Source organism: Cucumis sativus, chromosome 6, assembly GCF_000004075.3.
Source record: "Cucumis sativus cultivar 9930 chromosome 6, Cucumber_9930_V3, whole genome shotgun sequence".
Classification (NCBI taxonomy): domain Eukaryota; kingdom Viridiplantae; phylum Streptophyta; class Magnoliopsida; order Cucurbitales; family Cucurbitaceae; genus Cucumis; species Cucumis sativus.
The window spans coordinates 17850099-17953502 of NC_026660.2; the positions used below are offsets into that span (position 1 = coordinate 17850099).

Here is a 103404-nt window from a genome sequence, read left to right on the forward strand (position 1 = left end):
AAAAGTTATGTTCACAGTAGAGCTCGACCGGAAGGATGCATTGCAGAAGCAAGCATATGCGAGGAGGCAGTTGAATTCTGTTCAGATTTTTTTTTTTTTCTGGATTAGATCCTATTGGACTTGGGTCACTCAATTCAAGGACAGAAATACAAAGCGATCGACCGCTATCAGCAGGAACATACGTTCGACCCGATGTCCAACAACTCAAGCAAGCACATCTTCATGTCTTACAGAACATTGCAGAAGTTCACCCATACGTTGAGTAAGCATTCGTATGTGTATATACTGCCATTAATTTACCCTCAAGCCACCAATTTAATGTATGAAACATTTCGTAGGCAACATTTCAATCAATTAAAGATGGAAAATCGCAGAAGAGCAAAAAATGAACAGTGCCTACAAGTTGAACATAATCGATCCTTCAGTGCATAGTTTAGGGATCGGGTACGTACACAATCAAAAATTTATTTTCGTTTAATCTAATTGTTCAATATTTAGAACGACTAATTGTTCTATTCAATAGGTGATGAGTGAACTACAGGAAAGGAAGGTTCTCTCGAACACCATACGTTGGCTTGCACATGGACCCCACCCTGCTTTAATGATGTACGACGGATACATAATTAATGGAACGCCTTACCACACAAAATCTCGCGATGACTACCGAACGGTGCAAAACAGTGGGATTATGTTAGTCGCAACAACAATGCAAGTGTCAAGTGCGAAGGACAAAAACCCGGTCGTCTGTGACATGTCTTTCTATGGCACAATTCAAGAGATTTGGGAAGTCAACTACAATATGTTTAAGGTTGTTCTTTTCAAATGCAATTGGGTTGAAAATAATGATGGTGTTCGGAAGGACGATCTGAACTACACACTAGTGGACCTTAGTCGAATTGGCCACTCTTCAGATTCGTTCATTATTGCCACACACGGAAGGCAAGTATTCTATGTCACAGATCCTGTTGATGCAAGATGGTCCGTTGTTGTGATGCCACCCGAGAATGACTTTCCCCACAAATTTGTTGATGATGACATAAGTGACATCTTACCTTACTATCCCCCACTCTCTTCTTACCACACAACTTTTGATTTTGACGAAGGTGGTGAAACATATGCTAGACCTGACTGTGAAGGCACATGGGTTACCAATTGACTATCCTCACAAATGAGTTAATCATTGTTATTTTTTTCTTCATTGTAGGACTATTCCATTTTCAGAGATGACTACTTCAGAATGTACCGTTATCAAGTTTTCTTTTTATGTTCAATACTTTCTTTGTTTTCAAATTTCGGAGAATTTTATGTAGTAGATGTTCTAATTTGAAAGTGTTATGTGCGTTACCATATTTAGTGTGAATTTTCCCTAATTAAGTTTGTATGAATCGTTTCCTACTTTCTTTGAGAACCAAGGGTTTATTAATGTTTAGTTATGTTAACACTTTTTTTGTTATTTCATATTTCACATTTACAATTAATTGTTATGTAAGTGTTATGAAATATTAAATGAGTATTGTTACTAACAGTGTGTTGGGTTATGTTTTAAATCACATGTATGTTTGCAGTAATGGTTCATTCAGATGATGATGAGGTTGCTACACCCATTCAAAGAGGGGAAACTAGTAGCCAGAAAAAGAAACGTGGTCCTACGGGAATGAAAGATATAACACGTTTTAGTAGTGAGGGACGAAGAATGGTTATTCAGTACAATGAACTAGGTCAACCGATTGGACCGAATGCAACAAAGTTGAAGAGTTTTATTGGAACGACCGTAAGGTTTCACGTTCCTATCACGTACTCTACTTGGCATGCTGTTCCAATAGAGATGAAGGAGAAAATTTATGAATTGATTGAGGTAAAATTGCTTCTTATTGATTAAACTACCAACTTCAACAGATTTAATACATTTGATTTTTTTTTTGTAGGCCGGCTTCATTCTTGACCCCAAGTCGAAGAAAAGCATACTTCAAAATGCGGGAGTATGCCATCGTGGGTTCAAGTCGAGATTAACAACTACGTACGTACTTACATTTAAGGACGATGTGGAGAAATTAAAACACCCACCAGCGGAATACTCATTCATCGATCAAGACCATTGGGATGAATTTGTGGCTTCACGGTTGAAGGAAGATTTTGAAGTACGTATGGATATCCAAACATTTTCTTATACTTTATGTACAATTTGTTACACAAATATGTTAATTTAATAGAGGTTATACAACTTTTTCTACAGAAAAAAAGTGAAGATGGTAAACTGAAAAGGAAGCTATACAAATACAACCAGAGAACATCTCGCAAGGGGTATGCAAATCTGGTTGAGGAGTTGGTAAGTAACTGCCCTTAAAGATGTTCTTTGTTTTCATGATGTTAGATTCCAAATATAACATATACTGTTTATGTAGCGTGCATCTTCTTCGTCAGATCAAATAGATCGATCGATAGTATGGAAACATGCACGGTTGGATCGTAAGGGAGAGTTCCCAGATAAAGAGACGATGGACGTTGCCAATCTCATTGTAAGTTAACAAGTTGAGAAAATTTGGCAACTTATAATTTCCATGTTTTTTTTGTTACTATGATTTCACATCTTTTAATTTCCATTTCGTGCACTATTTTAGGACGATTTAATGGGCAACCAGAAGGGACGTAGTTTATCTGGTGGTGACGATGTTCTCACCCAGGCATTGGGAGGGAAAGATCGTCTGGGCATACTTCGAGGCGTGGGGAAGTACGTGACTAAGAAAAAATATTTCCATACCCCAATGGAATCTAAAGAAGGTAATGAGGAGATGACAGTGTATGAGGAACATGATCAAATGGCCAAACGAATTATCGAGCTAGAAGCGGAGTTGCATAGAATGAAAAAAGATGAGTGTGCGAAAGGAGATGAAGAAGAACAAGACCCTAGTATGTGTTCGAAAGGAACACCATCAGTTGAAGGGGTTTCAGATGATGAGACTGAAGACGTAGCCTCTGATTCAGTACCAGATAAAGCGGCTGACGTTGTGACAGAAGTGAACAAAGAAGAAAATGTGGGGGACACAAGATCAAGTGACTTGAAGGTTAGTTTAAAGTATACTTTACTAATTAAGGCACACTGCTCCACAACAATTCTATATACGTGTTTAATCTTGTAAGAAGTTAGACATAACCCTGAAAACGTATTGACTAACTTTACGTGCACATATTTAACATATAATTCTACGTAGGTTGGAACTCCGTGTATGCTTGCGTTTGAAACTGAAGATACTATCATTGCACATGGGACAATATTTGATGCTGAAGGTGACGGTGAGAACATCAAGGTATCAGTGGATGTTGTCCTCGATGGCCAATGTGTGATTCCGAAACCGACAAAGGAAGGAGTCACCAAACTGACGCATGAAGTCGGATCACATTTAATGTGGCCACGACATCTTGTTCTTACTAGGAATGATAAGGTAATTGTCTATTTTATTGTGTTGGAGTTTTTATGCATCAAATTATACTAACAGTAGTTGAACTTTTTGTGATAGAAGGAAATTGTGGGCTTCAATACGGATCCGTCCACATTCTCTAGTGCAGCATATCTACGTGCTCCAGTGGCACTCCGGTGTTTGTAGACTCGTTGAACATATGGGGTCATCGATTCAACTAAACACTCCTTCAGAGGTATTCGGTGTGAAGAGAAAATGTTGCATTATGGTTGAGTCACTGAGGGATTTCTCGTCAATGCAGCCAATATGCACATCATGCCTAGATGCTTACATGATGTAAGATTTCCTTTTAATATATATACGTCATTGATGGTTGCGGTCTCCTTTTAATTGTAATGTCATTTCATTGTGTAGGTACCTTCACACAATTATGGTACAAGGACGAAGTTCAAGCTTGTTCAAGTTCATGGATGCCGGATCTGTAAGTTACTCGAGTTACAAACAATCGCATGCGCAGTTGTTGAATGCTCGACTTCTCGGAGCCGAGTATGACCAAGTAGTATTGTTCCCATACAACTCTGGGTAAGCGCATGATAATGACATTTTCATTAACATTCACGATTTGAATTCACTATTAAAATATTAATTTATAATGGTGGAAATGTGTGTTCTTAGCAATCACTGGACATTGGTCGTTGTTAATCCTACAAAGGGTGCTGCATATTGGATTGACCCGTTGAAGAATCGGATTGACGGAGACATGAGTGAAGTGCTTCAAATGTAGGTCATATTATTGTCGTTAATGTCTTTATTATGTGTGCAACTATTTTATTTATGTACACAATCTTATATTATGTGGTAGGTCATTCAATATATCAAAGAAGAAAAAACCAAATTGGAAGGTTGTTAAGGTATGTGGCATTGACCAGTAGGGTAGTCGTAAATAAGTTATTAATTTAAACGTTTCACACGTATTTTTTATATTCTACATCCAGTGTCCCAAACAAAATAGGGTGGTAGAATGCGGGTACTATGTTATGCGATTCATGCGGGACATAATTTCTGCGAGGAGTACTTCAATTGTAGATGTCGTAAGTATTAGAGTTTTAAAACCACTTTATGTCATTGTTTGGAATGAAAATAATTCTTAACCACTTTATTATTTACAGATGAAAAGTTTACCTCCTACGTACTCTCAAGATGAAATCGATGAAGTTAGATCGGAATTGGCGGAGTTCCTTTCTAAGCACGTACATCGTGCTTAGCACCAGATTAGGAAACAACATTTTTTGAAGTATTTTGTGGGGATTTTTTGTTAATATAATTTTGTTAAACCCGAACGACACACAAGAAAATGTTAAGCACATTGTTTTGAACATGTATGTAGCATGAAAGGGGTAAGTGAATGGTTATTTTATCACATCTAAGTATATGTGACTTGCTTTTAAGTAAGTGGATATGAATGTGTGTTTGCTTATTTGTTTCTTAGGAAGAGTTCGATATATATGTGACTGGCTCATGGAATTTTGTTATTTGGTGCCATACTGCATTGGGATATGAATCTTCTTGCAATCAAATAACTGCCGAAGGTGATTATTTGCTTGTGTCCTGGGTTCACTAGCTTTGGATGTTTAGTATATGGATTGGGGATTAGAGATGTATGTTTTTGCATTGTGCTGTCTAATTGGTTTTTGTAATTCAGCATTGCGGTCTTCCAAAATATGGACAGCTTTGTCATACACATGGGATAATGTTGGGCACTTCATTCAAGTAAGACGCTATAAACCTACATTGCCGCCAACCAACAATGAATGGTATGTCGATACATGTATGTTTTCACATGAACCCTTCATTCCCTGTAGCACTTTTTTTGTTCGTGAACCTGAGTAGTTGCTGTAATCTTCCTATTCGTTTTAATAATTTGAGAGAACTTGTACATGATTATTCATAGTTCATCTTTATTTGCGATGATTGCCTAATACAAACTGTTCAACTCTAAGGATTACAAATTGTCGTACATGTATTGTCGTAGGTTTTTTCTTCTAAGGACTAGGAACAACCCAAGAAGTTGTTCAATTTACAGTGGCTATTTGGTTGGACGTTCTTCTTCTCCTTCTCTTTCTCTTCTTCTTAGGAACTTCATTTTCATTATCAGATTTGATATCCATTACCATATTATGTTCGGCATCTGTAATATGATAATCTGGTTCTTCCACTCCTTCTTGCAGTGACCATTTGTTTCTTATCATTATGAGCTATATTATTGGTCAAGTGAGAACTCATATTCCCAAGGGAAAGATCTCCCACAAGCAAAACTCTTATTACAGAGCTTGCAAACATGTCTTGACCCTAAATTAGCTTCCATTCACGAAAGCCTATTATTTCCCAACACACCCGAAATGAAAACTAAATACAAGACCCAATACACAATGAAAACAGAAAAACATGTTTGCAGAATATGAAGAGGGACCACCATGAGTGTGGTAGTAAAATGAATAGAGAAGGGGAGAGTGAGAGGGGGTATGTTTTTGGTATGTGTATTCTGGAGAGAAAGAGTAGCAGATAGACCCTTCAAAGGCATTCCATCACTTGCCTGGTCTTCCAAAATCTAGTATTCCATCATCTATGAATTGCTAAAAAAGTTCACAACACAACACAACAAAATCTGGTATTCCATCACAACACACTTCACAACACACCCAAAATTGTTGATCCTACTACTTGCGTAACACACTAGAACTATGCATCACTTCACTATACATGATTTGCTCAAATACTATTATTTCCACTTCAACCGACTATCTTTGATAAGCTAATTCTAAAACAAAACTAAGCATATCATCTCTTGAATATACCCTTATAAAGAAATTTAGAAAATATACCAACAAAAGATCAAGACCAAGCAGAGAAGTCCATTTATCTTCATGCAACGCAAAGGAATCACCCAAAACTACCCATCTTTCTAAGGCAACTTTAAATCCACAGGTTTTTTCTTCCATTTTTCAACTTGCTGTTTGCTGTGTTTGCCTAATGTAGTCCTCACGTGCTTCTTTTCATTTCATGGAATCAAGTGTTGAAGTTCTTGTTTGTGTTCTGTATTTTGTTGAGACATTGATTTAGTTATTCATTGGCTGTACGTATGTGTTATGGATACTTATATTCATGTTGTCTTTGTAGGTTCAACTGGAGTCGACAACTTCATGAGTTTTCTTTCAAAGAACATTTCCAGAGACGAACATTCTCGGTTGGTCGTTTATGCTTCTGCAGAAAATCTTGTTAGATGTATTCTAATGCTATTTAAAATATTTTGTGATTAAGGACTAGGATTCCGTACATGTGGATTATTGAAAATTCAATTAAGATGTATAAATATTATAAATCGTATTATAGTGTATATATATTAAAGTGTTGGCTATTTTTTTGTACATTGGTGTGAAACTTGTATAAATTCAAATTTGTCATTCTCAGCTACATTATTGTCATTCAAATGGTTCGTGTAATGGTGGAGCTGCATGGAAAACAGGAAAAAACTATAGTAAATTGAGAAATGTGCAACAGGAAATAAATGACGTAATAAACGAATTTGTGACAGTTATTACTTGTTGTAAATTGGAGAACAATGACAGTTATTTAACAAAATAAATTGTCACGATTGCTCTATATGTGACAGGAATAACATGTCGTCAATAGATAAACAATGACAATTTTTTTTTTCAAAAACAACTGTCACAATTGCAATATATTTGACTGCAAAAAAATGTCGTCAATAGCAAAACAATGACATTTAATGTTATCGAAAAACTGTCACGATTGCACAATCGTTGACTGAAAAAATGTTGTCAATAACTAAACAATGACATTTTAAAAAAAAAAACTGCCGCGAATAACATATTCATGACAATTAATAAATGTCACAATAAATGAATTCGTGACATTTATTTAACTATCGTTAATAAAGAAATGATGATAGTTATTAACTGTCATAAAATAGAATATGATAGTTATTTGAAGTCGTTGAATGTTGATTAACGACATTTATTTCATGTCGTAAAATAACCTATTGCGACAATTTTGGAACACTGTCGTCGAAGGACTTTCCATTACTCCCGCTTCTATGACTGAAAATAACTGTCGTGAAATTCGTTTACGATAGTAAATAACTGTCGTCGTAGACCACTTTTGTACTAGTGACTATTATCTAATTTCAATTCAAATTTGTGATAAAACACACCTTTTTAGTTCTCATTAATGTTTCAAATTAAACTACCCTCAAAATATTTTTTAAAATATCAAATAAATTTCACATAAAAAATCAAGGTTCGAATTTGTGTGACAACAACCGATAAAAATGTGATGATTTAAATTTTTGTTCCATGCCAATCTGGTAGCTACACAATTGTTATGTATGTATGTTTTGTAGAAGAATGTATTAAACAAATGACTTTAATAGAATCAATTAAATAATAATCCTAAGGTAATTATTTTAAATGATAAAATAACTAAAAATATTTTTAAATAGCAAAATGTTAGTATGATAATAGTAGTCTTAATTGGTCGATGTCTATAGTTGTTTATCTTGTAAATAAGTTTGTTTGATTTATTAGCAAAATGTTGAAACTATATATATATATATACATGAACAATCCTGGCTAAAAAAGAAGAATATATTAAGTTAAATTTACAACAATAAACTACATCATATAATAATGCTGTAAACTTGGAAAGAACTAAGGAAAGAAGGGGAGAAAATGTCATTTAAGAACAAATATTAAAAAGGAAACGACACAGTTTTGCCCGAGTGCTTCTGATTTTCTTGACAATAAAGCTGTTGTCCGATTTATGTTTCCTTTTAGGGCGCTCGGGAAGTGCACGGCCGGCTGGAGAATAGTTCTTTCTGCTATTGTATGTTTTAAATCCCTTTATGCTCATGCATCTTTTAAATCCAAACTCTACGAAGTCATGACTACAATTTTGTCTTTTTCTTGGGTAAACCTATATGAAAACAAATACAATAGAAAATTGTAAACATAAATTTGGTAAACCTATTTGAAAGTATCAAGAAAAATAATTTGGTGTTGAGAGAAATTTAATGGATGAAAAGAGGTAGGAAGAGAGAAATTAAATTGTAAAGAGGATATAGTGGAAGACTAATTTGAAGATAGCACCTCTTTTTAAACTATTTTTTATGCACAAAAGATGGTTAAGTTAAAAGATTTTACTTTAATCAATATAATATCAACCCTATTTTAAAAATCTCATTTGCTTTAAATTTTATTATATTCATTTTTTTTTTTATTCTTTCTTAGGATGTTTATTATTTTTCTTCTTAGATGAGAATAGTAAATTTACGTCTCAAACACATAAAGGATCGAAAATCTTTCTATCATATATAAAAGAAGTATATATCTTTCTACTTTTGTCTCAAATATTTATCTCACTTACGTATAAGCCTTTTTAAGTTCAGGTGTACCGAATTTAGCTAAATTCCTCACTACCCATTATATTATCTAGTTTAGAGAATGAAAAAAAAAGGTGCAGTAGTGGTACAAAAGTTTTCAAAGAAAGTTCTTGTATATGAGATCGAACAGAAAAATTAGAGGAAAGAAAATAATAAAACCTCATCATTTGAAGTATGAGAATTGTTGGAATCATCGGACTCCAATTCATGAACTTCTTCATTGATGATATTTTCCTTCGCCATTACTACTTTGCTACAGATTGAAAAGCTGATTCACAGTTTCAAAAAATGTATTAGAAAAAATAAGAAGTTAATTTGGTACTTATAATTAAACGTAGGGGATGAGGATGAAATGTCTTCGTTGACTATATAAAATATAAAGGCGTGATAAGCATTCAATGGGACCAACACTATTATAATTATTATATTAACATAGGAATTCAATATAATTGAGTATTGACTCTCTCATTTTATTATTAGTGAACCCAATAATGTATAGATATATTTATACAAAGTTGAGACAGGAGATCAGTGGTTGCTTAACTGAACTAACAAAATCTTATTATCAACCAATCAAAAAAATTAACCGACTTTGACAAAATAACTAAAACCAACTTTAATACTTCTAATATGATAGTAGATAGATTTGTTGAAGAAAGTGGAAGATGGGTTGGTGCTATATTTAGTATATTAGGAGTGAAGAATAAAGAACTTGTGGAAATATTTTCTGTATATATTCACTCCTACTTTTAGAGACCTTTTGGTCTATATTTATATAATAGATACCCTATGTAATTAGAATGAGAAGAAGACGTAAAACAGAAAGACACATGTCACAGGTACATAATCTGTCACAAATAACAGAAATATAACTAATAGAGGAATCAAAATAATTTCCAGAGTGGTGGTCGTCTTGCTAGCATACCAAATTACTTATACACACTGCACTATTATTTTCACTACTAACTTGGATGTTGCTTTCTTCCTTGACATTAGGGGCCACATTCCTACTTGTGGCTTAAAATCAACATATTCAAAAAGGAAATGTTGAATTATAATCTCTCTTTCGTCTATAGTCTAATACAAAAAGTATAACAATATCATTTTTTTCCCAGTGTTCCATTTCTTTGTAAACCATGCATATATATATATTCATTTATTATCTTTGAGCATAACTATTACCTCTGCTCATATGACATACAGTTAGACTGTAATGTTGCGTATTTTTATTTCTTATAGGCCTTACATAAAGTTCACAAATGCTAGAATCTGGAATAGTAGAGTATAAAAATGGAGTTAGGAAGATGAAATAAGTTGTGGATGTGTGGATGTGGAGAGGGGGAGTTTTAATTTTCCCAAGAAATCATTTATGGCGATCCTAAATATCAAAGAGGAAAAGTTAGATTTTATTTTATCGATATATACATACATCCTTGCTTCTATTTCTAGAGGTCTCTTGATAAAAAGAGGTCAGCATGCACGATCGTTTTAAGCACGATCGTTTTAAGCCAAGCAAATAGAGTACTATCTTTCTTTAGCTTGTGGATAGTAGAAAATTGTCGACCATTATTTTGTTTTAGATGACAAAATGAACTAAACTAATAGCAAAGTTTAAAACTAATTGCAACTATAATAAAATCTACGTCAAAATTAAAGTCTAGATCAGAAACTCCTCAACATATATATCACTATTATGTAATTTCAATTCATATAATCTGTGGTGAAGAAGGTGAAAAAATGTCATTTAATTAGAACAAAGAAAAACAAAAACAACACAGTTTTGCCCGAATGCTTTTAAACTTCTTGACAATAAAGTTGTCGGATCGAGGTTTTCTTTCAGGGCATTGGGCAAATGCACGGCCAGCTGATGAAGGGTCCTTTCTGCTATCGTATGTTTGAAGTCCCAAAAGCTGAGTAAAAATAATTGTCTTTATCGTTGTTTGAGATTAAATTATAAGAGCTATGTAAGACGATTGTAATAGCTACATCTTTGTTACAGTAAGAATAATTAACTACCGTCTTAACACTATTCCAAAAATCCCCTTTGCTTTGTTTCTTACTATTTTATATTCTATATTTTTTTTTAATCTTCACTACAATATCTACTGTTTTTTTTCAAACTAAAATTCTAATTTGCATCTCAAACACATACTATTATTATAACTTAAACTAGAATAATTTACACTCTAAACATAAACTATTATAATTCAATCCAACAATAATATAAATTATAACGACCAACTTCTAGCTCCAAACCTAAAAGTTAAATTTAAATATACGAATTAACGATGCTATCACATAACAAAAGAAAATAAAACGACCACTTTAATTTTTTTGGTTTGAAAGTCTTTCATCATATTCGAATAAACTAGACCTTTCGTTTCAAATTATCCCTCTTAATCTAAACTCTCTCAAGCTTAGATGTACCAACTTTAGCTAAATTCCCATTATTCCATTATCTAGTTTTTAGAGAGTGAAAAAAAAGAAGATGCAGTGGTACGTACAAAAGTTTTCAAAGAATGTTTTTGTATTTGAGATCGAAGAGAAAGAGAACTATTCTACCCACGCATTCAGACATACAAAAGATGAATAGCAACAAAATTATATGTAGATATCCCAAATAATGAGTAGAAGAAATATTAGAGGAAAGAAAATAATAAAACCTCATCAGGAACAACTGAGATGACATGTGAAGTATGAGAATTGTTGGTATATAGATCAGTGGTTGCTATCTTACTGACTAACAAAAACTTATTAACAACCAATCCAAAAAAATTAACAGACGTTAATACTTCTATTACACGATAGTGAATGGATGTGTTGAAGAAAGTGGAAGATGGTTTGGTGCTATATTCAGTATATTAGGGGCCACATTCCTACTTGTGGCTTAAAATCAACATGTTCAAAAACGAAAATGTTGAATTATAATCTCTCTTTCGTCTATAGTCTAATGCAAAAAGTATAACAATATCACTTTTCCCCGTGTTCCAATTTCTTTATATAAACCATGCATTGTCAAGGTAACCTTGTGCATCTCATGTTTTGATAGACACAGAGTTATTATCTTTGTGCATAACTATTACCTCTACTCATATGACATATACAGGTGGACTGAAATGTTGCGTATAATATATCATTCTTAATTATAGGTCCTACATAAAGTTCACCTTTGCTAGAAGGCGGAAAAGCAGGGTATAAATATGGAGTTAGGAAGGTGTGAAATAAGGTGTAGATGTGGATGTGTTGAGGGAGAGTTTGTGTGGAGAAATCATTTATAGCAATCCTTAATATATCAAAGAATGAAAGTTTAGATTTTCTTTTAGAGCAATGTCCATTAATTACGATATCAATATTTTATCAAACTCATCCATGCATCCTTGCTTCTATTTAACAACTCTCTTCTCACTTCTCAATCTTTCTGCTCGCTTCTTTCTCTCGGTTTTTATTAGACAATTAGATTTTTTTTCTTTGATTTTTCTTATAAATACTACACTTTATATCTTTAAATAAACTATAAACTTTTCTTTGTTATCTACTTTTCACTTATACTTTTTAAAACAAGTAAGCTTCATTTTGAGAATTAAAGATGCTTTAATTTTAGAAGAATTTGATTTTAAAGAATGCAAGGATGTGGTTCACAGAAAAATTAGAAGAAACCAAGAATCAATTTCAAAAATAGAATAATTTTTATATTTAACCAATAAATATTTAGTTCAAGAATGTTAATATATAAGAACTTAGTCCTTCTAATTAAAAATTTTGTAACATTTTTTTTAATTCTATGTCCTTAAAAGTTATTAATATTATAAAAATGGACCCTAATTTTAATTAAATAAAAATATTTATAATAAGAACTAAAATGATCACAAATTAAAATTAAAAGACTAAATTATAAGTTGGAATTATTTGTTAAGAAAATTGTGTAGAGGGTATATGAACATTTTCAATAAAGGTAGGCAATGACCTCAAGTGTCTATTTTGACTGTATAGGTTAGAAAAAAAGGAAAAAAAAAAAGAAAAGAAAAAGGTCACCAATTTTTTAAATCTTCATAAAATATAAACTAAAAACGTGATTTTATATTTATATATAAAAAAATATATTTTCAAATATAAAAATACAAAAAAGACGGTTATAAAAGATATTAAGAAAAAGTAATTTGAGTAAGTAAAAATAAAAGTTAATAAAGTTTATGTATGAAGGGATTGAAATGAAAGGTGACAAAGTCATATTTTTACAAGTACTAAGTTTAAAAGTATCATATTTAAAGTGTTTATATGATCAACTTCATATTTATGGGTACTTATAACATATGAATAATAAACACATAAATATTTATAAGAACATGAAAACGACACAATTTTACTCAAATGCTTCTGATTTTTTAGATAATGAAGTTTTTGTCTCATTTACATGTCCTTTCAGAGTGCTGGGAAAATGCATGGCCGGCTGCAGAACGATCCTTTGTGCTATTGTATATTTCGAATGCGTTGCTGCAACTGTATGATATAGATCCAATCTGTATGAAGTCATGATTACAATTTTTGGACTTTTTGTTGGGTAAACATTAATTTGGTAAACCTACGTGAAAGTATCAAAGAGCGTGTAGTTGAAAATAATTTTGGTGTTGAGAGAAATCAAATGGATGAAAAGAGGTAGGAAGAGAGAAAAGACCCAAGAGAATAGTGGAAGACAAAATGCTAGCTAAGTAAGGAATTGTAGTAAAATATAGGTCTAAAAATAAGGACTAAAGGGAGGCAATATTTACCATTCACCTATTTTGTTAATATATATATATATACACACACAAATTCATCACATATTTTTGTTAAAATATATATGAAAAATTCAAAACTTTTTACTAGAAAAATAAAGTTACAAAGTATACCAACTAAGTGGTATATATGATATAATATTTTTTTAAACATTATATCATTGAATTGAGGGTATAAGTAATTGTTGCAGTCAATTTTATTGCAATCATTGTTAAAATTGTTACAATTTATGTGTTGCTATAGATATATTTTTAAAAAAATTTAATTGTAACTATCGTTAGTTAATTGCTACAATTGAATATATGTCACGACAATTTAAGAAACATTGTGACAAAAAAAAATGTCTTCAATATGTACAAATACCAATATATTGATTTTTTGTTGTCAAAGATTGTTGCAATTCCATGAGTTTCGTAAAGATTCTTCCATGTGTACATATAGTAGCATATTTTTCTTGATGACCTAATCAATCAAGAAAGGCTCAATAGGAATTGCTCATCAAGAAATCAAAAAACAAATCAACAAAGTTTGACGGTCCTTTTTAGATCCACGAACTAACTTAATTAATGTAATAAAAAAAGCTTTGAAGCATTTTCCTGGAAAGTTTGACGGAATTTTTAATCCTCTCTTGACGAGCCTTACAAATTAACAAAATTATTTTCTTGACAAGCAAAAATACATTCACTGCTCATTAAGAAAAAAAAATACATTCAGTCTCTCTTGGACCTTTGCTTGATGACTATAAATTGTCCAACTTAAATATATTTATTGATGAGCTATACCCATCAACAAAACTAATGCAAATATTTAAATTTGACTATTACTTGTTGGACAAGGCCTATAAAGTAATATGATATTCTTGAGAAAGGGTTTTCTGGACAGTTTTGAACTGTAAAAAAATATGGTATCTTGATGCCTATTATCATCGAGAAATGTTTAATTTCTTGATGATTTTTGCCTGTCAACAAAACCACAACTCGATTTTTTTTTGTTGACATTTTTGTTTATTTGTTCAATAAAACAAGGGACCTTTTCTTGACACATAAACGTCAAGATGAATATTGCATAAAAAAATTTTTTTTGTCATGATCATCAAAAAATCAAATTTTGTGTCCGTCAAGAAAAAGCAAATTTATTTCAAAAGCAGTGTTAGTTGGGTAAAATTGGTTGTGTGTTTATCGTTGGTTATCTGAATAGCTACATCTTTGTAACTATAAATATAATTAACTATCGTCAACACTATTTCAAAAGTATCATTTGCTTTTAATTTTACTATTTTATGTTCAACTTTTTTTATTCTTTGCTATCCACGTCTATTATTTTCTTCTCAAACTAAAATAATAAATTTACATCTCGAACCCATAAAAGAAGTCTTATTCAACGTACATCACATAACAAAAAAGAAAAAAGATCACTTTTTAATTTGTTCGAAAATCTTTCCATCATATATAGAAGTATATACCTTTAAAGCAAACAGAGTACAAACTTTCTTTAAGCTCGTGGATGGTGGATAAAATTGTCAACAATTTTTCTTTTAGACGACAAAATGAACTAAACGAATAGCAAAGCTTAAAACTATTTGCAACTATAATAAAATCTAAGAAAGTCTAGAAACTCCTCGACATATATATCACTATTATTTAATTTCAATTCAGATGGATGATACGGAAGGGAAAAATGTCATTTAGAACAAAGAAAAACAAAAACGACATAGTTTAGCTCGAATGCTTTTGATCCTCTTGACAATAAAATTGTTGTCGGATTTAGGTTTCCTTTCAAGACGTTGTGCAAATGCATGGCCAGCTGATGAAGGGTCCTTTCTGCTATTGTATGCTCGATGTCCCAATAGCTGAGTAAAAATAATTGCGTTTACCGTTGTTTGGAACAAGAGCTATCTAAGACCACAATAGCTACATCTTTGTTACTATAAATATAATTAATTATGGTTAACACTATTTCAAAAATCTCGTCTGTTTTGGTTTTTACTATTTTATATTCAATTTTTTTTTATTCTTTATTGCAATGTTTACTATTTTCTTCACAAACTAAAAATGTTATGCACCTCAAACACATACTATTAATTATAACATAAACTAAAATAATTTACAATTTAAATATAAACTATTATAATTCAACCCTATTAAGGATTATAATAACCAACTTCTTATCTCAAATATCTCAAATGTTAAAGTTAAAAGTTGAATTTAATTGTACTAGTTAACAGAAAAGAAAAAGAAAAAGCCACTTTGTTGATTTGAAAATCTTTCATCATACAAGAGAAGTAGTCTACACTTTTTGTTTCAAACTATCCCCAACTTATATATAAACTGTTTTAAGCTTAAGTGTATGATTATCTAAATTCCCATTATCCATTATCTAGTTTAGAGGGTGAAAAGAAGATGCAGTTAGTACAAAAGTTTTCGTATCTGAGATCGAAGAGAAAGAGAATTATTAATTCTACCCACCCATGCAGACACAAAAAATGAGTACTAACAAATATTATTATATGGAGGACATACTCCAAATAATGAGTAGCAGAAAAATCAGAGGAAAGAAAATGATAAAATTAAACCTCATCAGGTAGAATTGAGATGATATGTGAAGTATATGAGAATTATTGGATGGGATCGGCCTCCAATTCATGAACTTCTTCATTAATAATATTTTCCTTCGCCATTACTACTTTGCTACAGATTGAAAAGCTGATTCACAGTTTCAAAGAATGTATTAGCATATGAAGTTTGGTACTTAATATTTAAAAGTAGGGGATGGTGTGTTTAAATGACTACTGTTGACTATCCATACATCCTTGCGTCTATTTAAAGAAGTCTCTTCTTGCTAATTCAATTTTTCTTCTCACTTCTTTCTCTCGTTCTTTATCAGGCAACTAGAATTTTTTTACTTTGATTTTTTTAAATTGAGCTTATAAATACTTGCACACTTTATTTCTTTAAACAAATTATAAACTTATCCGTTTGTGTTATCTACTTTTCACTAATATTTTTTAAAACATGCCAGCTTCATTTCATTTTAAGAATTAAAGATGTATTTATAAAAATATGTTTTATTTTTATATTAGAAGAAGAAATATGTGAAAACCATTGTATGAAAAATTCGAACAAACCCAGAATTAATTTAAAAAATAGAAAAATATTAAAACTCAGTCCATGTCATTTAAAGTTTGTAACATTTTTTTCAATTCTATGTCCTTAAAAGTTATTAATATTATAAAAATTGACCCTTAATTTAATTAAATAAGAATACTTATAATAAGGATTAAAATTGATCACGATTTAAAATTAAATGATTAAATTATATAAATTGAATTATTTGTTAAAAAAATTGTGTTACATGGTATATGAACATCAAAATAAACTACAATATTCACAAAATATATAAACACTTATTAAATTCTATAACAATCCCGAAAGTCAGTTGTAAAAGATATATATAAAGAAAAGTAATTTGAGTAAGTAAAAATAAAAGTTAATATTAAGTTTACGTAAGTTAATGATGCACTCTAATTTGAAGTAATTGAAATAAATGGTGATAAAGTCATACTTTTACAAAGTAATAGGTTTAAAAATATCATATTTAAAGTGTTTATGTAATTTTCAAATAATAATAAAAAGATAGATATCACACGATTTCATATTGACGGTACTTGTAACATATGAATAATAAACACATAAAAATATTCCTAAGAACATCAAAGTAGCATCGGATCATAATCATAACACCAAGATCTAAAGACAATAATTAGACAAATAAAATAACAAAATTACAATAGGGAAAAGGAAATGTTAAATGCATACAAGAAACACACCTAGTGGGATGCTCAATCTTGGACAAACCTAACACAAAACCCCTTGTTTTTAACCAAAAACCAATCACCACATCCTAAGCAAAAAAAAGAAAAAAACCTCACAAAATACACATATGTATATAAAGCTATCTATCAAGACCACACTTTGGCCATTGTTTCATGATCATCAAATTGAGTTATTAATTTTTCAAAGTTCTAACTGATCGAGCCAAATGCGACGACATTCATCAACGTGGTTGAAGCTTATGGCTATGGCCACTGTAGTTGTAGCTGTGAGTTGGTGTGTCAATGGAGATTGGTTGGTCGGCGTCGGGAGCTTCGACATGACTGGCCCGGCAGCCGAAGTGAACATGATGGGGTATGCGAACATGGATCAGAACACGGCAGGGATTCATTTTAGGCTGAGAGCCAGGACGTTTGTTGTTGCTAGCAGTGTTGATGGACCCAGAATTGCGTTTGTTAATTTGGATGCTGGAATGGCTTCCCAATTGGTCACCATTAAAGTGCTTGAAAGGCTCAAATCTAGGTATAAATATATATATATATATGCTTATGTTAACATTGGTTCTTGGGTGAAATATTTATATCTAATGAACTAACAAAAAGAAAATACCTCATCGTGAGTAAGAGATAGATTAGTGACATGATGATGTATATAGCTCATCTACTGACATGAATTTGTATATTATTAACCTTAGAAGTTAGGTTTGATCTCTCCCTCGTATTATTGTATTTAAAAATATATACTATACTACTATTAAGTTTTTTAAGGTTATCGAAACAGAATAATGTAAAGGAAAAAAAAAAATCCAATTCTAACCTTTTTTTTCTAGTATAGTTATAGACGTAATTACAATAATATTTGAAAGACGCTAGTTTCAACTTTAACAACTAGAACATAGAAATATGAACTAAAATATAGATTACAATCTATTTACCGTAAAACATGATGAATCAAAATAGAGTACTATTTTTGTCTATCTTTATTATGATAATTTATCACATAAAATTTGTGATATTTTGCTATATTTGTAGATATTTTAGGAAGTTTTGTCGTTTAAAACAATTACCCTTAAAAAATAAAACATAAAATATGTAATACAATTTATTTTTAAAATTAAAATATAAGAAATGTCTTACTAAAAAAAATAGTGTAGAGAAGACCTAGACACTCGATTTGCACCCAAACACAAACTATTTCACTATACTATTATAACATCTTTTGGGTGAAGAAAAAAAATGCAAAAAACAAAATTAAAATCATGAGTATTTATACTTAAAATGAACAACATCATACTATTTATAGAAACTTTGAAGAGTTGATATCTTAACAAATAAACTAAATTAAAACAAAATACAAATAAATATGAAGACGTTTATATATAATTAGTGATAAAAATAAATGTTAGATACAATTTTAAGATTATCAATTTTAGTGCATGTTTGAAAGTGACTTTGAAATTATTAAAATCACCTTTCTAAGAAAGATAGTGTTGATATCAGTGCACGTTTGGAAGTGATTTTGAAATTGTTAAAATCATTTTTGTGAAAGAGAAAGTGTTGGTGCATATATATATATATATATGGTTTGGGTTTGGCATTGATATTGAATATCATTTGATATCTCTTCGATATCAAATTAGTTTTGAGCAATTAAATGCTTGTTTAAGGAGATGTTTTAGCGTGAAAAAGGTGAATTTAACCATTCAAATAAAATATTTTGGTGCAAAGGTTTGGAGATGTATACACAGAAGAGAACGTAGCAATAAGTGGAATCCATACACATGCCGGCCCAGGCGGCTACTTACAGTACTTAGTTTACTCAATAACATCCCTCGGCTTCGTTCAACAATCCTTCGACGCCATCGTCAACGCCATTGAACAGAGCATCATTCAAGCTCACGAAAGCCTCAAGCCAGGGTTCATCTTATTCAACAAAGGCAAGCAAATCAGGCAACTCTTTCACTTTTGTAGATACATCTTGGTTTGTTGATTTGATCTTTCGATGACTGACAGGGGAAGTTGAAAATGCGGGGATTAACAGAAGCCCAAGTGCTTACCTTATGAACCCGGAAGAAGAACGAGCTAAATATGCAAACAATGTGGATAAAGAAATGAGTATTCTGAAGTTTGTTGATGGAGAAAATGGGAATAGCATTGGGGCATTTAGTTGGTTCCCAACGCATGGGACTTCCATGAGTAGAGATAATAAGTTGATTAGTGGTGATAATAAAGGTGCTGCTGCTAGGTTTTTCGAAGATTGGGCCGCCTCTAATCGTCGAACCACCACAACCCCCTCAAATAATACTTCGGGTAAAGTTCTGACTTCTTTTCAAATATAGTAAAAGTTAAACCAAAAGATTCATAAATATTACAGCATAGAGAATGTTTACAATTTCTTCTTCCTTCACATTTTAATATATATATTGAAAACAGGAATTGAAGATTTAATGAAGAAAGCAGGGAAGATAAAGGCCACAGGTGGAAAACGATGCAGCAAAACAAGTAGCAAATCATCAAAAGTGAGGAAGAACGACGGATCTCTCTTCGTAGGAGCATTTTGCCAATCCAACGTCGGCGACGTAACACCGAACGTACTTGGCGCATTTTGCACTGATTCAGGAAACCCCTGCGACTTCAATCACTCATCTTGCCACGGCAGTGACCTTCTGTGCGTAGGCCGCGGCCCTGGGTAACGTTACATACAACAAAAGTTCTTTTTTTCTTTAACCAACAAACTTTTTGCGCATCACCCGTTTGTTAAACTACCACATAGGTTCCCAGATGAAATTCTTAGCACAAAGATCATTGGGGAGAGACAGTTCTTGAAAGCAGCTGATTTGTTCACAACAGCTACAGAGAAACTAACAGGGGAGATTGATTTTCGGCATGTGTATTTGAATTTCACAGACATTGAAGTTGCAATTGATGGGAATAATGTTGTCAGGACATGTCCAGCTGCTCTTGGCCCGGGTTTTGCCGCTGGAACTACGGATGGTCCTGGTGCGTTTGGCTTTCAACAGGGTGATACTGAGGTCAGTACAATGGAAAGTGAGATGAATCCTTGCCTTTCTTTTTTCGATTTGTCTTTAAATTTTGTTTTGGAAATTTTGTTGCAGATCAATAAGTTGTGGAAGCAGTTGAGAGATTCATTGAAGAAACCCAGTGAGTTTCAGGTTGGCTGTCAGAAGCCGAAGACGGTTTTGTTGGACACCGGCGAGATGTTTGAACCTTATGCTTGGGCGGTACGAAAGAAATAGTTTACCTTAAATCAATTACAAATTTGGAACAAATTGATTGAACGAAAGAAGCTCAAAATGAATTTGATTCTTGACATGTTGGACTCAAAGGGATGGTTTGACATGACAACATCACACAAAACAGTTTTCAGTTTAATCAAATAAAGTTAAATAGAAATTTTGGTTAGAGAAAATCAGAATTTTAAAATAATTTAGAATTTAATCTTTATAGTTTCGTAAAACTTTATAAATAGTTCTTCTCATTTGATAAAATCCTCATAAATAGTCCACTTCATAAGACCGCTGTTAAAAAAGTTTATCAAACCATTATCATTTTGCCAGTCTATTCATGACAGTGTTTTGATAGAATCAAAGTTATGAAAGTTTCTAAACTTCAAGAATTGAGTGGACGTAAAACATACTTTATCAAATAAATAAAGCCAAGATGAATGTACTGTACAAAAATGCTTATTGTAAATGCTAACTTTGATGGGTGAATATACAGCCAGCAATTCTTCCAATTCAAATTCTCAGGCTAGGAAACTTGATCATACTCTCAGTGCCAGGAGGTATAAACAGAAAACGAGTCCGAGTTTTTTCACGCAAAGACAGAGTAGCCTTACCCCTTTGTGTTTTGCAGAGTTCACAACAATGGCTGGCCGACGGCTAAGGGAAGCAGTAAAGGAAACTCTAATTAGCAATGGAAATGGAGTGTTTGATGATGATACCCACGTTGTGATTGCAGGGCTTACAAATACTTACTCTCAATATGTCGCAACTTTTGAAGAATATGAACAACAAAGATATGAAGTAAGCACATCAATCTCAAATTGAAATAAGAAAACACTTGAGAGGCTAGTTTTGACAATATAAGTTGTTTTTATTAATCATTCGATGTTTTCATGTTATATTTAGGCTGCCTCAACTCTCTATGGGCCACACACTCTATCAGCATACATACAAGAGTTCAAGAAACTAGCAATAGCAATAGCCAAAGGTGAAAAAATTGCCAAACCAATTGCCTCACCACCAGACCTTTCCTCTGTCCAACTCCGACTCGTAATGGACCCTTTTGGAGAATCTCCCCCGAATGGTGTAAACTTTGGAGACATTCAACAAGACGTCGAATTACCAAAAGACGGTTGGTTCAAAACTGGGAGCAAACAAAAGCCAACTGCCACATTTTGGAGTGCAAACCCAAGATTTGACCTCTTAACCGAAGGGACGTATGCCTTGGTCGAAAGGCTAGAGAAACAACGATGGACACCGGCATATGATGACGATGATTTCTCCTTGTTTTTTAAATGGAAATTAGACAACACGTTTATCAACAACTTAGTCACTATTGAATGGGACATACCGATAGACGCCGATCCAGGTGTGTATAGGCTTCGACACTTTGGATCATCGAGGAGTACCATAAACTCAACCAACGTATATTTCACTGGAGCATCTCGTGCATTTGCTGTGTTCTAAAGAAACATTAAACTTCAATACAAAATGGAGTTTGTAATATTGAAAGTCGCTTAAGTTTGAGGAGTAACAAGGCAGGAGTTTGCTTCATTATTTGGTCATCCAGATCACACACCTCAGGCATTGGCCTTCACTTAGCAAACTGAAAGCTTTGTTGATGTCTTCAAACCCAACTTCATGTGTGATAAATAAATCCAATTCTAATTTCTGCCAGCCAAGTTTACATATTCTTAAATGAATAAAAATGTGTCAGGCAGAGGAATTCACATAAAAAAAAAAAAAAAATAGAATCAAAAGTGGAAGGTAAATGCTACACACATATTTTGACAAGATCAACCTTCCTTTCACATTGATATTTTAAATTTTTATTTATCAATACAATGTCCAATTTTTATTTTATGGAGTTAATTACAAATTTTGATCTGTATAATTTAGGCAAGTGTTCAATTTTATAGTTTGCTTAAAAGATTAATACTTTTCAATACCATCAATATTTTAACTGAGATTTGACTATACTCAGTTTCTTTTTTCCATTTTTACGACTGTGCGCAGTAGAGAAATCCAACCTAGTTCAAACTCATGTATCTCGTGTTGGCATGTACTATCAGTTTCTTACTAAAGAAGATTATAGACATTTGATAACAAAAACTATTTTCATGTGAAGAATGTTAGAACTAAATTACATCATTTTATAGTGTTAGTAGCAGTATACAATAAATATTAATATATAACATTACAAAGACAAACAAAAGAGGAAAAATGTAGGGTAAAGTTGTTGGGTACCTTATCAATGTACCATTGAAGGAGTGTGGGAATGTCTGATTTGGGCTTAAGTCCACCATATATGCATCCTATCAACATTTTCCCTTGAAAAATGGCATCTATACATTTGACACCTAAAAGTGACGCTTGGTCCTCCACACCAAATAAAATTGTTTTCCCCCAACCCTAAACTCATTGACACAAGAAAACTTTTGTCGTTGGTTAATACAGAAAAATAATCTGAACCAAACCACCTCAAATGTTAGATGTTCAAATTTCTATTTTCGCATTGGTATGGATATTGAGTTAAAACTAAAAACGTTAAAGATCGTGTATATATAATGATACCTTTCTGCAGCATGCAAATGCTTCCTTGATTAAGGAACTTAATCCAACACATTCAAAGCAATAGTCTGCACCCCCATCCGTCATCTCATTGATTACCTGCAATGTCAAATCATCAAATGCTAAGATTCAAAAGTTCTAGTCGAAAACTTTAGAGTATAATTCATCTTTTTAGCATTTTTTTCCCATCATTTATCAAATCAACGTTCAACGATAAAGTATAATTGTTTATTTTTCAATTTAAAAGACCAAATAAAAACTAAAACGTGTAGTTTAAATTTGAACTCAAGATCTTCTATTCCACTAAATAAAAAACCAAGTTAATATACATACAAATTTGATATATGTATACATGCACACACACATATGTTTCATTTTTGTAGTATTTGTCTTCAACATTGTCAAGATCATAATTTCGTGGCGCTTACCTGGCTCACAGATTTGTCTCCAATGTTTCCAGAATTAACAACCTCTGTGACTCCAAACTCTTTTGCTGTATTTAAGTAAAAGAAATTCATAAAAACACACACACACACACAAATATTCAAGCTATGATGTCATAGAATTTTGTAAATTAATGATGTAGAATTATGTGTGAATAGTTTAAATTTAAACCTTGGCTTGTTAAATGTGTAAGAGATACTTGCCCAATGTTAATTTATGTGGGTTGACATCTATTCCAATGATTCTAGCTGCTCCACATATTCTTGCTCCTTGAGCAACCTGAATAACAATCCTTAATCATGAAGCTTTTAAACGGAGCCTTTGAAGTTTTTTTTTAAGATAAGAAACATCTCATTGAATAAATGAAATAAAAGGGGAGCCCCAAAGCACATAAAGATGATTACAAAAGAGATATCAAATTGGAAACTAAAAAAGGAAGACAGTGGAGTTTTTGAAGTGAATAAAAGAATTCTTACTGCTAAGCCCACAGTCCCAAGCCCAAAAATGGCAACAGTAGATCCCTTCTCCACATTTGCTGTTCTCCAAGCAGCTCCCACCCCTGGAACCAAATGACTAACGATCAATAACTTTGTTACTACTACTCACAGTTTTATGCATCATTTTGTTTGTTTAAAATAAAAATTCAAATCCATATACACACACATATATATTTAAACCCAAGAATGAATATATTTTAACAGAATCAAATCAAGTATGTTAACAGAAACACATGAGTTCCGCAATCTGAAAGGAATATGAATAGGCTTCCAAAGGGATAGGGAAGTAATGAGCCAAGTAGTAAAAATTTACTTTTGACTTTGTTTTCAAGTTGTCGTAGTTAGAAACATTTGAAGGTTAGATGTACTAACTCTAGTCAAATTCCATTTTATCATTGTTTTCATGAGAGTGAAAAATGGTATAAGTGGTACAAAAGCTTCAAGGGAGTGCTCTTATAATTAGGATGGAAAAGAGATTTCACTTTTGTAAAAAAACTCAAATAGTGGATTTCTTTCTAGTGGATCATGGTTTTTCTTTGGGTTTGGAGTTTTTGGCGTAATTTCTGGTGGTATCATAGCTATACCCTGACTTAGCCATGTTGGTAGACTCCCCAGGTGTGGTTGAATAAAGAAGTGGAGAACCCTTGAAAGATGTAGACATGATGATATCCATTCATGGTTGAGCTTTTCAAGCAGGCAGTGTGGTCAAGTATAATTTGAAGAGATGATTACTTGAGGGGGGAGGCTCAGTGGTTCTTTGTTCAAGGGGAGATTGTTGGGAATGCAATCGAAGTCCTACATTCTGATAGACCACCAATTGTAATACAATATAGCAGAAGAAAGACAAGTGGAACTGCACGCGCACAGGTGATGGAAGTGGAGGAAGTGGAAACCACCTTAGTGGGGACAACAGTTAGTTACATGGGGGGAGGTTAAAAGGGAGAGATGGAAAGAAAGATGGGGGTGGTTAATCAGTTTCTGGAAGTGGAGGGGCTGTAGTTTCTGGAGAGCAGAATTTCAGAAGTTGTTCAGTTACTTTAATCTTAGAAAGTGTTTTCCATTTTCGTAAATTACTTTTGGATGTTTGAATGTTTTATTTTGAACTTGGTTAATGGTACTTGTTTGTTCTATGTTTTCAAGACTGGTTTGAGTATTGTATTCTGTAATAGTTTGGTTGCTTAATGAACAAATAGAATCATTACTTGGTGTTCTATCACATTACTAGATAAGAGGATGATTAGGAGTATGTACGAGAGGACAACTATCACCCACATAAGACCTTTTGAGTGAAACCAAATGCAAAGTCATAAGGCTTTATGTCCAAGGTGGACAATATCATATACCATCGTGAAGATATAGATAGGAGTTTTGTTAGCCTATCCCTAAAATTAATGCTCTCATCATCTTGTTGAGTTTGAATATTTGAATGTTTAGGAATTGAGTAATAATATTAAAATAGACTCCATGCAAAAATAACATGTTAGAACTACCTGTCGATACGCCACAACCTAGGAGGCATGCCTTGTCAGGAGAGATGAGAACAGGATCAAGCTTAGTGAGATGAGTAACATCCACCACAGTGTACTCGCTGAAACTTGAAACAAACATAAAATGATGCAAAACCTCTCCCTTAAGATCCGTGAACCTACTTGTCCCACATTGAGGCATCCCTTGAGAGAGCTTAAAAGGTTGTTTAGAGCAAAGATTGCTCTTACTTGACGTACAATCTCTACATTCTTCACACTCAGCCATGAATGTTGGTATCACAAAATCACCTTGCTTTACTTCACTTACTTCAACTCCTACACTCTCAACCTCCCTGCAACACAAAATATCTTAAGAATAAGCAAAATTGTAAGATGGGTTTTAGATGCTTTTTTTTCCTTTGTTTTTGGGATTAAAATTATGAAATATTTTGCTTGATAGACATATAGTTGTTGATCCCAAAATCCAAACAAAGTTGAGTGGTATGTCCCTCACATGACAACAACAATATATATTTGTATTCAAAAGAAGAATACAACCTGCAAGGAAGAAAGATTTGCACATCGATGTAGTGTTAGCCACACAGACTCTGAAGCTTCAATTAGAAAATTAATAGGTGAGGCTTAAGATAGATTATCTAGTGGAGAATCAACTTACCTCTTCTCTTATTATCCTCAAGTAATTATAAGGTCAATTGACTGAAATTCTTTCCATCTATGGTTTTTAGTTGTTCCCAAATTCCTTTTCTTTCTTATCAGACTTTACCATGTGAAAACTTCAAGGTTCAATGGGCTTTCCATTATCCTTGGTCAGGGTCGAGGTCAAACGTGCTGATTTGGTTTTAGGCCTAGTTAGCCCTGTATCAAGGCCATTGCATCGTTAAGGTATCATTGTTGGCCTAGCTCATGTTATTTCCTTGGTTTAGCTGCCTCCGCTCCCATGCTATGTTGATTATACCATTTGCCCCAAAATCCACCCATAACATTAGCCTCACTCCCAAGTTGAGGTTTGTGGTTTAACTATTCATTCTTATGGCTCAAGCTTTTGAAGTACAATCTTCACTTCTATTGCATTTGCATACGCGTTTGGTTTCAAACACCAACCTTTGCACTACCTGCCGTGAGATCTTTCTCAAGTTTTGGGCCTATTGAGTCAAACCCTTTGAAGCCCAACCGATTTTAGTTTGTGCTTCTCTACCTGTTGGCAAAGTTGTGCGCCAAATAATGTCATGTCCACCTTACTTATTTATAAGCCTAGGGAACAGAACACTGCTCTCTCAATCCAAGGTAGGCCTCAGAATCATGACCCAACCTGGAATATTATCTGATCAAACCTATTAAGGCTCCACTACCTTCTAAGTATTCTTCCTCGGCCTATGGGTTAAGTTATGGTTACTTCATCCATCATTTCCTAGGACAGATCATAACTTCTCTGCTTATTTCAGTTACTTTGTAGCTTGTTCATAAAAAGTTGCTTCCTTATCGATTGTGTTGTGTAACTTCACTTGCATTGGATAATATGGCTTGAAAGAATATATTTTATCGTTTAAAAGTTGGTAATCACTCCTTAGCTTGTGGGAGACATACTTTTGGACAACTATCACGATCCAGCTAGAAAATGCATGTGCCAAAACTTGTAGGCCATGTGTGGCCAAGTGCAAGGTCAAGGCCAACAGTTGTAAGAAAAAGACAACCGTTGAGGAAAGCAACAAACAACAAATTTCATTTAAAACTTCACAAAGACCTAGGCAAATAGAAACAGTTTTTGGGATATTATAAAAGTACAACATCAGAAGCATGAGGCTCTAAAATTCCTAATCTTCATGATGAGTAGAGTCCTCATTAGCTTTAGCATCAACCTCGAAGCTCACATTTCCTAAAATGAAAGTGTAGTGGTTTTAGCGCAAGGTCTCAGAATCTTTGGTTAAATAGTCAAAGTTCATCTCAAGATGATGATGAATGCTTCTTTCCTTGCTCCACTCCACCCCATATTCCATCACAACATCTTGCATTCTAGTAAAAGTTTAAGTTTCAGTAAAAATATCCTCCAGGCATAAGGTGTTTAGAAAAAGAGCTTCAGCTTTCTCAAGATTAGCATGGACCTTGGAACAATTGGTCACTTGTGTTAGCTTGGGGTTGAATCAACTCCTCCTAAGGAACTCATGTCTCCACCAAGTGATTGAAGTTTATTGTATACTTTTTCACTCTATATATATGCATTATAATTGTTTTTTGGTTGTTTACTCTATATATATGCATTATAATTGTTTTTTGGTTGTTTACTCATATATTCAATAACTCTTCTCTTAACGTTCTTCTTTTATTTGTTTTAGTACAATAATTTTAATAATATCAATTTGTAATTATATGTTTTTCATTACATGTGTACGCCAAAAATAAATTAGTGAAAACTAACTATTTAAGCTAAATTTATGAAATGAATGTCGTAATTAAGAAGATTAAAGAAATTAATTTGAAGCAAAATTTTGTATTTCATGGAAAATATATATGCATGGAAAAAAACATTCTTGCAAAAGGAGGATTGAAGCTTAATTTATGATATGAAAATCGTAATTAAAAAGTTTTTTTCATTTGATGTACCATGATGAGAAGTAACGATTTAATAATAGCAATTTTAATTTATGAAATGAACGTCATAATTAAGAAGATTAAGGAAAATGTTTTTAAGAAAAATATTGCTTTTCATGACAAATATATATGCATAGAAAGAAAGATTAGTGGAAACGCAGTATCGAAGCTCAAAATTATTGCTAGGAACGTTGCAATTAGAATCTTACTTAATTCGACGTCCAATATATATGCATGAAAAAAAAATCATGAAACATCACAATTGATATTAAATTTATTGAACGAATATCATAATCAAAATTATTCATAAAATCAATTTAAGAAAATTGCCTATTGGATCTATAATATATATTTTAGAAAAAAAAAGTTGTGAAAAACACAGTTGTAATAATCTGCACCTCAAACACAATTTATAATATAGTCGCAGACAATGCAGTCTATCAAAACAGGCTATAATGGAAGCACTATGACTATTATAATATTAGGACTATCATAAATCACTCATTGTCCCAAACGTCCCTTAGAGTTTGAGTAATGAATAAATTGAATCGATCATAACGGGTGGATTGAGGAGTACACCTCGTGCCAACACCCTACCAAAGAACAAAGCTTTGAGAAAACCAATCTCAGCAATAACTCAACTAGAATAAAGCTTATAATATCAAGCTCGAAGGTGAGCTGCTTCGATTCTACCACCCCATATTGTAAAAAAAGTGTTGGAGAATAGAAACACAGATTATGGTTTATATGCTTGATATTTAGAAAGAAAAAAATTCAGAGAGAAGAGAGGTGTTGTGACTTACCCTACAGCTTCATGGCCAAAAATTCTTGGAACAATCCCCGGAGGATCCTAATAACATTTTAGCATTAGAGTTGGATGAATTGGGTATTGATTGATGGGAAATTCTAACTCGACTCGACGGAAAAACCTCGTTCACAAACAGGAAGAATAGAAAGCAAAAACAACATTTGACAATCCACTGAGGCAAGTAATCGGGTTCAAATAAAACTCATGGGGAATTTTTGGATCATTGACCCCAAGCTCTTGGTTTAGATAATATTTATTGAACAGTTGAATCTCCTGAAGTAAGAAGTAGAAGTGGTTTGCCCTATGGAATGACAAGTCCGATCAAAGCGTAGATAGATATTCACATGGTTCCTGATGCTTGGTTTAGTTTTAAGATGATCAGGAATTCCACAAGTTAGAGTAACTTCCAAGAAGTCACACAAGTAGGCTCAAAATCACACAAAAATCCCCAAATCACACTACAACCCATAAATAGACTCTAAATTCACAAATTAATCACCCAAGTAAAGCAATCAAAATCAGACTTTAATCACACAAACCAAAAATTGAAGAAATGAAAGCATTAGGAGAAAAGAACCTTCATTTTCCAATATTTGATATCGGTATGACAGAGAGAGGTGCAAATGATCCGTATCCGAACCTCATGAGGCAACGGCGGAGCCACCATTATGTCCTCCATCATCAGCGCCTCCCCAGCCTTCCGGCAGACCGCCGCTAACAAATTTCAATAGTTTGAAAAAGAAAAAAAAAAAAAAAAAAAGAGAACAGAAATTACGAAATAGAAAGAAGATTAAAGGAAAAGAAATTAGTACCTCTGCACCGGATGGGCTTACCGCCGTTCATCCCCAATTTTTGTTCCATCAGTGATAGGATAAGGAGGAGTATGAAAAAAAAATTGAAGCCCCTTATTTATCTCATTCTTCACATCCCATTGTTGTATTACCTGCCACTGTCAACTTCACTTCGTTTCCACCGACACGTGCATGGCAGTCTTTCTTTTCCTACGCGGTTATGAGGTTGATGATACACTGCTATATATCCAGCTATCTCAGAGGTTAATAACGTCTCCATAACTCATGACAGCCGGCTCAATATTTACTAAACTGATCTTACTTGGTTCGATTGTAACATTTGAGAAAACGATTTCAAAATATAGTTGGTGCTTGCCAATATTGGATTTGTTGGAAATGGTTATCTTCTCATCAATTCAAAAGTTAAATTTTGGATCTTACATTCTAATTTATTTTGAAATAAGCTTCTGGGTTCCAAATTAAATTTTGGCTTCACAAGTATGTTTGGAATCTATAACAAACAAATTAGATTTAAGTTAGATTAAATTAAGATATCTTAGTTTTCAAATGGTTGGATTAAAGATTTTAGTTTAAGGGTAAAGTTCGTAATTTTGAAAATTTAACTGGTTATTAGAGATCTTTTTAAATATAGCAAAATGTTACTATATATTAGCAATAAACGTTAATAAGACATCTATTATTAATTATCTAATAATATAATAGACACATTTCTACCATTTAAAACTATAAGTTCCTTTTATGTTTAGAGTCAAAATTGAGTTTATTGGAGAAAAATAATTAATTTATTTAGATTTGTTATGTTTTTATATAGGATTGTTTTGGTGTCTTTGTAAATACATGTACTCTATATCCGGTCTACAAAGTGTAATTGTCAATTAATGTAATCTTGGATTAAAGGGGAGGTAATGGATTAATTATGGGATTAGGATGCTTAGGAAGACCTACCATGTATGGAGGTCCAATTCATGTCATTCAGATGTCCAAGCCAGGTGACATCATCAACTTCAAGAAAAAATCATCAGGGGTAGACTTGACAACCAATGCCAACATATCTTTTCACCTTTATTTTACTTTTCAATTTTGTTTGTTTGTATTTTAGTCTTTTGTTTAGAATCCTTTTAGATTAGGAAGAGATAAGGATAAATAGGATTTGGTTGGTAATCTTTTATTTTAAAAAATATAGATTTTAAAGAGATAAAATGTTAATTAGTGGTCACACTAGCTTTCTCCTTTGAAAATTTATAATTGACACGTGTAATAATCATACTGATAAATAATTTTTTATTGAAAAAATCATTATTAAATTACTATAAAAAAAAACTATTATAAAACAATATGAACTAATATTGTAAAACAATGTTATCGAAGTTGATTGTACAACAAAATTTGTAATAGTTATTGTTAGAGGTGATCATGATCACCAATGATAGTGGACGACAATAGTAATGATTGCCAAAGGTGGTGGTCAAGGTTTGTCGAGTGTACATGAAAGTTGTTCATTGAGCGATAGATAGAGATGGTGGCCAGAGTTGGTGGGTGAACATGCTGTGAAGAATGAAAAAGTTGGCATTTGAAGGAGGTTTAATTAAAGAGAGGTTGGGTTGGTGGTTAGATGGTATCGACCTGCCTTTACCATGGAAAGAAGCATGACTTGTAATTGAATTGAAATCCAATTCCTTCCAAACTTGTTTCTCATGGGCTCTTGAGTGTAATATTAAGTATTATGTACATTGGTGCATCATAGTTTATCCAACTTGTTTCATAATTTATTTAATATAACATTCGTGTGTATGAACAAATAAAATATATTTAGTAGTCAACAAAAATAGTTTCCAAATCTATCCATAGCCATTAATAATTTATTTCATGGACACAACCTCAAATCCAATAAACCATGTCCAAATTCAGCAACAAACTTTGTCATGATCACATACCCCAATAATATGCCAGTCCTTTGAGCCTCAAATTTGAACCTTCGCTTTATAGAACGTGACGTTGTTGATATGTAAATTAATTAACATAACTAATACTTATCTGTTTTTGGTATTCTTATTTATAATAATCAACTAATTGAGTTCGTAATTTCTAATATTATTTTGAGATAACCACATATAACTATTAGCATGGTGGGGATAATTTAATTGTATTTAACTAAAATTTAAACTTTTCCAAAAAAAAAATATTTGAACTTTTTTTAAAACGATTCGGCAATGTGGGGCATTTCCAAATAAATTAAATTATTTACAAATTATGATTATTATAATAAAATGAAGAGGTGACTTTTTCAATATTTAAAATGACTGAATACTATAATCATTGAATTAGAGAGAGAGAGTCGAGAATGAACACTTTATTTAACTAAAAACAAAAGGGAGAACACTTTATTTAATTAGAAACAAAAGAGAGAACAGTTTATTGAATTAAAATAATGTAGGAAGGATTTTAAATGAACATAGTGGCTGACAAATAACATGGGTTAAGTAGCTCACTTGTTCATCCAAATCACACATCTCAACGATTTTCCTTCAATTAGCAAATTGAATGCTTCATTGATATCTTCAAAACCCACTTCATGTGTGACAAATTTATCCAGCTCAAGTTTCTGATATACGTCCAAACATTATTCTAACATCCAATAAAAATATAATATAACATAGCACGATACTCCACATCAAGAAAGAAAGAAAGATAGAAAAATTAGAAGTTTTGTATGGTAAGTAGTACCTTATCTGTGTACCATTTTAGAAGTGTTGGAATATCTGATTTAGGACTTGCTCCTCCAAATAAGGATCCCATGACCGTCTTCCCACGATGAAGAACATCATAAGACCTAAAATTCAATACTGCTCCAGGTTTGTCTACTCCTAACACTATTGTTTTTCCCCACCCCTGAAACTCAATTATCCATTTCTATGAATTTCTCTTTTTTACAATCATAATTCAAATGTATATATACTAATTTTATATTTTATACTTATCAATATTCTACCTATAATTTTATATTTTAAGAATTATACTCATTTTACCAGAGTATAAACTAGAAATATTATTACAAACACTAGAATTATCTAAAATATTTACAAATATATTCAAATCTCATAGTGCATGAATGATACATATTAATAGACTTTTAACTGTATCTAACTGATAAACATGAATAGTCACACATAGAAGTCTATCACATATTAATAGACTTTTAACCGTATCTAACTGATAAACATGAATAGTCACATGTAGAAATCTATCACATATTAATATACTTTTAACCGTATCTAACTGATAAACATGGATAGTCATAAGTAGAAGTCTATCAATGTCACTAATAGACACGAGTAGAAGTCTATCTATATCCATAATTGAGATAATCTAAAATATTGTTATATTTTGATTCATTTTACTCTATTTAAAAACAACTTTTTATTATTTTTTTAATTTTTATTATGTTACTATTATTATTATTTATATTATTATTATTATTATTATTTATTGGTATTATAATTGTTGTTATTATTATTACCGTTACTAATACTATTTATTATTTATTGATATTATTATTATTATTATTTATTACTGTTGTTTGTTATTATTATTATTATTTATTACTGTTAGTGTTATTGTTATTATGATTATTATTAGTATTACTGTTTATTATTTATTGATATTATTATTATTTATTACTATTATTGTTATTATTATTATTATTACTATTTATTATTATTTATTACAGTTGTTTGTTGTTGTTATTATTATTATTATTATTTATTACTGTTACTGTTACTCCTACTTGTTGTTATTTATCACGTGTGTTACACGCATAAAAATCATACTAAAAAGGGAGGAAGGGACTGGGGAGGGTAGGATGTAGATTTGGGATTCATATGTGAGGGTTTGAAATTTGAATATAATATACCATTTAAATTCATGTCTTTGTAAACTCTCAAAAAATATTTTTTTAAAAAAATATTTTTTAAAAAAAATTAAAAGAAAAAGAAAAAGAAAACTGGGTGAGAGGGCCCAGTTATAGACATGGCTCTTTACTTTTGCAAAAGTTCATTTTTGTTTATTCAAGAACAGAATCTGTGTCACCAGTATCAAGCATACCAATCACATAGATTTCTGTTGAAAGAGTTGAAAGGAAACTAGTACAGATACTAAACCAAATTATAGTCACGGTTAAGGAAGAATATTCATGGAAAATGCTTAAACAAAGAGAAAAGTGTGGACCTGTCTGCAGCATTTAAATGCTTCTTCAACTAAGAAAGCCATTCCAACACATTCAAAGCAATAGTCTGCACCTCCATCAGTCATTTCAATAACCGCCTGCTCCACGTTAAAGTGTGCAAGATTACCAACGGTATTACTAATTCAGTTCCACTAAAATCCTTTTAACAGTGAATTCTGAGGTACTATTTGTAATTAATGTAGCAGGTTTTATGGGAATGTGAAACTAAATCATATTCAATCTCATTGATAGCCTACAAACCTGGCTCAATTTATCGCCAAGAGTTCTGGAATTAACAAATTCAGTGACTCCAAACTTTTTTGCTGCATTTGGGAAATGAACATTTTTTAAGACTACTTAATAATAACATGATCTTTAAATGCTTCCAGTGAATTTTTTAAGTTTAAATTAACAATGTCTTCACATGATTGGACTTGTTACCTTGAAACTCACGACTCTTCAATAGAGAGAAGTTGCTTCAAACAATTAAAAATTTAAGAAAGAATAGAGAAATGAAAATACTTGCCAGTTTCAAATTTCTCTGGGTTGACATCGATACCGATAATCCGGCTTGCTCCACATATTCTTGCCCCTTCAGCAACCTATCACATTAAAAGTAAACCAGGAAGTTTTAGGCGTTAAACTTATATTGAAACAAAGTCAATAAACAGCTCATACGTACAGCCAAACCTATGGACCCAAGTCCAAATATGGCAACAGTGGAGCCCTTTTCCACATTTGCTGTTCTCCATGTCGCACCAACGCCTATAACCAGATCAACATATTCAAATATACACAAGTAAGCATAGTATAATTTCACAAAATATTCCCCTGTTTATTTGATATTTGAGCAGAAATATAGAGGAAGAATAAGAAAACTAAGGCTGCAGTCCTCTCAAGAAATTGAAGTCCTAACCAAATAGAGGTCAAGTTTTTTTGTGAGTTTTTTTTTAAAAAAAGTTTCTTTATGAGGTATAACATGTTTTGAAGTAGGAAACTGGACTAGCAGCATTTTAAGAACAGAACTAATTTTGTGCAAAATTAAACAGCCACTAATTAACTATATACGAAAACTCAAAAGCATTCAGGAGAATACAATTCAAATCTTCACAGGAGTAAGTAATGAATTAGAAGTTGACCTGTTGTTACCCCACAACTAAGAAGGCATGCCCTGTTTGGAGGGATTGCAGGGTCTACTTTGGTTACATTGACAATATCTACCACTGTGTATTCAGTGAAACTTGATACAAACAAAAGATGATGAATAACCTCTCCATTTAAATCTGTGAATCTGCTAGTCCCATATCGAGGCGTCCCCGGAGACACGCTGAAAGGGAATTTTGTACACAGATTGCTCTTATTTGACAAGCAATCTTTACATTCCCCACAGTCAGCCATGAAGGTTGGGATTACAGTATCTCCTTCCTTAACTTCATGAACATCCTTTCCTACGCTCTCAACCACTCTGCAACAACAAACAATAAATAGATAGTACCAAATAAATAGCGTATTGGTATTTTCAGATCAACTTTTAGATTTTTGAATGTTTTGCTTCACAAAGCAATACAGGAACAAGCATTTTTAATTAAGTTCAGTGCAATCCTAAATCACAATCATACATATCCAAAACTTCAACATATAGTTTTAATTAATAAGTTGAAATTAGACTTAAATCCCCAAAAATGATTTTACAGAGTTGAAAAGGAGACGTGGAACTCACCCGATAGCCTCGTGGCCAAGAATTCTAGGAAATATCCCCGGAGGATCCTTCGGAAATGGAACATTAAAAAATCGAGTAAAACAACTAGTTCATCCTACAAAATTAACACAAAAAACCAGAATGATTAGAAGACGAACCTTCAATTTCCAGAAAGTGAGATCGCTATGACACAAAGAAGTACAGATTATCCGAATCCTAACTTCACGAGGCATAGGCGGCGCGACAATTATCTCCTCAATCACTAGCGGCTCTCCAGGCTTCCGGCAGACAGCAGCTAACAAATTTAAAACGCAATGAAGCATCGAACATTTGAAGAAGAGACATTGGGTAAAAAAAAACTGAAACGGAAAAGACAGTACAAGTGAAGCAGAGAAGAAGTACCTCTGCAGCGGATAGGCTGAAGTCCAGTTGCAGGCGAGGAGTTATTTTCCATGACGGAGGGTTCCGATGAGGAGAGTCCTTGGAGTCCGGCGATGTATCCTATATCGTTGGATTTGGAGGTGGGGAATTGGAATTTGATGGCTAATCTTCGTTCCGTTATATAATAACAAGTTGTGAACAAATAAATAAATACGTTTGTATCTCTTTACTCATTGCATTTTTTAGTATTTTTCTTTATTTCCTTTAAAAAAACATCAAATCTTATCTTCAAATTATTAAAAAAAAAATTATCAATTTTAAATTCACTTAAATCATATTTTTAATCATACTTACAAAATTTGTTACAATAATGTAAAAAATAATATGTATTTAAAAGTCCAGAATCATATATGTAACTGTCATAAAAGTGATTTTAACATGATAGGCTTTTAGGTTGCAGTTTAGAAAAAAATTGTTTTTATTATCTAATTACTCAAATTCTGTGGTTTGTTAGGCATATTGAGTCGTTAATTGGTTTGTCCATCTAGCTATGCAACAAATTACATTAAATATTTATATTTCAAACGAAACACTTTTAAATTCTTACCATTTTTCGTTTAAATTCCTACCTTTTAAAGAAAAAGGCTAGCTTTAGGAGTTGAACTTTCTTCGCATAATTGAATTAGACCATGTTAAGTATTGACAATATCATCTTGATTGGAGACTAAAGTTTATTTTCTAGTTCAGAAGTCGATAAGTCTTATTGTAAATTTGTAAGATTGTATTTAAAGTTTTTCATTTTATTATATTGATAGATTTCAACAACGTTCACTATCATTTTTACAATTCAACTCACTCAAATGGGTCATAGTCATACTATAGAAATTGTTACAATCAAACAAAAATTTGTTCTTAAAGTAAGATATATCTATCTTAAACATCCATTTAAAAACTATTTTTTCTTAGTTTAACCTTTGTATAGCAGTCATTTTGTTTCTAGTTTTTTTTTTTTTTTTTTGAACTTAAGCATATTTCTTTTTGTGTCTTATAATTAACTATTTGCATTGACATAAATGCCAATATATTTATTTTTAGTAAAAAATTCAATTGTATAACAATTTTATGTCGAGTGGTCGGTTAGATTGAAAGTTAGGAATGAAACCACTCGTTTTAGAAAAAATTGTAAACTTACAACCTAACATTCCTTTTTAACAAATCTATTACATATATATTTTTTCATTTATTAAATTTGATTTGTAAGAAAGTATAAATTTTAGTTTTGAGGAATGATTAAGGTGGATTATAGATAATCATCCTACTTTCAATTACAAGTATTGAAGAGAGAAAAGATCATCACACAATAATATATCATTCGACGAATGATAGTTTGAAATACATTAGATGTGTGCATCTAAAATGAACCGAAGTTCTTTTAGTTTTAGCGTTTTTTTTTTCTTGGTCGAATAACCATTTTTATTAAAATCTTGAAAAGAGTAAGAAAGTGATGAAATTATGCATTGGTAAGCATTTCTTTAAATTATGAGTTAAAGTTTGCAATAATGGTTTCTTGGTTTGTGAAATGTTTTTCCATATTTGGGATTTTGACTTGTCCGTTTCTATCAATTAGTGGATATTAAAAATATATACACATCTTTTGAAAATTTGCCTTTTGAAGAATTTTTTTTTAATATTAGAAAAGGAAAAGGAAGATAATTTTCTATTGTAATATATTGGCCAAATGATGTATTTTTTTACCTTGTTATTCCCATTTATAAATTAGCAACCAATTTGGAAAAACACACTAACTTACCACTATCTTCCTTTTGAAATAATAATTTTTTGAAAATAATGACAAACATCCACTTTTGAATTACTAATATTTGGAATGATGTCCCATTTCATCTCTAAAAACAATTACTTTAGCTTTATAAAATTTAGAAATACACTTTTCTGGTTAAGTTAAAATTTAAATAATTGATACTAACTCTTCTATATACTGTAGCGCGTTGTGTGTAGTTAAATCTTTTTAAGTTTTACTAGCGTCTGCAATAATCGTTTTTTTTGTAGCATCTCTTTTTTAGTTACTTAAGTGTTTCTTATTCATAGTTGAAGGAATTAGCGTAGGTGTGAGAGTGATTTTTAAATGATTAAAATCACTAAAATATGTTTATAATAACTCAAAATTACTTTGATTTTGTTTGCACAATAATGTGTTTAGTGGAGTTGAACTTTTGTTTATGTTAATTTAATGTGACGTGGTTTGATGTTTCGAAATTGATTCTTTTAATTCTCTTTTCGTTGAATGTGTTCGTTTAATTTAAAGAAATAAAGTGTGTGATGTTCTTGAAATTAAAGTCTTAGAAGAACTTAAGTCTTTAAGGTTGTGGAGAATTCTCTCTAAACATATAGAACTATTGACCCTTCAAAGGAATACTTCTAAACATATAGAACTATTGACCCTTCAAAGGAATACTTCTCTGTTTATAGAGTTCTTTAGTAAGATTTATAGATTTGAATTTGGTTGGTTTATAAATCTAATTTTTGGGTTCAACCACGTTGGATTTTGACCTTATTTAGTATTTAGTCTAAATTAAACTTTTTTTTTTTTTTTGTTCAATTGGAATTTAGCCAAAATCTTAAGATTCAGAGTAATTATAATGGATAGAAATTTTAACAAGATTTTAAAAAAAAATTACAAAATATAACAAAGTCTATCCGTGATAGACTAATATTTGCAATATAGTTTATTAGTGATAGACTTTGACAATTTTTTCTATATTTACAATTTTTTAAAAATATTGTTATATATGCTAATATTTTGATTCTAATGGTTATATCTACCACTATCTCTAATACTTAATTTAGTCGAACTAAAATAATTAATTTAATCAAATAGACAATAAAAAAGCACATGATATTTTTGAAATTCTCCGATTTACGTCGCTAATTTTAATTCGGGTTGTATGTCAATTCTTAATTGATTCTAAATTTAATTTTTTGCGACTTTTAATTAGTTTTTAAAATTTCTTTCAAATATGGGATTTTGAATATAATATTTTTGCAAAGGTTTTAGGGTGATATACAATCAATTGATTCAAACTTATTTTTCCACGTTTTTCATTAGTCATCGGTGGAGTTTTAAATTGATTAGGGCCTTTGATTTGCGATGATGACTTCTTTTTTCTTCACTTTGTTTTCTTAATCATCAGTGGAATTAATCGATGGTTACCATTTATTTTTAACAACAATCCAAACTATGTTTTTTTATTTTTGAAAAACTTTTAAGTTTATTTAATTTTTTTAATCTCTTGTCAATTCAAATTCAATCCAGAATTAAAATATTATCATACAAATTAGAAAGAAAAAAAAATGGGACACCTTATTAAAAATTGTCATGTAGAACGTTATATATCTTATGAGGTTTGCACCTTAAAAATATATATACATTGCTATATAGATTATAGATCACCTTCATTGATAACGTCACCTTATTCTATTTTTCAAAGGAAAAACTTGGACACACCATGATTGATGATACCCATCTTCTGTGCAGCTCAAACAACATTCAATGCTATTCTAGAAAATAATTTGTAAAGAACATGTTCTCTATATCTCTTATGCTTTTCTAAAAAATTTATTTTTCTTGTGGTAAAGAGATAAAAGAAGAATGTGAAATAGGGTGTTCCCTTCTAAATAGTCTATTTCTGTCCTTTATGTTACACAAATACCATTTTTCTTACAAAATCAGATTTAGGTTGATTTCATCATTTATATCAATTTTCTTTCCATTTGTACCCTTACAACAATTATTGCATATATTTTTATTTATTGATGGTATTTTATAGAAAACAAAAAGAAAACCATAGTATAAAACTCAAACTAAGAATTGAAAAAACTTCAAACTATTTATAAAATATAACAAAAACAAGTTTAGATTGACTAACAATAATTTAATAAAGTTTGCTATATTTTTTTGTATGTCAGTCCTATTTATAAATTATGTGGTTGAAATTACTCTCCACCTATTTATTATATTCAATGTGGTACTTTTTATTATTGTTGTTATTATTATTATGTTAGGCTTCTACCCACCTTTATTTATTAATGTTCTTATATGTATTTATTTTTGTTTTCTTTCTCTAAATCATGATGTGTATCTCATCATTGTATTTGAAACCTTTGTTTAATGTTTTAAGATTTTAAATTGAAGATTGCATGTGATAATTTTTTAAAAAAAACAGTGAATAACACTTCTTTTTATATTACAAATATGACATATATAACAAGTAACTAAATTTATCATAAAACTATTCATCTTTAAATTTATCATTTTTGCGATTTAGAAAATGTAGTGACATAAGTCATGTTATCAATAAAAAAAATTGCTATTTTATAAAAGAAATATATCACTTCTTAGAACCGTAGAGATATTTTTTTTCTTTTTTATTGAAATTTCAAGATTTTAATGGATTCCAAAATTTAATTGGAGAATTTTGATTTACCATTACTCTACAAAATTTGGAATTTTCTTTTAAAAAGTTAACAAAATTGAATTATAAAATAGAGTAAAATTTATTAAATTATCATAAGTTGATTCAAGATTTTTCATATATATATATATTTTTAAATAGTTTCCATCTTTTACTCTTAGTAAGAATTTCCCATAAATCCAAATAATACAAAAGTGACAACTTTTTTAATTACCCAGAAATGACATTTTTTAAAAAAAAGAAAGAAAAAAAGAAAAAAATCCCAATATTCAAAATGACTCATTACAAAAATAAATGGTTCACATTTGAGATCCATTGATATTCTATTACTGTTGAATCCAATCAACTTGCTTTCTTTTCCCCACCAAAACTAAACTACAGTCTATTCTGTCTCCCCTTGTCTCCCCTCCATAACCTTCACCTTTCATATTTGAAATAAAATAAAATATAGTAATAAAGATGTCACGTCAACTTAATAGGTGACTACAAAATTGAAGTTAAATTATTGTTTGATCTTATGAAGCACCGACACTCCTAAGATGGTTAAAATGTCGGTGTGTTCAACTTAGGATAGTGCCTCCTATATGGTTCGATACCTTGATTGAAATGATGAAGAAAAATTGCAAGTTACTCGTAGAAGTTAGTGCCTTATTAGTTAGTTTTATCTCTTATTTCCATTCCATTTTTCATTCTCGTGGTGTGTGTTGTTTTTATTACGACATCAAAACAGTTCTTTCAAAATTTAGGGTCACACACACTTCTTGTATAGAAGTAAAGTTGAATACAAACGTTCAAGATAAAAACACAAGGAACATGCAGAGAAGTTTCTTGATAGAAATCAATTATTGACAAATAAACGACACAACCCGATGATGTTGCTGCTCATATTTTTTTCATCCAAATCACACATCTCAAGCACTTTCCTTCAATGAACATTTTAAAAGCTTCATTGATATCTTCAAAACCTACTTCATGTGTGACAAATTTATCCAGCTCAAGTTTCTGACAGTTGGAAGATTCTCTAAAATCATTAACAGAAAAAAGATGGTATGATGTATATGAAATTCACAGCAAAAGGCAATAGTAGGTTACCTTATCTGTGTACCATTTAAGAAGAGTGGGAACATCTGATTTAGGCTTCAGCCCTCCATATAACGATCCCATAAGACTCTTTCCATGAAAAAGGATATCAAAAGAGCTTAAACTCAAAACTGCGCCAGGTTCGTCTACTCCTAACACAATTGTTTTTCCCCAACCCTGGAATCAAATAGAAGTTGTGGCATCGTTAAATTTATGTACTCAGTTGTAATTAAATCATACTGTTACCATAAGAGTTGTTACAATGATAACAATAGTTAATCTTAATAACTGCACATAACTTCAAAGATTCTATGAAGTATGATGATGACAAGTTTATAAGCTTGAAGAAGATATTGTTATTGTTGCAATATTTTGCTAAATGTTTTTGTTTACTAAAGAATATGATGACAAGTTTATAAGCTTGAAGAATATTTCGCATTTCCATCCCATTGATAGCTAAAATTGAACAAAGAAAATGTAAACAGAGAGGGATTGGAGGACCTGTCTGCAGCATGAAAATGCTTCCTCAACTAAGGAAGCAACTCCAACACATTCAAAGCAGTAATCTGCACCCCCATCTGTCATTTCATTGATTACCTGATCAGCATCGACATCATAAGGGGTTAAGAAATAAGAAGTATTTAGTTGAAATCAATCTTACCATTGGATCAAATTCACAAAATGTTTAATTAATAGCACTTGACATCCTGGTGAAAACCTTAACAAGATATATCTTACGAATTTGTTCTAGTTTCGAAGTGTCATGAAACACCTTGACCATTCATGAAGAAGGATATCATTTCACATCCACTTTAATAAGGTAGCAACAAAGATATTTCTTCTCCTTATTTACTTAATTTCAAGTATCATAAATAAACAAAGCTCTTGCCTTATAGAGAGGAGACAGCAATAAATAATATTTGGAATCAAAATTTACCTATCAGTAAAACTCTTCAAGAAAAATTGCGTAAAACAATAGTGAAGAGTAAGAATCATTTGTTGCTAAGATTGCAGGTTCGATGGGAAAATGAAACTGAATCACATTCAACCTCATTGATAACGTACATACCTCGCTCAAAGATTTATCCCCAAGGCTTCTAGAATTTACAAACTCAGTGACTCCAAACTTTTTTGCTGCATATGGAAAATGGATACACTTTTATGCAACCTAATAAACAATAATTTTATTTAAAATGCTTATCGACTATTGTAAACTATTAGTCCTAATAACAATGCATGCACATGATTGATCATAATCCCTTGAAAGACATGGGCTCCTGCAACAGAGAGGAACTTCAGGATTTTATTACTTAGCTTTTATTCAAGAGAGACTAGAAGTACTTACCAACTTCAAATTTATCTGGGTTGATATCTATCCCAATGATCCTGCTTGCTCCACATATTCTTGCTCCTTCAGCAACCTAAAGAACCATTAGTAAACCATGAAGTTTAATTCTAATGTAGCCAGTTAAAGTTTTACTAAAATGAGTAAGTAACAAATTCATACAGCTAAACCAATGGACCCCAGTCCAAAAATAGCAACAGTAGATCCCTTCTCCACATTTGCTGTTCTCCATGCCGCACCAACTCCTGTGCCCAAAAATGTTCAGTGACAAAACAAATTGTGAGTGCTCTCATGATAGTCGAGTATACATTTGCAAACTCAAGTCATAACCACACTTTGAGAACAAAACTAGATTTTGTGCTAACTTAAAGCAACAGCTATTAATCAAGATCGCAAGATCTCAATAATAGTAAATAATGATCAATGGATTAGAAGAAAGTAACCTGTTGCTACTCCACAACTAAGGAGGCATGCCCTGTTTGGAGGTATTGTAGGATCTACTTTTAGTATATTGGCAATATCTACCACTGTGTATTCACTGAAACTTGACACAGACAGAAGATGATGAAGAACCTCTCCATTGAGATCCGTGAATCTGCTTGTCCCACAGCGTGGCATCCCCAGAGCTATCTTGACAGGGAATTTAGAACAGAGATTGCTTTTCTCTGATAAGCAATCTGCACACTCCCCACAGTCAGCCATGAAAATGGGGATAACAGAATCTCCTTCCTTAACTTCATAGACATCCTTCCCTACACTCTCAACTATACTGCAACATGAAGCAGTATAAGAATACTTAGGCAAACTGAGAGTGTGAGAGTGTTAAAAACTTCAATTTCGAATTTAATTGAACAGGATCGAAGTATTCCAAAGTAATTTGACCGTTGGCAAAAAAAAAAATTGGAAAGGAGAGTGAACTCACCCGAAAGCTTCGTGGCCCAGAATTCTAGGAACAATCCCCGGAAGATCCTTCGGAAATGAAATATATCCAAAAAAAAAAAGAAAAGAAAAGAATAAGAAATGAGTCCAGTCTACAAAATGTACAATTGAAAATAACAAGACACGGAGGAACCTTCAACTTCCAAAAGGCGATATCACTCTGACACAAAGAAGTGCATATTATCCGAATTCGAACTTCACGAGGCATTGGCGGTGCCACAATGATGTCCTCAATCACTAGTGGCTCACCAGGGTTGCGGCAAACAGCAGCTAACAAATTTGAAAGAAGATAGATTAGATTGAGTGTTGAAGCAATGAAGGAGATATATTAAGATCAAGTATACGTACCTCTACATCGAATAGGGTGGATTGCGGAATTTTCTTCCATGAAGGAGGAGGGAGAGAAGTGGTCCGGCGAGTTGTGTGAGAGAAGGTGTCAATTGAGAAGCTTTAATGATTGGAAAGAAAGAGAAGAGTAGCATGAGGTGGCAACATCTAAAGGTGAGAGAAGGTGGTTAATTGAATGCATCTTCCTAGATTGATACTGCAAAATCTTTCTTACGTTTTCTTTGCCATTTTCATGAAAGCTTGGATTTTGCGTTTTGATTTCTTCTTTTACGAACCTGCCTTTATCCCAACAATGTTGTTTCTTTAACATTCTTCACAAACTAAATGTTCTTGCTTTAATTTTACTTCATTATTCCAATTTTTCTTTTAAAAAAATTCTCATCATTCTCTCGAATTTTAATTTTAGGGAGGATAAATGGATTTAATCTTGAATTACATTCTTACAACTATTGTACATGTTATTAACTCCATCTCATATGTTTCATATCTCTCCACTGCACTAAAGTAAATTTTTTAAGAATATATTTGGCAATTGTTTTTGTATGATGGAGAGCATATGAGATTGATGGATCGAAGATACACCCGAGTTTTTTTCTTTAACTTTTTTTTTTTTTTTTTTTTTTTTGTGTGTGTTTTGTGCTACTTAGTTTTATAATTAACAAATTATATTCTCATATTTTGCCGTATACAATGAAGAACACTTTGAGGGCAATTTTGCAAAATGAAAAAGAAAAAAAAAAAGAAATCAGTTTGTTGTTTTACTTTAGGATAAAAACTAATGAAAATTAGAACAAAGTTATATAATGTTTGTTTATGACATGGTACACAACCTACTAGGTATTTCTTATAAAATTGAATTAAAACTACAAGATTTTTTTCGTGCACGTGTTTAATTAAATGTTTAGTGCATCAATTTCACAGCTTGTGTTAAATAATTCAACAATATCAAACTTTAGAAATAATCATCGTTGGCAACTCTAGTAGATGGTAGTCAATTTGATGACCGATTTAGCACCTAATTGCTTAAAATAACTTTGAGAGATTTAATTGATATGTTATTCAGTTTCCTTCTAGCCAATTTGAGATAATGATGTTATACTATTGATCATTCCTTATGAAGATAGATAATGCTACATAGGTTAGTTTAATCACAGAAAGGTTTGAATTAATCATTAAATTTAAGAGACATGCTAGATAGGTGTAAGGGTTGATTGATAAAATTTGTTGTCTATTATTAAATGAAATTGTACCCTAGTTAATCTAAACACCTTGTACATATTGCCCCTTTCAAGCTTTTTATCAAGAATTTTCATTATCATGCAGAAGCCCTCTATCCAATTTCGGCATCACATCCCAACCTCTCAGACATACAATTTCAACTCCATTGTTGGAAAGACGATGAAGACGATGTGTACTTCAAACAATCAGCAGAAGCAATATCAACCATGACGCATCGGGAAACAACAGCAGTGATAGTGAGAATGTAGAGGAAGATGAGGGAGAAGACACCAACCCTTGGGGTTTAAAAAAATCCAAAAGATTTGGTAGGGGAGATGGGAGAGCAAACGAAACCATACTTGGTATTAGTTAGTATTGGTCCACATCCAAACTATACTTTATTCTTTTTCTTTCTAATGCAGACTAGCTTTCTTTGGATAAGAAAGAAAGAAAGAAAGAAAGAATGTAAGAATATATATATATATATAAAGGGTCCAAGAAGTCGAAATCTAAGATAACAAATAAAACAGGCTATTTATCGAAAAACTATTATTGTGTTCTAGCTCAATCCTTAGTGTTTGGCATAATAGGAATATGACTATGAAAAACACAATTTTAAGATCGCCAATAAGGATTTTGTAACCTACAGGATATAATGCATTCCAGAAGTAAAACAAGTTGGAGAAATCATGATTTTAATAACCACGAGAGTTCAGATGTTGGTTTCGTTACCAACACTATTATCATACAATAAACTATAATCTACAACATTTGACATCAAGAAATCCGTAGAATTTTTATTACCCTATTTGAGATTCATAATCACTTGATAACTAAAAGCAGAGCTCTTGAGTATTTGACAACTATAAAGAAGGCAACAAATAAGTTTCCCAACCAAATATACCTTAGGAATGCACCAATTATGTCAAGAAATTGCACCTGGGTATTGATTTTCAAGAATTTTCTGTAGACAGCTTTGTCAGTTCAAAATTTAAACATGTCCTGCAGATTTTTCTCTGATTCTTGTTACTAGAGCTAATTAACCACTCTCTCAGTAGAACCTCAAACTACTTTCTTCCTCTGTTAAGCCTCTGCAAGTGGTAATTAATGCTACCCCAAGGTTTCTTGCTTCTCGTAGCCTGCATCATATAAAGTGAGCAGAAAAATAAGTTAACTATCGCATTGGTAGAGTTTTAAAATAACCAAGGATACTAATGAAAAGTAGATGAAAAAGAAGAGTCACCTGAGCATCCATGCAAGTATTTAGAAGTTCCTTATGTCTGGTGCACTTCTCATCGTTGTTTTGGTTAAGGGCTATGCAATTGAGAAATGATACCATTTCCTTCATGCAAGGTTTGTTAAGATTGCCAAACTTCTTTGGGTTGATAAACAAACTACCAGCTTTCCTACCCATTGTTACAGACTACAAGCCAAAAAAAATGGTGGTTACCTCCACATTGTCATCATGAATGTACCAATAAATAAACCATACGAAAAGTACAAAATGCTATAGCACTGGCCTCATTTGAACACGGGTGTAGAAAATTCCCAAGTTCCAACTCCTTTAGAAATAGAGAAATGTAACAATGTAAAACAAACTGAGCAACAAACACTGAGCACACACATATACCGATAACACAACCAATCAAAAAGGAGAAAAATACAACAATGCATGAAAACAAAATTAATTCAATACAAAGGGAAATGCCCTTCTTTATCCCTCCTCTTGCAACTACTGTTTCACAGAAAACTCTCTTTCTCTTTCAACCACTAGATCTTAAATGATAGTTATGCCCTCAAGGTGGAAATACGCTTCAACCATAAAGCTATGGGAGCAAAAATTTGTGAAATATTGAAGGCATGGAGGGATAACCACCCTGATGGTTCCTATGGGAGAAAACCTGCTTTGCTTGCCCAATTTAAGTGCTCTTGGTGGAAAGCTTTATACATCCCTTGTTATACACAAAATCCTTCCTGCCTCGTTCAACCTCTTTTTTCTTATCTGTAATAGTTTGTGCCAGTTTGAATGTCTCCTTGGGGTCCTTCCCCTTCTTGGAATTTCATTAACCAATGAAATTGTTTCTTTTCAACAAAAAAAAAAAAAAAGGTTTTTGCCAATTTGCACACAACTCAACTATTCTCCTAGGACAACCACCGACCCTACGACATTAAGTTGTTGAAGAAACTTGTATGATATTAAATCCAAGGTGAATGACCACCAAGACTCAACCTTTTTATCAGACTTGATGGCTACACCCATCTTGACAACGAACCACTCCTCCCCTACTCAAACTCTTCAACTCCAATGCTCCAAATTTTCAAGGAAGGAAAGCTACAGCCCTTGCCCTTATCTCATTCCAACCCATACTACTACAGCACCACAACACCCCTTTCAGACATAGGGATTCTTGGCCATTTACCAAAGATCTCGCCATCAAATCTCTAAACTCTTCTAGATAAGTCAACCATTTGTACCCAAGACCTCGAATCTACCTGTGTTGACTCCATTTATACCCAAGGCCATGAAGCCACATTTCTCACTCCGTCAGCCCTTGACCATTTATACTCAAGACCTTGATGCCACATTCTTCATCGGACCTTGACCATTTACACCTAAGGCCTCAATATATTAAGCGACATATCGACCCTTGACCATATTCCCCAATTAATATTCACATACTTCTCTTAATTCATCCACAAACAATAATTTCAAACTCACAATCCAAATCCCGTAACTCTCTTTCAACCACAAACTAAAAATCGGGATCCATTTAGAGTATAGGAATTAGTTAAATACATAAATCATGTTTTGAACGTGGTTTCACAACAACCCAACGAATTCAACACTTCCAAGCAAATACATCAAGGAAGAACCTAACATAGCACAACCAACATGAACAATACGATATACTATACTCTACTACATCATGATCAACTACAACACTTATCTCAGATCAACATTAATACCCAAAACGTCCAACACGCTAACCACATTATAGAACCATACTCACATCAATATTCAATTACATCCACAATTTATAAATCACCACAAGTCACAAACATAATCATACTTCACATAGAAGCAAAAACATTCCCCACAAGTAAGGATTACTTACGCGGTACTAACCGTTCCTAAAATCGAATCGAAACAATCAGGGAAATTTCCAAGGTTTCAAAAGTAGATAAAAAACTAAACTGATTTAAGCGACCTTAAGGAACTCAGATACGCATGCTTATACCAACAAAAATTCAGATTCAGATCTAGAGAAAATTCCCATCTCAGAACTGGTTTCTACGAAGTGAGGGTTTCAGGTCTAAAGAGGACTGAAGTCGTGGGTGGGTAAACGATGGAGTGTCGTACCTGAAAAGAAGGGTGGGAGAGAAAAGGCAGGTCGGGATGTGACGCTGCGCCGCCACCGCTCGTTGCAGTTGGGTTCTGCTCGCCGGAGGAGGAGTCTGGAGGGAGGGAGGACAGTCGGTGGAATGGAAACAAACCGCAGAGAGCTTCACGTTGGGGGAAAAGGGATTAGGGTTTTCCTTTTTTCTCATTTACATTTCATTTTAGTCCTCTATTTTGGGATTATTCAATTTTTAGTTTTTCAATTATACCTTTAAACTTTTAATTAAATTTGTTAACTTGGTGAAGTATTTGTAATTTCTAATACCATGATTGTACGGTAAAATAGTGTTTTATTTTCGTTCATACTCTCATACATATATGTTTTCACATTCAAACCACTTCTAATTAAAAATTGATATTACGTATTTATATATTTTTTACCCTCACAATTTTCATTTTTGAAACATTTATACATGTTTGTAATATTCTAAATGTTTTTTGATAATTTTATTTAACACACAAAATGTACTAATTCTAGGCTTGGGTTACTAACCTCCATGACTATATAGTTGAAGAAATTAAATAACTACTGTTATCTTCTTCAAAAGAAAGAAGAAAGATTATGAAAAGAAAAGAGAAAATTTTCCAACTCCACCGACCACCAGCACCCAAGTGTGTGTGGTGGGCAATCCCATCCACCAATCTCAAACACTAAGCAAACGACACAGCCATACACCAAATAAGAACACAATATCTCACTTAATTACTATAGCAATTAACTATTCATCATTTTTTATTCTTAATGCAATACTTTGCCCAATTCACAATTGTCTAATTAATTTGAGTTCCAACTTCAAAAAGTAAACCATACGTTGCATCTGTGGTGGAGATTGTTATTTTAAAATAGATCAAGACCTTCATTATTCTAGATTTTAATAAGACTTAGTTGAACTCGGCATGCGATTTGCTCTCTAAATCCTCCTTCTAGTTGTGATCTCCATTGGTTAAGAGTAGGTGTAGTGTAATTTAAATAACCCAATTTTGATATTTTATTCTTTTATAAGAAAAAGATGAAAATGAGGGAGAAGGAATCGTGCCATTTGATTAAAATTAATGGTTACAAGACATACTATACTCAATATGTTCAAATTTTATATTGAAAACTTTGCGGGTTTGCATTGCACAAAAGTAACACAACCAACCTTATTAATGTTATATATTGTTAATGTATCGGGTGATTGATTTTACTAAAAACATAATTTAAGCAACATGATAAGACATCATGTTAACAATAAACATTGGAGTCACTGCGTCAACAAAATATTATTTCCTGATATGAAAGATTGGTTTGCATATTTCGTAGATCTTGTTTTCATAAATATATATGTTTTTCTTTATTCTCTTGCAATTAATATTTATTATCCTTGAAATATATTTTCAAAACAAATCATATATATATATATGGTGGTGTAAGTGTTGTTCATTTTAAAGTTAGCCGTCTCATTAAAATAGTGTGTGCTTAAACGTTTTGAGCTTAAGAATTGTCTAAGCCTCAAAATCTTTGTGCTTATGGCTAAGAATATTGGTTCGATAGGCATTGTAGAACCCAAAAGAAGTTTGATATTGATATTTTATTTATTATCTACATTCTACCAATAATTTACAAAACCAAATCAAAATTTGAAAACCGAAAAAATGGGTTTCAAAATTTTGTTTTCTATTTTCGAATTTGGCTAAGAATTCAACCTTGTATTTAAGAAAAATACAACATATTATAAGACATTTAAAAAAAAAAATTGTTACCAAAACAAAACCTTAATTTTTTTTCAATTAAACTTATAAATGGTTGAATTACTTTAGAATCTTTATTGGGATTGTGTTTAAAAACTATCCATACATCCATTCTTATACATGAATCAATAGATCTCAACAAATATCGATTTAACATAATGAAAAATTATAATTTGAAGTCACAATTTTTAAAGAAATCTTAATTAATAGTCAAAATTGATTTGCTTATATAAGTTTAGATGTTTAATTGATAAAATTACAAGTCTGGTTGTAACATTTACCCAAATAAAATATAATTCAAAATTTAAGTTTGGAATGAAGATTGACCTTACCAATCTCATTTTGTTTCCATGATTTTAAACAAACGCTCAATTTTTCATCATTCTGACTCAATTATCGATAATCGTGATTGCATTCAAACATGGGACAAGATTGAGAGTAAGTTAGAAAATATTTAATACAAGTAGAAGTACTTATTAATGAGTCACATGTCTTCAACCATCATTTTCATACACTATCTTAATATTTGTTCTTAATTTGTAATCAAATAAAACGCACAAAGCTTTTAAATCTTACCGTTCCTTGACCATCATCCGCTGAATTCGTGATTCTGATTCCTTCAACTGCTTCTCTTCAAGCATTGTTCCCCTACGAAATCCCTAACATCTTTGATGAACAGATTGGATTCCGCCAACTCCGGAAATCCGTAAAAGCTGTGAAACGCATTCGGATATTCACTCAAGTAAGCTTCCTTCCCGGATTTCTTCAATCCTTCGTAGTATCTCTTTTGCCAATCGATTAACGGATCTAATCCTCCAACCAACACTTTAGTCGCCGGATACCTTACATTCGATATATCCGTCGCGTTTGGACCGAAAACGTTTACCGACGGATGGTCTCTGTCACATCCTTCCGGTAAAAATGCCTTCCAGTACCAGTCCGTTCGGTCATACGTCGATAATGGAGCTTTTATTAGCTTTATTTCCGATTCCAATCTCTCTTCTCCTCCGAAGAATGGTTGAATCGAAATCAGGCCGATGATTTCCAACTCGCGGTATTCGTGATCTGCAGATTTCAAAATCATGTGGTGAGCGATGTTTCCGCCAGCGCTGTCTCCGGCTAGGAAGCAGCGTTTGAAATCGACGTTCGGAGGAAATCCTTCAATCGCAGAAGCGTTGTAGTCGATGAATTTCAGAAGATCGAAGGCGTCTTCGTACTGGCAAGGATAGCGATGTTCTGGAGCAAGACGGTAGTTCACAGAGATGACTACAGCGGGGATTTCTCGAGCAAGTCTCTGGCACAATTCGTCGAGGAGTTTGGAATCAGGGGCCATGTATACGAATCCGCCGCCGTGGAAGTAGACAATCAACGGAAGTGATTCGGAGGTCGATTCGATAGTGGGAGTGTAGAGACGGAACCAGAGGTTGCGGGAAGAATCGACGGTGGTATCGAAGCTTTTGACGCCGTTCTTTGGTTTCTTGAGAAGAGGAGACTTGAAATCCAAAAGGTTAGCGAGGAAGCGATTGACTGAGACATCGGAACGGCAGCAGATGTCGGTTCCGAGGGCAATGGCAGTCAATATGATCTTGACCTTCCATGGAAGGCGGAGGGATGAAAGGGCGTCGGACATGTGAGCTCCGGTGGCAGTGACTGTTGATGAGATGATGAAGATGAGAATAAGCGAAGGATGATTAATAAAAGAGAAAAAGAAATGAAAGGAGTGTTTGGTCATTTAGTATACATGGATATAAATATAAAATTGGTAGTAAGGTCCCATCTCCTTCTCCATATTGCTCTTTCCTTTGTTTGTTTTCTTCTTTTTTTTTTTTATATAGCTTTATTATTATTACATGTGTATTTATTATTATTTATTTCCACATTTATATTTCTTTTCAATTCCACTTTTCTCTTTATCCTCCAAACATTCGTTACTACCGATTTCATAAATATAACAAACCATAACAAAATTAAAAAGTTCTAGAAATTGGCTAATATTTGTACGTTTTTTCATTTCTTTTTCTTTTTCCAGTTTTATTATCTTTCTTCTACGTTTTTTTCAAACTGTTCTTTGATTATAATATAAAATATCTATTTTTTTTATTTTTCTCTAAACTATTCACTTACATATAACAATTCTGTTGCATGTCAAAACCGATATTGAATATTTAAATATATTTAGTATATATCTATATATATGTACCATATAAATGCAGGTTTCATAAATTGGAAATGAAAAATGGTTCACACAACCTTCCATTATTATTAACACCTAACAATGAAAATTAATTATAGGGAAATGAAGCTTGCCATTTTTTCAATTTTTATTTTCCATTTATATCTTCTTGTTGATACTTTAAATGCACTAAATATTTCTACTTTATCCCATTACCCTTTACTATTTTTGTTTATAAATAAATAAACGTCCCTTTTATTGCTTTTCCTCATTTATTGTCCACTGTTTTAATTATTGAAATATTGTTTTCTATTCATCCAAAATCAAATTATAGGACTAAAGTTTAATCCACTATTTTATTTTATTTCTTTTGTCATAAATGTTTTGGACTTTATCACTAATCTAACTTTCTTTTCTATTGTTTCCACGGCTCAAGATTCCACTTTTGTTTTGTGTTCAATTTTTTTAACATCTAAACACCATTTGTATTCCCTAAGAAGTTGATTATAATCAAATCTTCTAAGCATTGAATAAGAACGTCCAGAATAAACAAACAAAATAAAACCCTTCTTTTCCTTCCACCCTTTTATTCTTCTACACAAACGTTTCACATGATCACAGTACTTCTTTTTTTCGTTTTTTATTTTTTGGACAATATAACAAATAGAATTGTAAAAGAGTTGAGTTAGACAACGTTCTCAACCCAACCCATATTAATAACCCGAATCGTATTTAATCATTTTGATAACTTCATACTCATACACATTATTTATTTTGATTAAAATCCAAGAAGGTGCAATATTTAGTCAAGTAAATTTCAGTTGAGTGTTCTTGTGATTTGGTGTGTTCATATAGCTAATTAAAACACAAATAACTTTTGTTGTTTTATCAATTCAATTAAACCATGAACTTGAAGTAACCAATATTTATATGGGTTTAGATTTATATATATAACTACTAAAGTTGAAGGTTTATAAATCATACTTATAATCATAAGTTTGAAAGATTCAATTTTAATATTTTTAAAAGTCTATACGCACACCTAATTGTTGTTATTGAAAGTTCAAAGACGTAACTATCCTCATACTTGATAGGTGATTTTTGGAATTTGCTCTTATAATTATAAATCGATAGTATAGATGGATATTATTCTTTTAGAAAAGGGAGACAAAGACGATTTACCTAGAATGAAAACGATACATATATAGTTTTTGTGTAAGTGCCAAAAGTGTAAGAAAGTTGTGATGTTTATATTGTATTTGTGCTCTTTACGTGACCGATTAATGAGATTGAAATGGGGAGGTATGTGGCTATATTATGCAAACATTGGAAACACACATTATTCATCATAACAACAAGAAAAGCAAATAAAATTTCCATATTTTTTTCCCCAGTTTTTACTTTAACAATATCTACCTCTAAATTTAGAAATTAGAATTAGATGTAATAGAATTTTAACAAAAAAAAGAAAAAGAGAGAATGAAGATTTCAATCTCTCAACAAATTTCTCTTTAGTTATAAACTCCAAATTTGTTGTGTGTAAAAAAGAACAATACAAGGGTTAGTAATCCAATAGTAACAAGTTTTTCAATTAGAGTAAAAATGGAAAAAATTTTATAGCTCAACATCGTTCATCTTCTGTGCATATTTTCTCATCACTTGCATTAATAAATATTAAAATATTTCAAAAGAATTATTATTGCACAATTTAGTGGAATATAGATATATGATTTTTTTTAATAGTGTTATTTTAAAAAATAGTGTAAAAAGTAGGGTTTGAAATTTTTTTTAACAAAAATGGTGTTGTTGTCGAGTACCCAATCTATCCTTCATTCGAATTTCACAAAAGAAAACAAAAAAAAAAAACTTCCCCTCTCCCACTTTGCCTTTCAACATCTGTCGTCTCCCTTTATGTTGTTGTTGTCCTACAAGATATAAGTTAATGTGACCAATGTCTCACATTGACTAGATAAGAGAGTGATCTTGTGTATATTAGTGAGGACAACTATGTTCATTGGTATGAAATTTTTTGAGATGATACCAAAAGCAAAGCCATGAGTATTGTTGAACTTAACTTAGTCGTTGGCTTAATGCATAAATTGTAATTTCTACTTCAATTTCTTTTTTACAATAGTTTGTGTCATAACCCCATTTCTATGTGCCATCATAACTTACAAATGTATTTTTTGAATGCTACCCCTATTTTTAACAGTACAGTTTGTGTCATAGTCTCATCTATCCTAGTTTTGTCCATTCTGAAAATAACACTAGAGATATCTCATATCTAATATGAACCAAGTTTTTTCTCTTAGAATGATGGAATAAAAACCTGGTGCCAAAGTTTGATATAAATGGGCCTAAGGAGATATGAGTTTTCCTAAGTTTGGGCTCCATCATCATTTTTCTTAACATTTACACTACCGATTTTTTTTTTAAAAAAAAATATATATATATATTTGAAATTTTGGAAAACTAAATATCAAACTTATTTTTAATTTTAAAAAAAGAACACAATTAAAGAAAAAACAAACAAACAAAATGTGGGTAATGTAATAGTTATGTGGCTCAATTAAATATCATACATAGTTCCTAACCCTAATCCCCATCTTTCTTTCTTCCACATCGATGCCATCTTCCCCTCTCAATCGGTTCATTGTTGAACAATACACCAATCCTTACTTTCTCCCATCGTTTCAGTATAGCACGAGTTTGCTTTTAGTTTCTGATTTGTTATTTGTACTTCATGCATGGAGTTGCTCAATGAACCTTTAATTTAATGTTAAGAACAAACTAGGTTTCATTCATAGAACAATACTTAATTCTAAAGTGACTAATGAACTTCACAACTTATGGATATCATCTGCTGCAACAATGTTGTAATTGCTTGGATCTTTGAATGCGCTCTTCAAACAAATTGCAGCCAATTTTGATTTTTCTTCATCAGTTAGAGAGATTTGGCTTGAACTTAATTCAACAGAGGTATCAACCAAAGAATCATCCTCACATTTTTCAATTGCATCATGAACTGTCCATTCTCACTCAAAATCTGTTGGCTTTTTTGCCCTCAATCTCAAATTAATTTATTTTAATTATTCAATTAATTTATGTTTTGATGATAACAAATCTGATTTTTTTATTGACAATTTTATTAATTTGAGTAGATCATATCGTCACCCAAATCGAAGTTCAAATGAAGAAAATATTGCTAAAAGAAGGTTAACGAAAAAATACACGAGATGGTGACGTGGCGACCAAACATTCAATTTGAACCAATTAGAGAAAGTCACTTGGAGCAATGAAGGAGTAACAAATGTGGCTTTTTGTTATGTTTTATTGGTTTTTATAAAGAAAATGACTTTAATATTATTATTTTTTCTTGTGTCTAACAGCTAGTTTTTTAAAAAAATGGTGAAGTTGCTTTATTGATTTGTTTTTAAACAAAATATTTTGAAAAGACATATTATTATATTATTATTTGTATTGTGTCTAACGGCTAATTAAGTTTAAATCTCAACCATTCATTTTTCTTTTACTTATATCTAATGATCCAAACTGATTTTGAATTTATCTTTTCTCTTTTTTTAAATGCTTCACTTTTTCCAAATTTTAAAAGACAAGATCATTAAATCTTTACAATCCTCGAGCAAAAAGCCAACATTGTTATTCTCTCTAAAGCTTCTCATTTTTATTCTTTTCATCTTATTCTTGAGAGTTTCTTATTGTATTGTGAGGATTAAATTTGTGAGCTTCAAATTGTATACTCACTATTTTAGAGAGTTTTCTTTTGTGTGATTTAAAAACTTCAACGTATTGTAACGGTTGGATCCTAACCCGTGGAAAGGATCGGGTTTACTCTTGAACCCGGAAAAGGAGCAAGAATCGGTTCGACTCAAATCCGTGGAAAGAGTCCAAAGAAGATTTTCAATCAAAATCCCAAGAGGTGCTTGGGAAAGTGGATGTAGGTTGAGTTTAACCGAACCACTATAAAATTACAATGTATTCTTCTCTAACTCTTTTCTAATTATTTTTTAATTTAATTTTAGTTACATATTGTTATTGGTTGAGTTTGATTGCAAACTTCCGTTCATATATTTTTATCAATCTTGTTATTTAACAAAGTTTACAAAGTTCTTTATTTAAATTTAAAAGTATCTAATTAGTTGATTTTACTTTTTATTTGTCAAAAAGTTTATTTAAACCATGTTCATCCCCTCTAGGGTTGCCATACCAATCCAACAAAATCATCAACAATCAATCACATCCTACTTTTAATACCTTTACCTACTAGCTTAAGGTTTCTAATTGAATTGGTGAATTAAAATGGTATTAAAGTAGGATGGTGCAAAATGTTGTTGGTTCAAGTTCGTGCATTTAATATTGATGTTTCAAGTCAACAAAGCAGTAGGCAGAGTGTAAAATATAATAAGTTGAATTAATGAAACTATTTTCAATCTTATAGCAAAACTTTCAACATTTCTTAATTACAGTCTAGATAGATGTTGTGTGTGTATATATATATATAATTGGTATATAGTAGTAGAGTTTTGTCATAAATAGTAAATAGGGATGTTGCAATTTTCAACCCTATATAGATAACATTGGTCAAAATTCAACTTAATTCATATGTATATGTGTCCTAACATAACAATAACTGCAAATCAACATTTCAATTTATTTTAATATAAATTCAATATATGGCGAGGGCAAATAATTCCAAATCAAATTAATTAATGGATATATTTTTTTAATTACATTAACAAAATTTAATTGCTAAAAGAAAATTTAAGGTGGTAATGGATTTATATATTGTTGGGAAATTTACCATTAGCATAACTATTAAAAAAAAAAATACACATGATTAACGTCACACGAATATATCTTTTCTTTTTAAGAAATGCTAAGTTCTCAAACATCAAACTAATAAATAAAAGAGAAGAAAAGAAAAAAGTTGAGAAAGTCAGATAGATACCTTTGTCAAAGCCATTATAGAATTCAATGATACTAACTTTCTACTAACCTTCACTTCTTTTTCCTAGAAATTATATCAACAACAAAATTGTTAACTACTAGCTTAAATAGAATAGTTCTCTACTTCTAGTTTTCCTTTTTAATTAAATCCAACAACATGGAGATAAAAATTCATAAGTTTTACTTCAAATTTATATAAATATAATGTGTGAACAAATTAAAATATGCCATAGGCCCATAGGGGTTAGCATTTTTAATTATTAATCTTGACAATAGCTTATCATATATAACTAACACATAATTAAATTTTAAAATATATACACACATCAACTAACACATAATACATGTCATATCATATGAGAACTTAAGACTAGAAATCAACACTAGCTTGGAAGAACCATTGGGACAAAGAAAAGAAAAAAAAAAAAGACTTAGATGCTGCTGAATTTTAATTGACTTTAATATAAAACTAATACTATTTAAAATGTATGATATTTGATTAAATCACCACAAGATTTAAATCACACAGTCAAAACTAAACATGGAGATTTTTTCCACAAATTATTAAAAGAAATACTCATAGTTGAAATAAACTTCAACTTAAACCACCTAAAGAATTGAGGCATTAATTGTACTAAAAATTAAAATCTTTTAATTAGTTTCTTGTTATCAATTAAGTAATTTAAATAAAATTATTTAGGTTTAAACAAAATTCAAAAATTATTTTAAATAACAAAACTCGAAAGATATATATATTTTTAAATAAAGCAAGATTTTCTATTGATGATCTAAAATATTAATTGCACTATTTGAAAATGTATGGAGTTAAAAGGAAAAATAAAAGATTTTGTGATTTATTCTCTGATTTCCACAACAAATAAATAAATAAATAAATGATAAGACTTATTAAATAAAATGAAATAACGCTAGTTTATTATCCCCTAAATCACACCTTGCCATATATATATTCATTCAAATGACATGTACCTAATTGCATTGATTATTAAACACAAGTCAAAATCATAATTTAATACATGTACGTCATCGTATCAATATAGAAATTATAAGATTAGATATAAAGCTTTATTATATACTACTAAAAAGAATTATTAACTGTATTTTAATTGACTTGAACTCGATGCTAATATATTGGAATGTAATATGCATATTATTATACAATTGAGCAAAAATAACAATCAATTTTGGTTAGGTAGTCATATCCAAAATCAAATGTTAATTAATGGAAATCTTTAAATATATTCCAAGTCTAAGTTTTCGACTGAAAAAACAACCTTCGATTCTTTTTAATAAATATGCTGTTTTTAATTTCCTTTATCTTAAAAAAGAAAGAAAAAAAGGAAAACGTTGTTAAGTTGGTGAAAGAAGGTTCATGGAAGGTCAGTGTGTCAATTTCTTGAATGGAAGAAGAATTCAATTTCTTGTAGAGAGAAAATTGTGGCATTGCATGTTCATGATATCCTATCCACCCCATAATTAATATATTATATTATACTACCATATAATTCTATCACACTTTACAATTTAAAAAAAAGAAAAAAAATCTTACACTATTTTATGGATGTTAACTCCATATTTTGCATTCAATTTAATAGTTTTTTTAACCGTGGTATATTAAACAACAATAGAATGAACCTTACCTTTTAAAATCGAGACATACAATAGACGAAAAAACAAGTCAAGAAAGAAAAAATCAATGAATCCTAATAAGCAAAGACAAAGAGAAATTTAAGATTGAAGCGCAAATTACCCCACCAAAGCAAACAATCAATATCGTTCACATGCTAGGAATCAATATTAATATGAATGACAAGAAGTTGTACGATTGTAATGTAACCCATTATTACGCATGTGCCATGCATATACAATTACTCAACTTAATTAATATTAGTAGGGTTATAATTATGGAGAAAAGCATATACAATTTTTTGAGAATAAATGATTATTGGAAACAAACTAATTTATATTATATTTCAACTATCCCAATTAACAAAAAAAGAGAAGAAAAAAGAAAGGTTGTGTGGCCTTAATTTTAAAGTCACTCTCATTACAACTTGGCCAAATTTAATAGCAATCTTTTATTGATTATTTTATAAAGAAAATATATAGTACTATATTATATCCGATCTCTATATCGTCGTTAATAATCACACATGTGGTATTAATTAGAAACCTAATGTTTGTACTTACGAAAATTTATTTTCTTTCTTCTTGAAAATCAATAATAAATTATTCTAGATTAAAATTGAATAAACTAAAAAACTAATAGATAAACTAAAATTAGATTCAACCCCACGTCCTTAACTTAAATATCTCAACACTTTTTTGTAATTATTTGTATGCTCAACTTGCTTGAACTCCATATGAGTTACTATTGCTAAGTCAGTTAGATAGACGTATTAACTTTCTTTTATGACCAAGTTTTTAAATTTACTTTCATACAAAATTTAGGGATCTCCGTGTGCGCTATTTATATAAATGCGAGTCCTCCATTTTAAGTCAAATATTTTTTTTTCTTTTTCTAAGTTATTGTTTAATGTTCTTATATATATATATTTATTTATAATACGATAATATTGAACTTTTAAAGAAAAAAATTAACTTTATATACCAACATTAAATGTTTGAGCAATGAATGATAAAAAAGTAGTTAAAATTTTTTGGAGAAAAATATAAAATATGCATTTTCTGAATGCATACCCAACAGGATAACGTAGAAAATTTGTGAGAAACCTATTCTAAGTTAAGAAGTCATAATCTAAAGAAAGAGTACAATACAATATTTTATTTACATTATTTATGGGAGATCAAAAGGCGTAGAAAAATCAAGAAAGTCACATATATGAATCAGCTTGATTGAAAATTTTAAAAAATTATTGTTTTGAGGAGGTCGTTACCGATTAGTCGATAATTTTATATCGTATTAAAATGCAAGTGATATTGAAATTACTAGAGTTTTCTAGATTTGATTGGTATGTTTGAAAGGATTTAAAATATTTTTTTATTTATTTTTAAGTTCACTTCAAAATACTATATTTAAAATTGGTTTGAATTAGCTCCTAGCAAGAGAAAAAAAATATTTCTTTTCAACCATTTTTTTAGTGTTTATCATTTACCAAACAATATTTATGTAAGGTGACTTAAAAATTGAAACTGAACCCACTTTTATCCCTAAAATCAATTTGATGTTTTGTACTACACTTTTTTTATATATATTATTATTATTAAAATTGACTTTAAATTATCAAAAAGTTTGTCTTTATGATTGTAAAAATGATAAAATTGATTTTATATGTTACAAGTATAGTTTTGAGATTGATTTAAGTTTTATAGTAAATAGTGTTAAATTACAGTTTTAAATTAGGATTAAATTGATGTAATTTAATTATATGAATCCAAACAGAGATATATAAACTTGAGTTATATTTTCATATATGGTGCTATATTTAATTTGTAAATAAAAAAAAAGTTTCATATATTCTTATATTTAAAAATACTTTTTATATATATATATAAGAAAACAAACAATATTGATAAAAAAAACTTGAATGAATGAATTAAAAGGTTGAAAATAGACTTATTACAGAATTCTGTAAGAAAGAAAAAGAAGATGGTGACAAAAAGAAAATCAAATCAAATCTATAACCCCAAACAAAAAGAACCTTTGTTTGTTCTTCTTTCTTAGTATGGCGACATTAATGGAGTCGTCGTTACAACTTACAACAACGAAATTGCCGATCCGACACGTCGTTGGAGAGCCCACAGGCCATCCACGCCGCTCAAATCCATACCCTTAACACATAATCTCTTTCTATTTTCTTCAACACTAAGATTCTAATATATATATGGACCAAACCAAATCAAATCAAATTCATGTATATATATATTTACAGCTTTGATTTGGTCCTATAGAATCAGGACCATCCATTCTGTGGATATGTAAGTAAATTATTGCGTCTTTGATTTAGTCAAGGGTCAACCTCCCTTGATTAACAAGTATCATTGTTATATCATCAAATAATAATAACTTCCAAAACTACTCAAGTAAAATTTATATTTCTACATACAGGAAAATATTAAGTTTCTACGTTGTATATTGCTTAGTAAAAATTATTACTAAACCAATTTAACGTAACAAAATAAAATTGTTTGTGTAGAGTTCAGTGGATACAAACTTTGTGATTGAAATTAATTAAAAAAAAAATAGTAATGTCAATGAAGGAAACATTTTCATCTCTCTTCAATCTCTTTCATGAATAGTCATAGTCAATGGCGATATTCCATTATATAAACATCATCCACCACCATTTCTTTTCTTAATTTCAAATTTCTCTCTTCATCTCTTATAACCTCCCACAAAACTATGAATATCCCACATCCCGTCGCCGCCATTATTCCGGCGGCTCTATATTTTCTTGCCGGCCTCTTCTTCTTCAGTACTACCGCGGCCGCTCAGAATGCGAGCAGTAGCACCGTCCCGGTGAACGTTGGGGTTGTGTTGGATATGGAGAGCTGGATTGGGAAGATGGGGTTGAGTTGTATCGACATGTCTTTATCGGAATTTTATTCTCTTAATCCTCACTACCACACCAGAATCGTTCTTCACCCTAAAGATTCCGGTCGCGATGTCGTGGGGGCCGCCGCTGCAGGTTCCCCTTTCTTTCTCTCTGAACTTCCTTTTCTTTTTCGTCGTTTTTGTTTCTGCCAGCTGCCATTATTATCATGTGTGCAAAAACTATCTCCACCGTTGAAGAGATGCTTACATCGCCACACAATTTTGAGTAATTGACTTTTATTATCTCTCATTACTGAACAAATATATGGTTGTAAGTTCTTGCCATTTTCAAATATTGCAAAAAAGAAAAAATAGTTTAAACAATTTACCAAACACATTCAAATCTATCCAATTTTAAATTTAAATGATCCATAAAGAGTATTTGCGAATATATTTGTTTACTATTTTTTTTATTTCATCAATCAGAATTCCTCCTTTGCTTAGGGTAGAACTGCTTCTTCTACTTATAGTTTTAATGACATTGATTTTGGAGTATTTTAACATTGTTTCAATTCATTTGTATGAGTTATAAAGTTGACCCATAATAAATTTACACATTTCATACAATATTAATTGAATGGATAGATATTTAGAGAAAAATGTATAATGAATTTTGTTTATTTTTTCTATGGGAATGAATTAACAAATTTTTTTTTTGAAAAAATCCAAAAAATATATATATGAAACTAATTAAATATCAATTTCTTAGCTTTTGATGACCCTTTCATTTCTTAAAATTGTATCTCTTCATTTTAAAAAATTAAAAACCTAGAAGAATTAACTTGAAAAAAAGTTTCTCTTTCTTTAAATTATATTATAAAAACGATTTAAAATATACTTTTTTTTTATTTTAAATTTTAATTTTAAAGGGGTTTTCAAACCCTTTAATTCCTTTCCAAAATTACTTATTTTTTAAATCAAAAATTTAAAAATGTATTCCAAACACACGAGTGCTACTATAACTTATTTTTCAAGTATGTTTTTTTTTCTTTGATTGAGTCCAATCATTTTCTCAAAACTAACATTTTTTTTTTAATAATAAACTACTTGTTCAAAATTAATCAATCAAACAAATTCACAAATTCCTATGTATTACTTAATAAGTATTAGATATATAATAAAGGTATGTTTCTAATTTCTCCAATATTCATCCGACAATATAAAACTATAAAGTTACATAATAACAGTCAATTAAGCTTAGTATATATAAAAAAATAAAATTATTAATAACTTGTACAATCTTTTTAAATTAGAGAGAGTAGAGGATTCAAGCCGCTAGGCTGACATAGAAGTGACAAATAGATCTTCATTTAATTAAAGATTAATGAAACCAATTGAACTAATTAAGTAAAATAAAAGAATTGCAAAACTAAGATGAGACTAAATCAAACAAAATTACAAAATGGACAGAAATATCTCTTTCATTGTAAAGTTACTACATATATATAATTAAGATCAAAGTTATTTATATTTAATCATCAAACCCTCAATAAACTAATCACCCAAGTAATTAATTAATCGAAGTAAATGAATGAGTAAAAAACTTTGCATTTTTATATTTGAATGGTAGAATCTAATTATAACATTTGACTTTCAATTGAACAGCACTTGATTTGATAAAGAACAATAAAGTTCATGCAATCTTGGGACCAACCACTTCAATGCAAGCCAATTTTGTGATCGAGCTCGGCCAAAAAGCTCACGTCCCTATACTAACCTTCACTGCCTCCAGCCCCGCTCTCGCCTCCCTCCGCAGTCCTTACTTCTTTCGCCTCACCCAAAACGACTCTGCTCAGGTCGTCGCCATTAGTGACCTCGTCAAATCTTATAGTTGGAGACAGGTCTTAAATGAACTCCAACTCTCATGTTTAATAACCAATTAATTTCAATTATTTAGTTTATGAATTTTAAATTAAATTTCATACGTTTTTATTATTCCATCAGGTGGTTCCGATCTACGAAGATGATGAATTTGGAGACGGAATGTTACCGTATTTGATCGACGCGCTACAGAGCGTTAATGCACGCGTACCGTACCGGAGCGTCATTGATCCGGCAGCAACTGACGATCAAATCAAAGAAGAGCTTTACAAATTGATGACGATGCAGCCCAGAGTGTTCGTAGTACACATGCTTCCTTCTCTAGCAGCTCGATTATTCATGAAGGCCAATGAGATCGGAATGATGAGCGAAGGCTACGCTTGGATTCTAACCGACGGAACAACAAACGTTCTCGATTCCTTGGATTCCTCTGTTCTTAAGTCCATGGAAGGAGCTTTAGGAGTGAAAACATACGTCCCAAAATCACTAGAGCTCGACAGTTTCAAAATCAGATGGAAGCGCAAATTCCTAATCGAAAACCCCATCATCAACGAACCTCAATTAGACGTGTTCGGATTATGGGCTCACGATGCTGCTCGAGCACTAGCAATGGCGGTAGAGAAAACAGGGGAAAGAGAATTCAAATACAAAAACAACCCAATTAACGAATCGAACAACAAGCAAACAGATCTTCAAACATTAGGGGTGTCTGAAAACGGGGAGAAAATCCGAGATGTTTTATTGAAGACGAGGTTCAAAGGGCTGACAGGGAATTACAGGATCGTAAAGGGTGAGCTTCAATCGGATAATCTTGAGATAGTGAATGTGAATGAGGATGGGGGCAAACGGGTGGGGTTTTGGAATCCGGAGAAAGGGTTGACTAAGAATTTGAGTCAGAGTGGGACGAAACCAGTGATATGGCCGGGGGATACGACAGCGGTTCCAAAAGGATGGGAGTGGCCGGTGGCCGGGAAGAGGCTGAAAATAGGGTTTCCTGTGAAGGAAGGGTATAATGAGTTTGTGAGAGTGAAGGAAAACGGAACAGGGGCGGAAGGGTATTGTACGGATGTGTTTGATGCAGTAATTGCAAAGCTTCCGTACGCAGTTCCGTATGATTACGTTCCGTTTGCATTTCCTAATGGTTCCAGCGCGGGATCTTACGATGATCTCATCATTCAAGTCTATAAAGGGGTGAGTATCACAATAACTAAAACCCATTTTTATGGAATACACTACGATTATGTTTTTGGTCTTTTGTGTTTCTAAGTTATGCTTGCAAAATGCTACATTAACGATAATAATTTTGATCAATGAGAAATCGAAAACGTCTATCCAAACAACTCTAAAATCTCTCTCTTTTTTTTTTTTTTTGGTGAATACTTATGACAGCAAATGTTTGAGAGTTTGAAAGTTTATAGAAAATTTTGTGGACAGATATACGATGGGGCAGTAGGAGACATAACGATCGTAGCAAACAGATCAAACTACGTGGACTTCACGTTACCCTTCACAGAATCAGGAGTTTCAATGGTGGTTCCAACACAAGGCAACTCCAAGAACAGAGCATGGATTTTCTTAAAACCTCTTACATTAAACCTTTGGATCACAAGCTTCTGCTTCTTTGTCTTCATGGGTTTTGTTGTTTGGATTCTCGAACATCGAATCAACGAAGAATTTCGTGGTCCACCATCTCACCAAATCGGCACAAGCCTCTGGTTTTCCTTCTGCACCATGGTCTTTGCTCAAAGTAATTCAACTTCAAATAATCCTTCTTTCTTCTTCAGTTAATCTCCAAAATCAAATTTTTATCGTACCCTTTTTCTTTTATAGGGGAAAGTTTGGTGAGCAATTTGGCGAGATTCGTGGTGGTCATATGGTTCTTTGTTGTGTTTATTCTGACTCAGAGTTACACTGCAAGTTTGACTTCTCTTTTAACAGTTCAACAATTGCAACCTACCATTACTGATGTTAATGAGTTGTTGAAGAATCAGCCATGGGTTGGATATCAAGATGGTTCCTTTGTTTTTGAGTTATTGAAATCTGTGGGGATTAAGAATCTTAGGCCTTATGATACTCCTCAGCAACTGGATGAGATGTTCAAATCTGGAAGCTCTAATGGCGGAATTGATGCTGCTTTTGATGAAATCCCTTATATTAAACTCTTTCTTCACAAGTTTCCTGATAAGTACATCATGGCTGAGCCCAACTACAAAACTGATGGATTTGGATTTGTAAGTAAACTCCTCTCCCCCTTCTCTTAGTTTTAAATACGGAGTTTGTTACACACAAAACCTAAGTTTAATACACATCCGTAGACGTAATTAGCACGTTGTCGATCGTGTTTTACGTTTTCTGTTCATTTTGACTATCGATTTTTTAACAAATCTAGTGATGATAACAGGCATTTCCGATTGGCTCCCCATTGGTGGGAGACGTGTCGAGAGCCGTGTTAAACGTGACAGAAAGTGAGAAGATGAACCAAATACAAAATACATGGTTTGGTGATCAATGTAACTCGTTGTCTTCTGGCTCAAAGGTCACTTCTTCAAGGCTCAGCCTTGGTAGCTTTTGGGGGCTCTTTCTCATTGCCGGCAGTGCTGCCATCATTGCTCTTCTTGTCTACGGTTTCATTTTTTTCCACAAGGAACAGCACACGCTCCATCGCACTGCCGATCAAGGCTCGAACAATACCGTCCGAGATAAAATCCGAGCGTTTCTCAAGACTTACGATGAAAGAGACTTGACTTCACATACATTTAAGAAGAGTAATCTTGGTCATGGGGACAAAACGAACCGTGTGATCGATGGTGGTTCCATTTCGGCCTCACCGGGGTCTAATTACCCACCGAATCCGTCAAATTATTCAGTCCAGGACACTAGTTTTGATTTCTACTCTGAATCAGGGAATGCAAGTCCCATGAATCATCAAGCTTTGGAAATGGTGGTGAGTACAACCATGGACGCATCTTTGGGAAATGGAGAAGAAATAACTGAAATCCATGTGAATTAAAAGTTGATTACTTTGTAGCTATTAGTGTTGGGAGCATACATTTTGGTTTTTGGGAATTTTTTGGGGTGTGCTTTTTTAGTATAGATTTAACTTTCTTGTACACCGCCAAAATCTCCCTTTGTAATCTAATCTAATGTTCAAAATGATATGAATTAGATTTGTAATTTTAGCTTCTAGTAGTAGTGTTTGGGTGCATCTTCGAAGAAATTTTAATTTTGTGTATCTCACTTACATGTAAAATGAATCAAAGTTAGAAGAATTTACTCAATGAATTATTTTGTTGCTAAATATTTCGATGAACTATAATATTGAAATTGGATTGTCTAGGAACCTCTTAAAGCCCAAAATGTAGTAGCCCATTTTCAAATGAGGGCTTCTTGGCCCATAGAAAAAAGGCTTTATCTAAAAAACTTTGATGCTTTCAACTTCAGCATTTTAAGAGATTTCAAATTCATAACGAATTTCAAAATGAATTTTGTTGTTTCTTTTTAAATGGTTTTAAAGTTCAAAATGATTTCAAATCATACTTTTACTCAAAAAATTTCCCGAGCAAAATACTTGGATTATACATAATTTCATAAAATTTAAAAATAAATTACATGATTGACCTCGTCATTTTCTAATTTTCAATTAACACGTCTATACATAAAAGTCTAAATTGATAAACTCTTAACTTTTTTTTTTTTTTTATCAATTATCATTCAAACACGAAGTTTGTTGAAGTTTTAAATACATTCAATTCATTTTTTTTCTCGTACTCAACAAAATAATAATCTAAAATCATTTCTCATATTTTAAATCTCATTTCTTCAACTTTCTCGAGTCCAAACGAAGCTAAAAAGTTCAGAGTAATTCATACAAAAACATCACTCAACTGTAAGATTGATTTTAAGTATGGTTGTATAATGTTTCAAAGTCTTATTTTTACCTTAAAACTTTTAAATGATTTCAAGAAAACACTTGTGCTTAGCTTTGCCCTTTAAAAGTAAATATTAAATATTTGAGTTTAATTTACAAAGATTTAAGGTTATATATAAAGTAAAAAAGAGTATAAAAAGGTGAGACTTCAACTCATCTGGTTTATATCACATCCATTCATCTATAGAAAATGTAAGACTATTCATTGTTTCATTGAGCCAAATTGTTAAGAATAGGACAACTTGAAACAACCTCTACAATTTAATGGTTATTAATCTTTTTTTTTTTTTAAATGAAGCTTACAAATATTTTGAATAAAAACGTAAATGTTTATAGTAATGAAAAAGTTAAAAAGAATAAATATATACACATTTTTTCAAACAAAAAAAACCTTATAAACTTAGTTGAAACCGTAATATCATTATCCAATAAAAAGATGCAAGTTATATAATATATATATAGACCACTAGAAAGGTTAATATATGAAAAATGCATGCACCTCAATTATGGTTTTGAAGTAAGTTGAGTTGTGTGTTGCATGCATATGCATGGTTGTTGATGTTGTCACCAATATGTCTTCTTCCTTAGGCTCACGCCATTCAAATAATCACTTCTCTTTCTTTCCCCCACTCAAACCACACACTATCCTCAATTAATACCTTTCTATAATTCAATGAATCATTTACTCCCGGCCTATATCAAATTTTCACATCTCTTCCAACCAACTCCATATTTAATTATCAATTTTAAACCAACTAAAACCCTAATTCAAAATATTATATTTATTTTCAAAATATCGCCAACTATAATATAGATACATAAAAGAATATATCTTATTGTATACATCAATCAAATCAAATGTGTGTATTGATCATCATGTGCAGTGCATACGTATAAATGTTAAAAGAAGGATTGGGTATTGGGATGAATGGTATTGGTAGCAAGTTGGGTGTATGTTTCCTAAAACCACCATAAGAGTAGTGAGAGAGTTGTAAGTTTGTTATGATGGGTTTGTTTTCTTTTTGTGAAGAAAACTGTAGAGAACCTCTGTATTTGTATTAAAGATAGAAATCATGTAATGAAAGAGAGAAATATGGTCCTAAAGTTAAAAGTTGGGAGTTTTTTTTTTTTTGTTTTTGGAGTTATTCCACACCCCCACTATAAAACGGAAAGTGACCATACAATTTGCATACACATACACACACCCGTAATTATATAACACCTCTCTACTCCATTTCCCTCACCCCTTACTCCATAAACTATCCATCTTTCCAATGCTAATAAATTTGAGTTTTAGATTAAACATTTATTGCAATTTTGTTACATAAGTGAATATATATATATATATATATATATATATATATATATATATATATATATTTATTTATGGTTACCCCCAACTAATTTATGTAGATACATAGCTTCACAAACTACTAGAATATCAATCAGTTAACTTTACTTCTTTAAATTGGAATCGAATACTCCAAGTGAAGAAACAATGTTGTTACTTGCATGCTAACCCAACTTGTTAAATTTCGAAAATAAATCAATAGAAAATTAGAAAATTTTAACTCAATTGAATTATTAACCAATAAAATTTTAAGATTGAAAAAACTACAAATTTTAATTAAATTAATTTCTCAGGGTTATTTTTAGTTTTAAATTATAATTTCCCTTTTATATATTTTGGTAACTTTCCTCTGCCTTAAATTTTAGAATTTTCTAGAATTACAAGACCACTATGTTTTTTTGTTTTTTATTTAAAAAATTAGAAATTAAAAGTTTTGATTTTTGAGAAGACGTTTTTTTCTCTCTCCTCAATCTCTCATTTTCCTCTTCTTATTTTCCCATTCTTTGAACCCCTTCTCCTTTTCATAGTTATCACCGTTACTATGACTAAATTCTTTTATCTTCTTTCTTATTTTCATCAATTCATTCTCCTTTTCTTTTCAATATATCATTTTTTAACCAATTGAAACATGTTAAAATTGAAGACTGGATGTTATTCCCAGAGGGTGGAGGAATTTATTTATATCTAACATTTATGTTGATCTAAAAAATTAGTTATGGTTTTGGTTTTGAAGAAGGCATTTAATTTATGAAAATAAGAAGAAGGAAGAATGGGGCATTATTATTATTTATTTTGGTACCTCATACTTAAATATACGTCTTTATCAAAAGTTTGTTTTTTCTTTTTCTGAATGTTAAAAAGAAAGAAAAGCAATAATAATGAAAAAAGGGATTTAAAGAAAAGAGAGAGAGAGGAGAAAATAGTAATAATGGAGGGAGAGTAGGAGAGTAGAAGAGCAGGCTTGGCTTTTGGATTTCGGCGGGGAGGTGTCAGGTTGGGGCCCAGATAAAACGTATGTGGCGATATCTTCTCTCTATCTCTGGCATCCCACGTGGACTCCGCCACTTCATTTCACCCTTGAGTTTATTCCACGTGGCATCTGGGTTTCAAATTGGCCCTTCGATTACGACTTTGCACGTTCCGCTCCCTCACCGCCCAACTCTCTGCCTCTTTCAAACTTCAGGATAACCAACCCCTTTTAATCTATAACTCATCCTTTATCTATCCCCTCACGCCTCACCCAACCAACTCCCTCTCCATAATTCCTTTTCTTCCCTCCACACTTTCCTTATATATTTACACTATTATTATTATGTGTTTTAATATGAACAAAACACTCTTCATCCAAATTAAATAATAACAAATATATTATATTAGAAAGTTATATATGTGGGTAAGATTTGTAGAGGAGGAGAGATTAGATTGTGAGGTCAAACAATTTGATTTTACTTCTTTTCTTTTTCTATTTATATGGAACCTTCCCTTTTGTTCTTTTACATAAATTTCAAAAACGCTTCAAAATGGGATATCCTGTTCAAACAGTTGGATCAAACTCTGGACGACACTATATATACTACTAATTAATAAATATTTATACATGCAATATATTTTATTATCCATCCATCTCAATGTTTGAGTTCCAAATTCTTGTTCAAACAAAGTTCAGACAATTATTTTGTTTTTTAAAATTAAATAAAAAACAAAGTTATGAAAAAAAAACATATTTTTTATATACTAAAATAACCTATATGATTATTAAACAAATCTAGTAAAGTTGTAAATTGTAATAGAAAAAAATAGTCCGAGAATACATAAATTGTCAAAAAGGAAAGTTTTATTTGTGTACATCATTCATAAAGTATATTTTTGTAAAGGGCTAATAAATAATGTATATCTATAGTATTAACATGTTTAATACAAAATATATATTGTTGATAGTTGATGTATTGATAGCTACTGAAAAGAGCAACTTTTCGGGTTAATTATTAGAAAGTTAATGCTAATATATATGTGCAAGATATGGAGGTTAAGAGAGTCTTAGGATATTTTTGGGTGCAAAATGAACAAAAACAAAGTAATTAAAGTTTTATTAAAGCAATTTTTAAAATTTTTGCTCTTATTTGTTATAATTATCTCAAAATTAAATTTGATGTGATAATTGAGAATTGCCTAAAATTGAGACGGTCCACTTAATGAGACCGGTGAGGGAAAAATAAAAGAATGCAATAATTAAAAATGATATGAAAAGTGAAAACATAAATATTTTATTTGCCTTTGAATAAATACATTTCTTTATTTTATTTGTTATAAATGCAATAACTAAATTTTGTTTGAAGACATTTACTTAACCATTTTACAAATATTAATAATTGTAATTAATATGAGCTAAGTTGGATTTCATGTATACTATGATTCACCTTTTGTAAACATGTGGTTAAATGGTGAAATGAAAATAATAACGAAGGAGGTAAAAATGATTTAAAAAAGAAAGAAAAGGGAAGTGGGAGTATAAGTTGAGTTCCAGAAGGGTTGCGGCCAATATTTAAGAATCACAACGACCCGTCTGGTGTCGTTTCGCGGGGCCATAATTCTTCTAAGTAAATAATAAAGAAAGAAAAGAATATGATTGGTGGAAGAGAATGAAATATCCAATTGGATTAAATAACATATACTCTCTCTCTCTCTCTCTATATATATATATTAGTTTTTCTTAAGAGAAAAGGCAATGTTGCAGGTGGGAGAGCTTCGATTGGTTATATTTGGAGGTGCCTTTGGCTTTTCCTCTAATCACTCAACAGATGAGAGAGAATTCTTCAAACCCTTTTTCTCTCTTTTTTTTTTTATAAAAAAAATTCATCTATTATTATTATCACTACTATATATATATATCATCATCATCATCCATCAAATCAATCCTACTTCTTTACGGCTTTCCTTGATTCATCTTTTAAATAAAATAATTATTTAGATATAATGTTATCTTTTCAAATTATTCATATAAAGTAGTATTTCTTAATTAGGGAGTGGATTTGATTTCCATATAACTCGGATTTGGATTTGGATTTGGATTTGTGTTTTGGGTAAAGAAGACGACCAGGGTCGGTGATTTCTGTGTTCATTCCTGTTTCCAATTATTTTACCTTTTTCTTTTCTTTTAAATCCCACATGTACGATTTTGGTTATCTTTCCTCTCTCTCTCTCTCTCGCTCTCTTTCTAAAACTCTATCCACTCCCATCCCAATTGCCTAAATGAACTTTCATTCGTGTATCTTCTACTTACAAGTGCTTTTACGTACAAATTAGGACACCCCATTTGATTCTCCGCCTTTGAATTGCAGTCTCTGCTTAACTATTATGGTCTTGTTTGAAATATTCATATCCATCCAAATTTTGAAAACATTTCAAATATTGTTATAATTAGTTGATGGAATTTTGATCAGTCTATTTTAACTTTTTTTACTTATTATTAGTATAAAGTAAGATAATATTTCAATTTATATTAAAAAAATATGTGTTAAAATGTTGATTGGAAGAGCCTAATTTTGTGTTGTTTTCTTATTCTTTAATGCATATTATATTATTTGAAGTTTTAGAAAATGGGACTTGAAAAAGTTTATATTTCACTTTCACAAAATGTAATTGTTCTATGATACAATAAATATATATATATATATATATATATATATATATATATATATATAACAGAAACCACACTCTCCAACTAAGTTATTTTGATTAAAAAAATTATATATGATATGGACCAACAGATAGATCATCAAATCCTACAAATATATAAACTTTTTTCATATAAATATTCTGCCTTCAAAATTGTAAGTTATAATATTTTTGTCACAATACATTCTTTTGCCTTTGTTCAAATTTTTTTTCTTTCAAAAAGTCATTTTCATTCAAATTAGCACTTAGAATTGAGAATTGATTTAATAATATGGATGAGAAATAAAAGTCATTTTCATTCAAACTAGCACTTAGCATAATAATATGGATGACAAATAAAATTAGTGTATCAAACTTAGAATTGAGTTCATAAAAAAAAAAAAAAGCAACTCATAACTAAAAACCCAAAGCTTGTCCGAAATAATTGAAAGTAAATTTTGTTGTAGGGTATAAAAAAAAGAGAGTAACGTTACTGTTTGAAAGTAACTGAAGCCATGCCTCTGCTCTGCCACACTTCAATTGGACCCTGAGGCTCAGGATGAGGTCGATATATATATGTATATGTATTTAAGACTAAAACTCATTGGCTCACACAGTGACCTGAGTCCCCAGTTGCCGGTTGCCGCCATCAAAAATAAAATCAATCACAAAACCAAACCAAACCCCACCAATATATATATATTTTACGGGACCATTTCCATTTATGGCAGTTTCCCCTTTTACTATAACTCTATTGTATGTATGGTGACACAACATTTTGTGAGCTTCTAAATTCCAAATACTTTTAATGAATTTCGTTCTTTTTTATTATAATGATTTCAAATCAATGTGTTTTTAAAGAAAAAAATTATTCACACCACTATAATTCAATTACATTTTTCCATCTTTTCCTAGCTACCTTTTTAATTTTGTCTGACTTGCATGAAAGTTTCTCGTATTATCGTAGTATGAAACTTTCCAAGTTGTGAATGTTGTTAAACATCAAATCAAACATGGTTCAATTATTTTCTAATTGGTATATATTTATCGATTTGACTTTTGAGATGCATATTTGCTTATGTTTTCTCCTAATTTTTTTTGGACTTAGACATGTCTGCAGGTCTTGGGACTTCATTGTCTAACAACATTCATTTCAAATTTTGAAATCATATAAAAAATTTAGTATATGTTCAGATTGATTTTTGAAATAGTATTTTTTTAAAAAAAATTGAGATGGAACAAAATTTTATTATTTAAGTAGAAAACTTGTAAATTCAAGAATGAGTGAGATTGAAAAATTGAAGATATTGGTTTCTGCATTCTACGTCTTTTTCGGGGGCCTATTTTAGAGAGAGTTGGAGATGTAGATGAGGATGAGAAAGAGAGAGAAAAGTTATGTTTTATAGAGAGAAAGGTGGGTGTGAACAATGGAGAGAACAGAGGGAGAGGGTTGTTGATTTTTACTTCCATAAACCTTGCTTATCTCTCTATGTGTCAAGTGCTCAGAAAAATATTACAATTATAATTAACACATATAGTAAGAGCAATTGAGAAAATTAACATCAATAATAAATAGGAATTATATGTACTTATTTCTTGCATCATAATAAATACGGTGTTGGTTTATAAATTAAATCTCAAATTGAGGGTGTAATAGTAATAATAATATTTATAGAAAAAAAGATTTGAATGAATGTGAGGTGCATACGAAAAAGGGAAAAGAAAGAGTGGCACACGAATGAAAAAAGCAATTGAGAGAGATAGGTATGGAGGAGTTGTGTCGTTAAGAGGATTCTTTTTTTTTTGGGGCCAAGTTCACTGTTTCGAATAATTAAACACACTCCAATCATTTCTTTTTATTTTCATACATATATACACCCAATAAATAAAAGACAATTTGTGAGTAATGTAGATGAGGCAGATTCTTTTCTCACACATCAACACTCTATTTTATTACACTATTACTTTCGAATTATCAACCAAGTACATATTTGGTCCCAATAAAATAATTGACCTAATTTAGAGATGTATAATATGATCAACTCAAACATTTTTGGTAGCTTACTCAATTACATGTACATAAAATTAGTAGACTATGTATATTCGTGGCTTATGTGTCAGCAGGCTTTGGGTATGTTAATCCATGCCTGATCCCTATCTAACAAAAACCTTTATACCCTAACTTTTCAACTATATTATATATGACATTAAATTACAAATATTTAATAACTTCTCTATATTTCATTTCAATTTTATATTTTTATATGTTGTACCCAAAAAGAATTTCCACACATGATCGAAACTTCAATACTTTATCTTCCTTTCTACTCTTTTTTTTTAATTGTTACTATACTTTTTTATTATATTATGTTCACGTTTTATATATATAGTCTAGTATATCTTTAAAATATATATATATGTGAATAAATATATCTTTATACATTGCATTCTATGTCACAAGAAAAGTAGAAAGAGAAATAAATTTGTCACATAATAAATAATAAAGAAATGGAAAGAGATGAGTGATCTAAGATTAAGATGCACCTAAATGTTGTTAGAAACTACAACCATAGAAAAATAAAAGAAAATGAAAAAAAAGTTTCATTACCATTTGAAATTAATTATATGCAACTAATTTTTAAAATGAATCTCGTTAAATCTAAACAGTTTTTAATTTAATTTAATTGGAAAACATTTTTTTTTTTTTTTTGTCGAGGTTTTTAAAACGGATTTCGTCTTTTCTTTTAAAAAAGTTATTACATTTTGAAATCAAGTTATTTTCTTATTTTTTTCGGTTTCTCTACATGGCTTGAGCATGATTTTCGAGAATTTCATATATGAGTATATACTTAAATTTGAAAGTTGTGTTAAGCATATGCAATTTAAAATCAAAGGCGTAAGCATTTTTATTTGTAAGATAATAGATTTTCTACTGCACGTTACATTTATTATTGATGTTTGATTCTAACAAATAGTTTCAAGGTGGTTGGTTTTTTCTTGACTTCTTTTTTTCTCTTAATAATGTTTTGGAGTATCACTTGAAAATCTGATCTGATCTTTTCAATTAATTAAAGGGTAATAAGATGATAAATCACTTAGAGAAAAAATCACTTCTAAAATTGTTAACAATTGATGAACGGTGGATTATAGAACTGAAGTGGGTTTTTATAAGAGAATTCTCGATACACATCGAAAACGATGGAAGATACCCCCTATTCTCGACGTGTCCCTATTCTCAACGTGATTAGTGACACGTCAAAAATCCCTAAACTTATGCCCAATGTTGCTGACACTACGTCAAAGGAAGGCGTAACGTACAATTAATGATCTGTTATTCTTCTAACGCAACACTGTAAACGTTGGGAATAGGTACCCATTTTCCGACGCATCTGTCACCACATTGGAGGAAGGTCAAAGGTACAATTAACTGTCTATCCTCTTTCGATGCGACACGGTGCACGTTGGAAATAGGGCTCCATTGCCTGACGTACCTGGCACCACGTCGAAGGAACCCTAAACCATTCCAGCCAGTTTCGATGCTCGTGTGCCTGCGTCGAGGGAAATACCTTCCTCCGACGTGCACCAAGATATGTCGAGAAACACCGACTTCTACTGACGTCATGTTTTTCGACGATTTTTCCTATGTCAGAAACTCTTGATTTGTTGTAGTGGTTTAGAATAAATCTGGATTAATTATAATACTAGTACATAACTAAAAATCTTATAGGAACTATTTACCCACTTTATGGTTGGAACTTCAATCGTTACTTATTTCAAACAATTATGATTCATAATTAACTACATTATTATTATTATTACGATTCTATATCTCTCTTTGCTATAATGTCAACTATTTTTGTTTATAATCTCTCATTCTCGTTAACTCAAGTTTATATAGTACATACCCTAAATAAAGACTAAAATAGTTTGTACCCAAAATATAATAATTAATTATAATTCATAGACTATACAATAACCAACTTACCACCTTCGACTTTCCTTAAACACTTGAAATTAAGTTTAGAAAATAAATGCACCATTTTGTAAAAATTTGATATTTACTTGAAGTTTTTTTAAAATCAAATTTATATACGTTCATTTTACCTCTAAATTTCTAAATTTCTAAATTTCTTTATTTACCAACTTTACCCGACTTCAATTTTATAAACGATACACCTGGAAGAAATTCTTTAAAAAAAGTTTAAATTAAAAAACAAAAAACAAAATAGTCAAGGTGATTTAGGTAGGAAAGTTTATAGTCAAAGTTTCCTAATAGTGAAGCATATCCAATTTGTATTAAGCCCTCTTTGAGGGCGCACTTTGCTCCTATTCGGATGTACACGTCAGGGCTTGACCACCTTCAAATCCAAATTTCAACCTTATTATAAGTTTGTAAAGCAAGCTAAATATATATAAAAAAATGTTCTACTAATTTTTAGAACAAAAAAAAAAAAAAAAAGAACTCAATTAGAGCCTAAAAATCAAACGAATGAATTTCTTTTAAGTTATTTAACTTAGTTTTTGCAAAACTTTTATAGCTAATTTCTTTTTATAAGTTTAAAATAAGTGAGCTACTAACTGTTAACAACAGTATATGAAAGAAAGGTATGAGAATCTCATTTTTATGTTGTAAAAAATAGGGTTTGAAAATGTGTATCAAAGGAGAGTTGATCTTAACATAATTGTCAAAGTTGCCACACAGGAATGGAGAAAAAGGAACATATAATAAATACACAAATTTCAACTATTGCAAATTTGATTTCTCATTATTTACGTAACAAACTTTGGTATGCATCTACTTATTGTTTCTTTAAATATATATAATTGTAAATTGTGGAGCTATATATTATTTATAATTTACATTCACTTTTATATATACTTATATCTTAGCTAAGAACTGTGTTTATAATTTTAGAAAAACATTCTATTTATAAAATAGTTTACATTTTCGAACACTAAAAACCAACAAATTAAAACGGAAATATATATTTTAGAATATTTATAGATAAATATTCAGTAAACAATAAAAGAAAGTTTAAATATTGTGATCAACATTTCAATTTGTTAAGTATTCTTGTAAAATAAATAATCCCAAGTGATTAGAAGTTGAAGTATAAGAACAACAAAAGCATCTCTAAAATAATTATACCAAAGTTTAACCACAAAAGCCCAAAATTAGTAATTTAAGTAAAAGATAATTGATAACAATAATAAAGAAATGACCATTTGGCATTTGCATCCTCTTCAAAATTAAAAAATAAATAAATAAGAAAAGAAAAAGGAACAAAAGTAATTTTCCAAAATAGGAAACACTCCAAAATAATATTCTCATTCTCATACCCTTTTTTTTCTTCTTTTTCACTTCTCTCCTAAAAGTAAAAATAAAATAAAATTGAAATCCCTAGATTGCCCCTATTTGCTGAGGCTATATCTATTTATATCACCCACGAGCTTCTTCTTCTTCCCTGCCTCCTACCTCATCATCAAATCCTCTGCTCCATTTCTCTATCCCCCCCCCCCCTCATGATTCTCTCCTTCTTCTTCTTCCTCTAATTTACACAAACAATCCCATTTTAATGGAACTCAATCACCTTAATCAACATCCAATTTCCACTCCTTACATTCCTACCCTTCTCAAACATTCCAAAATCAAACCACCCCTCAATCCCAATTCTTCCTCTTCCTCCTCCTCTTCTTCCTCTTCCTCCTCTTCCTCTTCTTCCTCTTCCTCTAAAATGGCTGACCCAATTCCCAAATCTCAACCAACCCAACCCCACAAGAAACAAGTTCGAAGAAGACTCCATACCAGTCGACCCTATCAAGAACGCTTGTTGAATATGGCCGAAGCCAGAAGGGAGATTGTTACTGCGCTTAAGTATCACCGGGCCGCCATGAAAAAGGCCGCCGCAGCCGCCACTTCCACTGCCACCGCTCCGCGGTCGCCGGTGGAGGAGTCATCCCCTGTCAGATCCCAAGAAGGGAAGATCAAACCCAGGAAAAACCCTAAATCCTCAACTACTACAGAGAGAAATAGAGAAACACCACAGAGTAATTTCAAATGTTACAATAATAACAATTTGAAGAATTCGTGTTACGATCCATCGATGATGATGATGATGAATTGTTCGTTACCTAGTTGGTCGATGGAAGGGAATAATAACATTGTGGACATTGTATTACCAGAGCAAACTCTTGGACTGAATCTAAACCTGCAGGATTTCAAGAATTTGGATGCGAATCTGTTTTCAAATAGTAGCATGTCGGTTTCGGGTTCGGGTTCGGGTTCGACATCGACATCGATAGGAAGGGATCAGGAACAGGAATTAGGAGGGGGCGGAGGAAGGGGCATGCACGTGGCAGTGGGGGAGGAGGAGATGGCGGAGATGAGAACGATAGGGGAGAAACATGAGATGGAATGGAGTGATAAGATGAGTATGGTGAAATCGGCATGGTGGTTAAGATTTATGAAGATGGGGGAAAAGGAAGAGGAAGAAGATCAAGAAGATCAATTAGAAGGGTTTGGATATGGATATGGGGATCCGTTTGATCAGATATTGGAGTTTCCAGATTGGATGAACAATGGAAATGAGAATTGCTTTGAAGAAGAACAATTAAAGTTGAATGATTATTCCCAGTTCTTCCATCATGATCATCCTTCTGCTCTTCCTTGGTAACACTCACTTTTTTTTTCTTTTCAGTCATCTCTGTTTTTTTCACTGTTGGATTCATTTTGATGAACAATTGATGCAGAATCTTTCTTGTGCAAATATTTTAATCACACAACAACAATATTATTATTATATTCACTATTGATAACTATTATTATAAATTTTTTAAAAACAAGGTGAAATGATTGTGCATTTAGTTTCATAAAACTTGAAACTTTGCTATTACTATTTTGAGTGAGTTGGATGAAAGATAGTTTTGATCTTTTAATCTTTGTTTATTTTTTAAAATACTCCCTTTAGTATAAAAGGATTATATCTACTACTTTACAAATTTAAATTGTTATCTAACAACATGATTATTGCAATAAGAGTACATGGACAAAAATAATGTCTTTTAATTTAATAGGATTCATTTTATTTGAATTTTTCTAGCAAACTATTTTCTTTCTTATATGAACCATACTAATTTGATATTAGTTTCATGTCAATTTCAATTTCATTAATAAAAAAGACTTAGTTTACTCTTTCCTCTATCAAGAATCCATGAAAACAAATTCAAACAAGAACAAGTTGAGGTTAATAGAAATAGAAATAATAATAATAATAACAACATCAATTTACACAAAAGACAAACTCAAAATGTTTGTATGTATGTGATATATATATATATATACCCTCTATTATTGGATCATTTTTTGACATTTACTTCGTTTTCATATTGTAAAAACATCTTGGATGCATGTATTCCCACTTACAAAATAAAAATAAAATAAGCTAATATTTAAAAGACCATTTTTTTAAACCGAGATTAATAGTCTATTTTACACTACAATTAGGAAGGCAGTGGGCTTTCTTCTTAAAAAGGCTTCGTATTTGGGCCTTTGGGGTTGTCAAGGCCCAAAATTATTTGTCTTTTTCTTTTTCAAAGTAAATATTAGTCTTTACTAATTAATTCTATGTTTATGTGTATTTTTTGTTGTTGGGTGCAGTATGGACATTGGAGAGTTTGAAGGCATGGATGGGGAGTGGTTGGCTTGAAAAAGGATTTGATTGTTTTTTACTAATCAAATCTACAGGAACTTTTTCTTTTTTCTTTTATATTTTTTAATATAAATATATAAATATATATAAATATATATATATATTTCAATTTTGTTAGTTTTAGAGTCCAAAGTTATAGTAATAAAGATGTTAAAAACAGTTGCTTTATAAAGTAGGTGAGCAATGGAGTTTAAATTTAATAAGGGAAGATCAACTTTTGGTTTTCCCTTTTTCTATATCTTCCTTTCTTGTATTTACATTCAAATCTTATTTCTTTGTAATTACCTGTCTCTGCTATCATCTTCCATAAAATCGGACCCTTGGCTTAGTTCAATAGGTAAGATGTTTGTCCGATGTAAACTTTATATTCAAAGAGTTTATAAAAACATCAATTTGCGAAACCGTTCAGACAAAATAACAATCAATGTCAATAAGCGAACAACATTTGTCTTTATTGATTCTCACAGTAGAGGCTAAGTTTGAGCTTTTAACTTTCATTACATAGTATAGAAACCTTGATTATAACTTTTCTGATTAGTTAATTAAATAAAAGACAGAATAATAATTGAAACATTTCTTATAATTAAGTAATTAAAAAGTATTAGCCATATATATCTTGGGAAATCTCATCAGTGTAGCTAATGCTGAAGGTGGAAACACATTGACGCTTGTAGAAACGTGTAGTGTTCTTCATGACTTGAATTTCATCTGAAATTTGTTGAAGCATTTGGTGAATACTTGGAAGTTTGAAGCCATCATCCGCCAGTTTTGCGAGCCATTTGCACCGTAACTCACCTGTTCGAAGGTTGGAGACACTCTCAAGATATCCCACAAATGCCATGTTTGGTATCAGTGGATGAATCACTCCCCTGTTTCATAAAATTCGTAAATGGAGCAAATAATAATAGAAACCAAATTAAAAGAAGAAGAGAAATGGTTAATTAACTTTGGTACCTATACAAAGGGACGATATCAGAAGAATCAACCAAAAGGGTATTAAAAGGATGAGGCAACAAAGATTGAAGCTTCAGTTTGCCTTGAAAACCAGTGTTAAAAATGACAACATCAGCTTCTAACTTAGTAGTAGTGTTATTGTTATCTTGTTCGTCAAATACAACTCCACCACTCCAAAACCACCATTTTGTTGTCTTTTTAAACACGATCTTCCCTTTATCTGCTTCCTCAAAGAAAGTATTTGGCATAATAGCCATTTGACAAGATGCATAATCTTCTTCAAATGAATGCTCGGGTTTTAGGCCATACTTCTCTAATGGCATCTTCCACGTTAAATATGACTCTATGAACTTAGAAAATACCTTTCTGATCTGTTTATTTTTTATAAAAAAAACACCCATATAAGTATTTGTTGACAGATATTAATGAGGATTAATAATAATAATAATAATAATAAAGACTAAATTAAAAGAGTGTACCATTGGAGAAAAGAGGGAGCAGAAAATGGACTTAAGGAGGCCTTGATTAGGGGTTTCTTGGAGGAACTGAGAGAATCTTGTTGAATAAAACAAGAAAAAAGGTAATCCCCATATTCTATAGGATGGGACTGTCCAATGAAGTGACCTAATCAACATTGTGCAAGCCTTCCCTTCTGGTCCTAAATCACACCACAGATCAAACCAAATCAAATCAAATCAAAACCATAGTATTGAGTTCATTTGGATGTTGTGGGTTAAGAAATGGGAGTAGGAGTTTGAGTTAAGGCATTATATGGGAGCAGTAAAGGTCAGGCTGAGTAATTGAGCCTTTTGTCCAAAAAGTTCAAACAAATCGTACTTTGTAAATTAAGAAAAACATGAAAAACCTGAATATCAAAATTAAGTCTACCTTCCAAAGCTTTTAAAACTCTGAAGTCAGTCTTCTTTCAAACACACACACATATATAAGTAAATCTTTAAAATTAAAGATTAAAGTCACATAATCATTTTAATTTTCTGTTTTTCAAATTTTTGTTTATTAAAAACAGAAACCATGTCTTAATTTTTATGGTTTTTATATAATATATAAAGAAAACTATTTAATTTTTTATATCCTTAGCTAGTTTTTTAGGTATTTTTTATCTTTTAAAATTTGTTATTTTATTTATATGCATTCATCGATATTTAAAATTATTATTACTTTTTATTTTACTTTTTAAAATATCTTTTTGCTTTCTTGTTCGACTTTATCTTTTAATTTACAAGATAAATTTTGTAATTTATTTTCTATTATTTTCAAGTTTGTTATTTTATTTGTATGCCTTTAGTTTTTATATTCTAAATCATTTCCTTTTTAAGTGTATTAGTTCATTTGTTTTATACCTATTTTAGTAATTCTTGAAATAATGTATGCATCTTAACAAGCTGTTTAAGTTGATATTGTTATTATATGTCAATATCTTCTTAATTTATTCTTGTTTCAATTAGATTTCGTAGAGGACAATTGTGATGTACGAAAGTCCGTAAATTTATTAATTTTTAAAACCTATTACTTATAAATTATTTTGACTGAACTATAAAGCTTTTGTCAACAAATTTTCTAGATCTATCACTTAACTCCATCATATATTTGGTAACTAGTTTCTTTTTTTAAAAACACAAAGTTTATTTTTTTTCTTTTGTAGTTTTAAAAACAACTTTTCTATTAAAAAAAAAGTGAATTAGTTGCCAAACACACTTGTTTTTAAAATTTTAATATTTTTAAAAAGATAAATAAGTTATTAAACATCTCGTAAATATTTGAGTGTTGACGATTATACTATTAAGGTGCTTTTGCTCCATTTCTTAACTCAAAATTTTCAGAATTAGTTTAATTTGAACATCGTATTTGTTTGTTATCTTAAAAGTCAGAAATCTGGGAGAGAGTACCTTGATTTGCTTCAGCACATTCAACAGCTAGATCAATAGCAGATTTTCGATACCCAACAATAACAACGCGTTTGTTTTGAAGTAGGGCACGTGCATCATCGTGGTCGAGCTTCGCATAGTCCAATGAGTGTAAAACCTTGCCTTTGAAAACCTCTTGACCTTTATTGTGAGGGAATGTTGGTATGTTTGGTATGTCTCCATATCTTCCCACACATATCACCACCAACTCGAATTCATACCACTAACCTCACAAATTCCATGTATATAATATCAAATTATTATTCTCTTTTTAAAGAATATAGATTAATAATTAACATTATGAAAATAAAATTGTTGTTCCATTGAATTGATATTTACTTGAAAGTCAATACATAATGGTTTTTGTATTGTTAGGAATATTTGTCACTTCACTTACAAATCATATCTATATCTATATATAATATTGAAAAGGGAATATGTTTATCTTATTGTTTTAATCGATTTGACTTTAATTTACAATTAAATTAGTGATCAAAGGATGATGAGTATCATAAGTATGAACTTCTTATACAATAATTATTGTTAAGTACACATTAATTATTACTAATAACTATTATCAACTTTTTAACTTTTTCTTAGTTACGTAAATTATATATATATGAGTTAAAAATATTTGTGAGTATAACAAAAATGTCTTACAATGAATATTTTAGTTTATTTAGTTGTATTTGAAAATATTTTTAAAAAAATATTTAAATACTATAACTAAGAAGGTGGTTACCTGAATGGTGTTGAGGTGAGTGTCTTGAACAGCGACCTCCCAAGCAGGACGACCATTAAGTAAACTTCCGTACACTCCAGCCGCCGCCGTGGAATCTTCAGCTTCGGGGCCGCCAATGTATCGGAGTTGGACCACTTTGCTATTGAACTTGACGAACTTCAACACATCAAAATGCGTTGCATAGCCATGCAAATAATCCAAAATCTCCAAATACGTTGGAAACTCATCGCTCTCCGTCGTCTGCGATGGCCACGGGTAGTCGGAGAATTCAAAATCCCGGCGAGGTGTCTGCAGCCTCGTGGTCCGATAAGCGCAGTGCTTCCACACGCCGCCTATGGAGTCTGTGGCCTCAAACACTACAGGGTGGTGACTGGAGAGATGCTTAGCGGCGGCGATTCCGCTAATGCCAGCCCCAATTATGCCCACTTTGGACACTGATCGGTGACGGCTTTGGTCGGTGGTGGTTACAGCTGCGGCAGCCATTTTTTGTTTCTCAAAATGAAAAGAATTGTGTGTGTGTGTGTAATATATAGAGAGGTTTGAGCGATGAAAAATAAAGGTTGAGTTAAAGGGTGTATTTATACTAATCTTTTGAGGGCAAATGGCAATTAATTAAATTAAAGGTTGTTGGTCTGTCCAAATTCAAATTGAAATAAAAATATAAAATTGATTTTTTTTTTTTTTTTATAATTATGAAGTTGATAAAAGAAGAGTAAATTCACACATTCAACTTTTTAAGCTAAACATTCAATCAAAGATGATAATATAATATGATTGATAATACTCTCGTCTTTTATATATATTCTATTTCATAAAATTTCGTTTTAGATCTTTTATATTATGAACGTTTCCTCCAATTTTTATATTGTGGTTTTCATGTTTATTTTATTAAAAAAAACTTAAACTCTTAACCAAATTATTCTTTTCTGAAAAACTAATTTTAGAAAGCCATCTGGTCATCTATTTCTTGTTCTAAGTTTTAAAAAAATTTCTTGATTTGTGAAAAAACTGACAGTGTAATGTCAATTTTTTTAAAAAATAAAATTATAATTAAAAACCGTGTTTATAAAGTTAATTCTGATATTGGACTTGAGTTTCAAAATAATAATATCAACAATTTGGTTTTGGTGCTTCTATTTGATTTTCTAATTACGTAAAAGGATGCAAAAATTGCCTCTTACCCTAACTAAATGAATTACTATAATATACATTTCAACCACATGACTAGACAACTAAATAGGAGTATACCTAAGTTGGATTGAGTTTAATAGATTTTTTGACAAGTTGGTCGAGTGGTCAACCAAAATTAGGATTTTAAACGACCCAACCCATAAAAATCAAGTTGAGTTAGGGTGTGATGTCAATTTATTTATTTATTTTTCTTTTTTAAGTATATATTTTTTAATTTCAAATAATACTTACGTTTGTTTACAAAAACATATTAATAACTAAGATTTCATAAAACGCAAACGTTAGTAATCAAAATCCAATATATATATTATAAATTTCAAACAGATATCTTAATATTATGTACAATTACGATATATTTATAAGTTATGATATTGTTTTTTAATAATATTATAAATTTGGATTGAGTTGGGTTCATAAGAACTTTAAAAAATGTAACCTAATTTCTAATCCAACTTGAAAAAAGAATAAAAATAAAAAATACAATCAACATAGATGAGATAATTTAAGTTATTCGAATTGTCTAACTATTTGAAACTCCTCCAACAAAATCAACACTAAACTCGATTTCACGAATAAATAGGTAATTTTACAATGATAATAAAAGACTAGACCTTGGTTATAAAATCATGTTTTGTCAATTATTTTAGAACCTCGACTTTTCAATTGATTAAATTCTCAAGGTAAAACACATGTTTTGTTAAATTGTCATTAGTCAATTATATAAATTATCATTTTCTACGCTAGGATATATAATTGCAAATTATTTTAAAACCAATTGGCCTCTTATATCAATAAATTTTAAATTTTGCATTTACTAATGATTATTTTACTCGATCTATTTAATTACTTTTTTTTTTATTAAAACTAAAATATTTTTCACACTCACAATTACAAAATAATCATAATAATAACAACAATACTAAAATTAAAATAACTTTCGTGTTATAAAATACTATAATCAATGAACCATATTAACTTAGGAATAAGGGTATTAAAATTTAAAACTTAAGTGAAAACAATAATTATAGAATCTCAATCTGATGCGTTTGGTTTTGTAATATTTTGTTAATATTTTTAAAATAATTTTAAAATAAAGACATAAAATAGTTGCAAGAATAATTAAATTTCAAAACATATTTTAAATAGCTATGCTGATTTTAAGTACTAAAAAAACAAAGAAAGGAAAACATAACTCTAATTTGAATGTTTAGACAAAAGCTGTTAATCAATATTTAAGATGTATATATCATTCTACACATGAAACAAACTTTTATATAACATTTGTTTTTCCTAAATTTTATTAAATAATTATTTATTATTAAATTAATATTTTAAGTTAAATAAAACAATTACACTTTAATTAAAATTACTCTATATAAAAATTTTAGATATTAAATAGTAATATAAAAATAATTTAGCTAATCACTACAAATCTAGTGTTAATTCAGCCTAAAACTAGAATTTGCACACTAAATTGGTTTATAACACAGCTTGGCATTTCTATATGAACATATAATGACCAATAATTATTTAAATAATTTCCAACACAATTCAAAAAGTAAACCTTAAAACTAAATGTTTAAGGTCAAGAGCAATAAATAAAATAATTATGGATTTTCAAAGACCACCATATATATATATAGGCTCTCAAGTCAACCAATTGAAAATCATTTTAATTATACATTTATTGCAAAATTATTACTCTAATTTTATTTATTTATATGTGTATGAATTGGATTAAAATTTCTCATGCATGCAAGGGATTGTTTTCCCACTTGAGTTGATATATAATATTCGAAATTTCAACCAATCGCCGGCAAAGCAATGAACTAATTAATATTTACTATTTCCTGGTGATGATGAGATTTGTAGATTAATTAATACACACAACTAACCAAGTTTAATTATTATACATTTTTCATTATATTTGAGTTTACTAATACTTTCTTCTTGCCAATTATACACCCAGTTAATATTTATATCATTGCTTAGTTTAATTTCTTTTTTATTTTATGAGAAAAATACTGATTTTATAAGCCACCTTCCTTTAGTTCTTTTATATATATATATATATATATATATATATTAGTCAATGTATTATTAATTTTTCTCAATGCATGCATGTGTTACTTTATTTGTGCATTAGGGTACATTTTATAAAATTAAATAAAAATATGAATGAATGTTGGTCTTAATTTAGGTGAAGATGAATGGAAGTGCTTGGGAAATTAAGAGGAAGTTTAATGAAAGCAAATTTGGGTTTGGCGGCCTTTTGAAGAAGAAAAAAAATGGGATTTAAATAAATTCAACTTAGTACATAAACCAGTTTTATATAAGAGTGTGAAACTTCTCGCAAGTCACGAATTTCTACGTCAATTTGAAAGCTATTGTACTAGTAAATTTCTAATTTTTTTCATCAAAACATAATCTATTCATTCTTTTTTGTGATGTTTCTAATTACATACGTCTCTTAGTTTTATCGATATATAATGTAATTAATCTATAGATTTCAAATTTACATAACTATATTCGACTAAATGACCACCTCTTTAGATCATCAAATATAGGGATGATGGTAAATAATTTTTGTGTGATATATTTTGTTTTTAAGTTCAAAATTAATTTTATAGAGTATATTATATTCATTCAATAGTTGTTTGTGAAATTTTAAAGTGAGTTCTAAGAATAAAATAAAACTTCAAACCATATACTTTCTATCACATAGATGAAATAAATCATGTGAAAATTTAACTACACAATAAAAATTTAAACTCAAATTCTCAAATAATTAGCCACCTTCTAGGGATACATATATATAATTTATAAAGTTAATGGACAAATTTGGAAAACTAGAATTGATGGCATAATTGATCAATTTATCCACTGAAAAGTTTAGGGTATAAAAAATAAACAAAAAAACCTTGATGGCACAAATGAAACTTCCTTTATCAACCTAACTTTTTAATTTATTCTTTTCTCCAAAACTAGGAGAAAATTATTGCACATGATAGTTACTCCCACTATATATATAGCTTTTGTTATCTTTTTAATATCCCTATGTATTTCAATAATTTAAAGGTATTAATCATAAAGAACGAGTCATATTTGATTAGTAGTTTTCCAACATATACATTATATTATAAGCTGTTGGGTTGAACTTTCAAAAAAGGAAAAAAAAAAAAAAACCATGTTTGATATGATGTTTCACTTATATTTATTATTCCCTTATCTATGTATTTGACTAGTACAAAAAGATTAAGTTACTAAGATATGAGTTCAATTTAAGTTACATGTAATATTAATATTATATATTGATGATGGAGAAGTTTGTGATTTGAACTCCATAAAATAATTTGAAGTTTTATGGATGAATTTTTTAAAATAATGATTTAATTATAATTGTAACTAAAATATTAAAATGGATTAATGAAGTGAGTGTGTGTGACCATTTCTTATCCAATTGATTTTTTAGTTTGAATGTATGTTCAACCTCTACTGGATGTCTGACCGTATCCACATGACATCTCTCCACTTGTTATTTTGTTTACATTTCACACTAACCTAATTCGATCAATTATCGTTAAAAAATACATCTAGTAGATAACCATTTGTTAAGGAAGACCATATATGTGATCTTCAATTTATTGTATAATAGGATTAGAGGTAAGTGTGTGGTTTTTAAACAAAAAGATACATAGGTCAATAAGTACATTCGGACATCTCTACTAGGTGAATACTCTTTAGCACTCTTATCATCCTTGCTTCATTAATAATCAAACAGTCAATATTGGAAGCAAGGATCAATAAAGAGGGCTAGAGAAAAACTCAAACAAACCCAACAGTAAATAAAAGCGTGAATATTTAAAGCGATAGAACTAGCACGATAATTTGAAAAGATTTTAACTCTGATGCACAAATAACCAGTGAGGGCTTTGATGTTATCCCAGATATCTTGCTCTGATCTTTCTTGTCTGTTGAAGGTTTTGTAATTTCTCTCAAGCCAAATGGTTTAAAGAGAGGTCGCAATGGTAGTGAAAATGATGGTCCCTTATTTATTAATTATTTATGCTACTAAGTTTCTTGCAAAGGGAGACCGTGTTGAAGTGGTGATTTCTCCATTTTGTCAAATGAAAAATTTGATCCCAAATTGAAGAGACGACAGTACAAGTAGTAAATAAGTGATCGGAGTCTTCAGCTTGATTTTTGCAAAGGACACACCAGTTCGGATTAAGATTCCATTTGGAAAACTTTTTTTTAAGCTTGTCGACAGTGTTCATACAATTATGGAGAAGAGATCATATGAAGAAGTTGCACTTTTTAGGGAAGGTTGGGTTTGTAAATGCTTTTTAAAACAAGTAGGTTGATGTTGCTGTCACCTCTTGAGTCCATAAAATGTATAGAACTTTTAACAGAAGCCACATTGAAATTTCTATTAAAACATAGATTCCATAAAAGTTTATCATAGCTAAGGTTGTTGTTAGGTATGCTGAGATGTTGTTTTATCACATTCCATTGTTGGATTTCACGGTCTCTAAGGACTCTTCTAGGATGAATGTTCCAACCCAGCTTAGTTTGGCTCCACATGTCTTTGCTGCTATCGGATTTCAATGTGGATAATGTTGGATTTCACGGTCTCTAAGGACTCTTTCTTCTTCCTTTTTTTACCTTAAAGAAATTAGTACATAAAATTTGCTTACCCTTTCTTTTCAATTCCAATATGTTAGATGTTTATTCTTCCTTTGTATAATTAAAGAAATTTTTGTGAGTGGAAAGGTTGTGAACCAAATATTAATAATTACAAAAAAAAAAAAAAAAAAAACTTTTAAGATTTATTATAAACATCTCAGAAGACAAACATATATATACCAATGGCAGTATATCATAATATTAGGTTTACATTTTTTATATATATTTATTATTATCATGATTATTACTTTTTAAAATTACATTACATCCATTATTAGTTATTAGTTTCAAGTGATGTATAACAAGTTAAGATGCATCGTCTCTTCAAGGTAAATTTAATTTAATATTTATTGACATAACATTCGTTATTAGAGATTAGATGATCAATTTTCCATCTCGCAATTGTATCATTTCATTTTACAAAGTCATTCTTAAATATATATATATATATATAACAGTATGAAAAAGAAAAATTGAAATAAAACTCCCAAAATCTGAGTTTTTATTATTATTTATTTGTACATGGAAAATTACAATCCATTATCAAATAATTTCCTTGTTGCTTCAGCATATGCCTCTCCCAGCTGTTTCTATCTGTAGCCATCTGAACTTAAACAAATGAGTACATAAACTTCCAAATTTGATCTCACCAATCTTTCTTGTTTGGTTTTTGCCTTTTCCAGCACCAAAACTTGGAAGTTTCTTCATGTTGCTTTAACCTCTTTGGTTAGATGAAAAGTAATTTAAATTAGTCTATTATATATATATATAAAGGTGGCTTATAAAATTTCCACACCAAAAGTAATGTATATATAGTCAGAAAGACAGTACTCTTTAATTTCCTCTATTGATTGTGATTTGTGGGGTCAGACAATTGGTTTTCATCTCCTTTCTTTCATTGTATATATCAGTATACTTTTCTTTTAGGGCAACTGCAAAATATAACAATGTGATCCGTATAACACAATACAACACACAAAATCTAGAGATATATAACAAAGTTTAGATTTAGTTTGTGAGTCTAATTAGCGATAAACTATATAGTTGATAAGAGTCTTATCACTAATGAGAGTTAATTAATGATAAAGTCTAACGTAATACTATATTTGTAATTCTTTAAAACTATACATTTAAATATTATCCATATATATATAAATACTATCCATTGCAATTGTCCTTTGCTATTATTATTATTAGACTGGTTATAAAATAGTTAATATATCATTTTAAGATTAATCCAATTTTAGCTTTTTATTTTCAATACATATTAAATTTTAATTAGTCTTTGCTGTACCATTTAGTATTTGTTGTTTTTAATTTTTTTTAATAGTTATCTATTAGCCATGCTTGATGCTTGTTTACCATAACATGTATTAACATCTTGTATTTTATTGCATGAAAGTTAAATATAACTATTGGGAATACGATTAAAATCTCAATTATATAACTAAGGGATGATTATAAGTACTTAATAACTGTTTTCAATGGGTATAAGATCTTTTAATTTTGGGTGAAACCAAAAGCATGCAGCCTACTGTGAGCTCTACCTTAACAATAACTTCGAGACGAACTAAAGTATAAATAGACAAAGATGATATTATTTTAACATTATTATTCTTCTTTAACCAATTTCTACAGAATTCATATATGTAATATGGAACATATAATTTTAAACTAAAAAAATCAAAAGGAGAAGGGAGAGTTTGAAGAAAGAGCTCTGTAAAAGAAGGCACGGAGAGTTTAAAGGACTATAATTATTTGAGAGAGACAAACGAAAACTTTTGAGTTGAAGATAATTATGGTGTTTTTCTGGGTAGAAGGATGTATGCATATCGAGCTGATGTCTTTGCAAAAAGGTGAAAAACATCCGTAGAATTCGGATTCAACGTCGAGCGCCAGACATTTTTCTTTTACAGAATACGATGCTTCTGTGTGTTGTAAGGAAGTCCACAAGAGAAATTTGTATTTCTCAAGGATAAACAACTTTGTTGGGAGAAAATTGTTTCTAACAAAATTAGCAAAACTTATCAAACCCTCGTTAACATTAATAGAAAAATCAATTTTGTACTACTAACTTCAAACAGCAGAAAAAAAAAAGCTAGAAAACCAAACTTGTTGGTTTCAACGTCAGGTTTTCCTGAAGTTAATATTAACGGTGGACCAACATATGCCCCAAATTCTTACATCACCAATTCAACACAAGAGCATGTAGGTGAAAGATAAATTTAATATTATATCTAACATTAATTAATAGAAATTAAAGGAGCAGTAAAAATACTAAATATTAAAGGGTTTCTCTCCTTGACATAGAGTCAATTTCAGAGTCTAGAGCCATCAAGTCTGATCGCGATCCCATATGGACGTGAAAATTGAAGGGTTTGTACAAAAATTAAAGGAAAAAAAATCAAACTTTGTCCATGGGGTTTCTCCTACACTAATGACTATAGTTTAAATTTATAATAAGTGGTTGTTTAAGATCACAAGCTTAATCACTAGGGCGGTTGCAGATCAGCAACATTAATATTGCTTTTCTCAATTGATCATCTTGAATCGAATGTATGCGTTCATAGCAACCAGAGAGGGCTTCAATTCACAGCATATGCAACTTAAAATATACGTGTGTTTCTCTTCTATTGGTTGAATACTTTGATGTCTTCTTTGTTCAAGGCATTGTACTCTTATTTATGAGTAGTCTTTTTCATCAATGCCTGGAACTGTGTGGAGATCAGATATATATTACTGTATGCCCTAGAAGTATATATTTTCCTTCTTTCTCAAGTTTTTTTATTTATTTCTGCTTTCTTAAGTTTTCTAAATTATTGAGATATAGAGTGTAGAGAGGGTGTGAAAGAAAATATGAAACCTCTCAATACGAGAGAAAGGAACAAAAGAGAAATTTGAGTATAAGAGTTGCTCAAAGATAGTTCGAATGTTTAAATTATAAGATTAGTTTACAAATTTTAAATTTTGTCCATCTTTCTTTTCTAAGATTTTAAAAGTATTTAATAGGTTATTAAGTTTCAATGTTAGTTAACTTCCAATTCTGTATTTAATATTAAATACTTGGTATATATTCAAATTTTTTAGATATAAAATTTGAATTTTATGTTTAATAAAATAATTTGTGTTCACGAACTTATGAGCTCTAAAAAACTGTTGGCTAATGACATTGCAAATTTATTGATACTATATTGATAAACAGATAATTTGCAGGGAAGAATAAGTAGGTCCAATTCTAGCTCTAAATTAGCTTAAATTAAAGATAAATTAATTTACGATTAAGTACTCGTAATATATTCATATTTCGTACTCGTAATATATTCATATTTATTAACACCCTTCCTCAAACTCATGGACGTAGTACTGTATACGTAGAGACGAACTTAAAGTTATGAATCAACTTATAGTGAAAGGACTAGATGACAGTGCATTCATTAAAATATCAGCATGTTGCTAGGTGGTGGAGATAAATTTTAATATGAGAGTGTTGGTATGAGGTCATGATGAGTAAAATGATAGTCACATTTTCTTATATGGTTGATGCGTGGTTCATGGAATACATCATGTATATGGTTATAATGAAGGATAGTCACTAATTGTCGAAGAACAACTGTCTATATTCACGAGAAGTTATCAAAGAGCCATAATAACTCAAAATTGGAATCAACAAAAACGTGATATATTCAAATTAAGTACTGGAACATGAAACAACAGCTTGCTTCTTACTATGCCTAATTATCCCCCAAGTAGTCGTAATAAATTGTGGTGGAACGTTGATGGGTTGGATTGCTAGCCCTATTAACATCAGAGTAGCCAAAAGACATTGGGAGTGATTGAGAAGAAAACTAAAGTAATTCATAGCCAAGAGTGCCCTTGACTCATCGTGGGAATGTGAAAAAAGCTATGAAGTGTGTGGATCAAGAAGCAACCTGAATTGACTTAAAAATATGATCAACTTATGCAATGTAATATATAGGTGGGTCACATTGAGATAAAGAAAATTGCACTTTTGTTTACAATGCAAATTAAAGTGACATCTTTAAGAAGAACACCATCAAACCATCAAACCATCAAATAGAAGCAAATGAAACATTTGGATCTAGTGGTGTTTATGACATAGCAGGTTCTACTTTCAAATGCACTCAATTTACATATTCATCTCTAAAATATCCAGAGGCGTGGCTTATTGTTCATTTTGGTCTTAGAACAATATTATAATTATTGTTGGGTGGGGACATTCACCCATAGAATTTTGTTAGACTTAACTAAGGTTGAAGGCCAGAACATTGGCTAGTGACAAGGCCCAAGCCAACCCTCTCCCCTAGGCCCGTAAGTATCCGATCTAATTCTGTTGAAACAAAATATATAGAAAGGAATTCTTGTAGAGAAATTTCGTATACATAATCTACTGGATCAAATTTAAATGCGTTTTAAAAGTGAAATCTAGTCTGGGGTGTGAAGATGAATAACAAAGTATGAATTTTACTTTTTTTTTAAAAAGTAGAAAACATAAAAATTAGAAAAATAAATAAATAAAACAAACTCTTAAAAGCCCCTGTCCAATATAAAAAGTACAACTATTCACCTAAACCCTAAATACACTGTAATTGAAATAACATGTGCTACATAAAATAACTAGCATAGTTTTGCCAAAATTCTTAAGATTTTCAATTTGGCTATTTTTATACTAAATTTTGCTAACCTAATGTCGAATGCAATGAGGAAAGTTAATTGGGCAATTGAAGTATGTATTATTTAGTGTAATTTGAGATGATTTGGAAGTGTGTAGGTTTTGTTTAGTTTGACTTTGAAAAGAAAAGTGTATAGTGAGTGTATAAGGGTTGGAGTGTATGAAATATGAACCAATAAGAAGTCGGACTTTTGCTTTTACATGACGCAAGCAAAGATCTGGCCTTCTCCGTGTTCATCTGACGTCACACCACCCCTATACTCATACTCACCATAAATTTAACGTCACCTAACCTCTTTGTCATTTTTTGTTTTTTGTTTTTCTTTTTTAATATCACATTCATCAAACACACATTTTAATTAATGTAACCAAAATTATTATCCATCCTTTTTTTTTTTCCACAAATTTCATAAATGCCTTACCCATATGTTAATCTCACCTCATTTTGGTGTAATTAATTAAACCCGAGATCAAATGAAATAAATACAAAATTATTTCATATCGAGCCATCTCGATGCATTGTATGTCCAAGTTCGAATAAATTATAGACAATAGTCTTTCATCCTGAGACAAAGTATGTCCGAGATTGTGTATCAAAATCTACCTGATCGTTCTCCACGATCTTGTATCGCATATCGATTTATCGTGTGTTGATTGAGGTAATTTGAATATTTCACCTTGTAGGCATGTCGGTCTTTTTTGTTTTCAAAATTGTTTGTAAATATTTGTTCGGTATGTTATATTTTCAAAAACTGTACATGTTTGTTTCAAACCTCTTATTTATTTATTGAGAGGGTCTCACGTAATGATGGTGTAGAAATATTTTGAAAAAAAAAAAAGGAAAAAATGTTTGGATTTGGTGCCATTTAAAATTTTACTCGTTCAACTCTATGAAGTTTATTTGAGGGTTTAACAGTGTGACCTTTGTTAGAATTCTAAAAATGATTAAAAAAAAATTGAAATCTTATAAAGATGAATATGGAATGTACGAAGAACTCATCGATTTGAGTGGACGAACTCACCGATACGTATCTTGCTAAGATGTATATAAGTTTTGAATCATCTGGTATAATTTCATGATTTCATCTTTATTATAATATCAACAATGCACTCATTTTCAACTTGAAGCTTTCAGCTATGGTTGTTCCACAAGTGTAGAGTCAAACTCTTGGATTGAATGTGTCTCAATTTTGCAATTACACATTTCAAATAAATTGCATCTTTTGAACCTTGAAATAGATTTTAAATTTTGCAGGCATAAGGTGGAACTTTCCATTAATGATAACTTTTCTAATCTTTATGCTTTGGTACAAAATTTTATGTAGCATATGTTATTTCAATTATTGTACATTTGGAGTTTAGGTGAATAATTGTACTTTTCACACTAGATAGGAGCATTTGAGAGATTGTTTCATTTATTTACTTTTCTAACTTTTATGTTTTGTAATTCTAACCATTTAAAATTAATTTTGCTATTTTTTAAAGTAAAACTTATAATTTGCATCTACGTTTAATAATATTAAGAATTTTAACTAGAAGAGCCTAAATAGGATCTCTATTTACATGTTGGACTCAAGATTATTATATTTTTCCCAAATATTCCAATGGGCTACAATTTTACACAAATATTAGGCCCAAATGTCTAAAATAACCACCTTTAATATTAATAATTAATTAAAAAATAATAAAAGAAAAGTGGATGACAATCGCACGAACGTGAGAACTATTTTTTTAAAAAAAAATTCGGGAAGACTTTCTTTGTTGAAGAAACTTCCAAATAGGGTTATTGATTCACAAATCTACCTCGAACATCCTTCTTCCATTTTTTCGTCTAATTCTACCGATTGTAGCAGACGAATTTCGACAAAGGGCTAAAGTTGATGATTTTCGGCAAAGTAATAGAAATATGTATATCATGTAAAATAATTCTAGTCATACCTAATAAGAAATTTTAGAAATATCATCAATTTCGTGTTATTTTAAATATGCAAAAGCATAAAATGATCACTATGCATAATTTTTTTAAATATATGCTAGGGTCTATAATGACCGGACTATTTAAATGTGAAAGGGAAAGGACATGGATTAAAATACATATAATTCACAGTTTAAGAAACAAATATGCACTCACAGAAATCGTCGAAAAAACCATCATAATATACTCTAATTTTGACCATACATGACAAAAATTAATAGAAATATATGTATCACTAGTTTTCGTATTTTTTTAAATATGCAAGTGTATATAATAACCACTTCACAAAATTATTTTAATATGTAAGAGTATATAATGATCACTATACAATACTTTTAAATATGAAAGAGAAAGGACGTGGATTATATCCTTAACTAACCGTATACTATAATTCACAATTCTAGAAACAAAGTTAAAAACATGAGACAATATAATTAGTAAAATAAATTTGGTGCTATATACGAAAAACAATGCAAAACGAAAAGAAATTAAGTGGCATATATACTTAATTTTTTGTAATTTTTATTTATCAAAAACTTCAATGAAAAATTAAACCGACAATCTCATATATCAAAATTCCATAAAGATAATTAATAGTATGAAACAAAAATGCAATCATCGAATAAGTCGAAGATGATAAATATGCAATCACAGATAAGTTGAGGAAGATAAACGGAATATAAAAGATAGGGCAAAGAGAGAGATTGGTAAGGGGAGAAATCAATCGACGGAGAGAGATCGGTTATGGCACCAAAAAGCTAGCCGGAGGTAGCCTAAATTGGATGCCCGAATGATGTACTATCAACTAAAAGTTGAATAATTAATTTTGTGAAAATTCTTAAATATATTTTTACAATAATTGTCTTAATTTTATATCATATTTAATGAATATCTATTAATTAATATCCTAACATTAAATGAAAATAAATATATTATTTATTTAAAACATTAAATATAAAATACCTAATAAATGTGATATAAAATAATTATGACAGTATATTACATATATTTTTTAAAATAATTTCAAAGATATATATAATTAATGTGAATGATAAAATGGTGAATAAAAATTTCAAAATCTTGTTTAAGAAAATAAACAAAAATTTGAGATATTTGTGTAAAATTAAAGCTAAAGTAGGTGTTTTCTCTAAATTATATTAGCATTGTATACTATTGGGCCATGTATTAATTGGACCCTAAGATTAAAAAAAAAAAAAGGTAATTGGATCTAAGATAACCATAGGTTTTTGAGAAATTTTCATGAATACCCTCCATTAGACAAAATTTCAATTATACTCCAACGTAACCAAATATATATTATATGGATAATGTCAAATTCTAATAATTATATGTATATATATATATATATATATATATATTGATATCAATAGTAATAAAAGAGATTAATTGTAACACTGAACCGAGTAAATGGATGATGAGCCAAATAAAAAAGAAATCACAATGGTTATTGTAATAAACTTGATGGAGATAAAATTTGGGAGTGCAGTTGTACAAAGGTCGACAGTAGTTTATGTAAATAATAATAATAATAATAATAAATACTAATATTGTTTTGAAAAAAATAAAAACAAAACAATCTGGATCCTTTGGACACTTTGGGTTCTTGTTTTTCATTTCAATAATAGGTTTTCAAAACATTACAATTACCTCTAAGTTTTGAGTTTAATTTTTACCTTCAAGTTTGGACTCATGTTTATATATATATACATATAGAAACTAAATATTAAGAATTAGATAAAAGTAGAAAGGTAAAATATATTTGTTTTAGAAAGTTGGTTTGGAATTGAAGATTGTTGAACCATGAAGGTATGATGAGCAGACGTTAGAAGGTTGTAGTTGGGGGGTTTTGTTGTGAGTTGGTTTGGAATGGCAAAAGGTATAGGGAGATGGCAATATTTTCGTCCACAGTGTGATATGTCAACATTTAATTCTGTGAATAATTAATGAACTCTAACTCTAAAGAGAATAATTGAAAGGAAGGAAGAAGAAAAAGAAGAAAAAGAAAAAAAAGAAAAGAAAAGGGAAGTATTAGATTTAAAAATGACACGTGGATATAAAGTTGGAAGAAAATGATTGAAATGGTCTCCACGTGGAATTCAAAATTGGTTTAGTATTAAATCCCCTAATTTCCACATCTACTGTATCCAATTCAACTGTCGTTTACCAAAAAGCAAAAAAAAAGAAAACCTCTCACTTCGGCTGTCGCTCTCATGACTATGATGTCATCGGTGATTCATCTCCTCGTACGCCCGCAACCCTTCAACACCGCCCATATTCGCCGCCGTCCAATCATCGCCGACCGCCCCTCTCCCTTTTACCCTACAATTCTTATCTTCTTTTAACATTTTCAATTTATCATCCCTTTTAATTACTCTTACTCTTACTGGTTGAACAAATTAGCCTATAAAACTTAATCTTATTTACCTACTTTATTGACTAAACTAAGTACACATGTCTCTATGTTTGAGTTGTATAGAGTGCTCTACTACAACTATGTGTAAAAGTGAAATTAATCAAATTCCATTATTTGAATAAACATTTAAAAAAATCTCATATTCCAAAAAGAAAAGAAAAAAAAGAGGGTTATAAGTTTGAAATTGATGATGAGTCCGATGGTCGGACGTAGTAGGGGGCGCTTAAGTTATGTGTGGGTTTTTCAGACTACCTGTTGACTAGAATAAGCTGGCGTTTGGTTAGAGGGGACGTGGACAGGGGACCTCTCATTTGGAAGAAGTCAATCGCACTTTACTTCCATTAACGGCCGATTTCCTTCAAATATAAAATAATCTTTTTCCAGTACACAATCTTCCAAAAAAGTCAGCATTTTACACCCATTTTTCTTTTTATATATATATTATTCCATCCAAACATCTTTCTAATATCTTTATATATATATCATTTTTCATTTTTTCACCCTTTTTAAATATTTACTCAATAAATCAAAATATATATCCTTGATATAATATATTTAGTAAACCATTGTTTGCATTTGCTTAACATTTTATTTTGTAAATTTGACAGACGATCATTAACAACATTTTGAAAAAATTAAAAAGATATGAGAAGAACGAAAAATGCAATGAAAAAGAAAAGAAAAGTTGCAATAGAAAGAAGGGACACGTAAATATTTAAAAAAATTGAAGAAGAGAAAAACACATGAAAAGAAAAATATTATCAAAAGAGAAAGAGAAGAAATAGGAAAGACAAACTTGAAATATTTAAGAAAAATGATATGTTTTGTGGACGTTTTTACACCGACAATAAATATTTTGTGAGTTTGTTATATTGATGAAAATTATTTTCTTTCGTCTAATTTCTATTTAATTAGAGTGTTTCAGAAGATTAGAATGTTACCTTTTTTAAAATTTGTTGAGTTTGATCTCATTTAATGTTTTTAAATATTATAAATAATTTAGTCATTAAATTTTTTAATTTGTTTTCTAGGGTTACACGATATATTTTTAATCATGATCATTACTCAAAGCTCACATTTAATTAGTTAATTTAAAATAATTGTAAAGTCCAATTCTAAAATTCAAATTTTGGAAATATCATGAAACTAAATTTGTTATAATTTTTAAATAAAATTAGGATTGATTTTCATATAACAAAACCCTACAATATTTAATATTCGTGTAACAGAATAAAAAACTCATAAATTCAATTATTTTTTAAGTATTCCGAGTTTGTCATTCATTTTCATTTATTTCTTTCGTTATGCAATTTTTTTTTCTTTCCACCGTCTTCATTTTGTTCGCAATTTTTCTTTTCTTCTTTTTTGTATATTTTTTGAAATCTTGATATTTGTTTCCAATCAATTATAAATTTGTATTTTTTTTTGAAGTGTTATTTGGTTCAAGATCGTAAACGAGCCAAATGTAAACGATCAATCTTGAGAAAAAAAAACATTTAGATTTAGGTATCTAAGAATCTTTGTAAAAAAGTTTAGATTTGTAAAGCCAAATCTAAACGATCGTTTGATGATAACACTTTTGGTATTTTTCATCCAAGACCACCAAACTTTTTTCGTTTTCAAAATTGTTTAAATATTTTATAGCTTTTGTTATATTTTTCTTAAAACCTCTAAAATTAATATATAGACATTAACGCACAAAGCTAAATATGAATATTTAGTAAAAAAAAAAAGAAATTAAAAGTATAAATCTTTAGAATCTAGAAACTCAGATTGAAATTCAAAGTTTGTGGATAGATTTATAAGATTCTGAAATTGAAGTTACACTAAATTTTTGGGACCAAATGAGAAAAAAAATACTTTTCTTTCCTACTTCATTAATTTCATCATCAGGCAAAATCTTCTTCCTACAATAATTAGGGTCCAATATCGTTAGACTCTAATTCAAACCTTTTTAATATGTAATAGTTTAATTTCTCAATTTCTTTTGTATGGCAGATAACCACAAATATTATTAAGCCTTTTTTTTTTTGAAAAAAAATATCTACTCTTCATTAAAAAAAACTATTAAAACACAACAATTTATTATACCTTATCTTCATGTAAATGGTAAATAGTTTATCTATTTTTCTATTTTAACAATTTCTCTTAATTTTTACAAAAACAGTTCTAAGAATGTAAGATGCCTATTGAGGTATGGGATCATTATTGTTCTGAATTAGCATGCTATTTCTTTGATATCCAATAGTGAGTTAGACATCACAATGTATCACCATATCCATGTGAGTAGTACTTTTTGATGCATGTATGTGGACATCAAGCAACAAACTTGACTTGTCCAATGGACCTAGCTCATGACCTTTAGGTGATCATTATTTTATCATGGAATTAGCATATCGATCAAATAGATATATCACAATATGTTCTACATAGCAGTATCATATTCAAGTGAGTAGTTTTGGACGCATATCGTACATGGACGTCAAGCAAAGGACTTGACTTGTCCGATCTTGCCGATCGACCTATGACAAATTTAGTTATATCCATACATCAACATATAAAATTAATATGTGACAACAAAACACATTAAATTTAAATTACACCTTATAAAATATGGCATGATCTATATGTTTGAGATTTTGCTATTTTTCAACTGTATACAGAGAGGAAAATGTATGTTTACAAAGAATTGGAAACTGAGATTAAAGCACACTTTGATATTCTAAAACTACAACAAGCATAAGTAGTTCTAATTTTGTTTGGTTTCATTTTACTCGTATTTAGATTTTCAATTAAATATACTAACCATTGGTTATTGGTGTTAATTTTTATTAATAATTTAAAATAATTGTGATTTGAAATCATAACAGTGATAAAAACTAGTGAAATTACTTAATTAATTATAATTTATAAAAAAAATCCAATTGCTTAAAATAACAATCATTAAAACTAAAAATGAGAAAGCAAATATTTTTAGTAAAAACTAGAGTTAAAAAGTTCAAATATTAAAATATGAAATTGAATTTTTTTAAAAGACATAAAATCCTTATATGTATTAAAATATTTCAACTAAGTTGACACATCTATCTTCGTATCAATGTTTTAGAACTTTATAAACAAATTAGAAGAAAAAAACTTGAATCTTAAAAGATTAATTGAGTAAGGTTTTGGAAACCCTAGAAACATTTATTTTATTCTTTGGTATGTATTATTTTTGGGTCTTATAATTGGGATCATGAGGATAGAGGGCAAAAGGAAAGAATATGGAGACTGAAGAGAGAGAAAAGAGCTGACAATAATGTACAACCCATGGAGTTTATCAGAAGATCGAAAGTAGGAAACAAATAAAGAATATGATGACAATTTTCAATATTATTTTATGCCTTTTGTTTTCTCTCTTTTTCATTTCATTATTTTAAAATCTAAATCTTTATCAATTATATTCATTCTCATCCATCATTGTATTGTGCATTTACACTACCTTATTCTAGAGTTTCTTTTTGTTTCCTAGTTGGTTGCATGGAGTTAGAAGTGACCACAGAAAGTGTTACACAATCTACATTCAAACACATAACAAAAAAAAGTTCTAGATATTAGAACATGAACACAAAAATAGAGCAATTTATTATTGGGATGACAAATTCAAATAAGCTTCTCTAGTGTAGAGAGTTTGTATAGCAAAACTTCTCCAAACTCTTGGATCAAAATCACAAATGATAATGTAATTAACATTAACACAAACATAACTTTAGGTTACTTAGAGCTCAATACAATATAGATTCAAGATGTTTGAACATGATTGCAAATAGAAACTAAATAAAATATATATATATATATATATTTCTTTAAAT

At 30.6% G+C, this 103404-nt stretch overlaps 11 protein-coding genes and 1 long non-coding RNA gene across 17 annotated transcripts; 5 read left to right on the top strand and 7 right to left on the bottom strand.

The window, feature by feature from the left end:
* The first annotated feature begins 2627 nt into the window (after positions 1-2627).
* On the top strand, positions 2628-3491 carry LOC116404508. The gene is made up of 2 exons (XM_031887024.1): positions 2628-3062; positions 3210-3491. Exons 1-2 carry the CDS (start codon positions 2628-2630, stop codon positions 3489-3491), a joined length of 717 nt encoding a protein of 238 aa, XP_031742884.1.
* Positions 3492-3605: 114 nt separating this feature from the next.
* Positions 3606-4792, top strand: LOC116404661. Its single transcript, XM_031887908.1, has 6 exons — positions 3606-3752; positions 3831-3998; positions 4092-4196; positions 4279-4327; positions 4412-4507; positions 4586-4792. Exons 1-6 carry the CDS (start codon positions 3616-3618, stop codon positions 4679-4681), a joined length of 651 nt encoding a protein of 216 aa, XP_031743768.1. The 5' UTR covers positions 3606-3615; the 3' UTR covers positions 4682-4792.
* A 3270-nt stretch (positions 4793-8062) lies between these two features.
* On the bottom strand, positions 8063-9146 carry LOC116404689. Its single transcript, XR_004217698.1, has 2 exons — positions 9034-9146; positions 8063-8408 (listed from the first exon to the last, which is right to left on the bottom strand). It is a non-coding gene; the product is annotated as an uncharacterized LOC116404689 (long non-coding RNA).
* Positions 9147-17724: 8578 nt separating this feature from the next.
* Positions 17725-22470, top strand: LOC101206698 (neutral ceramidase 2). Its single transcript, XM_031887025.1, has 9 exons — positions 17725-17999; positions 19190-19413; positions 19490-19786; positions 19910-20165; positions 20250-20508; positions 20593-20718; positions 21218-21281; positions 21353-21522; positions 21628-22470. Exons 1-9 carry the CDS (start codon positions 17725-17727, stop codon positions 22186-22188), a joined length of 2232 nt encoding a protein of 743 aa, XP_031742885.1. The 3' UTR covers positions 22189-22470.
* Positions 21543-30273, bottom strand: LOC101212881 (alcohol dehydrogenase-like 7). Of its 5 annotated transcripts, none has more exons than XR_004217407.1 (10): positions 29927-30273; positions 29692-29828; positions 29110-29156; positions 25724-26052; positions 24213-24295; positions 23940-24015; positions 23721-23785; positions 23296-23391; positions 22969-23156; positions 21543-22414 (listed from the first exon to the last, which is right to left on the bottom strand). XR_004217407.1 is itself a non-coding variant. In XM_011659056.2 (10 exons), the coding sequence occupies exons 1-10, from the start codon at positions 29973-29975 to the stop codon at positions 22406-22408; spliced, it is 1056 nt and encodes a 351-aa protein (XP_011657358.1). In that variant the 5' UTR covers positions 29976-30259; the 3' UTR covers positions 21543-22405. The 5 variants fall into 5 exon arrangements, 3 of the variants coding, with proteins under 3 accessions (XP_011657358.1, XP_011657356.1, XP_011657357.1); XR_004217406.1 differs by having other exon boundaries at positions 21543-22392; positions 29927-30272; XM_011659056.2 differs by having other exon boundaries at positions 22969-23133; positions 29927-30259.
* A 1985-nt stretch (positions 30274-32258) lies between these two features.
* On the bottom strand, positions 32259-36411 carry LOC101206456 (alcohol dehydrogenase-like 7). 2 transcript variants are annotated; one of them, XM_011659052.2, is made up of 10 exons: positions 36250-36411; positions 36006-36142; positions 35869-35915; positions 35288-35613; positions 34831-34913; positions 34675-34750; positions 34410-34471; positions 34151-34246; positions 32651-32815; positions 32259-32528 (listed from the first exon to the last, which is right to left on the bottom strand). In XM_011659052.2, the coding sequence occupies exons 1-10, from the start codon at positions 36299-36301 to the stop codon at positions 32412-32414; spliced, it is 1161 nt and encodes a 386-aa protein (XP_011657354.1). In that variant the 5' UTR covers positions 36302-36411; the 3' UTR covers positions 32259-32411. The 2 variants fall into 2 exon arrangements, with proteins under 2 accessions (XP_011657354.1, XP_011657355.1); XM_011659053.2 differs by having other exon boundaries at positions 32259-32551.
* Positions 36412-41447: 5036 nt separating this feature from the next.
* LOC101211996 (alcohol dehydrogenase-like 7) lies at positions 41448-44681 on the bottom strand. The gene is made up of 10 exons (XM_004144171.3): positions 44431-44681; positions 44216-44352; positions 44066-44112; positions 43587-43912; positions 43306-43388; positions 43144-43219; positions 42868-42932; positions 42300-42395; positions 41811-41975; positions 41448-41720 (listed from the first exon to the last, which is right to left on the bottom strand). The coding sequence occupies exons 1-10, from the start codon at positions 44468-44470 to the stop codon at positions 41601-41603; spliced, it is 1155 nt and encodes a 384-aa protein (XP_004144219.1). The 5' UTR covers positions 44471-44681; the 3' UTR covers positions 41448-41600.
* Positions 44682-46317: 1636 nt separating this feature from the next.
* Positions 46318-49252, bottom strand: LOC101212239. Its single transcript, XM_004144172.3, has 3 exons — positions 49010-49252; positions 46892-47071; positions 46318-46787 (listed from the first exon to the last, which is right to left on the bottom strand). Exons 2-3 carry the CDS (start codon positions 47060-47062, stop codon positions 46716-46718), a joined length of 243 nt encoding a protein of 80 aa, XP_004144220.1. The 5' UTR covers positions 47063-47071; positions 49010-49252; the 3' UTR covers positions 46318-46715.
* Positions 49253-51188: 1936 nt separating this feature from the next.
* LOC101206222 (probable carboxylesterase 18) lies at positions 51189-52557 on the bottom strand. The gene has a single exon (XM_004144234.3). The coding sequence runs from the start codon at positions 52509-52511 to the stop codon at positions 51399-51401; it is 1113 nt and encodes a 370-aa protein (XP_004144282.2). The 5' UTR covers positions 52512-52557; the 3' UTR covers positions 51189-51398.
* Positions 52558-62247: 9690 nt separating this feature from the next.
* Positions 62248-67612, top strand: LOC101205977 (glutamate receptor 2.7). Its single transcript, XM_004144233.3, has 6 exons — positions 62248-62587; positions 64099-64334; positions 64438-65505; positions 65749-66061; positions 66145-66545; positions 66716-67612. The coding sequence occupies exons 1-6, from the start codon at positions 62302-62304 to the stop codon at positions 67322-67324; spliced, it is 2913 nt and encodes a 970-aa protein (XP_004144281.1). The 5' UTR covers positions 62248-62301; the 3' UTR covers positions 67325-67612.
* An 11124-nt stretch (positions 67613-78736) lies between these two features.
* Positions 78737-81357, top strand: LOC105435851 (vitellogenin-A2). Its single transcript, XM_011659057.2, has 2 exons — positions 78737-79917; positions 80905-81357. The coding sequence occupies exons 1-2, from the start codon at positions 78824-78826 to the stop codon at positions 80951-80953; spliced, it is 1143 nt and encodes a 380-aa protein (XP_011657359.1). The 5' UTR covers positions 78737-78823; the 3' UTR covers positions 80954-81357.
* A 26-nt stretch (positions 81358-81383) lies between these two features.
* On the bottom strand, positions 81384-85104 carry LOC101205746 (probable flavin-containing monooxygenase 1). Its single transcript, XM_004144232.2, has 5 exons — positions 84578-85104; positions 83818-84058; positions 82390-82568; positions 81911-82281; positions 81384-81825 (listed from the first exon to the last, which is right to left on the bottom strand). The coding sequence occupies exons 1-5, from the start codon at positions 85058-85060 to the stop codon at positions 81558-81560; spliced, it is 1542 nt and encodes a 513-aa protein (XP_004144280.1). The 5' UTR covers positions 85061-85104; the 3' UTR covers positions 81384-81557.
* Between the last annotated feature and the right edge of the window lie 18300 nt (positions 85105-103404).

Bases quoted from the DNA above. Each gene is read 5' to 3' on its own strand.
- LOC116404508 (XM_031887024.1), top strand. From the start codon at position 2,628: ATGGGCAACCAGAAGGGACGTAGTTTATCTGGTGGTGACGATGTTCTC. The intron at 3,063-3,209 runs GTTAGTTTAAAG...AATTCTACGTAG, and splicing joins CAAGATCAAGTGACTTGAAG to GTTGGAACTCCGTGTATGCT.
- LOC116404661 (XM_031887908.1), top strand. From the start codon at position 3,616: ATGGGGTCATCGATTCAACTAAACACTCCTTCAGAGGTATTCGGTGTG. The intron at 4,197-4,278 runs GTAGGTCATATT...ATTATGTGGTAG, and splicing joins ATGAGTGAAGTGCTTCAAAT to GTCATTCAATATATCAAAGA. The intron at 4,508-4,585 runs GTAAGTATTAGA...TATTATTTACAG, and splicing joins GTACTTCAATTGTAGATGTC to ATGAAAAGTTTACCTCCTAC.
- LOC101206698 (XM_031887025.1), top strand. From the start codon at position 17,725: ATGGCCACTGTAGTTGTAGCTGTGAGTTGGTGTGTCAATGGAGATTGG. The intron at 18,000-19,189 runs GTATAAATATAT...ATTCAAATAAAA, and splicing joins CTTGAAAGGCTCAAATCTAG to TATTTTGGTGCAAAGGTTTG. The intron at 19,414-19,489 runs GCAAGCAAATCA...GATGACTGACAG, and splicing joins GTTCATCTTATTCAACAAAG to GGGAAGTTGAAAATGCGGGG.
- LOC101212881 (XM_011659054.2), bottom strand. From the start codon at position 29,975: ATGGAACAAAAATTGGGGATGAACGGCGGTAAGCCCATCCGGTGCAGA. The intron at 26,053-29,109 runs GTAAGTCACAAC...TTTGTGTTGCAG, and splicing joins TTTGGCCATGAAGCTGTAGG to GGAGGTTGAGAGTGTAGGAG. The intron at 24,016-24,212 runs GTAAGAATTCTT...ATTGTTATTCAG, and splicing joins TTGGGACTGTGGGCTTAGCA to GTTGCTCAAGGAGCAAGAAT.
- LOC101206456 (XM_011659052.2), bottom strand. From the start codon at position 36,301: ATGGAAAATAACTCCTCGCCTGCAACTGGACTTCAGCCTATCCGCTGC. The intron at 34,472-34,674 runs GCAAGTATTTTC...TCCCAAATGCAG, and splicing joins CCCAGAGAAATTTGAAACTG to CAAAAAAGTTTGGAGTCACT. The intron at 34,247-34,409 runs GTTTGTAGGCTA...AACGTGGAGCAG, and splicing joins TTGGCGATAAATTGAGCCAG to GCGGTTATTGAAATGACTGA.
- LOC101211996 (XM_004144171.3), bottom strand. From the start codon at position 44,470: ATGGAAGAAAATTCCGCAATCCACCCTATTCGATGTAGAG. The intron at 44,353-44,430 runs GTACGTATACTT...CAAATTTGTTAG, and splicing joins CCACCCTATTCGATGTAGAG to CTGCTGTTTGCCGCAACCCT. The intron at 41,721-41,810 runs GTAACCTACTAT...TCCAACTGTCAG, and splicing joins TTAAATGGTACACAGATAAG to AAACTTGAGCTGGATAAATT.
- LOC101212239 (XM_004144172.3), bottom strand. From the start codon at position 47,062: ATGGGTAGGAAAGCTGGTAGTTTGTTTATCAACCCAAAGAAGTTTGGC. The intron at 46,788-46,891 runs GTGACTCTTCTT...TATATGATGCAG, and splicing joins ATACTTGCATGGATGCTCAG to GCTACGAGAAGCAAGAAACC.
- LOC101206222 (XM_004144234.3), bottom strand. From the start codon at position 52,511: ATGACCAAACACTCCTTTCATTTCTTTTTCTCTTTTATTAATCATCCT.
- LOC101205977 (XM_004144233.3), top strand. From the start codon at position 62,302: ATGAATATCCCACATCCCGTCGCCGCCATTATTCCGGCGGCTCTATAT. The intron at 62,588-64,098 runs GTTCCCCTTTCT...TCAATTGAACAG, and splicing joins CGTGGGGGCCGCCGCTGCAG to CACTTGATTTGATAAAGAAC. The intron at 66,546-66,715 runs GTAAGTAAACTC...TGATGATAACAG, and splicing joins AAACTGATGGATTTGGATTT to GCATTTCCGATTGGCTCCCC.
- LOC105435851 (XM_011659057.2), top strand. From the start codon at position 78,824: ATGGAACTCAATCACCTTAATCAACATCCAATTTCCACTCCTTACATT. The intron at 79,918-80,904 runs GTAACACTCACT...TGTTGGGTGCAG, and splicing joins CATCCTTCTGCTCTTCCTTG to TATGGACATTGGAGAGTTTG.
- LOC101205746 (XM_004144232.2), bottom strand. From the start codon at position 85,060: ATGGCTGCCGCAGCTGTAACCACCACCGACCAAAGCCGTCACCGATCA. The intron at 84,059-84,577 runs GTAACCACCTTC...TTGTGAGGTTAG, and splicing joins CTCACCTCAACACCATTCAG to TGGTATGAATTCGAGTTGGT. The intron at 82,282-82,389 runs GTACACTCTTTT...AAAAATAAACAG, and splicing joins GCTCCCTCTTTTCTCCAATG to ATCAGAAAGGTATTTTCTAA.